Source organism: Beta vulgaris, chromosome 1 (assembly GCF_026745355.1).
Source record: "Beta vulgaris subsp. vulgaris cultivar EL10 chromosome 1, EL10.2, whole genome shotgun sequence".
NCBI classification, from domain to species: domain Eukaryota; kingdom Viridiplantae; phylum Streptophyta; class Magnoliopsida; order Caryophyllales; family Amaranthaceae; genus Beta; species Beta vulgaris.
The window spans coordinates 62638584-62756738 of record NC_079202.1 but is presented as its reverse complement, the minus strand read 5'-3'; the positions used below and the strand labels follow the sequence as shown (position 1 = coordinate 62756738).

Genomic DNA, 118155 nt, shown 5'->3' with positions numbered 1-118155 from the left:
TTACTCTTTTTAAATCACGGACTCCTAGGTAATTTTTGGAGATGAGAGAGATAAAGAGAATGAAAAACAAAAGGGTCCCATGTGAACATGTGATAGGAGAAAGATAGAGAGAAGTTATTACCCAAAATAAAAGTGTAACATCTAATTTAAAACTTCCTAAAATAGAAAGTGTAACATCTAAAAAAAACGGAGGAAATATATAAATTGACATGAATAATTCCAACTTTCACCAGTCTTTTAAAAATAATCCAAATTTTGGATTATTTTAGAATAATCTCAACTTCAGGGAGTATCTTCTCGAAATAATCTGAACTATTAATTTTCAACATATGATCTAAAACGGATTAGCATATGCAAGAAAAGTGATACTTTGGTTTATTTTGAGAAGATTCCCTCAAGATTAGGATTATTCTAGAATAATTCAAAGTTGGGATTATTTTGATAAGACAATTGAAAGTTGAGATTATTCTTGTCAACTTTTTTTTTTTTCAAATGCAAGATTCTTATGTCCTAGTCTTATATGTAGACGCAAATTACATGTGCAAATTACAAGTGAGTCTCCGGCCAGTGTATTTCTATTTTTCAATATATATCTCCTAAATATAATTTGTTGATAATTTTTACTCCCCCGTCCCAAAATATAGTGCACATTTTCCTTTTTTTTTTTTGAAAGAGAAATTTCATTAATTGAAGGCCAAACGACATCTACAATAGGTATTAAAGTAAAACAAGATACAATTAAACAAGACTAAGTCAAATTCGTCTTCAAAGAAACTACAATGAACCAAATCGAACAATACAGCACAACCCTCTTGTATTTGCTGAATCAAACAGCTATTGATGAGGAAGTCTATCATTCTGATATAGTTTGGGAAGAACATTCTTGATCGAGTCAGGTTGACCGCATCCGAGATTCCACCTTCATGTTGAGTCTCGAACTTCAACCAATGAGAATAATTTATTCTCATACCTAAAAACAAAATAACCATACTTACAACTCCAATAGGGGAGAAGAAGATTTCCAAAACAGAAACTAAAATCCCCATAACAGGGTTTGAGAAACTCTCATAAAGAGAGACTAATTTATTGAACAAAATAAGAAAATGAATTAAAAACTGAAAATAAAAGGGGAAAAGGGGCTTACCATGGATAAAAACATCCATGGCAGCCCCTAATTGATGAAGAAAAGGTAGGGGAGGCTAGGGTTTGAGAGAGAGAAAAAGAGAGGGGAGGCTAGGGTTGTTTTTGGCTTAGTTTGTGCACATTTTCCTTTTTTTCACGGTAATTTATGCTAAGATCTAAGAGAGATAGTAAAGATTTTTTGTTTATTTAAATAAATTTTGTATGGGAAAAGATGATTTTAGGAGGGAGAATGTAGAATAATTGGTGAAAGAGCATTAATTGTAACAATTTGGTTGAATAAACAAAGAAAAAAAACAAAATTTAAGGATTAAATAAATGTTGGGACACGATTTTTCTGGAGAAATTACGAAAAAAGGTTGAACTAAATATGAAAATAAAAACTATATTTTGAAACACCAAAAATAAAAACTATACTTTAGATCGGAGGAAATAATTTTTTTTAAATATAAAGACAAGTATTGCTATAATTATGACGAAGGGAAGAGAATATTACTAGATTACATTAAACTAGATTACTTGCAAGGAGCAACCAACTCAAATGGCCATTAAACTTAGAGGTGATCATGGGCTGGGCCGGGTCGCGCCCAAAAAAAATTGCCCATTGGTCGGGCTGGGCCTAAATTGCGGGCCGATTTTTTATGTCCAAAGCCCGCTATTCCGGGCCTAAATTAGCGGGCTTTTGCGGGCCAAAACAGGCCGGGCCAAAAAATAGACTAAAAAGTCGTTTTTGACTTGCCCAAAGCCCACCCAAGAGGGAAAAAAACGGCCGGCCCGGCCCGGTCAGGGGGATGAATAAATTCGGCCCGAAAACGGGCCGGGCCAAAATGATCACCTCTAATTGAACTATCAAAGGAGTTGTCACCAAAACTGATCCACGGGACTACTAATGAAAAAAGACAACTAACAGCATTCAACCAGCAATCAATGATTTTTAAATTATGATGGTACACTACAATGTTACCAGTATTTATTTCCAACACCAATGTTTAGTTTTTTTAACCAAAATATAAAATTCTAACACATGCAACATCACCCACATACGATTTACAATGAGTGTAGGGGATATTTCGTACCAAAAAAAAAAACTCCGAAACAACAAAGCACATCATCCTTCTTCCATTTTTAGCACAAGGTCACTTCCACTCTTTGGAGGAGCTAAGGGTACTTGATTGTGCTGAACTTTTAAAAAAGTTTCAGTTAGGAGACTGAACTTTCAAAAGTTCCAGTTAGGGTACTCAAAATGGATGTCTGTTAGATCAAGTGGAGTCTCTTGATCCCACTTGAATATGAAAAAATGAATTTTTTTTCTTTATAAATTTTGTATTTTTCAATTTGTTCTTTATAAAATGAATCACTTGACCCCAATAAAACTTATCAAAATGTTTTTGAACCCACTAAATATTATTTCTGAATCAGCCACTACCTCACTCACCGCTTTCACTCCTACACATCCTTCACAATTTCTCTCCTCACCACCAAACGCCTTTACACCTCAACACCACCAATCCCCGCCGACGACCCGACATCCTTAACATCAACATTGTCACCCTCCCCTTTAACAATACCGATCACAGTCTCTCCCCAAACACGGTTGTATTGACAACTCATAGTGAGATGTCAAAATCACATTTCACAAATTTTTTGATGCCAAAACTAAGTCAAAATAGTATTAAAATAAAATACTTTGGTACCAATACTATTTTAGTATCAAATTACAGTTTGGTATCAAAATTACATTTTATTTTGATACCACTTTGAGTTAATTTTGATACCAAATTTTTGCGAGATACAAAAATAAAATGCCATTTTAATATTTCACTATGACAAGCTTATAACACTTCATACAAACACAAACACCTAACAACTACATACTCCCTCTGCTTTTATTTATTTGCTACATTTTTCAGAAAGGATTTTTTTTTTATTTGCTACATTTCCTTATTAGGAGACTTGGCCCACCAAAAAGTAATAGTATTATATTTGTTTCCCCTCTTTTTCTACCAAAAAGTACTACTTTTTCCCTTTTTCCATCCTATTTAATGCTAAATTGGTCAACAAGTACATTAAAAAAGAATGAAAATGACATCTCTTAAATTCTTGTGTAAACTAAAATGTACTCCCTCCGTTTCATATTAATCTACACACTTTGACATTTTACACTATTCACAAATTGCACTTTGACTCTCGTTTGTGATTTATACGTGAATACAAACATAGTCATGTGGGATCTTGTTAGATTCATATTAGTATGTATTTTATTAATATGTACTTTTTATAATTTTTACAAATACAAAACTAAAGATATATGTCCTTAAAGTTTTACATTGGCATGCGTGAAAAGTGTAAGTGTGTAGATTAAAATGAAACGAAAGGAGTAGCAAATAAATAAAAACGGATGAAGTACTCCCTCTGTCTTTTTTTATTTGCTACAAGCACTTTTTCACAAAGACCAAGGAGGGAGTGGGGACCATTGACATAAATGGAATTAACAAAAAAGCAAATAGGTAAATTGTGGGACCTATGTATTATATATGGAAACATTTACAAAATCAAGAAGGAAGTGATGGCAAATTTGTAAATAAAGTGTGGGACCTATGTACTATATATGGAAATATTTGCAAATGTAGCAAATAAATTGAGACATCCCTAAATGGCAAAATGTAGCAAATAAAAAAAGACAGAGGGAGTATTTAATTGCCAAATAGGGCTATAGAGTCATAGACTATATAGTAGGTACGAATAAAAACAAGTGGTGGACAAAAGAACAAGTATACCAAACCCACTTGACCCAATAAAAAAGGACACAAATCATACTACATTCACTCACTCAGTGTGATTCATGTCATTCACTCATATCATAGTACTACTATTACAAGTGTACATACAACAGTACAACATTATCTCCCTTATTTTTATTTTTTTATTAAAAGATCATTGATCCGAAAATCAACCTTTAGCTACTAGCCCACATAACATACCAGCTTAGAAATTCAATCCACAACCTAGAATTATATGCCTCGACAATATCCTGAAATTCGAGATGATACTCCACTGACAACTCCGAGTCAACACTCTCTCCTTTATGGCCTTATTAACACCAATGTTGAATTTTCCAACACCTCAACCAAAATCCAAATTCACAAAAAATGGAGTCATCAGACACAAAAATCCACATCCTCCTTCTCCCATTCTTAGCACAAGGTCACCTCCGCCCATTCCTCCACCTCGCTCACCACCTTCACTCACACACATCTTTCACAATCTCTCTCCTCACAACACCACTAAACGCCGCAAATCTCCGCAAACAAACCAACAACATTAACATCAACATTGTCTCTCTCCCTTTTAACAGCACCGACCACGGTCTCCCACCTAACACTGAAAACACTGACAAAATCCCTTTAACCTCAATCATCACTCTCTTCCATGCTTCCACGTCACTCAAACCTCACTTCATTGATTATCTCACGCGCCACCACGTGGACCGACCACCAGTGTGCGTCATCTTCGATGTCTTCTTGGGCTGGGCTGATAATGTGGCCCGGTCCATTGGGTCCACTGGGATTTGCTTTAATACTGGTGGGGCTTATGGGGTTGCGGCGTATTGCTCGATCTGGAGTTATTTACCTCATATGAATGTTTCTGATGATGATGAGTTTGTTGTTCCGGGTTTTCCGGAACATAGGAGATTCCGACGTAATCAGCTTCATAGGTTTTTGAGAAATGCTGATGGTAGTGATGATTGGTCGAGGTTTTTTCAACCTCAGATTAAGATGTCGATGAATTGTTCTGGGTGGTTGTGTAATTCTGTTGAGGAAATTGAGGAATTAGGGTTTGAGATTTTGAGAAAATCGATGAATTTGAAAGTTTGGGGAATTGGGCCTTTGATTATGACTCCTTGTTCGAATAATAATAATGGTGGTGATGATGATGATAATGGTTGTTTAGAGTGGTTGAATCAGTTTGAAAAGGATTCTGTTTTGTACATTTGTTTCGGGTCTCAGAACACTGTGAATCCGAAGCAAATGATGGAGTTTGCAAAAGGGTTGGAAGAGAGTAAGGTTAAGTTTATATGGGTTATTCGGCCGCCATTCGGGTTTGATATTAATGGGGAGTTTAAACCCGAATGGCTGCCTGATGGGTTTGAGGAGAGGATGAAGGAGAATAAACAAGGGAAGTTGGTACAAAAATGGGCGCCGCAATTGGAGATTTTGAAAAATGAAGCAACTGGTGGTTTTTTGAGTCATTGTGGGTGGAATTCGGTGGTGGAAGCGTTAAAGGAGGCGGTGCCGATTATAGGGTGGCCGTTGGCGGCGGAGCAAGCGTATAATTCGAAGATGTTGGTGGAGGAAATGGCGGTGGCGGTCGAGTTGACGAGGGGATTGGAAGGGGAGGTGACGAAAGAGGAGGTGAAGAGGGTGGTGGAGATGGTGATGGATAGAAATGAGGGGAGTTGTGGGTGGGAAATGAAGAAGAAGGTTGTTGAAATTGGGGAGAAAATGAGGGATGCTTTGAAAGTGGAGGGAGATTATAAGGGTTCTTCTATTAAGGCAATAGAAGATTTTGTAGAGTTCATATTGTCCTCTAAGGGTAAGGAAGTTGCATGAGCTTCGTGAGAAAAGTTTGTGTTCTTTTATATGAATGTTAAGTTCTTGTCGGATTCATATTGAGTATTGTGCACCCGAAAAAACATAATTCATGCTTTGCTATGTTTTTATGGTGCACTCATATGCACCTATTTATGCGCAATCACGCAGATATATATTGTCAATGTGATACACATGTATGTCAATATAAACTCTTTTTAAGCATCTTAATAAATAGGGGTGCTTCTTTCTATTTGTATATGTAGGTGATTCAAAATTAGTGATAAGTGATTTATCATCTCAAATCCTCAATGTTGCTTAGACATTATATAGAGTTGTTATAACGCCGCAAGTCTATAACCATGAATCCATAATGAAAAACAACTCCGCTTGTGGTCTTCATATCTTTCTAAAATATTGTCCCGAGGCTTTTGGGTTAGTGAAAGTATTGGGTCAGACCGTCTGACCCAATGCATATTGTCAGACGGGCTCAACCCAGTACTCTGAATTTGTTGAAACAAATTTAAAACCCAAAAATCTCCACTTTCACTTCCTCCCGAACTTGTTCTTTTTCATCACATAGAACAACAGACTCAGAGAGTCCATCATGATTTGAAAAGTCCGCAAATGGAATCTGCAGAGAACCTTAGTCATTTGCATAGATGATATCAAGACTAGGATAGATGACAATGATACATACATACTGCATACATACTAAAAGTCTGAATGAATAGTAAATGTACCTTTTTCTCTCTCCTCTATTCATCTTCATCCGGAATTGTCGCACGATAGAAACACAACATTTCTTGAAAGCTCTTCAGGAAGAGATTTGTTGTCAAGTACACCAATTTCTGCAGAAAAATCAGAAGGGACAGAATTCAGGTGAGTCGGAGAACCCTTATTCGCCGGAGTTTCAACCCCTTGTTGTTGTTTGGTGCTCTTAATGTGTCTTTGGCATCTTCTTAAACATTTATTCTTTCAGTTGGTGTTTTTTATTCTTTCAGTTAGTTCTTTTATTCTTTCAGTTGGTGTTTTTTATTCTTTCAGTTAGTTCTTTTTTTCTTTCAGTTGGTGTTTTTTATTCTTTCAGTTAGTTCTTTTTTTCTTTCAGTTGGTGTTTTTTATTCTTTCAGTTAGTTCTTTTACCTAAGTTACTTTCAGTTAGACGTAAGTTACTTTCAGTTAGACCTAAGTTACTTTCATTTAGAGGTAACTTACTTTCATTTAGACCTAAGTTACTTTCAGTTAGACCTAAGTTACTTTCATTTAGACCTAAGTTACTTTCATTTAGAGGTAACTTACTTTCATTTAGACTAACTGAAAAAAATGAAGACTAACTGAAAACAAATTAAGACTAACTGAAAAAAATGAAGACTAACTGAAAAAAAATGAAGACTAACTGAAAAAAAATGAAGACTACCTGAAAAAAAAAATGAAGACTACCTGAAACTCAAGTGAAGTGGTCCAACGAGAATATTGTGTCGGACGAGTCCGACACAATACGAACTCTTTGAGTTAAGAGGCCGAGACAATCTTTTGCATCAAATGTTGTTGTTTAAGAGAAGAAATCGCGAAATATATCGATATACTTGACTGGCTTGGTGTTTGGGGTGGTGGGACGTTCATGTGTTAGTTTCCCTATATATTGATCATTGGAAATTTTGCAAGATACTGGTTATGAGTTGTTCATCGGAAATTTTGCAAGATACTGGTGTTGCATATACCACCACACCCTAAGATACTTTTGCATTGCCTTGTCTGCTATATACTCCCAGACCCACGCTATTGCAACACTCATATTTGTTTATAAGAAACGTATGATTATTTACTTAGGCCTTGTTTGGTTATCAAAACAAATCATGGGAAGCGCAAATTCTTAGGAAGTAGAAGTATATGAAGTTGTTTGGTTGGCAAAATCATGGGAATTTGTTAGAGGTGATCATGAGCCGGGCCGGGCCGCGACCAAAAAAATGCCCATTGGCCGGGCCGGGCCCAAAATTCGGGCTGAATTTTGTGTCCGAAACCCGCTATTTCGGGCCTAAATTAGCGTGCTTTTGCGGGCCAAAACGGGTCGGACCAAAAAATAGATTAAAAAATCGTTTTTGGCATACCCAAAGCCCGCCCAAAGCCAAAAAAATACGACTGGGCCGGGTCAAAATGATTACATTTAGAATGTGCACTTCCTAGGAAGTTCTACTTCCTCCAAAATGGAGGAATTACTTAACTAGGTCCCCCTAGGTAAGTAGAGCTTCCCATAGGAAGTTCTACTTCCCATTATCAACCAAACACAATTTTACACTTCTTAGAAATTTCAAATACATGGAAAACATAACTTCCTATGAAGTATGACTTCTTATATACAACCAAACAAGGCTTTAGTATCATGTTATGGAACGCGAGGCAGCAGGACATGACAAGCTTTATTGATTCTAGAGAAAAAATAATGACGAATCTAGGAATCTCAAAATGGGGGATTCAAACCTATCAAAATGGGGAGTATATAGCAGACAAGGCAATGCAAAAGTGTCTTAGGGTATGATGGATGATGGTGTGCAAGGAGCCCAATAGCACAGGGTCCCAAAATTATAAGAGGCCCAATATTATTTTGAAAATTTTACTTCATATCTGAAGTAATCACACTTGTTTCCCACCCATGATAAATTTGTCAATAATCAATCTTTAGATTTTCAACTTTTCGTCTTTAGAACTCTAACATTTCATATTTATTTTCTATAGATTTAGGGCCCAATTTTCACATTAGAACTGGAGCCCCAAAAATCTTTAAGACAGCCCTACACGTGGATTAGAATCAACTCTTTAATTAAGTAATTTAAGTATCATCTTTCAACAGAAAAAATGTCAATATTTTTGAATTGCAGGGTTGATATTATTGTTGCTCGGAGTTGCAAATGTGAAGAAGGTGGATGCTCAAAAGCGTACTCCATCATGCAACTGCTGCTTAGCTCCTGATAATGATGGTTGCATCCTTTATTTTAACAATGGGGATGCACCAATGGTCTGTTAGATTGATACTACTACCTCCGTTTTATATTATTTGCAACGATTTGACATAAAATGTGAGTAGAAAATGTCTAATTATTATAAATAATATGAAACGGAGATAGGCAGGTAGCACTATATATGTGGAAATAAATTAATAAATCAAGGCTTAGTAATTACTCAAATACTACATATGGAGTACTTTTATGTTGTAAATATTATAGCCTAAGTAAAAGTCCATGTATTGGATCTGTTTCTTCACTATTGTAATGTAATGGATAAAGTTATTTGTGTGAAATCTTAATTGTTTTTATTTTAACTAGCCTTTTAATAGACGTTAGATTCTAACGTCAGACCAATTAGTTAAGCGTTGCAGTCCATTAGTAAGGTCTTGCAAAAAATCACTCTTCATCTATTAGTTAAGCACCCTAACCAATTAGTTAAACCAAAAGTCATAACTATTGACTGATCATAATTATGAACCCCAAAATCATAACTATATATTAACCTAAAACCATAACTATCAACCTTAAATTATAATATTTATCAGAATATCTTAAACTGAAATTCGTCTCAGTCATTTTGTCTCAGCCAAGACACTTTGTAATTCAATTTAGTAAATGCGAGTTTAATAGAAAAAAAGATACTAAAATTAGATTTCACGAGTTGAGAATCTATATAGATATATGAGTTTTGACGTGATATGATAGTAACTAAGTTTTCTAAGATATAGAGTGAGATTTGAGATAACGGGAAAATAATATTCGAACCTATTGTACAAGTGTGGGAAATAATTGTCTTAACCTGTTGTAGGTTAATCTGGCATTCAATATTTATAATGTTTACAATATAGACCTATGACTAGTAAAGTACCATTCTACCCTTTAAAATACATGATTAGTTCAAGCCTTAGATATACAAACAAAACAAAAATCTAACAAATAAATGTTGGTGGCATGATTTCTTTAGCCAAATTGTGAAAAAAATATGAATTCTATAAAAATAAACAAACACTGTAACACTCAAAAGGAAAATGAATACTATATTATTAAATGAAGAGAGTACATAAAATAATATTAATACGGCCGCTCTCGAACTATCTAATGTTCTAATCGCTAGATGGATATTAATAATTAGAATTTAAAAGTGAAATGATTGGCAATTGGCAAATATTAATGCAGGATTAACATTGATGCTTGGAATTGGAAATGTGAAAGAGGTGGATGCGAAAATTTGTCCCCAAATTTGCTACGATAATTTGGATTACATGACATGTCCATCAACGGGACATCAAAAGCTTGCTCCTTCGTGCAGTTGTTGCATGGCTCCTGCTAAGGGTTGCATCCTTTATTTTACCAATGACAATAAACCCATTGTTTGTTAATCTTATTTCTCTCATCAAGTAATTATAATGGATTAAGTAGGATATAAACCAAATAAAGTCCATGTTTTGGACGTGTATCCTTCGTTGTAATTCTTCAATTTTAACTTGATGTTGCATCTTTAATGAATGTTGAAGCATTTAGATTGGAAAGTTGGTGCTTTAATTATCAGGAAACCATTGTTATTTTTAATTATTATTTTTAACAGTATAATTATGTATAGATGGAGTATGATTGACGCAGTCGGAAAATATGGAGAAAACAAGCGCTAATCTCGATCAAGAATGAACAGATTTACAAGCGATAAATATGTAGAAATTCGGAATTCACCTGAAAAGAGTAGGAACTCTGTGATATTATTAAAAGTCAAAAACTGCCTCCCAATAATGACCTAATAATGTTTAAAGACTTAACATAAATCCTAATACGAAATTAAGGAAATAATAAAATCCAGAAATAATTAAAATGCTGATTTCGGGCCTTAAACGAACTCGGATGGCTTAAAAGCCCTGTAGATCACAGCATAGCAGTGAGTTTGACTCGTTGGCCCGTTCGGCTTCCAGAAAGGTATCATAATAAGCAATCGGACTCCATAAGCCCGATTAGTAGAAATCATTTCAGGCTCTTTTGTTGAACTTATCCGCTAACCTTCCTACGTCAATGATGTTTGTGTTAGTTTGAATTATACTTCTCCCGCTCTATTTTAAATAAAATGTTTGCTTTTTTACGCAACTTAAAAAATCAGCAACAGTTCAAATGCATTTAAGTCAAAACAATACACATCAGACAATCCCATTTATATATAGATGTTGCATGTGTATGATTGAAGACCGAAATTGATGACTTGAGAAAAGTTAATACTCCTTCCCTTTCTCTTCAAAATATAAGGTATTTAGGCTATACGAAAATTTACTTTGACCACAAATACCTCTCATAATATAATAAACAAAAATTATATCATTGGATTCGTCTTGAGAAATACTATAATAACATTATTTTTTAAAATTTTCTATCAAAATATATTGAGAATTCGACCTCGAACATCCCGCATGACTTATATTTTGAAACGGATGGAGTGATTAATAAGTTAAGCACTCGTCTTAAAATTTGACTTGTGGAATAAGTTGCAACTGGGGGAGGCTACCACTATTGGAAATTTGGCATGCAATTCCGCCTATAAATACATACAAATTTCTGCCTTCATCAATATATTCAATATATTATTTGACAATAACAGCATACAAACAATTTAATTGTACAATTTTTATCAAGAAGTGCAGTAATGGAGGTGAAGAAGTTTAACGTTGCAGCTCTTATCTTGGTTTTTGGTAAGTTTATTTATTACTCAGTAGTACATTTTCATTATCAGTGTTCTTAATCTCTTTCATGTCCAAACTTATCTCATCTACTATAACAACTTCAAGCTTCCTAAGTCTCAAACAACAACGACAATGGTGGTCGGTGGATACCTCTTCATCTCTGCTATACCTTCAATTTTACCACTCCAGTGCTTAAATAATGTACGAGAGTGAGGGATAACCTAGTAGTTTGACCTTTTCTCCCGATTTCAAGAGGTCTCGGGATCAATTCTCACCCGAGGCAAGGTGGGATCCCCTTTGTTCCCCCATTTGTCAATGTTTCTCGAGAGGTGATCATGGGTCGAGCCAGACCGCGCCTAAAAAAATTGCCCATTATTGGTGGAGAAGGGCAAAAATTTTGTGCTCAAAACCCGCCAAAGCAAAGAAAGTTCGGACGGGACCGGGCTAGGGCCAGTCACGGGCCAAAAATTCTGCCCAAAACCCGTTTAAAAAACGGGCCGGGCCAAAATGATCAACTTTAAGTTTGTCCTTACCTTATTTTAAAAAAATATTCTTAAATAATGTAGTCCACCGTCCTCGAACTATGTTAATAGTTAGATAGATATTAAACAAATTACTCCATTCGTCTCTTAATAAATTTCTCATTTCTAATTTACGCGCTATTTATAGGTAAAGAAACTCGTCAAAAAAATTAATTCCAATATACTACTATAAGATAAAACATAGTCATATAAAGTCTTATTTGATTCATCTTATTGCGTACATTTGGAAAATCAAACTTCTATACACAATTTTACTAATATATAATTAAAAATATTAACGATACAAAATGCACATTGACATACGTGCATCGGAAAAATAAGAAATTTATTAAGGGCGAAAGGAAGTATAATTGAAGAGTGAAATGATTGGTAATTGGCATATATGCAGGATTGATATTGATGCTAGGAATTGGAAATGTGAAAGAGGTGGGTGCGAAAATCTGTCCCCGAATTTGCTTCGCTGATTTGGATTACATGACATGTCCATCAACAGGACTTAAAAAGCTTGCTCCTTCATGCAGTTGTTGCGTGGCTCCTGCTAAGGGTTGCATTATTTATTTTACTAATGGCAATAAACCCGTTGTTTGTTAATTAATCTTTCTCTCATGAAGTAATTGAAATGGATTAATTAGGGTTTATTGTTTTTTTTTAGTAAAAATGGTAAGATATGAATTTCCTCCCAAAGTAAAACAAATAAAGTCCATTTTTTGGACGTGTACCCTTCGTTGTAATTCTTCGATGCTTTTTTAACTTAATTAATGTTGCAAATGAGATATTAAAAAACTCCATATTGACATAAATTAAATAAGATTTTATATGACTATGTTTATCTTTGTGTATAAATTATTATGTCCCGTCAAAGTGTGAACGTTGTACAGTCGAAGAAAACGGAGGAAATATCGTCTTCGTGGGTTTTGTTTTTGGTGAATTTTGATGTGATCATGTCATGTCTCGATCTTATCGACACAATTTTTTTTTTTTGAGTCGGTAATTAAGTGGTCAAGTAGGCTCAACTCTCATAAATCATCAGTCATGAGGGGTTAATGAGAGTCGAACTCCCGACTTGAGGTTGGGAGGTGAGAGCTCCAGTCATTGAGCTCCCACATGATTCTCCTTATCGACACTATGTTTACTAAAAGCACAAGTTATTAAAAGAGAACAAGTATCAACATTTTACAATTTTTTCATCTTCTTTCAGTTTACTATTTATTTTTTATTTGGATATCAGGATTCAGGATAATGAAAAGTAACATCTATGTACACTGATACAGTAATAGTAGCAACTGAAAAAAAGAAAAAAAAAAGAGATGAACTTTACAAATTAAATGAAGCTAGAAGTTTAGTAAGAATGATGATAAGTAGCAGGAACTCCTCCTTCAAATCCCATCCACTCATCCCACTCATCGTAGTCACCATTATCTTGCATTGTCTGCAATTGTTCTTCTTCTTCAAACTTACGCATTAGAGTCTGCATCATTAGAAGAAAATATGTAAGAGAAAACTAAATTAAATTCACCTCTAATATGTTATTATTTTATCATGTTTTGCCAAAAATTTAAGGCCCACTAATTGTCGTATAACAATCGTGAAATTCAATTACATAAGTCAAGAGGATTTGTATGTGGAAAATAATTTACATAATAGAACGATCAAAAATAATTAAAAGAAACGGTCTAATTTTAATATAAAAATAGACCTAATAACTAAATCGATTAAACTAGCCATCGAAAGAAATTAACCTAGTAACTATTGGGCTAATTCTCTTTTTAGTATTGGGCTTACCATTGCCTAATTTTAATTTAAAAGTAAGCGGTCTCTTACAAGACAAACTCCAAAACAATAGGGATCTTAATACACTTTAATAATTTATGTTACTAACAGAATCATATAAAAGGGCCATCTGTTAAGAATATATATTGTAGGCGCTAATAAATCAAACAATCGAAATATATTATGTGCGGATGAAGTGCTTGATTTGTTACGATTGCCTGATTAATATATGTTATATGTATAAGTAGTATGAGTATCTTGTGGGAAACCGGATGGTACTTCCAAGCACATAATAATACGCTTCGCTACAAGAATTTTACCGACCCACTATGATCAACAAGGTTCACGGTAAACTCCTGTGAGATACGAAGAAGGTTCAATGAAGTTTGGTGGAAGACAAACTTCATTCACTACAATGTGTTTGAAGGATGTGTTTTACTTTGAACAAGGAGAGAAATCTAGAAATGAATCTCCTTAGGCAAGTTTGTGAATAAATCTAACCCATTCCAATATGTGACATCTTCATATATATATACCTTAGAAGATTTACAGAAGAAAATCCTGAAAGCACGCAACCATTCAGACAAAAAGACAAACACCCATTCGCAAAACGAATCAATTCGTCAGAATACTGACGAACCGGAGCTAGCGCTCCTCAAGCTGCAGGGTAGAATTCGTTCGCAATTCTATTCCCTGCCCATTTTGTTCGGTCGCTCTACTTGGAGTGAGCGCTCTATAACATCTTTTCGTGATTTCCTTCTAACTAACTACGTTTCATTACGCCACAACATCGAAACGCAAATATCAGATATTAACAACGAACACATTTAACTATAGATGTTCTAACAATATAATATGTTAGCAAAGAACTCACTTCAAATGGGAAAGACAACAAAAAGATCCTCAATATAAAAAGACAAAGAAAGAATTAATACTTCTATAAAATAGAAAAAAAAACTACAAGAAGAACTAGAAATTGCATTCCAGATTTAGGACCCAGAAAAGCCTAATAAGAACATGATTGGGCAGAGGTTAAAGCCCAACAATGGGGCCCATTTAAGTTGAAAGAATCGTATAAGGTTCTATTCGAGTTGGGGTTTACAAATCAATCTCATACCACCTTATTTTTGTGATACTATCAGTTGTCATACATATTTCACATGATTGTTGCCAACTATGTTACGTCAATTATGATAATTTACTAGAAAATGCTTGAGTTAGCTCTAAAAATATAAAAATTTACAAAATAAATTAAACTAATCACTATGTTAAAAAAAAGGTGATATGTTCTAATCAGAATATTGAATTTGGGCCGTACTTAATCTTGAACTAAAAGTAGGCGGTCTCTTACAATACCAACTACCAACAATAATAGAGTACATGTTTAAGGAGCTATATAAACGTTACATGTAAAGGGGTAATAAAACGCTGATCGTTATTTTTTAAAACAAATTAATAATTATTGTTAGACATATATCCACTAACTATTAGTGTTTTATCGTCCCTTGTTACATTATTGTATAGAAATATTTTTCTACAGTAAGTGTATGTTCTTCCCAACTTATTTTTAGTTCATTTCATTTTAGTTCAGTTTCTAATTTATTTATTATTATTACTATTATTTAGGAGTATTATTTAATACAATTCAGTTTAGTTTAGTTACAATCAAGAGTTCATTTATTTTATACCGAATAGAACAAGCATGAAAAAGAAAATATGAGAAAATCTGGCCCGTTGATTTAAGAATATTATCCTCAAGCATAGATAAGATGAGCAGCAATCTGTCATTCATTCGATCCTCAAAAAAAAAGAAAAAAAATGGAAGAAGCATCATAGCATCTTTCATCAAATCGACAATAGTGGGGCATTCTATTGTCCTTTTTAGTACTTTTCAATTATCCGTCCGCATACGTCACTTGGAAAATTATAATTTAATGCTCGTTTTTCTCTATTTATTTTCAGTTCAATTTAATTTAATTTAGTTCAGCTACAATCAATTTAATTCAATTCAGTTTCAATCAATTTTGATTCCTAATTTATTTATTTATTTATTATAATTATGATTATTATTATTATTGTTATTATTATTATTAGTTATAATTTAATTCAATTCAGTTTAATTCAGTTGCAATCAGTTCAGTTCAGTGTTAAAGATACTACATCTTTATATTCTTTTTTTTTTCTTTTTTTTTTTATATTAGTAAGATCCATAAGTTATCAAATATAAATACTAGAAAAAATCCAAAAGATTATTTGTTTCTCTCTTTAATTTAGACTATCTTTTGATTTACCATATAGACCAATTTTCTTCTAATTAGAGTCATTAGCTTCTTCTGTTTTTATTTTTTCCCTTTATTTGCAACACGTACATTTTATAAAAATGACTATGAATTGGCTTGATAGATTATGTATAGTTATTTCTGATAAACATGTAAAATTTTAGCAAAAAATTGTACTTTTTAGGAAAATGTTAATACATGGAATTAAACTAATTTGTCTATATCAAGTCATCAATAGACTTTTATGCTATGTCCACATCTAAGAAATAATTTTAGTATACACCTCCTTGTTTATTATACTACTATATCATAACCAAAGTCCTATTGGAAGTAGCTATAAGAAAAGCTGAAACAAAATTACATCAAGCTCAACTAAGTATCAATTTAATAGAAAGTCCCTTTCATTCTTCTTTTTATTATAATATTTTGGTGAACTTTTTTTCTTTTTAATCATATAATCTAATTCAAGAAACTGACGTTTATGCTAATATAAAAAGAAAACTAATGCATTTTTTTCTCACTAGTTATACTTTTACTTAAACTTTAGTGTACAATTAAATTCAACAACTACATTTATAAACAACTAATTAGAATTTGTTCTCCCCGTCTTATCTTCAGTTCAATTCAGTTCAGTTATAATTAGTTCGATTCAACTCAATTCAGTTACAATCAGTTCAGCTACAATTATCATTTCTATTAATTGTAATTTAATTTAGTTCAATGTAATTCAATTGTTTTATGTCGAGTAGAACAAGTCCTAAAACTATCTTAAATCACCAAATATGATTTCACATAAATGTAAAACGAGTTGATATGAACACCTCTACAATGATTGCCTAATCTTAACTCAATCGTGACCTTTTTGCACCAACCAAATTTGTACTATGCTCAATCTCATAGATCCACAAATAATAATATTTTTATTCAGTCATCTCATCACCGCCCAAATGAATAATAAAATATATCACCAATCATCTAAAATATTTATTTTCTAATTAATAAAAAAAAACAGAAACAATAAAATTTTCAACAATAATGAAAAAAATTTCAGTAGTACCTCATATGCAGATTTAATATCCCGAAACATTTTATGTTTTTCAGCAACATGATCTCCTCTGATCACATCTGGGTGATACTGCAACAACAAAAAAATCTTCCATTTTCAGAGAATTAACCAATTAAATGGAACTAAAAACAGAGAAAAACAGAGGAAAAAACAGAGAAAAAACAGAGAAAAAACAGAGAAAAACAGAGAAAAAACAGAGGAAATAACAGAGAAAAAACAGAGGAAAAACAGGGGATTTGTTTATATAACCTTCAAAGCTAATCTTTTGTAGGCAAACTTAACATCAGTCTTAGAAGCAAAAGGAGAAAGACCCAAAACTGCATAATCATTGAAGTCTGATAAACACTTCACCGGAAAATGAATGCTCCGACGACGAGAAGAAGACGACGACGACGACGAAGATGTTAAAAAACCAGCTCTTTGTAATCCTTTCAATCCTCCATTTCCATTTCTCATCATCTTCTTAGTTTTTCTGTAAGGTGTTTTGGTTGCTATCAAAGTTGGGGGGAAAGGTATTGTTTTTCTTGGTGTTTTTATATGTGTTATTGGTATAATTATTGGGGTTTTTAAAATTATACTATATAGTTTTTAATTCTTCAAAATAGGTGAAGTGGATAAATAAGATGGGGTCTTTTTTGTACTAAAGCAATAGAGGATAAGTATTTATAAGTGGGCCGCTTGGCATAAGAGTGACCTCTTGTTTTTTGCATTCCAAAGGCCAAATTCCATATATCTGAGATGTCCAAATATAATGATTAAATTGTATTTTGTTCAAGGATCTTTTGTCAAATGAAGTTCTTTAAGGTGACACTTGGTTAATTGCAGTTCTTTAATTTCAATCTCTTCAATTGCAGCTTCAAATAAATCAAATTTTTTTAAGTTGCAGTTCAAATCCAATTTATTTTCACGTCTTTTGGCCTGCAACTTAAAAGAATTTGGTTTGTTTGAGGCTGCAATTGAAGATATTGAAATGAAAGGACTGCAATTAAAAAAGTGACAATTTTAAATGGTTGCATTTAGCAAAAAAATCTTTGTTTAATTGAGTTTGAATTATTTATACCAGCCTTATACGCATGTGAAAACGTATAGAAAATTGTGTAGAAGAATTGTTTTTGCATTTTGTTTTTTCTAAAAATTATTATTCAATTTAAAAATGATACTTTTTTCTCTTTTTTTACCCATTTTTTCATTTGAGTGAAGTAGTTAGTCATTAGCCTAAATTTTATTTTATTTTTCTTTTTCAAAATTTTTGATGTTTCCTATTTATTGTCATATATAATTGAGATTATCTTTATTGTGATACAATTTAGTTTATACGAACTTTTTTTTCAAAATAGTTGTAGTGTGAGGAGATACAAGTTTTAAGGAGAGCATATATAGAGAAAAAAAAAAAAAACTCACGTGATTTCTTTTTCAATAAACTAATATTATAACCAATTTAAGAATTGCAACTACTTTGAAAATGTGAAAGTAAATTCTTAACCTTATCTAGACTTTCTTTTTCTTTTGTGAAACGAGTCGAAATAAATTAAACAAAATACTACATAATATCTATTTTATAAACTACAAAAAGACTTTGCCATCAATATAAGAAAACAACTAAGGTTAAGTCATGTTGATATTTTTTGTATGGCTGAATCAAGAGTAAGGTCTAATTGTGAAGAATCGTATATTTTATATAACAAATTAATAAATAGGATTTACATAATGGATATTTTATATGTATATATACTTTAAAGATGCTAGTTGGTGGGGAGAGATGTTAAGTTCTTTAAATAGATCATTTGGAATTTGGATCAATGTCAAGAAGGAGACATATTGAAAGAGACAATATAACTAATTATACACACGATCTTAGATATTTGACTTGATAACATACGACGATGTTTCTTTCGTTTGCCAAGCAAACTAATTCTCTATAAGTTAATTAAGAATAATGAAATCTTTTTATTAACATCTTAAAGAGTAATTAGTATACATGGAGAGGTACTTAAACAAGCATTTAATGTTTATCGTCTTTATTTATTATTATCTCTGTATTTTTTTAGTTGTATTATTTGATTTTGTGGCACTATTTATCAACCAACTTTGTTAAGCTATCTCGCATTATTATATAAGAAAAAAAATAGTTAAGTGGAGTCTTGTTAGATTTGTCTCAATGCGAGGATTTCAAATATCAAATTTTTATAATTTTTATTTACATCCAACAAGAGATATTAACATTTAAAAAATCGTCTTCTCAAATGTGAAAACAAATGATGCAACTAAAAAAATACAAAAGTAGTATTATTGTTGAAAAGTTTCTCATAACAATTTTTTTTTTCTAACATTGAAACATGAAATACAACAAGTCCTTCAAAGTTCAAGTTAGGACACACACGACACTTTTAGTAGTGTACTAGTGTTTCACAATTCTTATAGGTTGGCAAGGAAGAGTAAAGTAATTTTGGATAAATTATAATGTTTATTAACTTTTCATAGTCACTTGACACACATATGACACATATATAAAATGCTTTTGTATTAGTACCCTACAAGTTCAACTATGTGCATCTATATATATATATATAAAACAAGGTTCAATTGGCTTATGTGTCAAGCTAATGCTCATTTTGCCACATGTCATCACTATACTTATTCTTATTCTTTTAGTGCCACGTGTACAATGGATCAATTACAATCTTATAAATTTGGTAAGTTTAACTCAACAAATGGAATTGTTTTACAATCATATTATTTACGGCACAGTTGCTAACTAATAGTAAACAATATTAATATTGATAAAACTTACCATTTTACATTACCATTTATGTAACTTATCAAAAAAATAAATGTTATTATATAAGATGTTCATGTAATCACACCCTAATATAAACTGATTTTCTTCCACTTCTTTCTTTACACGAAAAAAAAAATTCAAATGAATCTTAAATAAATAAAAAAAAAAAACTACCATGTTAGCACAAAAACAAAATGGCATTACTGTAAACAAAAACAAAAAAGATGAAATTTACTACAAAAAATTTAAATTCATAAAACCTAAATATTTAACAATGGAACAAAATTATATTGTCTATTTATTTTTTACTAACTTTAAAATTATTGTGTCACTCACCGGTAGAAATCATCCTTATTTCAATAATCTTAATTCTAAATTTTTTTATTTGATGGGTAATTTTTAAATTCCTAATTGACAGTTATACTACTAATATATTGAATTAATTTTCACTAACTGTTAAAACTTAGAATCTTAATTTTTTCAATAAATTTCTCACTCACTAACTGTAATAAATTACAAAATTTTCAATACATTGGCATATTGACTATTTCATTCCAACCTTAGCTTATATTATTGATTTTTCTCACTCACTATTATCAATTTTAAGAATTATATGACTCATTTAGTATATATATATATATATATATATATATATATATATATATATATATATATTATATATATATATATATGCTAAAAACTACATGGAAACATAAAATCAGTTCAATTTCATCATAATTAGTCAAAATCAAAATTTTTTTAAATGAACTTACCAAATAATTTCAATCTATATTGACCCATTTAGAAAATTTCTTCAAACTCCATATCAATCCAACTCCATATATTCCCCTCAAAAAAAAAAATCCAACTCCATATATTTGCGGTTTTGCATGCGGTCTTTAAATCTTCTTCACTTTATAGATCGAATGATCCTACACCTTGGTTGTATCAAGGAATTATAGTAACCATGCTTCAAATGCAAAGAACATGGAGATCAAAGGCTTAATTTCTTCATAAAACCCACATGCATGAGTTTTATATTTGTTGTTGATGCAAAAATCGATGACTTGGAGTATAATTTTGATGGATAATTTGTAGGTTTAAAGTATAAAAAAAATGTAGCGAGCTAAGAGAGATTTGCTAAAAAAACGTAGATAAGTTGTATGCAATAATCGGTAATAAGATAGTTTTGGTTCTAATAAGTTTTAGAATCATCTAGGCGTGGGTTGTAATAAGATAGAGATTGTATGTAGAGAGAGATTATTTAGAATCAATTTATGGAGAAGATGATGTATGTAGTTGTAATAAGAGAGATTGTATGATATTTTTTATTAAGTTAGAAGTACACATAGTGGACTTAGAGCATCTATATATATATATATATATATATAAAACAAGGTTCATTTTGCTTACGTGTCAAGCCAACATTATTCAATGTTCACTTCGCCTGCGTGTCATGCTACTACTACATCTGCCACGTGTCATTGCCAAATTCGACACTCTATTATATACAAAAATTCTGATGTCACATGGCGTGATAATTTCCTTCCAAAAAAAACTACCTTGAAATCAAACAATGATATTACTGTGGGAAGTTTAAACAACTACCTAAATTATAGCTACCGGTCAAATATAATTAAATATTTTTTTATTTAAAATTCAAAATTCACCCACCAAGAATTGTTATTATAGTTGCGGAATAATAAAGGTAAAAAATGTTACTCTATTATATAAGATGTTTATGTAATCACACCCTAATATAAACTGATTGTCCAGAAAATTAGAATGTGCATTCATCCTAATTTCAATTTCAATTCTAAATTCCTAAATGACAGTTATACTACTAATATATTAAATTAATTTTCACTAATGGTTAAAATTTAGAATCTTGATTTTTTCAATAGGTTTCTCACTCACTAACTGTAATAAATTAGAATATTTTCTATAGATTGACATAGTCACTATTTCATTTCAACCTCATGTTATTGTTTCAAATAATTTGAATTTTGATTCTTCCCACTCACTGTTATCAATTTTAGGAATTATATGACTCATTTTAGTATTATAATTATAAGATATAACTAATTGCTAAAAACTACATGCAAACATAAAATCATGGAAATTTCATCATAATTAGTCAAAAATCATTTTTTTAAAAATAAACTTACCAAATAATTCCAACCTATATTGACCCATTTAGAAAATTTCTTCGAACTCCACTCAATCCAACTCCTTCACAGATTTGTGATTTTGCATGCGGTCTTTAAATCTTCTTCACTTTGTAGATGGAATGATGTACACCTTGGTTGCATTAAGGGATTATAGCAACCATGCTTCAAATGCAAAGAACATAAAGATAATCAAAGGCTTAATTTCTTTACAAAACCCACATGCGTGAGTTTTATAATTGTTGTTGTTGCAAAAGTCGATGACTTGAGAAGATAACAATTCAAGATGTTGGAGTATAATTTTGATTGATAATTTGTGGCTTTAAAGTATAAAAATGTAGCTACTTATAAATGAGAGATTGTAATTTGATTTGCTTGAAGGCTCTAGATTTTAAAGATGAGTAGGCGTATTTTTTGGACTTAATTTTTGGAGGGTTTTGATGGAAAATCAAAGAGGAAAAGAATGGCTGTTGGTAATGGATAATTGTTCTAAAAAAGTTTAATATATGGTACATCAATATATATAAGGAATAGGAAGAAAGAATGCATCTCATTTAAGTTCCCTGAATAATCTGAATACAAACAATTGTATAAGTTTGCTATAAAGTGTAACAACTTATAAAGTATTGTATATAAAGCTTGATATAAAGAGTTGAAAATAAAGTCTGATATCTTATTGTATAAGTTGATATTAAGGTTAAAAAAAAAAATACAATTTTTAAACATATTACTATGGTTTTTATTTTTTGATGTATACATAACTAATATCAGATTAAAAAATTGGGTTTTCTCTTTTGATGCATAATGTAGTACTTGATATATGATGTATGCTTTTTGATATAGTTGAAGAATATTTTGTGGACTGTGCTACATAACAATAAGAAAAAAAATTATATTGTTAACTCATAAGAGCCCTTTATTGGATATATCTAACAGTACGACCAATCATAATTTCGGTACTAAAAATCATACAAGAGTTATTGACTTGGTGCTCGAAATCTAGATCCTAATTTCATAAGGAGTGTCTTAAGGAAAGATATATAAATGAAATATATTGTCTATTTGATAAATAAACTCACATGTTTTTTTTAAAAAATGATGGAAAACGCAATCACTCTTTACTTTGATTAAATAATATTTAATACATTGGCTTAATTATAAAATTTCGGTAAATATTTTGAACTTTACAACATATTTTTGGCGAAACTATCATAAAATCTTATATTTATCATTCCCATGTAATTTGCAGGGGTCAAAAACCTATACTAAAAATTTTCGAACAAATTTATTAGTAGCATATATTATGTCCACTCACACATGAGAACCATGGTATTAGGGGGGCTATTCTTTGTTTTTGTGTGTAAAGAAATTGATATAGACATTTAAAATTGACTATAAGGAACAATGGCATAAAATTACGTGAGTTTAAAGTATCTACGAGACAAGTTTTACCGCTAAAAAGTTAGTTAAAGTTAAATAAATGACTCTAAGCAGGTCCATTTTTTATAAGGCCCGTTCTAATAAAACAAGAACAATCATACTACTAATCATAGATAATTCACAAGTCATAATCTTACAGCACAAGGTCGTAAGCCAGTTTTAAACTATTCTCATTACAAGATTCTAAATTTTTTGATCACAAAGCCATAATAAATATTTCAACCTAAAATTACGAGATACACCTCATTCACGAGTATGTTGGAATGTAAATATAGAAGTTTGAAATTGTTCTACAATACAATTCTAAAAATCGAAAAGAATATGGAAAAATACAGATCATATGGTGATTAAGAAATAAAAGGCAAATCAAGAAAAAAAATACCATATTTGTATAATTTTCTTGAGTGATTGTCTCTTTAAATTAATTTTTTCACTTAGAAATTTAGAGATAACCCTATTCACTTTGATGAAAATCATGCTATATAAACTTTGAGATTATTTTTTTAATACAATTTGGATGATAATCATATCATTAAAAAAAATTTGTAATAAGATAGTTTATTAAGAGAGAGGAGTTGAGCGAAACTGCAGAAAGCAAGGAATGAAAGTTGTTGCATGATTGAGTGACAGTAGTGCTGCGCATTGTGTTTTTATATGAGCCTCTGTATAAAACGATAGGCAGAACAAAAGCTTCTTCTTTTAACATTTTTTGTTTAAGAAAGTTTTTTTGCTAAGCAAGTAATAAAATTAATTAGAGCAAATTACAACCTAAAACCAACTAAGAGAAAGCAAACCTTTGCTAAGCAACAAAAAAAAAGTTGGCTGGTCACATGTGTTATCATGACATTAGCTACATCAATCACTGAACATACTGGTCGTAAGTCGGTTTTAAAATTTATTTTTAATACACGATATGATTATGAAAACTTGAAATCAACCAGCTACTATTCAAATCATTATTTTAGGAGAAACATCCTAAAATCTTAAATTTATAAGCAAAGTATTCCCCCGCATTTTAACATGTTTTTTGTTTCATTTACGTAATTATAAATGTATATATCACGATTACGATATTTTTAAAGTTCAAAATTTGTAACAAAGGATTTTTATATATATTAAGTATAATTTTACTTTTTATATTCTTTTAATCTTAAATACATGGACATGGATTCTAATAATCACGGTTCAATATATTTCGAATAAAAACAACTACTTAATATACAAAATAATGTTGTCGTACATTATACACGGCTCCAAATCATTTCTACATAAAACCTCCCGTGCATTTTTGCACGGGTGGAAAGCTAGTTGATTTATATTTGTATGATGGCCTTCAACTATGTGCATTGATTTATATTTGTATGATGGCCAATTAATGGCCAATTGGCCATTGAGATGTGGGAGAGGGACAACACAAATGTTTTTATATTAGAAAAATATTGCTAAAAAATAGATCTTTTGATAAATATATACTTCCTCCGTTTTTTAGATGATTCGTTCTGACTTTTGACACTATTCACATATGTAACTTTGACCCTCTTTTGTGATTTGTACTTATAGAAAAATATAATCATGTGAAATCTTGTTAGATTCGTCTCAATATATATTTTCATAATATCAATTTTTTATAATTTTTGCTTATTGATAATTAGACATATAAAAGTTTAAAATAATGCATTGACATGTATACCTAATAAAAACGGATCAACTAAAAAAAACTATGGTACATGCTTTTTCCTAGAAAGACTATGGAGCTATGGATTAAGAGTTTTCTATGTTAGAATTCTTCCTATCTCATGAAAAAAAAATTGAGCTACTTTTTCCTACGTAGTATTGTATCGCGAAAATTTGATATATTGTATGGGCCTATTCTGTTCGGCATAAAATAGCTGGATTGAACTGAATTGAATTGAACTGAATAGTGATATGTAAGAGTAAAAGTATTGTCCAAAGCTGAACTAAACTGAACTTAGGGCCTGTTCTCTTCGGCAAAAAACAGCTGAACTGAACTGAACCGAACTGAATTGAACTGAACTGAACTGAATTGAACTGAACTGAATTGAACTGAACTGAACTGATCTGAACTGAACTGAACTGAACTGAATTGAACTGAACTGAACTGAAATGAATAGTGATATGTGAGAGTAAAAGTATTGTCAAGAGCTGAACTGAACTGAACTGGTCTGAACTGAACTGATCTGAACTGAACTGAATTGAACTGAACTGAATTGAACTGAACTGAACTGAATTGAACTGAACTGAACTGAACTGAACTGAAAATAAGCTGGGGAGAACAGGCCCTTAACTGATGGAACTGAAATGAACTAAACTGAAAATAAGCTGGAGAGAACATGCCCGTACAGCTTATATCACAATAGTTTTACTTATGAACATGCGAGATAATATCAATCCTCGAGACTCGATGTTATAGTGGGATGAATGGAGTAAACTTTTTTTTTTTTTCTGAGGTGATAAATGGAGTAATTATATTACGAATGTAATCCAACAAAAAAACGCATGTAATAACCTCGTATTATTTTTTCTTACAATAGTTAAAAACCATAAATCCGAAAAGGAAAATTTGTAAAAAAACACACTGTAATATGAGGTTTTTCTTACAAGAAAATTTTAATTTATGGTTTCTTTTTACAGAGAATGTTTTATAAGATTTTTTTTTTTTTTGCAAAATTAAATCTTTAAAAGGTTTTTTTCGACAAATTTTCCATACGAAAAACACATATTCATAGAAGCATCTCCATAATTTATCTTTCTCCCCTTTGTTCTGGTGTAAGACCTCCTTTTCCACATTGAGGGCAGCTCTTTAATCCAAATCCTTGACACTCAAAACACCTACAAAATACAAAGTGCATAATTATTAAATTAAATTACACTACAGTTGGTAGTAAGTAATTGTGCGTGGGAGTAATTAGCCGACACTTTCACTAATTAGTACTCCTATATTTTAATCACCGACACTTTAAAGAATGAGATGAGATTAATCAACTCACTTCCATCGCTCAAAGATGTTGCCATTCTTTTTGTTCTTTCCAGTCCCCTGAATAAACAAGCAACATTATCACCTTAATAAACAAGTATATATTATTACGTGCAAATACTACCAATTATATTAAAAGAAAAATCAAGTAGTAGAAAAATGGATTTAATTGCTTTTTTTACACTCAAAGGCACCTCTTGATGAATTAAGAGGTTGTTTAGATGCACAAAAAGCTTTTCTTTATATTTTCGTTTATTACTTCCTCCAAAGAAAGGCAAATACAACCAAGGAAAGTTTGTGTAAGTTTTTTTTATTTGAGCTCCTTTTGGGAACCTGTGGCAGGATGAATTTTCTCTCGGCTGCTCTCGCATAAGGCTGCTCATCCAGAGGCCCAACAAGCCTCCCCCCTCCCCAACAATATTGAAATTTTTGCTTTCAACAAGATTTGAATCTTGATCTTCCATATAGTTTAAAATAGGAAGTCATATCATTGAACCCCAAGGGTCTTTAGTATATTTTCGTTTATTACTTTCTCTAAAGAAATGCAAATACAACTATGTGTAAGTGATTACATATCATATGAGACATTTGTACAACAATGTGTGACTTCTTTAACGGTAACTTCAACCTTTTCTTCGAGTAGGTAACTTTTAATATCTCGTGATAAATAAATAAAAGATGATTTAGGGCCTGTTCTCCCCAGCTTATTTTCAGTTCAGTTCAATTCAGTTCAATTCAGTTCAGTTCAGTTCAGTTCAGTTCAGTTCAGTTCAGTTCAGTTCAGTTCAGTTCAGTTCAGTTCAGACTAGTTCAGATCAGTTCAGTTCAGTTGAGCTAAGCTCTTGACAATACTTTTACTCTCACATATCACTATTCATTTCAGTTCGGTTCGGCTGTTTTATGCCGAAGAGAACAGACCCTTACTCATTTTTAAGTTGTTATATTATGGGAAAAGGTGGTAAGCTTCATAATAACCAAACAAGCATCTAAAGTACTAAAAGTCTACAACTAATAAAGCACAAAACTTAAGTACCTTGCATCCAGAGCATTCTATGGCACCTTGGCCTCTACAATTCTCACACTTCTTAAAACCCTACAATCATCAATCAATTAATTAATTAACAAACGCTCTTTAGCACTAAAGAAAACAAAAATTGCTCTTCAATTTTTTGGTTTTTCTTAGAATAAGATTAAACAACTTACTGCTAACTATTCCATGGAGAACAACGTGCACAATCTTATATACTGTACGTTGCAATTAACATGAAACTTCTAATTGAGGAATACGTTGTAATAAAAAAAAAAGAACGAAGGAAGTAGTGACATACTGGTATATTGAGAGAAAATCCACCAGATTTAGCTGCAGAAGTTGTGAATTTGCTTAGTTGTTGTATCCTTGGACCATCCCTAAATAAATGTTTGCAGTCTTGTCTGACATTGAATTCTCCTATATGATCATAATGGTGGTGATGAGAAGGTGAAGCTTTGAGAGAGCAAGAGAGAGCTGACGACATGATCATCATCATCTCATATGTTTCTTGTGCACCACTTATTAATTTGAAAGAATCTATTTAAAGGGATATCCGCAACTCATATCATATGATATGGACACATGGGGCACCAAAATGAAAGGTAGATAATGCCAATATGCCATAATAGGGCTAAAATTTAGGCAAACAACTTACGTGGCTACTAAAGCTCTGTTTTCGGACTGAATTAATGAAAATTTTGTTCAGACGAATTCAGATATGTTCATTTAGTTTCTTTTAATTCAGTTCGATCCAATTTACTTCAAACAAATCTAATTCACCTAAGTTACGACGAATTAAGTTCAGTTTCGTTCAGTCCAAAAGAACAGAACTTAACTACTACACTATGCTTTTGGTGAGACCGTTTTGTAGAAGACTTGACCAAGTATTGCTTAAAGATCCCAAGTTGGAACTCGCATACTAGTGTACACTGTGTAGAGTGAGTCTCTCCCTTTCCCCCTCATATTAGAGTGGGATTTATTAGGGGATTTAATTTGGATTGCATGTGCCTTATCAAAAAGAAATAAGAATTTATTTGTTTTTAAGTCAAATGCATGTTATAATATAGTTTATGAATTTCTAATTCCAAGAGTCTAGTCTTATATTTTTTTTAATATTTTTTTGGGAAATTAAAACAAAATGATGAAAAACACAACTTATATAGTAATAATGTCCGTTTTTTTAATTTTGTTTTTAAGATTTTGAAAATAATGTCTGTTTCTAATTTTGTACTTCCTCCGTTTCGTTTTAAATGCAACAAACGGGTATTTTTTGTGAGATGTAAAATATTCATTTGTTACATTTAAAATGAAATGGAGTAAGTATATGATATAGGTTGTATAATGAGAAACGGATAGGTTGCTGATAGGATATGAGTATATGACCACATACTAATAGATAACTCGTAAAGACTAAACTCACCAGGCAGTTCAGCACTCTAACCATGCAGGCTTGAGTTATGCAGTATAAAAGTAGTCTTCTTTCAGTAGAAACAAGATATTGACTTCAAGAAAACTTCATTAAGGTGCTTAAGTTAGCATATTTCTTGGCTGCAACTAAATAATCTTGTTTCAAGCTATGTCAATTGGACATGACTATTCATCTGAGATTGATCCTCGCCACTCCCACATGGATATGACTTCGACACTTCATTTTGAGCCAAAACCATGGAAATTCCTTTTTTTTTTACAGAATAGCCTACTTCATTTTGAGCCAAAACCATGGAAATTCCTTTTTTTTACATAATAGCCTACTTGGACACTTAGACATGTACCCGTGTCTAACAGGATTCAATACAAAAGCCCGTATATTAGATTTCAAGAGCTATCCTGAGATTGGCGTTTTATCCTGGAGCGCAGCTGATCTTTACAGGAGAGAGGAACCTGCATTTCTGTTAAATTCGATGGCTTTGACAGTGGAACTTCCTCTTGTTCATGACACTGTTGCTCTTGTTGTTGATCGGGCTGATTAGCTGATGATGTCGTCAGTGCTATTGCTTCAGGAAGCAGGCCACCACCATCCATTTTTTGCTTCTTAAGCGATTGATGAATTTCATCATATGAGACTTGCATAACTTGTCCTGATTCAGGTGTCACATGAACTTCACTTGAAGATTTCTCAGGCTCAGCATCTGGACAATCATCCACTTTAGACAACTTTTCCAGCTTATGAGGCAGATTTAATGGAGCTTCTGAATCATCTTTGGTTATTTCTTGTTTCTTTTCTTGAAGATACAAATTCATTAAAGCTTCCGGATCTTTCTCCACATCTTCTTGTAGTTTCCGAGGTGTTCCTTGCCCATCCTTTTTAAGCAGTTTGTCTTTGCACTTTGTGACTCGCAGCAGAGGACGTTGATGCAGTGCTAGTTCAGAGGAAGCTGTAGCATGTTCCTTTGCTGCTGTTTTTTGTTTTCTTGGCCTTCCTCGGCCATCCTTTTTCACCCGCTTAACTTGTTCCTGAGAAAGCTGCTTTGTTTCTCGTTTAGACGAACCTTCTTGTTGATGAACATGCAAATTTGAACAAACAGCTGCATCTTCCGTGGTGGCTTCTACTTGTTTCTGTGGACTCCCCGGACCTTTTTTTTTCAGATTCTGGGTTTGTTGCTTAGTACACTCATCAGTTGCTGGTTTAAACAACCCTTCTTGGATCTCAAGATGCAAATTTAAAGAAGCTTCGGTATCATCCTTGGTTGCTTCTATATGTTCCTGCGGTATTCCTCGGCCATCCTTTTTGGGTAGCTGCAGAGAACACTGACTGATTGCTGATTCAGAGAACCCTTCTTGTAACTGCACACACGTTTCCAATGAAGCTGGTTTATCTTCCTTGGTTGCTTCTGTATGCTTCCGTGGCCTTCCTCGTTTCTTTGGTTGTTTGATTTGCACTTGAGAATGCTGATCAATAATCGCTGCCTTAGACAGCTCTTCTTGTTGCTGAAGATCCGAACTCGAAACAGCCAGTGCATCTTCCTTAATTGTTTCTTTTTGTTTTTGTGGCCTTCCTCGCCCACTTTTCTGACCAGTTGCTGCATTAGACAAGCCCTTCATTACTTTCCGAGGCCTTATGCAGCCATCTTTCTTCAGCGGTTGCTTCTGCTGCTTTAAATTACAATAAGTCGCAGGTTTAGGAAACTCTTCTTGCTGCAGAAGAAGCTGATTTGACACAGCAACTACATCTTCCTTGATCTCCTGCTCCCATTTTCCTTCTACAAGTGAAGTCATAGGTGCCTCAAGTTGAGCACCATATTGATTTTGTGTTTCCTGGGCCAAAGGAACCTTTGTTGCAAATTTGGTCTCTGCATGTTTTTTTTGCTTACCACATTTCTCAAACACCATTTGAAGGGGTAAATTTTCTTCATCCTCCATCAACATAAGCTCTTCCAAGCTATTAGCGTGCAAGGGATCCAAATGCTTCTGTGTTTCCAAGTTTTCATTGGAACTATCTTCAAGCAAAGATGATGTACAAGCTTGTTGACTTTGATCAACGGGTAAGTTCTTGACCTCTGAAGACTTCAGCAATTTTGCATAAAGCTGAAAGATTAGCGTAGCCATTTAGCACTAGAAGATCTAAAATAAGAATGACATCTCAAACAACCATAACTCGGAAAATCCAACTATAAAAAAATTGATATTTTATTAATCCCATTTATCATAATGTTTGATGCTAACGAACTCGAGAGTAAAACTGTTACTTCTGTAAACTTGAAAAAACTTTAATTTTGGTATCCTTCAATATGATCACTACTCTTTTATTTGGTCTCTATGCTCTCAAATTACCAATAAACATCACCCAAAACATTAATTGCGAAGATCAACAAAAAGAGAAGCGAGAAAGAAGGCTAAATTATCTATGTACCTGGCAACCAAGAGAACAGAATCTGGAGGGATCAAGGAGGCGACAATTTTTGCATGTTCTGGTGATGTACTTACCAGGCCCCGGACGAGGGCGTCCATTGAGACGCACAATCACCGCACTATTTTTGATGTGGGTCTGTACTGACGATATGTCCAGGTACATCTGTATCTCGTCCACTTTCACCACATTGTAGCATGATGGCGATCTTCTTATCTGCATCACCCAAAACCTTATTGTCACTACTATACCAATTTACCATAAGCGTATAATTAAATACTCGCTTGATTAAATAAGTAACAATCATATTGTCCCAACATCTCATTACTAAGCAAATGAAACATTTTTACTCAAAGATCCTTCCATTTCTTTGGGGCACGAGTACTAGGGAAGAGTTCTAGACTTCTAGGTGGACCCTTAGTTGCATAAAATTGGAATTGGTACATTATTCATGAATTCTTTATTCAGGAGAGAGAATGTAAGTGAGTAAGGTAAGTGGGTGGAATCCGTGATTGATTCATAGGAGAGTGAGTAATATAATAAAAAAATAGAAAGTAAACAATTTATAATGGGTGGATCCATGCCAAATAAGGAAATGGGAAATGTATTTGGGACAATCATTAATGGAAAAATAGAAAATATATTGGGGGACGGAGGGAGCACTAGGGAGTAGTCAAACCATTGTCATTCTCTATCCATCAGTCAATCTTTATAAGGGTTTGATCATTGATGATTAAAATTAATCAGAAATCTTCACATTTTAGAAAATGTGACAGCTTAACTTTTTTCGGTTCCTAGAATAGTACATGTGACTATCGCGTCGCCATGAAGAGAACAACAACATGATCAATAAACCACAACCAGAAGTCTAAACTCTAAAACAAACAGGAGTATTTTACTACACTTTGAGCATTATAAAATACAGCATATGCATAGTATTCCATATAATTAAAATATGAGATTAGATGTTAAGTTCATTATTTAACACCATTTATACTAATTGAATAGCTTGGGTGTGGGGAGGACTATGATATCTATTTTAGTAATTTATATACCTGGACAATACGATGACTCTCATTGTGAAGGGACAAACAATTCGCGCAGAAGGCATCTCCCATGCAATCTAAACAGAACAAATTACATTTACTCTTGCTTGACTTTGCATGAAGTGAGCATGGGATAAAGTAATTCCCCTTCAGCAATGGTATCAACCATGGTGGCCCCAAATCACTCTCCATACCAGCACTTGCCTGCATCACCACTACCATATCATGCAACATAACATAGGAAACAAGAACTGAAAACAAGGATCAAGACAAATTGGCAACTACCTAGTAAAAAGTGCATTCACAAATTTACATCAAGCTATGATGACTTGATGAGTCTATGAATCATTATTACCTTTCAAGAATCAAAATCAAATCCATTGATGCACACGAATGCGTAACGTTGGACATGGATATGTATCAAAATTTGGACCAGTGTAACATAATTCCCTAATCTCCCCACGAATTGCGATCAGAAGAAAGCGAATTATGGTCGGTGTTCGCCTAATTTTTGCCCATTTTGGGCAAACCGCAAACTGAAAAAGCGAATTATATAGCGGTTTATGTAACACTGATTTGGACTCTCACTTCATGAAAACTTCTTTTCTGTTTGGTCCAAAATGAAGTGTCTAGAGTCCAAAATGAAGAATACTAGTAACGATGCGCGCAATGAACATCTGAGCAATAGAATAATTCAGCATGTATTCATCTGCACTGCCAGTAGCTGTTCTGAAGATTAAATGCTACACCCTGCGTCTACCTTACGATTTGGTTGGTGCTTGGTGGTCTATGGAGGGCATGATCAATGTCATCACTATCAGACACTACGTAACTAAAGCAAGTTACAAAACCCACATCCATCGACCAAAATTACCCCTATGAACTCGTATGTTCAGAGGTTAGTAAGGCTGCTTTGCTTTAGAGGGGTTTTAGATAGCCCATATAAAAATGAGCATTAATGTGAAACAATTAGCAGATTAATAGGTGGGCAAAGGATCCAATACCTTCTTTTGGCTGGACGTATGGGTTGGGCCCGCCCCTCTCAAATCTTTATTCCCAAGGCTTTACTCCCTTGCCATTAGCCCATCCGCCTCTGTTAACTCAATGGGTATATGTGACAGATTTGCTTGGAGATGGATTTTCTCTTGGAAGCGGGCCCTTCGACCTAGAGAAATTGTGGAAAAAGCCCACCTGACCCAGCTTCTCTCTGAGGTCACTCTAGATTTATCTAGTGATGATGTCCTCATATGGACCCCTAACAAGTCTGGAGCCTTTTCAGTAAAATCTGCCACCTTCGAACTCGCAAAAAGCTCTCCTCACACCTCTCCCGATGCCATAAGAGGTCTTTGGAAAGGTCTCATCCCCTATAGAGTCGAGATTTTTGTATGGTTGGCCATCATGGGTAAAATTCACTCAAAGGCAAGACTTACATCAATTGGAATCATCCCCATCTCTGAAGCTTTAGTGTGTTTTGCAACTCTCACATGGAGACGAATGACCATATGCTCTTATCATGCCGCTTCTCTTGGCAACTTTGGTGTTGGTGGCTCAACTTATGGAACGTTCAATGGTCGTTTACCTCCTCTTTCCATGATGCTTTTTTATCAATGGCACTTTGAGGGATATGGTCCTTTTTTCAAGAAAGTTTGGTTCGCCTCTTTTTTCATTATCATATGGTCACTATGGAAGGAGAGAAATGCAGGGGTCTTTGGTAATGTCTCTCCTCTCCTATTGAAATCCAAGAGATGATTGTTACTAGGCTAAGCTGGTTGATTCACGGCTGGAGTGTGAACTTTCCCTATTCCTCATCTGAAATCCAGCAAAACCCCTCATGCCTTCTATGGAAGGAATCCCCAAACCCTCGCATTATGGCTAATGCATGTAAAGATCTTATTTCTTGGTCTCCTCCAGCCATCGGCTCCTTAAAGTGGAACGTCGCTTCTTTCGATCCCTCCCTTTCTCAAGCTGCTGTTGGGGGTGTGCTTAGGAGCGATGCGGGCATTATCTTATGTATTTTCTCCAGCCCAATTCCCGCCATCCAGATAAACTCGGCCGAAGTATTTGCAATTCTCAGGGCAATAAAGATTACTTTGGCTAGCGATCGAATCAAAAGCTCCTCCATTATTATCGAGTCAGACTCTCGCAATGCAGTTCATTGGTGTAATCAAGACTCCGGAGGACCATGGAATCTGGGTTTTGCTCTCAATTTTATCATGAATTCCAGGAAAGCTTGGCTCAACATATGCATCAATAAAGGAAGAGAGTCCAATCACCAATGGTATGGCTGACGCTTTAGCCAAGCAGGGCCTCCGTTCGTGAGAATGAATTTCTTGCTTGGTGTTAATGGGCCTTCTCTTGATCTACTGCTGTATCTTATCTCTTTGATATTTGGCCTTTGTTAAGGTCTAGGTGTTTGTAATCGGCTGCCAATTGTATGACTCTTGATTCTATTAATAAAAGCTAAACCAAAACTTATCAAAAAAAAAATTAGCAGATTAATAGGTGATTGACAGCACATGACAGTGCCAACTAAACATCAATTCTCATTCTGGTTATGCTTACACCTCCGCGGCTCTGTCTATCTATCAGTCACAATTTAACAATTTACATCTGACTCCGATGGTCAATACATATTAAGTTCACAGTAAACTTGTTAAAAAAAATCCAACAAAGACTAGAAATAGAGCAAATAATCTACTTGAAAGAAAATCAGAAACACAAACTTTCAGCAGATTTTAAGAATAAATAAAGGCATCTTAAGACAGCAGAACCTCCAGATAAAGAATTTAGCTCGAATTTTGGATATGATTAAAACTTAAAAGGTCTAACTCAAAACTAAAGAAACTTCTCTAAAAGCTACATCATGGTTCAAAAATAGCGAAAAAGCTTATCTAACTAGAGAAATAGAAGATCATAGTATATGTTTCAGAGTATAGCTTTTTCAAATCTACCAGAAGAATAGTAAATATATCCATAGTTGTGATTCCAGATCTAACATTGTTTTTTCAACCCTTATTTCTGACCCTATCTCAGGATACTTTATAAAAAAATATGTCAACGTATCAAATGTAGCTTTTTTTTGACGAAATTACAACAACTAATTGCTCACATTTCAAACTTCAGAAAGTACCTCGGTCTCAACACCTCTCTGAGACAAAAGCTCATGTATCTGGTCATGCTCAAGCTGATTGCAACCTACATCTTTAGCTGGCAAAGATGGCATTAACTTCAAAGACGCTTCCCTTTTTTCTTGGTGATCTTTCAATCTCTTTTTGGGGTTACCTTTACAAGCCTGTTGTTTCGATTTCGGTAGCTCTTCCCATTCCAAACCACACACAATTACAGGATTGCTTCCAGCATTTTCTCCAGATTCTACATCTAACTCAGCAGCATCACAGCTAACATTCTCAACAACTAACTCTTGACTGTTGCTACAAACATTCGGCTCTGCTACGACAACCAACTCTTGACTGTTATTAAAAACATTCTGCTCTGCTACAACAACCAACTCTTGACTGTTGTTACAAACATTCTGCTCTGCTACAACAACCAATGCTTGACTGTTGTTACAAACATTCTGCTCTGCTACAACAACAGCATGTTCAACAGCTTTATCATCTTCGTCTTCCATAACCAAACAACTTCGCCTTCTCCGCTTCATTTTACTCCTCTCAGACACTAGTATACCTTCATCTTTAAATTCAATCACATTTTCTTCACCTAAACTTCTCTCTTCATCATTCTCAACCACACTCTCCTTTCTTTTCCTCTTTAATCTTCGCTTGGGTCGTCTCCTCCCTAAATCATGTCCTTGGCCTACGCTGCGTGCCGCTGTTACGTAGCGTTTACAAGTAGAAGTAGAGACAATCTCAATTTCATTATTGTTACAAAGTTCTCTCAAATGATGGCTTAAATATGTAACATGTGCCCAAGGTAAATCATCATAATTTGCCTTAATATACTCTGAAATTGACTCCTCATTTGATCCATCTTCCTCATTCAACTCTTTAATTGCATTTTGTATCATCTACATTAACAACAAAATACAACAAAAAATCAGAAAACTAAACTACACAAACCTAACTCAAAACTGGTAAAATACCTTTTAAAATACGCAATATAAAGGTTAGAAATTAAACTATACTTCACCCATCTCTATTACTCACTACTCACTAGTTCACTATTCACTACAACAGTGATCCCCAACAATCAAGGTTTGACAAAGGTTCGATTCTTGCCCTTGAAAACCCCAATTATCTCCCCCTAAAGAAAGGTATATGTAGTGATTAACACTAAACTACAATGTGAATGTCAACTAGTTTACTTAGTTCAAATCTCCAAAAATTATTAAAAGAGACGGTTTAATTTTAATATAAAAGTAGATCAGTCACTAAATTAGTCACCAAAGAACATAACTTAGTCACTGTTTAGCCAAGTCTCTTTTTAATATTGAACTTATCATTGTCTAATTTTGACTTTTGGCTTTTGGCTTCTCAATTTGGTCAAACACTCAAAAAAATATTTGGTTATTGGCTTTTTGATTGGCTGAAAAGCTGACTTTAAGCCAAAATAAAAAAGCTTCTTCGAACAGCTTTTTAGATTGGCTTTTGACTGGTTTGCCCACAAACTCTCTAACAAACAACCAACAGCTACAATTAATTTTGGCATACTTTTGCAAACAGCTAGCTTAAATCGCCAACTTAAAAAGCCAATACATACCATCAATACTCCCAGTCAGTCAAATAAGCCAACTAAACTAGCCAACAGCCGATTGCCAAACAACTCCTTAATTTTAATTTAGAGTAGTCGGTCTCTTACAATACAAACTCGAAATTATCGTGGTCACATGTGATCAATTCAAATTCCGTCTATATCATTTGTCCTAATGACTCTCTCTACGCAAACAAAACAAAGTAAACTGTAATTATTATTAATGTGTAAAGATGGGACTTACCACAGAATAAGTGGGGTGAGTGGGAGTACGAAGAAGTGGGAAAGTAAGGAGAAGTTGTTCTTCGATAAATGAAATTTGAGAAGGAGATAAGGGTTTGTTTGGATGAGATTTAGCAAGTCTGAAGATTGTCTCTTTGAATTTATCCATTATCGCAGTTATGAGAAGAGAATAAAGAGTAAACACTAAAGAATTGACGAGTTTTCTTCTTTGCTGTGTATTGTGGTTTGCAGAAATTGTGTTTGGTTGGTGTTGATAGTTATAGAGACTAAACTACACAGAGTCCGGAAAGATGCTAACATCAAAGTGAAAAGACGCATGTGCCCTTTTGTAATTCTATCTTTTTTTTTTGTTGACTTTGTATTATTGTTTTGAAGGTATACCATAATTAACAACTCATAGTAATAGTAATTGAGTTCCTTTTTCTACTTAGTTTATGTTATGTGTTTTTAAGGTGAAAAAGGTAGGTAATATTATTAAGGAATTATGTTCGAAGAGTTCGATATTATTAAATTCAATATTTAGGTGTGTTCTCTTAATATGAATAATCTTGAATTAAATTGAACTTTATTGGACTTGATTGGGCTTGATTTAACTTATTGGACCTGATTGAACCTGATTGGAACTTATTGGACCTGATTGATCTGATTGAAGCTTGTTGACCTAATTGAAACTTATTAGACATTATTGAACATGATTGGAACTTATTTGACTTTATTTAACACTAACATAAATACTATGTTTCAAAATTTATTATAACGTAATCATTAAAATTTATCATTTGAAAAAAATAGTAATTATTACTTATCTCTTAGGATTAATATTTTAACCAAAAAAAAATATTATTTATACGCTTGTCTATACACAACTTTCACCACTAATATATCTAATAGTGTTGCTTTGATTTCATAAAGCACTAGTAGGAAATCAATTAATAACATTTATATCTTCCATTGTTATTAGTAACGAAAAAATGTTAAATCTAGTTATTTAAAGACGAATTGCAGAATATTCTAATTATGATGATTATTATTGTTAGCCTTATTTGACCATAATTATGTTATTTTTCAATAATAACATAATCAGTCAACAATAATATGAGTAATCATAGAGGTACTTTAATTGAAATTTTTAATAATAATATATTAATTAATCGTAATATGAGTAATAAAATAATAGACAATATTACAAATATAATATTATATAATAATCATAGTGTTACTTTAATTATATTTTTTATTCAAATTTATTAATAATTAAATATTTGGACCTTATTGGAACTTATTGTGCCTAGTTAAACCTGATTGGAACTTATTGCACTTGATTGAAACTTATTGGATCTGATTGAAATTTATTGCCCTGGTTGGACCTGGTTGAAACTTATTTGAACTAGATTGAACTAAACTGATTGGATCTGAAACTTAATTTAGTAAGATGAAGAGAACGTATCCTTAAGTAGGGCCTCCTTTAAGCCAATACTCATCACAAAAACTAAACTTAGCCCATTTTACAAGTCGATAAGCTATTTCATTACATTCTCAATAGCAAAAAGAAAAACAAATAGAGTAAAAACCAAAGCTAAGATGTCATACATCTTCCATCATAGTTTGAATATCCCCTTTTCGCTGGATCGAGGAGTTTTTAGCATAGATGATGGATTGAGCATCACTCTCTATCACCGCCATTGACCAACCTTGTTCCACCGCTACTTTTGTGGCCCAAAAATCTGCTACAACTTCGACCTTCTCAGTAACCTAGTCATGTAGTAAGGTGCACAAAATGTACGAGCCACCATCTTTTTTGTCGTCCCGAGCAACCAACCCTAAGCCAATATATATTAATTAATGTGCATATAAATATATAATAGAAATATACAAAAAATGATATATATTTTCAATTTGATTTTGCTCTTTAATTTATTTGAATTTTATAATGGAGGGATGTAAATATAAGAATAACAATATTACATTATATACCTTTTTTTTAAAAAAAAAGATGGTAATGAAAAAGACAATGCCTAGAGGAATTTGTACTCTTAAATAGAAGTGATCAACATGGTTTCGCCCAGTCTAAAAAACAATCGAATTTTAGGCATGATTTCTGACTCGTGGTTGAGCATGATCTAGTTCATTGGAAAAAAAAAACTTGACAAATGAGTTAAATATGAAAATTTAAACTAATTTTTGACTAGACACGAAAATAGTTTGAAAACTTATCTTGTCCGTCTCAAATTAGTTTGACCAGATCATGAGACTTTGGCTCGAAATGTCTTTTTTTTTTTCCAAAGCCCAACCCGGCCCAAACTATGATCACTTCAACTCTCAAATAGATCCTAACCAAAAAAGATAATAGTCTTGCCAAAATAACTACTCCCTCCGTCCCAATTTATTTGCTACATTTTGACTATAGGCGCAAGGCACTATTCATGTCATAATTTTGACTATCTTTTACTCCATATACATAAGAAAAAAATAGTTATGTTGGAACTTGTTTGATTCGACCCAATTTGTATTTTCCAAATATATAATTTTTATAATTTTTTCATATATATAACTCAAGATATTGGTGTTTGAAGTTGCATCTCGTAAAATGTGAAAAAGCAAATGTAGCAACTAAGGCTATGTTCAGTTCATCTTATTTTTTGCTTATTTCAGATCTAATCAGATTAGATCAGAAAAAATAAATTCAGATCAGAAAAAATAAGTTCAGATCTATTTAAAAATCAGTATATTATTAAATATCTTTCATTACATATTAGTAAAAATTATAATAATTGAATATTAATAAAGTACTCAGACGAATCAAACAAGACTCCACATGATTATATTTTCTTTCAAAAATAAGATCTTGTAATCAGATCAAATCAGAAAATTTCAGGTCAATTAAATATAACCTAAATTGAGACGGAGGGAGTAGTTACTATTTGGTGCGAAGAGGAGAGTGTGTCATCTGTTTTTCCCTTTCCTTCAAAATAAAGAGAAAATATCTACTATGACTCGATGAGATTATCTACTACAACATTTTCAGGTTAATTTATGATACAAACAACCACCGTAAACCCACCTACTAATCCGTTTTCACAATCGATTTTGACTTTTCTTACTTCACTCCATACATCTGCAATTCGAAGTTTTTTAATTTCTCGATTTCTCTCTCTGTAACGACGATCTCTTGAAAGGTCAGATTTTTTTATATAAATTTCTGTTCCTGAAGACTAATTAGCTGAATATCCAATTTTATTGTAGTTTTTTTTGCTATAATTTGCTGATTCATCTTGTTCAGTATGCTTATTTGCATGTTCTTTTACTTCAATTTTTCAATAATTGATGATTTCGAAGAATTTTGGCTGTCGATTGAGAAATTGCTGGTTAAATTCGAGTACTTTTGTAAATTAGGGTTTTTAAATCTTCGTCTTTGATGCGGAAATCGCAAATTAGGTTATTTAAGTTACGAACACCATTTAGATGTCTTATAGATTATCTTGAAGACGTGAAATTCAATTGTGGTGTAATTTTGTAATCTGGTTTTGGTTATGCACATGTTCCTAATTTGGAATTTTGATTTTCTTCGAAGTAGGCTCACAGATCGTTCAATTGCATGTGAAATTTGATAGTTTTTACAAATTTTTGTTCAGGGATTTCATATATTTATGACAATTTGATGTCATTTGGAAAGAAAATTTAAGGGGTAGTGGAGCCACAAGAGCTGCGCTGTGATCAAATACTTCTCATGCTCTCTTTTTTAGTTTAGCTGATATTAGAGCAAATTTCAGTACTCACAAATGGCAGCTAAGCCGGAGAACAATTCGATTCCAAATCCCACAGCTTCTTCTCAGTCTAACAATAAAGTTCATTCATCGGATGATTCTGAGGCCGATCCAAACTCTTACTTGCTTGAGAAATTCAAGCTGTATGAAACTCGAGCGGTACTAATACTGCAATTTCTGCCTTCTTCAATTCACTTAAACCCTAATGCGACCTTCGGTTGATAAACATTTTACAAGATGAATTTTGCAGAGGTTCTATCTAATGGGGAGTGATCGTAATAAGAGATTCTTCCGAGTATTAAAAATCGATCGATGTGAGCCATCAGAGTTGAACATTAGTGAAGATCCAGTGGTGTATTCACCACAGGAGGTGAAGAGCTTGCTGCAGCGAATTGCTGAGGGGAATCGTGCTACCGGAGGCTTAAACTTTGTCGCCAAGGTGTATGGCATAGCAGGTTGTATTAAGTTTTTGGAGTCCTATTATTTGATTTTGGTCACTAAGCGCCGGCAAATTGGGTCTATATGTGGGCATGCTATTTATGCTATTGATGAAAGCCAGATGATCACGATCCCTCATGCATCTGTTCAGAGTGATGTTGCATACTTTAAGACCGAGTTGAGGTAAACTCAGTGCCCAGGCCTGTTTCAGTTTACTGTCTCATTGTTTCTTAGACGTGTGCTTTTGTATCCAATTAAGGAGGTTGTTTCTTTTGATGTGCGGCATATGAATGATTGAATCCATGTTTCTAATAAAATTCCCTTTGTCTCAATTTGAATTTAGTACTTTCCTTAATTTGGCAGTGTTCAAATGTGAACTTCACATTTGTTTTGCAGTTGCCTGTTCCAAAATTTTCTCCATCCCATATATATATTGTGTGTGTGTGTGTGTGTGTGTGTGTGTATACACACAGACACACACATATGGTAGTTTTGCCACCAACATTGGCACATAATGGATCAAAGCAGTACACAATTTACTTGCTCACTGTGCGCTATTAATCTCTAGGTTCTAATTATTTAAGGTTTCATTGAACATGGATCCTGTTTGTAGTTGCAGCTTTTCTTTTGGGGTGCTGGGAAGGGTCTATCTTGCTGCCTGTTCCTCTATCTCTCATTTGTGCCACTCATAGAACTGCTGTGTTATAAAGCTTTAATATCAACTCTGTGGCTGTCTGATTGCAGGTACAAGAAGCTTCTATCTAGTGTCGACTTGACAAAGGATTTCTTTTACAGCTATACGTATCCTATAATGCAAAGCTTGCAAAAGAATGTGCAGTCCAGGGATCCAGTTGGAATTCATTATGACAGCAGATTTGTGTGGAATTCATACCTTACTGAAGCTGTTCGTACCAGATGCAAAAATAATATCTGGACTGTTGCGTTGGTTCATGGGCATTTTAAGCAAGTACATACTCTTACTTCCTTCAGGATCTTCTCCACATTGGTTAAAAGAAAATGCTAATGTTTTGGGAACTTATATACTGAGGCTAGTGTTGAGGATCATTATCTGGTAGTGGCTTTTTTTTTTTTTTTTTCTTTTTTGGGTGAAAGACATTATCTGGTAGTTGGTTGGGTTATTCCATCAGTCTTTGGATGTTCAGCTGTGAAGTTGTCTGCTTGATTCAAACTTCAAGCATACTTGATCTAAGAATGGACTCCTTTAATGTAGTACTGATGACAGTGATGAGTGACTCCTGCTTTCGGAATATATAACTTTGGGACGTTTGTGACCATGGTGTGGAATTAATAGATACATACAAGTATATAAATTTTAGGATGCGAGCCTAAAACATTAGAGCAGCTTATACTTGAATTTTTCAAGATACCTTAACTTACAATTAGGTATCTTTAGGTGAAGGGTATGTCCCAACTGCTTCTGGGTACTATAATGAAGATCTTGTAAATTTTGAGGGGTTGGGATAGTATTTGAATTTATTTCTGCTTCCATGTTGCAGAAGTTCATATCTGATTTTGAAAGTTCATCCATGTTCAGATACATATGTATATATACAACTGATTATAATATGAATGTTTCTTGATAGACGAGGATGTCAATTTTTGGACGTGATTTTAGTGTTGCTCTGGTGGCTAGAAGATCTCGTCATTTTGCAGGAACCAGGTATGCTCTAGTTGCAATTTGGCTAAAATTTTCCCATGAAGTACACTTTTATCCGGTTTTTCTCTATCCTCGATTGTGGTCCAAGTGAATGAATTACAGCAAGAATCAACTTTCAGGTTATGAGATTTTTGCGATCTGTAATTGAGTGGAAAAACCGAGTATTTGTCTTTTGGGTAATTGTGCTATATTATCGGTTCCGTTCGATATCGTTAGCATGCTGTTGTGTGCAAAACCATGTGGGCTTGCTTCTCTTACAATGATGGTAACTGATTTATGGCATACATGTCTTCTATATACTGTTTTACCTGTGGGAATGGTGCGCCAGAAGTTGGCCGGGCATGTGTGTGTATGTGGTTTTGATTCAGCAGGGGGTGGCTAATGCATGTGCCTATGTGAGCTTAACTGGTTCTAGTTGCTACTTCTTGATTCACAGGGATAACACATGTTGTTTTTCTCCTTTGTTAGAATAAAAATGAATTAATGGCCCAAAAAGTTTCTTGATATACATTTGGTGAACTGTTGAATTTGTCATACGAAAATGCTAGAGGAGGAGCTAATAAAGTTTAACTACTTGTATGGCTTTGCCTCTGTTTAGGGGTTCTGGTGTTCTTTTTCTTTTCCTTTCCTTTTTAATTGTAATATTCATGCGTCTCACTAAGATCTAGGGGACTATGGAATTCATCTGAATGTCCTGATCTTTTTTTATTGGTTCTTTTTTCTCGGTAAGGTACTTAAAAAGGGGAGTAAATGATAGAGGAAGGGTAGCAAATGATGTTGAAACAGAGCAACTTGTGCTCGATGAAGATGCTGGATCTTGCAAGGGGAAAATGAGTTCTGTTGTGCAGATGCGGGGTTCAATTCCTCTTTTCTGGTCTCAAGAGGCTTCAAGATTCAGTCCAAAGCCAGACATCATTTGTAAAGTTTTTGTCATGCTGATTTGTAAAAGATATTGGTAGAGATTTTTTTTTCCGATACCACTGCCAAACGCATCTCTTTTTGATGTCAGTGCAGAGATATGATCCTACTTATGAGGCGACCAGACTGCATTTTGAAGATCTTGTTGAGAGATATGGCAACCCAATAATTGTGCTTAATCTAATAAAGGTTTCTTTTAGTATGAAAACAATTGCCTATTCATTTTCAATAAGTAGCCAAAGTAATAGACTTCAATTTTGTAATACCTCTTGCAATCTGATAATGAGGGTCAAGAAAAGGGTTGAGTTAGAGTATTAGGGTATAGATGTATAGTTATACAAAAGACATTTGATAAACTGTTCTGGAAAGAGTTCTAATTCACATCTTCTTTATCTTCCCCTCCTCTTCAGACCATGCCAAACCTTTTTGTCCATTACCAAGCTGTCAATTGTCATTATGTAGAATCCATGGAAAATAGTGCCACTATCATGTTACCAGTATGTAACCTCCACCTCTGAACAGCTATTGTGGTGAAAAAAAATCTGGGGAAAACGAGTCTGAGGAGAGTGGAAGAACATCTGATTAGAGTAGTGACATGTGCTCTCGTACCACTTTCAATACATCACCACCATGCGATTCCTTCCTTTCGCATGACTAAAATACGGTCTTTCCTTCTCCCTCCTGCATGAAGACCCTGCGATATTACTAATATTGGTGTATTGATGATTTTCTTCCTTCGGCTCCCTCAATCTCGTTCACGCATGAAGAGCATACACTCTTAGGGCGTTTTAGTTTTGCATTGAGAAGTTCCATCTTCATCGCTTGTACATTCAAGTCAGATACAATTTGGCTTTCATTTTCTAGGATTTTCTAAGCTGCCTTTCTTATAGATATTTTCTGAAATATTCGCAATTCAGCAGGAATTTATTTTTTCTTGGAGCTCATATAAGTTTTATGATGCAGACTGTTGAGAAAAGGCCCAGAGAAATGATGCTTCGACGTGAGTTTGCTAATGCAGTTACGTATCTAAATGAGATTTTTTCTGAAGAAAAGCATCTTACTTTTATTCACTGGGACTTCCATAAATTTGCAAAAACGTAAGATGTTATGTTTGTGAAGGATAGAAAAAAGTGAAAGAAGTCATTCCAGCTGATGGTTTAATCTTTATTTCCTTGCGTGCCAAACAGGAAGACTGCCAATGTGTTGGGAGTTCTAGCTGGTGTAGCAAGTCAAGCACTTAATAGGACTGGGTTTTATTACAGTGGAAAACAACCTGTTGTGAAAAAGAGAGCTATGCAGTTAAGCAGAACAAACACTGTAAGGTACGGACTATCCGTCAGCATATGTGAATCCATTTTGTGGTTGTAAGGCTTAGTTGTTTGCTGTTATCTATGTGTAGTTATCTCTTAAGGCCTTTTTTATGTAGATGTTGACATGAATTTCCAACAAAAGTGAATTTAGATGATTGTGTAGTTTGGAAGTAACCTACTTAAAACCCTGGTGGTTAGGCTATGTTTTTCTCGGTTTATTTTGCCGAACTTAACTTCTTTTTACTACACTCATTTTTGCTGAAACTTAGAGTCGATTTTTGCTGAAATTAACGTAGTAATTGCTAAACTGAATTTTATTTGTCTGAACTTAACTTATATTTGTGGAACTTATTTTGCTGAACTTAACTTGTTTTTTGCTGAACTTAACTTATTTTTGCTGAACTTAATTTATTTTCACTGAAACTTATTTTAATAAGTTGGGGAGAACAACGCTTTGGTGGAAGGGTTTGGTATTCAGGCCTTGTTATATGTTTAAATAGGAGTTGGTCAATGATTATTTTTGTTTCTGCACGTCGAACGATTATGTAAAGGTGGCTTTAATGAGTCATTGAGTGGAACTGTCAAGGGTAAACACCCGAAGCAAGTAGCTGCTTAAAGTAGCATACAACTAGTAGCTATCTCACTAGGTTTCTATCTCTAAAATTCCTGACATCAGTCCTAACATTTTGGATTTACCCTTTCTTATGTGGCGTCATATGTTATCAGCTCCAGGGATGCTTCTTTGATTGATCTTAGAGCAAATTCAGGAACTCTTGCAAGAAGTGCGAGCAACAACGAATTGCTTAAGCTTAGCTCTTCCTTAAATAGAGAGCGAGACTCTGATGCTGGAAAGCATATCAGGAAATACTTTCATAACGGTGATGAACCACGTTTTCAGAATGGAGCTCTGCGGACAAACTGCATTGACTGTTTAGACCGCACAAATGTAGCCCAATATGCTTATGGCTTAGAAGCATTGGGTCGTCAGCTTCAGGCAATGCGAATGTCTTTTGAGCCTAAAGTGGATCCTGATAGTAGCATTGCTACAGCGCTCATGGACATGTACTGGAGTATGGGTGATGCTCTTGCACAGCAATATGGTGGTTCCGCAGCTCACAATACTGTATGCAGTCTCTTTGCTCTGTTTATTGGTCTTACTATAATCATAATTTATCTTCCCCCTTTTAGTTTTAACCAAATTTAATGACATTAGGTATTTCCAGATAAGCAGGGGAAATGGAAAGCTACAACTCAATCACGGGAGTTTCTCAAGTCTATTAAGAGATATTACAGCAATGCTTATACCGATGGAGAAAAGCAGGATGCAATAAATTTGTAACCCCTCGTTCTCAATGCTAGCCTTATTATAATTATTATTTACTGTTTGTGTGATAGTCTTGGCTTAAATGGATGGCTTGGTAGTGGCAGCTGAATGTCTGCTTGATGTCATTCTTAGTTAATAGTAACTGCATGAATCGATCTTGAACACCATCGTCAACCAATCGCCCACCTCAGAAGAAAAAATATATATTTAATAGAGAGAAACTGGAGGAGGGGAGAGGAATAAACACCGAAATAACTAAGAATCCAGAAGTTGCTCTAATTTCGCTGATATATCTATTTTCATTACCCTGTGTGCCAGTCTGGCAGATTGGTGTCTTAGGGCTTGTGAACTCATTTTACCTAAACCTATTTGAACTTAACCAAACTCATTTCTATTTTTTTTTTTTTTGGGGGGGTGGGGGAAGGGTGATTAAAGGCAGAAGTGATATTAAGATGATAAGGAAGAAAAAACTTTAATAAGTTGCATGTTGTATGTTTCCAAGTTTTCCATCATTATAGGCCAGTGGTAAGGAGGAATATTGCATTCTGCATCTCATCAGAAAGGGATGGATAGCACTTTGTGGTAGAAACTAGGAAGCTTGTGAGCATCTTCCTGCTATCTGAAAACAGGATTAACGCGGAAGGCAGCATGTGAATGTAAAATCATACGATAAAGCATATGAATGTTTTAGGCTTTTATCTAAATAGTGCATTATTTTGCAATGCCAAGATAAGCATAATAGATCCCTCATTGGCCTCCATCTCTTTCCTTATCCTGTGAACACAAATGGTTGTAATATAATCTATTATTTCTTTTACTTTGTGATTTATCAGATTCTTGGGTTACTTCAGACCGAAAGAAGGAAAACCTGCTCTGTGGGAGCTGGATTCTGATTATTATCTTCATGTTGTTGGAGTTGGAGATGATGCTAGGTAATATATCATCTTTTTACCCATTCGCTCCTTGCCATTAAGAAATACTCCATATCTCCAGTAGGCTGCCAGACTGGATTTTTCAACTGGTGGTTGAATTATGTATAGCTTTTTAGCTCGTGAATGCATGCTTTACATTGCGCTGATTGTTAAAAGGGTTAGTTCAGTAATTAGTAGTTGTTATCTTGATCTGCTTTTTTTTTTTGCAACTTCAGCAGTCTTTCAACTGATGCCATGTCTTTTGGAGTAAAAGCTTCCCTGGAACCCGTGCCTGCTTGTAGAGAAGACTTCTCAAGGATCAAATTGACTTCTTTTGATAAACTCATTGAGAGGACGTGCAGCATGATAAAAGATGTGAGGCTCTGCTGTGAACCAGGTCAAAGGATTGCAGGCATTGCAGGAACTTCTGGAGTGGCACCTGATGCAATGTAAGCTTTTTGCAATTTTGTTAGTGCTGGTTCAAGACATTTTAGTATTTCTACTTCCTAACCCCCCCCCCCTCTCCCATGCCGGCTCTCTAAAATGACCTGCCTCCTTATCCTTTAATATTACGTTCATGTCATGAGAATGTATTTGCACTTGCTGTAGAAGTTTTGTTTTATGAATTTTCCTTCTGGTGAATGGAAAACTCAATTCCACTTTACCCTAAGATGAAAGAGCACTTTGAGTCTGTGGAATACGCTTTTGATAAAATGAAAGTTGATGATCTTGAACAATTAACACTTGTCTGAATCCCAAAGTGAATTTATACTTTCTCGTGCAGTGAGATACAACTCAAGAGCCCGAACTGGCTTTTTGGCCTGAGGAAAGACGAACAAATTGGTTCTTCCCCAAAGGTGGTCCCAGGCACAGATACAAATGATGCCTCACAAGATGCCAGCTTGTCTAATGGTTTCTCTGACCTCAATTGGCTTTCTGAAGTTGATGATTGCAATGATGAGGATATCTTCAAAAGGTTTGTAATCTGCGTGTGTGCACGCATGCATGTCATTGTGAACGTGCATGTGCGCGTGTCTACGCTATATCAGTTTCTGAAGTTTGATTGAGGAATAGGTGTTATAAATTGACAATTTGACATTTGTTAGCTGAATTATTTTTAAAGTAGAAGCATCACTGTCCCCATACCATCTTTGGTCTGTATATATATTTACACTAATATAGTCAAATGGAAGAATTAATGGTGCTTTGAGCAAGATGAGCAAATTAATGGCTTTAGCAGCTGCTTGTACTAGTGTGCTTAATGCAAGGCTTTTTTTGCTTTTCACTTTTCATAGGTATCTTGCTATGTCATCGGTGGATGAAGCCAACGGATGGTGTGGTGGAACTTTGCTTGGTGATCTTGATGAAAATAGTGAAATATACAAGCATTACGCCCAGCTCTGTGAGGTACTATTTAATTATGGCTTCGAAATTATCATTCTGTCTCATAGGCATGTCTCTTTTAGTAAACTTCCACAATCAATTTTTTTTATCAGAAAAAATATTTGTTCGCCAAAGATTGTGTGGTTAGCAAGGTTCCGTAATCGGATATGGATGGATAAGGATGACAAATAGCCTTCCTCCTCTTTGAGCTTAGCTTAACCTGTTGTTGATTAAAACGAAAATGTGATAAAACCATGTTAGTTATATGCTGAAATGATACTGGAATATATACTATCTGGATACCTGTCAATTATGACTCTCGTCTCTGCAGGGTCCTGCCATGGAACCCTTCGAAAATGATCTGGAGAGAGAGCAGCATTATGCTGATGTCATGCATGGAACCAAGATCGAGAATGTCGATGATGCTGCCATTGAAGCTGAGATGGAAGCCGCTTTAAGGGAGTACGATCAAGTTGCTGCTGATCTTGGCATTTCTGCTATGTGTAGATCTCTGGCTGGAGACCCTAGCCAGTTAACAAGATGGATTATTGGAGAGGAAAAATTGTACAGAATTTGAAGATTGAAGTGGGCTTCATTTTTTGCAGATGACTGTTTTTTTGATTCATATTTCACTTCTTGTAAATATCATTTTTTTGGGTGTTAGGTTAGCTTTTGAAAGTTTTTATCTCCTTTAATTGATATTATGCTTGTATGTAATAACAGAGTTGGAATATTGTAATTTCAAATGAAATTGGCCAACATATTAGCCGAGTTGATTTTTCTAATCTACTTCCTCTGTCCCTAAATAGAATGTTCATTTTTCCATTTATGTTTGTCCCAAATAGATTTTTCATTTTCTTATTTGATACGGGTCCATTAATTAAAATACTATTATTTTGCTTTCAATTTTTATAATATCTGTCATTCACTTTCTCATATGGTTCACATCCTCTCTCCTTAATAAACAATTCATAAAAATTGTGCCAATTATGATTTAATACAATTAAAGTCATATACATTATTTCTTTTTAATACTTGTGTCCAAAAAAATGGACACTCTATTTAGAGATGGAGGGAGTATCTTTCATTTCGATCTTTACTTCCATTATTCTAAGCTTATTTTGTTTAACAATAAGTAGTTCTTTAACATAAAAGATGGCCCAACTTTTTTTTGGCCATTTTAGATGGGAATTCTAATTGATTTCCTTAATGCCAAAGCTCTTCCTACATTGACTAACTTGTATGTCGGCAAAAAATTGAATAACAAGCTAGACTGCCTAGACATCTCATGAGATATTCAAATAATCAAATCAGACATCATTCATTACTTTCCTATACACAATATGCTTAATCCACTAGTAACCTAGAAATCTTCTTTCTTGAGCTTTTGCCATCTAAATATTGTGATAGTTGTAATTTTATCCGTAACTCTAATATTTGTAAGTTCTTATACTCTCATAAATTTTCATATAATCGATGTTTTATGCTCGTCGTTTGTGAAATTCATTGTTTTTCAATGTTTTCGCTATGCCAAATTCCCTAAGATTGTTAAACCAAGAAGCATGAATCTCCCTAAACAATCTGCTCATTAGAAATAGAAGTAGAAAATTAGAAACACAACTTATATTGAGTTTGGTACATTTCACTATTTTAAAAGAAGTTTTGTATAGACAATTTTTTCATCGAACGTAGTTTAGCATACGTTGTAAGTCAACTATCCCATTGATACAATCAACAATATATACAAGTGCGTAGAGATATTTTGAGCTATTATCGTTGAATCTGAAGCTCATGTTTTGTCATTAGCTATCTTTCCGAAATCAATCTTAGAATGATCGTTTACTTGGGTTTACTAAAAACAGAATTTGTGTCCTTTTGGTCTCAAAAGTCTCAAAGAAGAGTAGAAATTGCGAACATAGGGAATGAATAGGACTTATCACATCATTATCCCACGATATATGGCCAAGAATGACAATGTTGCTTGACATGAAAAATATTATCATGTGAATCGTGAACGTACTACATAGTTGGCTACTGTTAACCACTAAAATCCCGATTCGGATCTTACGATCATATGATTCTACAATCCGGAAGGACCTAATCGATCCTAATTCTATGTAGGATCTTAATTTTGTAGGATTTTTCGATCATATACAACCACAAAAAGTCACATGGTAGGATCTTAATACGATTCTACGATGCGATCCTATCGTAAAATAATCGTAAAGTAATTTCACATATTAATATTTATCCTATTAGATTTTGGTTGCATGCTACTTTAATCTTATAGTATTGAAAAATATTACCATTTGTTAATGAATAAGTCATTATTAATTTGTGTAAATTTTTAACATGAGTTTCTCACCATATTCTAGCATAATTATCTCTATTTTAGAGAATTGTAGGATCGTACGATCCTACGATCCGATCCCACCGATTCGATCATACCAACCCCTATGATCCAAAGTAGGATCCGATCCTGATAACATTGGTGTCAACAATGGAAAAGAAAGGAATTATTCACATGATCTTTATGGAAGCAAGCCTTCTAGAAGGTTGCCTTAGCGAGACCCATCTTTATGCAAACAAAATACTTCCTCTATTTTGTTCTAGATGCAACATCTGTCTTTTTGATGAATGAGTAAACGGAATACTTTCTGTGTTTTTTCTAAACGGAACATTTGTCTTTTTGGTAATTATATTAAAATAATTAAATGTTAGATAAAAACAGAGGTAGTATTGTATAAGATGACCTTGTAATTTAATATTTCCGATCTAACTAGTGTTTACTATTTATATTTTTTTTAGTTTAATCAGATAGATTTTTGTTTTTTTCAAAAAAAAAATCATTGTTAAGGCAAGTATGTACGTTGATTTAATGACAAAATACTTGAGATTTCTTATATTTATAGAGAACAATGCATGTATGAAAACTTCAAAAAGTGGGAATAAACTTTAAAATGCGAAAACATAAACTATATATAAAAAAACATTATTTCGTATAAATCAGTAAGTATGTTTACTAAGTCAAGAACGCAAATTAATAGTATATACAGTATTTCAGATTGGATATATATATATATATAGTAGATATTCAATGGTCAAAAGTTGAATTCTAAGATCTTGTAATTAGGCTTTTTTTTTTGTGTGATTATTGTTAATTACTACTTTCTTAACATAATCACCACATGGTAAACTTTTGTCAGCTTTTGTATAATATAGTTATTTTTTTATATAGTCAGTTTACGTATGATAATATAATTGGGTTTTTTCTAATATAATCAGTTTTTGTGTATATAATAAAGTCGATTTAGGTGCGCAATAAATTATTATAAATCCAATCTACTCGAGATGTTCCGGAAAAGGGGAGGTACCAGGTACGGCCTATAATACATAAAACTATTACTTTACTTGGTGGAAAAGTGACCAGCAATAATAGTTTAGTCGACTAAGAAATTAAAGAAATAAGTTGATTATGAAGTGTAGTACAATAGAGACCCACGCTACAAATTCGAGGAAGTTACAATGAAAATGACACATAAATGTAGATTATGCCATTTTACGTGGACAAACAAGGCAACAACTTGTATAAATAATCCAACCTCAAAGCACCAAAGGATCATCAAGAACGAACAAGCTAATTAAGAGTACTAGAATATAAAGTATTGTTTGTTCACTCTATTTAATTAATCAAATCTCCTAGATTAATTAAAAATAATGGAGGTTATGAAGATGAGAGAATCTACAAAAATGGGTTTAATTGTATTATTAGGATTAGTAATTGTATTAAGTGGTGATTATGTTAAGAAAGTTGGAGCATTAACTCAAGCACAGTGCCATGAAGAAAGACAAATATTAGTAAGAGCATGTAAACCTGTGGTTTTTAGGGTTCCACCAAGTGGTTTTTGTTGCCAAAGGTTGAGAGTTACACATGTTGAGTGTGTTTGTAGTAGAATTACTCCAAAAATTGCACCTTTGATTGATGTTAATTATGCTATTAGTGTTGTGCAACGATGTGGTCGTTCTGTTCCTCGCCATTTCAAGTGTGGAAGTAAGTTTTACTATCTTATTTATCAACTCTTTGAATTTACTTGTTATCAGTTATTATCATGTTACTAATTAGCCGGGGCGAAGTTTTTGAGGGGCCTAGGAGGGCCGCAGTCCCGGTCGAAATTTTACGACTTTTATTTATGCTTAACTAACTTTCTTATAACTGTATATAATTTAAAGATTTAGTTGTATATATATAGAATTTCTGTCCCATAAATAGATTTAGTTGTGTATATATACAGTTTCGGCCCCGTAAATACAAAATTATGTCTTCGCCTTGCTAATTAGGTTGAATATATTACTACGATAACAAATTAATTCTAAACATAAATACTACTATTTATGGAAGTTGATTCATATATTTAGGAACTGCACTTTTGTGTTTATGCATACATCTAGGAAATTACAAGTTACAACAGTATATAACTGCATACAACATTTGAAAAATATATATTTTTTCCTATGTTGCAGGTATTACTACCCCTTGAGCATATCTGAATTTTGAGGAACACGTACTAAACTCGGTCAACTTTGAAGGAAAAGTGCTATTATAAACTATTATCATGTATGATGGTAAATGTAATGATACGATGAATAAAATGTCCGTTTCATTTTAAATGCAATAAATGAATATTATATACGAGATATAAAATATTCATTTGTTGCATATAAAACGAAACGAATGAAGTAGTCATTTTCTTAGCTCATGTTGACTACATAATTAACGCAAACAAAATTATGATATTTCATATTTCTTCTGTATGAAGCTAGTTATTGATTATGTTGGCATTGTAATTTGAATGGAGGCAGTGTGTCGTTTGTATTTTCTTATATATTTGAATATGAATTTTGTAATATTGACACTTACCTACTAAGCTCTTTTTTTTTTAGCATTACCTATTAAACTCTTGATCATAGTTTATGAGAATTTAATTGTCATGATATATTTTTTTTAATCCATATGAACCATGAAGACAGTACAATAAAAAAGGGGAGAGAGATTCGAACCTATAATATATCGTAAATAGCACCACAATCTTAACCACTACGCCAAAACATCTATGGTTTTAATTGTCATCATATGACATGATTAATGTAGATTGGGTCACCCAATAAAGCCCAAAGCGTTAATGGCATATGTGATATGTGCTTGCAATGGGCCTTGCCAAAAGCATATTTTGTCCACTTTAATAAATGATATCCATCTATTGTAGCCGAGAAAAAAAACATAAATCAAAAGAATAATATCGATGATTTATGTTAGTTCATTATTATACGGTGGGATAGATTATGTTCGTTCAAACCAAGCAAAGAAGTGAAAGAATGAAACAATGTAAATATGTAATATTCCCTCCGTTTTTATTAGTTACCTTTTTTTTTCATAGAGTTTTAGGAGAAATAATATTTAGTCGTAGAAAAAAAGAGAAATTATTATTTTATATTAAAGTTGAATATATATATGATGAAAAGTTAATGATCTCATTCCAAAAATAGAAACAAAAAAAAGGGGATAAACTAATAAGGAATATCCCAAAAAGAAATACGGGTAAACTAATAAAGATCGGAGGGACTACTAATCATCGTCTATGTTTGACTGTATTGTACCACTAGAAAATATTAAACTTCTTCTTTTTTTACTTTCAAAGATATATGAGCTAGTTAAACTCTTTTTTTTGCGTGTTTGACTACAAAAACCTAAAATTACTATACTTGTAAAGTAACTCTACAAGATAACAATTAGATTTGTTATTACAATCTTAAGTTTTACTATACCACATTTATGCTAGGTACTCCCTCCGTTATTTTATTAGTTGCTAAGTATATTGTTGTATGCACAATAATTTATACAATGTCACTTTCAAACTTTTTGAGTGTACCTTTTGACCCATTTAATGTTAAATAGTGAGAAAAGGTGAAAAAAATAATATATTTGTGTGGAAAAAGAAAAAATAACAAATATAAAAGTATTACTTTGGACGGGCCAAGTACCCCACATAAGGAAAATATAGCAATTAAGAAGAAACAACCATGTAAGAAAAATGTAACATTTAAAAATACAAAAATCATTAAAAGAGACGGTCTAATTTTAATATAAAAGTAGAGCTAATCACTAAATGGATTAAACGAGTCACCGAAAGAAATTAACCTAGTCATTATTAGGCTAATTCTCTTTTTGATATTAGACTTTTTTTTTTTTTTTGTCAGGGATATTGGACTTACCACTACCTAATTTTCATTTTAAAGTTTACGATCTCTTACAAGATAAACTCTTAAAAATAACGAATGAAGTATTTAAGAAACAAAAATCCTAAACCACATATGATATATTTTTGTTGATATAAACCCTAAACTCTAAACGAACATTTGTTGAAATAGAATATTTATTTATTAAAAATAGAACAATTTTTACAAAAAATAACACATATATTTTGCTGAAAAATATACTTAAACATTTGTTGAAATGTAACAAATTTAGTGAATGCGCAAACGTGCTCCCGAGAGCACAATAGAATTTTCATAAAAAACAGTGGAAATTAATGAAGGAAAATGAGAATGAAAAAGAAGGAATAAAACAAAGTGTAAAGTCTGCAACTTTTTTTTGGTGTAGCGTCTAGACTCTAGACTCCATTGCAGCAGCAGCTCTATCTCACAGTCACACTGGTGGAATTCAAAATGGAAGACATCGAAGATTTATTGGCGGGAGATGGAGGAGTTGCTCCGGGGTTTCGTTTACCCGTCACTTCTGTTATTGGGTTAAACCCTAAGAAAAAACCCATCAAATCTAACCGTTTTTTAGTTCAAGACCCACTTCAATCCATCATAATTCCTGGCACCCAGGTCTATTTTTCTCCTTAACTCTCCAAGAATTTCACCTTTTTTCCTGTGTTTTTCCTAGCTTTTGCTTATTATTATGTGAATTTTGTTTTGCAGATAATTTATATAAAAACTTTTGGGTGCTCTCATAACCAGGTTAGTGATGCTATAATTATTGTGAAAACCTTAGAGTGTTGGAATTGCTGATGTATGTTATTATGGTATTGTCTTCTCTTTTGTATTTCTGCTTGCTATGAGTGAACCTAGTTTATGCTGCTCAATAAGTATTGAGAATATGTGGGTTTATTGCTATTTCAGCTCCTATATGTGGTCATTGTGCTTAATTTTGATGATGGCGATATTCGGCTCTTAGAAGTATCGTTTTCATGTATGTGGTAATGGGTGTAGCTGTTTAATGGTGATGATCAATTTATTGGACATTAGCAGGGAAGTATTGCAAATACAGATTGATAAGTCTATGTCTTGAGAAGAGGGGGGGGGGGGTCTGCATTTGATTTACCTAATGTGTTTTTGAGTTGAAGTTTAATGCCCGAGTTTGAGATTTCAGTAAGTGACATTTCTTATTTCAGAGTTTTTCGGTGCTTTTGGACTCCAAGAGAGGTTCTTTTAGATAAGAAAAGAATTTTACTAGTAAATTATAACAATGATTTCCATTAGCTGACATCATTCTTAAGATTGAATCATGGAATCAAATTAGAGGAGTCCCTGCAAAATCCTTTGCTATGCATGCCTAAAGGAAAGATCAGTTGATACATACAGGTTTTTGATTGTCAAGACCAAAATAAGGCTAAGAAACCATTGGGTTAGCATACCTTCTCTATATCTACTTCAAAACCAAATATTGACTGTTGGTCAATGATATAGATTCCAGTCAAAACCAAAATTCACCACCTTTATCGATTTTGGAGTTGAAACACATGCGTAGCCTTCCTCGCTAGGAAGACATAGCATATGGACATCGACGGGAGAAATCATTCTAGGTTAGGCTTTGACCTTGAAAGAACTGGAAAGAGGATTTAATATTAGGGAAGAAATAGCCATGTACCAATTCTTTTGGAGGCCATTTTACTCTGGATACATAATCCCGGTGCTTTAGAAGATAAAATTTCGGGAAATATAAGTTCAATTCAAAAAAGTATTCTCTCTTATTGATTATGGAAGAGTAGTTGAAAGAATCCAATATATGGAGTTGGAGGTAAATTTATCCAGCTTCTGGTGGCTAGAATTTTGGAGAATATGAAACTCCTAAACAATTGAATCTCCCTTCCTGATATTATTCAGATATTAGTGCAACTTTAGATTTTGAAAGATTGGGAATATGAGGAAGGCTATTAACAAAGGATTCCTTTACTCTTTCATAATCATTCTACAAATGAAACCTTAAGTGCACTGACTCCATTGAGTTTCATTAGGGTAAAACCTTGAGAATCATATTTTGTGGGCTTATAGATAGCACCTTCCAAGAAATGGAGCCAGCCAATAAGTTCAAGACCATGATCTAATGATTCATGACTCTATAACGAAAGTGTCGTAGCCACTCTCTCCTAGACTGACAATGTTAGGTACCAAGTTGACCATGATCTAACCCCTTCCCCACTTAGGTCTGCACATTATGTACCACTGTAGTAAATGTGCTCTCTTATCCCTAACGACAATTAAGATATTTATCTTTCCAACTTCTCCAGCTTACTCACTGCATCTGTGAAGGGGTTTGTGTCTAATACATCTATTGCATTAGTTCTGGTTTGGAGTTAGTATGGATTATGGATGACTTGAGGTTAGCTCTACATTTGTCCTTGATATTGGGAATGGGAGTCATAATGAGGTTAGATATATGATGATCTCAATATTTATCAAGACAACATGCAATGGCCACTTTGTGCTATCATGGTGGCAGACATGTCTAGATAGAAAACAAAATCAAAATGTATGTATATAGTTTTTGCCCTTAGCTTCCCTTCATTTCTCCTGTAGCTATCTGAGGATGCCTTGCAAGTGAAGATTTTGCCTAATTGAACGAGTAGGTGAATATGCTCTTAGTGTGGAGTTACTTTTTATTTTATTTTTTATACTTTAGCAGGATACAGGTTTCATCATGCTCAAAGATTGATAGCGTTGAGCTACTGGAACTTGCTACTCTAGTTTCTGCAACTTACAATTGCTTATGGACATATCTTGATGTATCAGAGTGACAGTGAGTACATGGCTGGTCAGCTAGCAGCCTATGGGTATACCTTAAGTGACAATCCTGAGGAGGCAGACTTGTGGCTGATAAATACGTGAGGATAGCTCCCACTCTCTTTCATATATAATATAATTGCGTTACTAGGGACTTCTTTTTGTTGGTTAAAAGCCAGTGATGATAGCATATCTATTAAACACTGATGGAGACTATACTTGTATTATAATGTTGTAAGATTTTGATTTGTTCCAGGTGCACAGTTAAATCACCAAGTCAATCTGCCATGGATACTCTTATCTCAAGAGGAAAAAGTGCAAACAAACCCCTGGTCGTGGCAGGGTGTGTGCCACAAGGAAGTCGGAACATAAAAGAGCTTGAAGGAGTTAGTATAGTTGGCGTGCAGCAGATTGATCGTGTCGTAGAAGTTGTAGAAGAGACCTTGAAAGGCCATGAGGTGCGGCTTTTAAATAGGAAAACATTACCCGCTCTTGACCTCCCAAAGGTAATGGTTGACTTATCATTTTTGGCTCTTTCAGTTGAGGTTTTGAGTCATTACTTACACCAAACAACATAATTGAGCTGTTGAGAAATATACCCTTTTAGAGATTGAAGACGTTTTTGCTTCATTTTCCTGTACAGGTGAGGAAGAACAAGTTTGTTGAGATTCTCCCAATTAACGTTGGTTGTTTGGGTGCTTGTACTTACTGTAAGACAAAGCATGCACGTGGTCATTTAGGAAGCTATACTGTGGACAGCCTTGTAAGTAGTTTGGACTATTGGTGATAGTTGCATGGTTTAAGTGGGTATTGTTCCCAGGCTGACAGTTTACAATGCTTCAGGTTCGGCGAGTGAAAACTGTCATATCTGAGGGAGTTAGGGAGATTTGGATAAGCAGTGAAGATACTGGAGCATATGGTACTTATTGATGCCTTTTATTTTTGTTTGCAGCATAATTTGAAATGTTTGTATAAGTGTAGCTCAAGTACTTGTATCACTGTGAATTTCAACGGAAAGCCTCTCTAACTTTGTTTTTAGCTAAAATTTTGAAAATGGGAACTTTTACAGGCCGTGACATTGGAGTTAATCTTCCTATTCTTTTGAACGCGATCATTGCGGAGCTTCCCTCCACTGGAAGCACAATGCTTCGTGTTGGGATGACTAACCCACCTTATATTCTTGAACACCTGAAAGAAATTGCTGAAGTATTGTGTCATCCTTGTGTATACTCCTTTCTTCATGTTCCTGTTCAATCTGGGAGCAATGCTGTCTTAACTGTATGTTCAAGCATTTCTTGTCAGCCACAATTTTGTTATATTGCTGTCAATAATTCACATTTAATTTCTCAGCATATTCCAGCTGCTGATAGTTCTTATTGTGGTTCGTTACATTGTTTCAGGCTATGAATCGAGAATATACAGTAGAAGAGTTCAGGACTGTGGTGGATACGTTGACCAAACTGGTCCCAGGGATGCAGATCGCAACTGATATTATTTGTGGTTTTCCCGGTAAGTACGGGATTTCTTGTATGCAAATTCGAGAGAGGGGGTGGGTGGGGTGGGGTTGGGGGGGGGGGTTGATGCTGTGCTTGTTAATATCTATCTGTAGACTAGGATGCAACTGTCGTAATTGCAATGGAAAGTCTCTGGCTTTTGTGGTGACATTACCAGATTCTAGAAATTGGAGAATGCATTTATTGTTTTGTTCATAGTGACTGTCCTTTAGTTGGGTTTTGGTGGTGGTGGTGGTGGTGGTGTTGGGGAGGGAGGAAATTTGTAGATTACTTTGGATAAGAGTATGACTTAAGATATCTCAAGCTTGCAGTGTATATGGTACTTGAGAGTGTGCACATCTGCTTTTCAGTCCATGCAATGGAATTCATGATCGCATAAATTTGATGAATCCTTTTGTTTTTTTTATTTCTTCTTGTGGTTTTTCACACCAATGCCTTTTTTCCTCCTTCAGGTGAAACCGAGGATGACTTTTGCCAGACTGTTGAGCTTATTAAGGATTATAAGTTGGCTCAAGTTCATATTTCACAATTCTATCCTCGTCCTGGTAGGCTGGTCTCAACTTCTGTGCAATTTCAGTCTTTAGCTTCTGGTTAACATATAATGTGCCATCATTGATTTAAGATTTACGTTTGGAAAATGGTTATCAAAACTTCCAATCTGTTTAAAAGGTCATCTGCACATCCAGATTTTGCAAGATTAACTGTCTTATACGATAGTGAAGCTGCCTTATGAGGGATATACATGACTTGGCTACATATGAGTGAGTAGGGCTTATCTCAAGAGTCCTAACTCGTGTCTGTGGCTTAGTTGAAGGGTCCCTGGAAGATTGTCCTACGTTTTAGTCTTCTCTGGATATTTGATGCTCAAAGTTTCAGCTTTTAGATTAAAGGAAGGTTTGCCATACTATTACATGTTAATCCTGACGACCTAAATCAAAATTTTACGGAACTCTAAAGGTTACTTGCTTGGTCGAGTTTTGGGTGAATCAATGGATGAACTCTAAAGGTTACTTGCTTGGTCGAGTTTTGGGTGAATCAATGGTTAGACCTACATATCCTCTAAAATTCCGTTTCTTCTATTAGATAGATGATGCAGGGGAAGTATTTGTAAGGTTACTCCATCCTAGAACATCTGAGTTGCTTTTAGCATAATGTTTTTAGGAGGCAAATTTTTGGTGTGCCAAGTTATTTATAGTAGTGAATGAATTGATAGTAAGATGAGTTTCTATAATTTTAGCTGTTAGAAAAAAGAAAAAGGGATGGAGCCATGGGGGTTCGTGAACGAGAGATGTCAGTTTCAACAAATATGTGGTCTCGTGTTCAAAAGAGTCGTGGACAACTGAAAAAGGAAAGCGGCAATGGTGTGGAGGGAGTATGTTCTTGGGTGTATGGGGAGATCACAAAACAAAAGGAGCATATAGGGAAGTAGTTGAATAGAGATAGAACCCCAAGATGAAGGTTTACCGCTAATACCAGATAGATGGTCAAATCTTAGACAAATGTGTACTTATTTTTATGGTGGCAACCACATATAGAATAAAATATGTGGGGCACAATAGATGCTTTTTTAAAAATAATAAATAAAGAAACACTTAACTGCAATCCAACAGTCATTTGCTATAGGATTACAGGATTTCAATTGATTTTTTTCAAAAACACAGGCAAATATTTCACCAAGTTACCTCCAAGTTAGGGCATGACAGAGTATCTCTTTTGGTAAATTTGTCAATCCCTTCTATCACCAGGTTGTTTGAGCCTCATGATTAGACACACTATATCAAGTTCCTTTTTAAGCTTATTTCAATAGTAACCTGTTCGCTTCATTAGCGATAAGGCCTATGACAGCAGGTGATATACTTGATAGGAAGTAGTAATTTGTTGTAGAGTTCCCTAGCACAATCCCCCATTCCCCTCTATAAAATGAAATAGAGGAATCAATGTCTAGGTTCCATTCTCTCTAAATGACCCTTGTTTTATCTTCTGCCATTGAAACCCTGACAGTGGTAATGGAATGGAAACCCCGTGAAAAGGGATAACTTACAAGACGTCCATCCTGCATCCCTATGGGCTATGGCATTAATCATCTAGCTTTTGGTTTGTATTTAGGAAAGAAAGCACAAGACATCCAATGAACCTCGAAAATGACCATAAACAGCCTTACAGCCATCACGGACACGTATTTTCTCTATAAAGATCACTTCAGGAAGACTTATAAATGGCCAATATCAAGTGAACAATTGGAACTGGGATCCCCAAAATTAAAGGCTGGAACTCTAAGGTGATGAGTAGGTAAGTCTTGAGAAATGATTCTTCTCAGTGGAGCGGGGTCACTGTCGAGCCACTTGATCAAGTTTTGAGAGAAATTTTATCACAACTGCTTGTCTTTTATTTCAAGGCTAATAGAGTTGAAAATAAGATTTAAGCGTCCCTAAAGCCCAAAAAAGTATAGAAATTTGATTCAGGAGACCAAGACCCTAGTGTCCATAGAACAAAGGGTCTTGGCTCACATCATATGGATATTAGAGGAGATTGGAATATTTTTGAAGTTTACCTTTTAGTATGACAGACTGAGAGATTTAAGGTCGTTTGAAGAACCACTGGCTAAGATCGTGGAAAATTTGAATTGGAACTTTATCTATACTAATATATTAAAAGGTGTTCTTAACCAAGAAACGGCGCGATGCGGCGCCCTCCCTTAGATTGTTTTACTACACATGATCCATATACAACAAAAAACTTAGAAAATGCATTGTATACGATTTGATCCCTTGACTTTCAAGTTTATATATTAAAGTCTTTACCACTAATCCAAATGATAGTTGCTGATATCATTTTAAAGTAAATTATTAATAATGATAACTATAAGTACCCGGGGCCTACAAACTAGTTTCTAGTATCATATGCTGCAGTAAACCTTGTGTTGATCCAGGAGGCCAGCACCCTAGTGTCCATAGAACAAAGGGTTTTGGCTCACATCATATGGATATTGGAGAATATTTTTAAAGGTTACTTTTTGTTGTGACACCACTGAGATTCAAGGTCTGTTTGAAGAACCATTGGCCAAGATCGTGGAGAATTTGAATTGGGAACCTATATTTCTAGTATCATATGCTGTAGTAAACCATGTGCAGTATCTTGCGTACATAGAACATCTCAATAAATGGGATAATCTTGACCAGCCTTAGCATTTTGATGAAAGATGAGGTGACCGAAATTGAAAATGCACGCTCATATGCTATATGGCTATTGAGTATTTATACCTTTCACCGATAATCTCTTATTGTGCTTGTATCTCACTGATAATTGGGATGATATGCCTTGTTTGAAATGACCATGTTGGTCATTGGTATTTACTGAAATGAACAGTACTTTGTGGTATGGATGTCTGTAGTAATTACCAACTGGAGCCTGGTGTTGAATGAGGTTGTCTTCCATGACAAATGAGTGATATGACTCACTTGTCATATCATGCAAAGGCCATGGAAACCATCCCAACGTGTTGCAAGTTAGCAAGACTGGTTTTGAAATTAATGTCTATTAAATCTTTCAATTCAGGTACTCCTGCTGCAAGGATGAAGAAAGTGCCAAGTGCTATAGTAAAGAAACGAAGTCGTGAATTAACTGCTGTTTTTGAATCCTTCACTCCATATAACGGGATGGAAGGGCTGGAGGAGAGAATATGGATCACTGATGTTGCAGCAGATGGAATTCACTTGGTAAGATTTTTAGCAAGATTTTGGTTTTTCTGCAATTTTATCACTTCACTCGTTTTTCTTATTGCGACATTGTTACCTAATTTGCCAAATCCCCAGCTAACTATGACCTAAAGACATCAATTGTTACATGCAAGTGGTGTATCTTTGGGCTAATTGTACACAAGTATATGTGTTTTTATCCATCTTCGATTGTGAATTAGGTAACACTAGACTGGAACTACTACAAGCTGCAGCCAAGTTTTGACCTATGACTTTCTTGTGTTGTAATCCTCTACTCCACTTTGACTTGCAGATCTTTAACCATTAGTATTTTTGTTATCTATATGTAAAAAGTAAGAGTTGATATTTTGAAAACAAAAGAACATTGAGATAAATCTCCAATAACATTTGTTTTCATATATTAGTAAAAACAGTCGAAGTAGGGTATTCGGAATGTGCAAAAGTCAAGTGGAACATCTATATACAGACAGTAGGTTTACTTAAAGTCACCAGTTATTTTCTTTTCCAGGGTGTGGGTTCGGTTGTCATTAAGTTTCGACTTTTTAAACTTACATCGAAATGGAAACCGGTTTGTTTGCAAGTAGGTAGAGTTGGTCATGACTAGTGCTTTGTACTGACCCAAATTGAGGAGGTGGTCTATCTTCCCCGTCTGTATCTTGTACTTATATTTTCTTAGCGTTTGCCATAGAGATAAATATGATTTGCTTCATTTCATGACTTGGGACTTGCCTTTGTTAGGTGGGACACACCAAAGGATACATACAAGTATTGATCACTGCTTCAGAAAGCCTTCTTGGTGCTTCAGCTATTGTAAAGATCACTTCTGTTGGAAGATGGTCCGTTTTCGGTGAAGTGATTGAGGTTCTGTGTCACAGTTCCCAAGATGGACCGTCCAGTAAGGAGGAACCGAGTGACAGTAGACTCTCTTCATGTGGTGCGAGTGATGAACCTTGTGCATGCTCTAAAGAGCCAGAAGCATGCTGTAATGCAGTGAAGTGCACTGATACTTCAGAAGTTATTGCTGTGGCCGTCAATGGCAATCCAGGCGAAGATGATAAAAAACATGATGCACTGAGGAAACGAAACAGCCTTTTGATGAAAGATTCTGAGAATACAGTTCTCCGGCAGCCCAACTTGAAGGAAAATTCTAGCAAGGCAAGAGCAAGCGTAGCGCAGTGGAATTTTGTTGATAAATCTCTTATTGCTGGTATATTTCTGAGCTTTTTAGTTGCTGTAGCTTCTGTTTTTCAACTATGGTTTAGGAAGGTGATGTCTAGCTAATTCTCAGCAACTAATTTAGAGTGGTTGTCACAAGACATAGTGAGACCAATTTTGTTACGTTGTATTGGTAATTCAATTTTGCTTATGATGTTCAAAAACTTTATCACAATTAAAGTATATGGCCATTTTTGGCCTATTTGTTGGCTCATTTCTTGGACTTGAAACTATCTTGTAGCATTTACCCCATTGTTTGCCAAAAAATTGACATTTTATGACTAATTGTACAAAATAAGGAATAAGAACTGAAAAGAAAAGAATCGCTGGGTACTCTTACATTACAAGAAGATAAGGATAAACACGTAGCGACTCTCGGAGAAGTGAGGTCTTCTTCTCCATGAAACTGAACTTTGGAAGATTTATTGACAGACAATCTGAGCTTTGTTATAGTCTTATAGAAGCATGTCAGATTTTGACGGCAACCTTTTGAAGAAATTGACTGGTACAGAAGGCATCCTGGACCTGAACCGTGGATGCCGCAGCATGAAAAGCCCCACCAGCACTGCAATCACCTGAAAGGGAGTCACATACAGGAACACTGCGCATATCAGAGATAAGAAGATGAATATGGCAGTTGCTCTTGGATCCCTCCAACTCAGCAATGCCTGAGCTCTCTCTCCTTGAGTTGCCAAATCCCCTACCACAGCCTGAACCCGACCCGCGACACTTCTAAGCCGGTCATATCGCATCCTAACCATGTCGTTGGGTCGAGATGTTGGGAATGTGTCAAACTCCTCATCAAGCTCATCTGGGTGGACATGCTCCGCATGTGAAACCCGAGCATCCATGTGAGGCGGGGTTCTCGGCCTGAATCGGTAGTTCCAAACGCCAATCACAAACAAGTAAAGAAAGATAGTGGGCAGTATGAGTTCTGGGTAACAAACCAATATAAAGAATAGGACATGAACAAGACAGGTTGTTATAGGGTTTCGCCACGTGCAAACGTCATTGAACCATCTGCAAACAGCAGAGACTCCTGACAATACTGACATGATCCTGAAGAAATTTGCCTTGCTTCTTCTGAGACTGAACATATGGTAGTCTACATCAAGCATGTACTCCACTATCTCTTTCCGTAGGGGTGGCTCAGCCCGAGCTAACCGGGCAGCTACTATCTGCATTGCTTGGTGCCTCAACCAGTCTATATGCTTGACCGGAATCGGCTGAGCATAATGCATTTTGGGTAAAAGTGGTCTTCCATATTGTGCAACCATGTTCACCCAAGCTGTGCAGGTAAACCTCACTGCTAACTGAAGTTCCCCATGTTTCTTTAATCCCCCAGGGGTGAGCACTAGTAAAGGGTAGTAATGTGAGTAAATTCTATCAGTTTCCAGTGTTGATAGTCTGATTCTGACCTTTCCAATCCTCTGATCCCTCGTATCATCTTTTCCACTGACATGGCAATTGTCAAACACTCCTACAGTGATCACCGTGCAGGGATCATAGACCTCCCAAGTGTATTGCTCGTTCCACCTTGGGCCGAGAGTGTCAAGAAGGGTTCGTGTTCGAACCCATTTGCTACCATACTTGGCAACACAGTATGGATCGGTCAATCTCCCCTCTTTCCCTTTCATGGGTAAGAGATTCTTAGCACTCAGAATCCCGAGCTCTAGGATCCCAATTGGAGCCTTTCTCAGATGCTTCGATGAGGGCTGAAGATCGCTGCTAAAGTGAGTCGACTCATCTAACACATGGTACCCTGCCTCCAAGCAGAGACGCAAGTGAAGTTTGCTAGCAAACTTCATTTTCTTCTCCCCTTCTTCCTCACCCGAATGCTTCATGAGGTTAAACCACCTAGGATCAGGAAACTTGGCTGTTTCCATTCTATGTGGAAGCTCTCTAACAGGGATGATCATCCTCCCTAAGATCTCATCCCTACCAGGTCCAACTTTATCCTCCACTGTCACAATCATAAATTCATCAAACGGCTCCGAAGCCACAAACATAAGCTCATCGTTCCACACCGGGTTCATCGTTTGAACTGGGGAAGGTCTAGTGATCCTCATCTGGTTTCCTAGTTGAACCTTGACACAGGTCACCGGTGCACGGCCCCTGTCTGATGGCACCAAATCTTGAGCCTCAATAACATGAACTCTTAAGTAGTACAATTTAGGCGAGAAATAAACCTTCGATCTCGTATGTGCGAGATTGTGATGACTGACTGAATGTGCATCAGAATGCCAAGCGTCTGGAAAGGCTTCATCAGCCTGTGTACCCATCCACACTGCCAGCATTATCTCTCCTCTAGTCCCTCTCTGCCCTTTCTTATCCTCCAGCTTATACCACTGAGGCGCCAACGGCGAATCAGGCGGTACTCGAAGCGGAACCTCAGTCATATCAAACACTACCCTACCAACAAAATCATCTTTCCCAAAATCCTTATCTTTGACAACAAGCTCAAGCAAATTAGATTGCAATCTCTCTTTAGAAAAAGCAAAAATTTGATGCCAAACAGGGTTTTGATTCTTTTCAAGATGTCTTGTAACACCTTTGTAATTTCCAAGCTTAACTTCAACATAAGGGTCTAAACTCCCTGTAATGTCCATTACAGGGAGATCTCTAGCTTTAACAACACTTACATACAAATAATGCATTTGCTCCACCAGATCATATGTACTACCAGTACTGTCACCCTTCCTGTATCCCATATGTGCTGCCACAGGAGGCCGAGTCTCAACGAGCTCGTATTCGGGTCGTTTTCCAGGTACCTGCATCATCATAGACGGTGGTGGGGAGGGTTTCATGTAATCCGCCCGAACTTCCACCTTATGATACGCTTGTCCTTGCCCTTGCTCTTGCTCTTGCCGTTGCGCTTGCCCTTGGTGTGTGTCTCTCTCAAACGATGAAGGAGGTGGTTGTGAAGTGTGATTTTTAGCTGGAATTGAGTAGAAAGTTCTCACTTCTTGTTTCTCTTTTTCTCTCTTTTTATTCTTCTTTTCGTCGTCGTCATGGTTATAATGATTATGATGATTCTCATTGCGAAATTCTCTCTCCCCCACTTCCTCATAATTATTGCCAAAATTGAAGGCAATGTTTGGATTGATTTCCTCAAGTGGAGGAACTTGAATCTCACTCTCTCTTTCTCTTTTCTCCTCCTCTTTATTAATAGGAGGAGGAAAAGAAGAGTAATTACCACCAAAAGAAGGGTCATTAACCAAAAACATCCTTAAAGAAATATCCCCCTTGATATGAGAAAACATACCTCTCTTATCAAGTGGGTACCTCTGAATAGAGGCTTGGGTTTCCGTTGTCGCAACGGAAACCCCAGAAATCCGGACACGGCCAAGGAAGTTCTTATGATGACTATGGCCGTGCCCGGATTTCTTATCATTATAAACCGTTACCTCGATAGTTTTATCGAGGAGGTTTTGTGGGTCGGGAACTTGGAATACCAAGTTCTCGTTCCAAACTGGGTTCAAGTCTTTGAACTTAGTTTGGGTATTGCGCTTTTGTTCGGAGAAGACCACTTCTACATAAGGATTGGCAGACCCTTGCCCGTCTTTCGGCATAAGGTCTGCCGCATCTAGAACCTCCACCACTAGCTTAGCCATGGTGGTGGTGTTTTTTTTTGGTATAGAGAGTAAGAGGAAGAAGAAAAAGAAGAGAAGAGGTGGGATATTATTTAGAGTAGGAAAACAGGAACATTAACACATGAAAATGAGGAGAGAGAGAAGATGTAATGTGTCGTTTGGTGGAAGTGTGGTTGTATGTGTGTATGTATGTGTGTGATTGAAGGATGAGAGAGAATGTGGTGTGTTTGTCATTATGAAATGAGTGGGTTGTGATTTTAATGGGGGAGTGATAAATATGTTTAATGTTTGGTGGAGAAAAAAGAAAGGAGTTTATAAAGTTGCTGTAATTTGGAAGCTGTTTTTGTGTGACTGTGTCTGTGTGTGTTAAAATAGTGGTACTGTGTGTGTGTGTGAGGTTGTTCATGAATCATGAAAAATAGAAGTTAGAACATGGTTTTAGTGGCATCAAATCAAATTTATCAATGAGTTCGTTTTCAGTCGGATGATCTGACCAAAAGACCTCTTCAAATTGTACTCCCTCTTCATCCCAGATCTGAACACTTGTTGGAACACGTATTAAAGTGATAAGTTGTAGTCATAGAGTGTGGTTATCAAATATTATTTTATTAATAAAAAAGTAAATATAATAGAAGTTGGTAGGGTAATTTTATTGATAGAGGTAGAGTGTGGGCGAAATGAAGTGTAAAAATGATATGTTTAAAGTAATTTGGGACAAATATAAAAGAGTAGTGTTTAGATTATTATCGGACAAGTGAAATCTTTTCTTTTTTTACTTTAATTTTTTGAATGTTTTTATGTGAATTACTTAATATTTTAAAACACTCTATAATCTATCTGGTTATCTAACTTTTGAATAATTTAATCATCTAACTTTTTATTTATTCAATTGTAACTTTTATCATTCTTTATTTAGTAACAAATCGATAGCCTTCAAGTCGTTTTTCTTTGAAATTTAACCTTAATTAATCAGTTTTTTGGTCTCAAGTCTTTTCTTGCATTAGTTATATGCATGATTAGTAATATTTTATCAAAATTTTGTTGCTCAAGTATTTATATTCTTCAACTTCATCTTATATTTAAGATAGTTGCGAGAGTATTATATTGTCATACAATGTAATTAATATATGATAAATTCGTAAAAAAATAAAATATATAAAAATATGTGAGTCTAGATCAGATATAAGTATATTTTATGAGATTCTTTTTAAAAAGGAGTATCTAATTTAATCATAAACTAATAGGAGGCAAAATATTATGGATCTCACACTTCTCAACTTGTTCATTATGTGATTATGTCTATTATTAGCTATTTAGTCATTAGGGTGTCGACTTTATAATTTAACGAATATAATAGTAATACTTTTGATATCTTAGCATAAAGGGTAGTATAAGTTTGTGACTTTGTGGATATTCAAATTCTTACATAGAGGATGAAGGACACAAATTTACTTTTGCAAGCAAGGGTGGTTGAAGGAAGATTCAGTAAATGCAGATGTTCTTATACTAGTATTATGCTTTGTAGATTTGTCAAGACTTTAGGCTGAAAAGGTCAACATTGTGATAATTTTTTTTCTTTAATTTTTTGCCTGGGACCAAATTTCATTGGTGAACATGGAAATAGAGTAAAATATAAATTAAACTAAAAATAAATTTACCTTTTGCTTTATCAATTGACAGGTTGTATGAAGGCTCCTCTTCATACTTTTTCCCAACTACCTTTTTGCTTTTTTCCATTTGCTACTCTCACATTTATTATGAGGTTTCCTTGCTAGATCAAGATAAAGGAACAAGATCTGTGAATTAAACTTCGGATTTCTTAGCTAAGTTCACAATTTAGAGCTGATAAAAAATCTCAGCCCGCCGGCCCGTCCGAATTTTGGACAGGTTTGGGCGGAATTTTTGGCCGGTGGTCGGGTTCGGTTCGGCCGGTTTTTTTGGCTTTAGGACGGATTTAGGCAAGTTAAAAATGACTTTTTAGTCTATTTTTGACCTGGTTCAATTTTGGCCCGAAATAGTAGACTTTGGAAACAAAATTTTGACCCAGCCCAACTAATGAACATTCTCGGCCCGCCCCACCTGGCCACCTCTAGTTCACATTAACCAAATTGTATGTAATTGATTTTAATTAAGTCCTTTTACCCTGATTTTAACTTTGGTTGTTATGATTTTTTTTTTTGCTAATATTATCTTACAAAATTTAATTTACCTCACGTTAACTGAACTTAATTTGCAAAGCTTTACGTATACTATTAATTAAGCTTAATATCTGTTGTATTCACTTATTTATGCTAAATTAAATTTAGTTGTACTTTTTGCTAAAATTTATTTTAAAATAAATTGAGAAGAATAAAGACATAGTAGGCTTATTAATCCTAAATTTAACTGAATCTACTTTGCATGAGATAAGAGAATAAATAAAAGTAGATTTTATATTACTTTCTTTGTTTATTTACTTTGCATATTTTGACTTCTGCATTATTCATGCACTTAATTTGATCGAAAAATTTATTAATCATAGTACAATACAACTTTTAGCATGTACGGTGTTGTTGGCTCTATCCACACACACGCACACGCGCGCCCGCGCGCACACACGGAGAAACATATGGTTAATTAATGATCAATTGTTAGAAAAAAAGATATTAATAATTAAAAATTTATATTAGTAAATATAAAAGTCAAAATATTACAAGTAAAATACGCTGAAGAAGTATATATAATAGGTCCAAATTATTTGAAGATATTACTTCCTTAGCAGCTAAGTAATTCAGTAGTATGTTTCTTTATTACACCAAAGAGAACGCAAGTTGTCTCTTCGGAGACATCTAATAAAATTGGAGCGATACATACAAGTTGTGTCATGATATAAGGATGTTTCGTGGCACTTATGTTTCAGGTGTAGTTACTTGCTTAAGATGAAGGAAACTTCTCACTTTTTAATCGACTTATTTATTTATTTCCATCTCTTAATATAGTAAACCACTTTGTAAATCTCTTCTAAAGTGATGATGTGTCGAACAATGGTGACTGTATCACTCCTATAGTATTATTATATGATGACCGTTTGGACCCATGATTAGTATTTTTAATCGATTTTTCATGAAGATTGCTGATATCTTGTGTCAACTAAGTTAGGCTCGCAACACCTAGCAGGTACCAAAGCCTAGCTAGTGAAACTAGATAAATTCGACATCAGAAGATAAGTTTAACATCTTGGAAATAAGTAGATAGATTTAACGAATGGGAATTAAGGAACTCAACTTGAAAGACAATAGACTCATTAAAGAACTAAAGAAAAATCGATATAAGAATTTAACGTGGTTCACTAATAATAATATGCTAGTTACATCTATATAATAAAAAGAACAAATTTTTAATAGGTTTAGTATAGAGAGGTTGAATTACATAATATAGAGGCATATGCATAAATTAATTACAGGGTCTATGTAATACTACTTGTTATATTCCCGCGTTCTTGCACGACTCGAATTGATTTTAGAAAGTCGAATCTCTACCAATTAATCTAAATAGGTGAATCTAAATTCGAAACTAAAACAGAATCAATATTAAAGTGTTACACCCCTTGAATCTTGAGTTGTTCACTGAGCAACGAGAACCCTATGATTAGTTAATATTAACGCCACATAATTCAAGACATATATCAATACAAATCTACAATCGATTGTCATCATAAGGACAAAACTCGTTAATTTTATTGTTAGGTTAAGAATTTTATTATCGCCTATAAATATTACTCTCTTTGTCTTAAAATATAAGACATTCTCGCAATATGATAAACAAAATTATAAAAATTATACTGCTGGATTCGTCTTGAAAAATACTATAGCAATATTATTATTTTTTAAATTTCTACCAATATAAATTTAGAGTAATTAACGATCAAAGTTCAATCTCGAACATAGTACGTGTCTTATATTTTGAAACGAAGGGAGTATAGTTATAACTAAACGGGCAAGGAATATGGATATCCACATGTGCATGACTCAAAGTGATAGAGGAAGATAAGGATGGGATCATGAGAATATGCAAAAAGACAATAAAGAGAGTGTAATTTTCATGGTACCCAATTACCCAATATAAAAGGGATGGTCCTAGAAATCTTCTAGGATATGCATGTGACTCTCCAACCTCAGAGAAGTCTACATCAAAAGCCCGCTTTTTGTGATCGGAGAAACTGAATATTGGATCTTGTTTGGGATCAATTCGTTATTCTTTATTTCTCCGGGCCTAGATAATAAAGTAATTCACAATACATGATTTAAAATTGCTTTAAAAATATTTAGTTCACGTGTCATAAACATAGGCCTCGTTCTTTTGGAATGAATTTGGTGAAAGTGAATTAAGTATAACTAAACGGAACTGAGCTGAATGAAAACTGTAAAAGGAAACTAACTTAATTAAACTGAAATTAACCGAACTGAAAATAAATCAAAAAAACAAGGTCATAATTATTCTTTATCTTTTACTACATTTTCACTTTAGAGGTAACAATTAAGTTTTTTTTTAAAAAAAAAATTAGGTTAGGTTTACCATTAAAAGTTGCTAATTTTTCTAGGAAGCTTGTTTATAAAGAACGATATGAGTTGAATATGAGCATGTTATCATGTAGAAACAAAGTGAATATCTAATATTCAAGTGTTTTAATTTTCATTATGTATTTGTTTTTATCAAAAAAAACTTCAAATTGCTTGTTATGTTGAGATATTTTGACACTTGTGTTATTTCATGATTCATTTTATTTTAATTTGTATTGAGGTATATATCTGTTAAAAATGTATCGAGAGGTAAGAAAAAATCCATTATTTGGTAGATTTAACTTTCAGTATATTAAACATATAACAATGTTAGTGTTACAATATATTTTGTGGAGAAATTCTAAATAAATTATCTTTATTAGACACTTCTGAACTACCATTTAAGGACTAAATTTAAATGTCCAACTCCGTATTCAAGAAATAATATATGATATATACTCCCTCCGTACCATAATATAAGTCTTGATTCTGTTTTTACGCGGGAATTAAGGTTAAATGGAATCTTGTTTTATTTGAATAAAAAAAAATTATTTTTATTGAGAAACACTTGCATTGTTTTTTTTTCTTTTTAACAAAAATTAAAAACTGTCATTTAATGTTGCATGGTTTAATGTGTAGAGGAGTTCAATGGGGTAAAAGATTCCATTTTGTCATTAATAATGGTGCATTGGATTTGGAAGCTGAAATTATGATGATATTTTGGGAATTAAACTATTTTCATGAGGGTATTTTGGGAATAATTATTGATTGAAAATAGAAATAAGACTTATATTTTGGGACACCTTATAAAGAAACAGGACTTATATTATGGGACGGAGGGAGTATTATTTTTACAATATAAGTATCAACAATAATTATCATACCCCAAGTGTATCGTAAACATGCTAAATTCAAAACATCAAGATCAATTTTTTTTTTCATTGCTGATTTTACGAATTAACAGATAATTTACTTTTTTCTATCCTACCAACCCATGCACCTTATTCCGTTACCATTTCTTTTGATCATTTAATTCAGCAAATAAAAAAGGGAGTTTTTTTTTAACTCTTTTTTTCAACAAAAGAAAAGTTTGTTGGTGAATTATTGAGGTCTGGCTAAGAGACCAGGAGAAATGGTTTGGTAAGTTTCCATTTAATGTGGTCTGTTTCTGACAAGAAGAAGTATTGTCTCAACTTGCAACTACTAGCATTTTAATAAGAACACACTTGGAGTTTTTATTTATTTATTTTTTTAATTTATTTCTAAGAGAATAGGAATATTATATTTCTGATTTTAGTGATCGAAATGACTTCATTTAATTATATAGTTAACATATAGTACAAATTAATTAAGGTGGTCCTTGTTTGGTAAAGAATCTACTACATTCAACTACAATTTCCTCTTGCATTCCTATATTTTACTTCACATTAGTATGGTTTTTTCTTATATATAGTTGGATTATAGTTAATTAAAATAGGTATAGTTAGTTCTATTTGGACAAAAAACAGATACTGCTAGATTGGTAAGCTGTAATAATTTGGATTATACTTAGCTTGCATTGATCATGCAAGACGAGTTTGAATCTAAATGGGACAAAAGCATGCAATAATTGGCTCATCTCATAGGGTTGCTATTAAGAGTTAGTCTTGCATGGACCTGCTATTAGCGGCACGCGCAAACATACTATAACAACATTTTGATAGGAACTAATTAATAGTTAAAATGACATCATATCGAAAGACTTTCTCCATTCCAGATTATTTTACACAATTTGACTTTTTTTAATCAAATTCATAAAATTTGAAGATAATTTTTCACAAAGATATGAATATAAGAAAAATATATTCATCTGAAGTAGTTTTAACTTCTTAGATACATTATTAGAATATTAACTTATATATATATATATTTAAATTATATATAATTAAAGATATATATAGTAAAAATTGTGTTCTGCATATCATAAAAGTCAAATTGCGTAGGTTAATTTCGAATAGAAGGAAAATTGCCAAGAAGTAAATTAAATTAGATTAGGTTAAAGTAGAGATAATAAAGGCACAACACCAAAATGAAAATTGGAAAGAAATGAAGTAATCAATAAGGAGTAGCACATGTGTTTGCAATCTTTTTTTTTTGTGTATTTTTGGTCGTCTTGTTGGTGATTGTATAGAGCAATAGAGCATCATACCCAACCACATGCTATGCAAGTATGCAGATTCAAGTTAAACAAAAAAAATTCAAGTTTTCTTTTGGTAGCCAGATTTATGGGAGGGGTGAGGACCAACTAGTTGCTGTTTGTTTTACTTTTTTTCTTGTTCTTTTTTTGTTTTGATTTATCGGTGCAACTAGTTACTACATCTAATTATTAACTAATATTCAAGATGTGTTTTCATCACTTGAATTTAAAAGATGTGTTTTCATCACTTGAATTTAAACTTAACTAGTTCATTTTCTGGGTAATACGTCCCGGTTATTTACGAACGTGCATTTGAAGTCTTAAAAATAGAAATATTATTTTATCTTTAAATGACTTTTCTCCAAAAAAAAAAAAGACCAACTAAGTATTGTATAGTGTAGTTGGTTAGTGTTTTAGCATATCAAATAAGAGGTCAAGGATTCAGTCTTGAAAGACACATTTTGAGGGAGGGAAGAGACAAGAGTAGATGTGACAGCATTACATTTGTTGTCCTGAATTTTAGATATATATAGATTAGTCCTAATTTAAACTTATTTTTAGTGATATTTGTTAATTAAATGGAAGTTTTTATCATTGAAGTTTATGTATAAAGTTTTTCTCTTTTTTAAGGGAAATCTTTATAAGTTGTTAGCCATTTCATTGAAATTTTAAATTATAGAGATAATATATAGACAGACAATTTACCTTACAATGGACACCTCTACTCAAGTGACTAAAAAAATTACCTCCATTTCACTAATATCATAATAAGACAATCTTATACAAGATTTTGTATTGTTTATTAATTTACTCATAAACTCGCTTTTTTTATACATGAAAACCCGATTTTCAATTGGATGGAAAAACATTTATCAAACATAATTCTTAACAATCAATCAATGAATTAAATATTTTAAAGCCAATCAAAACACAAACATACTAAAAATAAAGACATCAGTAATTAATTTAGAAATACTATATCTAGCATGGTCTAGTCCTTTTCAAGTTTCATGTGATGACTTTTGAAAAAATAAATAAAACTCAAACATACAGATTCATTGAAAAACTAAGCGAAGATCCTTGCGTTACCGATGCCCATGCCATGGCCTGCGCTGATATTCCTTATACATGCTTTAATTACTCATGATATGTTCCTACATGAATAACATATAAATAGATCTGACCCTTGTCGTCAAAGATGAATGTTTGTTGAGGTTCACAATTAGTAGAATATTAAGAACATTGTTGTAATTTTTTAGTAAGTAATACTTGCTTGGTTGTCTAATCATATGTTAGTATTACGTTGATCTCAATGTTAAATAAGTTACCATCGAATTTTATCGTTCAAAAAACCCTAATTTATGGGTACAAACATACATATGCTCAAGACGCAAATGTGAAGTATTAACTATGAAAATCTTTTTCGGGCTTTTAGAACCATATCACTTGTGTGTCATTTTATTTTATTGATTGGTAATATTATTATAGTCTACTAATTTTAATATCAATTTCAAAACATATTATAGTCAACTAATGAGCTAGAATAAGTGTCATGGTACACAACATGTAGGAAGGAAGATTCTAACTCTCGTGAATCTTAGGTAGAAATTGCTGGTAAATCTCTACTAAGCCCGTTAGCTATTCTATCATGGGAAAATTAAATCTTATAAAAAACAGTTGGTCTTGTAAGAGACCGTCTAATTTTAATTTAAAATTAGGCACGGTCTAAGCCTAATATTAAGAGGATAACATGCGTCATGCCTCCTTTTTCAATATAGTGACTAGTTTAATCTATTTAGGGACCATGTTAATCTATTTCGTGACCAGTTTAATCTATTCAATAATGATATTTTTTAATTCATTTAGTGACTAGTTTAATCCGTTCGGTAAAACTACCGAGTTACTTTTTTAAAATATTTGTTGTAGTTCGATAATCAAGAAAAAAAAGGAAGGAGAAGAGAAGGGATGACTAGGATAGTGTTGGTTAGAGTGAAATGTAATGGACTTGTTAAAAAAATTCAATATTAGGTTCGTCTAATCAATACAAATATATTAAAAGGCTTGTATGACAATGTATACACGCCACGTGTTACCTCTATTACTCCACTAGAATTGTCTAATGTGTACATAAGTCATGTCGATTAACAAAAGTAAATTTAGCTTGCAATAAGATTTGAACCCGTGACCTCTTGATATTATAACATGACACAATTACCACCTCAACAAACTTTTAATCATGCTTTTTAAGTGTCCATAATAAAAATTTAAATTACCATCCAGGAAAAGACATAATACAATAAGAAGCCACCAGAGAATCAACCCTCTTGGTAAAAATAAACTCGGAGGCCATCGCTTTGCATTATGATAAAAAAAACCTCACTTACAGAAGTACAAAAGTGGAATAAGTAAGGATGTGTAAATCAATAAACATTAAAAAAAATCTAAAAATCTATTTAGCATGGAAACTCTCATGAAGATCATGTTTCCCATTTTCGAAAATCGAGAGGACAAAATTTCTTTGAAAGACCAACAAGTTTCCTGCCTCAATGATCTTCAGTCACAAAATGATATTTTCCCAATTAAAAATCTCTTAGATAACTCTATAGTCTATGTCCTATTATATACATCTTTTATCGGTAATAAACAAAACTACAACAGATTTCTATGCAACAATAGTTATTTAATCCTAAATTTTGGGTTTCACGACAAATGAACAAATGGTTTGTTCAGAGGCTTTTTCAAGGCAAAACAAATGTTTCAAGCACCCGCGCAACGTTACAAGTCACTTCGGCTTTCCTCGAAACGTTTCGGGAGAAAATAGGGTCAGGCCCGGAGAAGTCCAAAAATGTCCCAAAAACAGCCCAAATTAAAGGTTATAATACACGCTTTCGGACTTTCCGGGGGTCCGAGCTTTGAATCTCGTAAGAGGCCTCCTAAGGACGTGGAAGGTTATTGAAAAGGAGTCATGTGGCTTGGAACGAATATGTGGATGCCTTTACGTTCATTTCGAGGCAATTTTGGGTTTCACGAGATATGAACAAATGGGGTGTTCAGAAACTTATTGAGACAAAATAAATGGTGCTAAGCACCCGTGCAATGTTACAAGTCAGGTCGGCACTCCTACGAATGTTTCGGGAGAAAATATGACCAGGCCCGCATAAGTCAAAAAATTTCGCAAAAACAACCAAAATTGAAGGTTATAATACACGCTTTCGGACTTTTCTGGGGTCCAAGCTCAGAACGTCACAGGATGCCTGCTAGGCACTTGGGACGTCATTGGAAAGGAGTCATGTAGTTTGGAACGAATATATGGATGCCTTTACGTTCATTGCGAGGTAATTTTGAGTTTCACGAGAAATGAATAAATGGGATGTTCAGAGATTTTTCGAGGCAAAACAAATGATGCCAAGCACCCGCTCAACATCACAAGACACGTCGGCTTTCCTAGAAACTTTTCGGGAGAAAATATGACCAGGCACGGAGAAGTCCAAAAATTTCGCAAAAACCATCAAAATTGAAAATAATACACGCTTTCGGAATTTCCCCGGGTCCGAGCTCCGAACGCCACGAGATGCCTCCTAAGGACTGGGGAGGTCATTAGAATGGAGTGATGGGGCTTGGAAAGTATGGATGTCCTTACGTTCATTACAAGGTAATTTTGGGTTTCACGAGAAATAAACAAATGGGATGTTCACAGCCTTTTCGATGCAAGACAAATGGTGCCAAGCACACGTGCAACGTCACAAGTCACGTCGGCTTTCCTAGGAACGTTCCAGGAGAAAATATGACAGGCCCGGAAAAATCCAAAATTTTCTCAAAAACAGCCAAAATTGAAGGCTATAATACACGCTTCCGGAATTTCCCGGTTTCCGAGCTTCGAACGCCACGGGATTCCTCCTACGGATATGGGAGGTCATTGGAAAGTCGTCATGTGGCTTGGAACGAATATGTGAATGCCTTTACGTTCGTTTCGAGGCAATTTAGGTTGCACGAGAAATGAACAAATGGGTTGTTAAAAGCTTTTCGAGGCAATGCAAATTGTCCAAGGACCCGAGCAATGTTACAAGTCATGTCGGCAATCCTAGGAATGTTTCGAGTTCAAATATGACCAGGACTGGAGAAGTCAAACAAAATGTCTCAAAAACAACCAAAATTGAAGGTTATAATACACGCTTTCGGACTTCTCGGGGCCCGAGATCCGAACGCCACGAAATACCTCCTAGGGCCATGGGAGGTCAATGGAAAGGAGTCATGTAACTTTGAACGAATATATGGATGCTTTTACGTTCATTTCGAGGCAATTTTGTGTTTCACGAGAAATGAACAAATTGGGGTATTCAGAGGTTTTTCGAGGCAATGCGAATGGTGCCAAGCACACGCACAACGTTACAACTCACGCCGTCACTCCTAGGAATATTTCGGGAGAAAAAATGACCAGGCTCGCATAAGTTAAAAATTTTCGCAAAAACAGCGTAAAATGAAGGTTATAATACACGCTTTCAGAATTTTCCGAGACCCGAGCTCCGAACGTCACGGGATGCTTCCTAGGGACTTGGGAGGTCATTGGAAATGAGTCATGTGGCTTGGAACGAATATATGGACGCCTTTACATTCATTGCGAGGTAATTTTGGGTTTCACGAGAAATAAAAAATAGGATGTTTAGAGGCATTTCGAGGCAACACAAATGGTGTCAAGCACCCGCGCAACGTCACAAGTCACGTCGGTACTCCTAGGAACGTGCCGAGATAAAATATGACTAGGCCCGGAAAAGTCCAAAAATTTTCCAAAAACAGCCAAAATTGAAGGTTATAATACACGCTTTTGGGACTTTTTCGGGGCCCTAGCTCTAAAAGCACGAGATGCCTCCTAGGGACTTGGGCGGTCACGGAAAAGGACTAACGTGGTTTGGAACGAATATATAGTTGCCTTTACGTTCATTGCAAGGTAATTTTGGGTTTCACGAGAAATGAACAAATGAGAGATTCAGCGGCTTTTCGAGGCAACACAAATGGTGCCAAGCACCCGCGCAGCATCACAAGTCGCCTCAGCTTTGTTATGATTGTTTGGAGAGAAAATATGACTAGGTCTGGAGAAGTCCAAAAATGTCGCAAAAACAGCCGAATTTGAAGGTTATAAATATACGTTTTCGGAATTTCCCTAGGCCAGATCCAAACGCCACGGGATGCCTCCTAGAGACTTGGGAGGTCATTGGAAAGGAGTCATGTGACTTGGAACGAATATATGGATGCATTTACAATCATTGCAAGGTAATTTTGGGTTTCACGAGAAATGAACAAATGAGATGTTCAAAGTTTTTTCGGGGCAACAAAAATGGTGCCAAGCATCTGCGCAACTTTACAAGTCACGTCGGCTTTCCTAGGAACGTTTCGGGAGAAAATAAGCAGAGGCCCGGAAAAGTCCAAAATTTTCTCAAAAACAGCCAAAATTGAAGGTTATAATACACGCTTTCGGACTTTCCCGGGGTTCGAGCTCCGAACGCCACGGGATTTTTCCTACGGATATTAAAGGTCATTGGAAACTAGTCATGTGGCTTGGAACTAATATGTGGATGCTTTTGCGTTCATTTCGAGGCAATTTGGGTCGCACGAGAAATGAACAAATGGGGTGTTAGAGGCTTTTCGAGTTAATGTAATTTGTGCCAAGGACCCGCGCAATGTTATAAGTCACGTCGGCACTCCTACGAATGTTTCTGGAGAAAATATGACCAGGCTTGCAGAAGTCACAAAAAATGTCTCAAAAACTAAAAATTGAAGGTTATAATACACGCTTTCGGACTTTCTCGAGACCCGAGCTCCGAACGCCACGGGACGCCTCCTAGGGCCATGGGAGGTCATTGGAAATGTGTCATGTAGCTTGAAACGAATATATGGATGCCTTTACGTTCATTTCGAGGCAGTTTGGGTTGCACGAGAAATGAACAAATGGGGTGTTAGAGGCTTTTTGTAACACCCCGATAATTCTCTCTTTCTAGAAAATACTTTTATAACAAATCTAGAGAATTACCCAGGCATTATCGCCCGTGTGATAACGTTTCGGCTTATTCAGAATGTTTGCAGCGGAAAATTATTAAAACAAAAATCAACTTTATTAAACTTATTAAACCAAATGACAATGTCAAACTTTATACACCAACTAAATAAACCTCAAACTTAAGTAAAGATGTTCCTACGAAAACAACTTAAATAATACTAATGTCACAAAAGCCTCTCCATTTCAGATTCCCCAATGGTATGCATCTTCGAACCTGTAATGTCAATGCTTTCTTGACTCTGCTCCCCCGAAGGATCACCACAGGATCAATAGGCAAAGCCATGATCACAAACACAGACAAGCACGTAATCAGCAAAGCTGAGTACTACATATCAGGCATAAACAATCCTAAACATGATACTACAACATAAACTTGCAGGGATAAATAATAACATAAATAAGTAATACTCTGCAGATGACTTTTACTGAACTAAACATAAACTAACTTTTTATCACTTTAATGGAATAGTTATTAGACGAGTTGTCCTGCCAATAAAAATGAAATGGGGGCGCGACTCCGCATTTCAGAGTGACCTGCGATATCGAGGAACCTTTGAATAAAAAGGGATGGTGATCAACCCATTCCTAGAAAAGCTATGGCACGCTCACCATAACCCCAACCCTTATGTCCAACTCTAGACGTGCACCAGTCTAAAGTCTATAACTTATTCTCGTTTCACTTTACGTTGCATTCATTTTAATATTTGCGTTGACACCACAACAACCAAATAACACACAATTCGCAATCACATAATCATAACAAATTCTTTTTATCTTTGGATTAACAAGTGTTCACAACTTATCAACAAGACTCCTTTTATTTCTTTTTATCCTTTGTTGAACCCAGCCAACAGAAATCCGTACCTTTACATAGGTATAATCCATACTTACCAAATAAGATCCACGTTCTTATAAGATAAATAAATAATTCCAAGAATCTATGTAACACATGATTCCAACTTACTTAAATTAATCCACTTACGAATTAATACCAAACTGAACTTATTGCTTGCATCAACTTCCATACACAATTCATACTCATACATATTCTCAATTTACATGTAGCACACAGGCAAGTAACATGTAAAGTAATTATAGTAAATCATATACATGACAACAAGGTCCTATACATGATACTAATAAATAAAAATATCCCTAAGGCATGTTCTAAACCATTTAGCACGTAGACTATGTACGTACCTTGTATAAACGCAACGGTAGGCCACCTTTATGCTCTAAAAGTCCCCTACAGTGAATTCTCCGCCTAGAACAACCAAATAATCAAGTAAATACTTGAACTAAAAAAATACAGCAACTTTAAAAATGTCCCAAACCCTTTTAAACGTCTTTAAAAATCGTTTTTTAATTTAAACTCTCATTATTTTTAATCCCTAGTATAGATCACATTCTAGTGATTAAAAACCATTAAAAACCTTAAAATATTAACTTTCTGAATTTCCAGCATCTATAAAATTTTCTAAACCTTCTGAAAATATGTAATATAAAAAATCGTATTCCAATCAAAATTATATTCATACTTTAAATATACGATTTTAGTGATTTAAAACCCTAAAAATCACATCTTTCATGATTAAAACTAAAAATAATAAATCTGAAAATTTTCTTTTATACATATGATCCGAAATATATATATTTCATAATAAAAATAATAACTCAAATCGTAATCATGCAAATAATAATAAAATAACAATAAAAATTAGAACTTTAATGGAATCTTAAAGGAGAAGTAAAGAAAAACAACCAAAATAAGAGGAGGAAGAGGCGCCGCGGCTGTGACAGCAGCAAGGACCGGCGGAAATCAAGTTTTTCGGCTTCAAGAAAAGGTTTGTGACGTTTCTTGTTCAACAAGAAACGTTACTTAGCGAAGAAGAAACGATTTTTGAGAGAAAAATGAAAGTCACGCTCAAGAGGAAGAGGAGAGAGAAAATGTCGAGTGAGAGAGGGGAGAGCTCGAAATCACGTGCAAGGGAGGAGAGAGAAAATAAAGTGTAGGGCAAAATATTTGGGTTTTAGGATATTTGAATAGGCTAATCCTATTGGGCTTAAGAAAAGGAATTCAATGATTAAAACTTTTGATGACTAACAAGATGGGCTTATTAGGACTTTAGTCATCAAATTATCCTTTCCCTTTTTATTACTTTTGGGCTTCCGATTCCATTAAGTTTTCTTTTCAAATACGCTTTTAATAATTAAACTCTTATTTAAAACACGCTTAATTAAAATATTACAAACTTTATTAAGCTAAAAAAAAATATTTTTAGTTGACTTTTAAAATAGTCAACCCTTTTTAAAAGTCATATCATTTTCCAAACTCATTTGGATTTAAATATAACTACATAAATACCTAAATATATTTATGAAAATCCTTTAAAAATGTGGGGGATTACACTTTTCGAGGCAATGCAAATTGTGCTAAGGACCCGAGCAACGTTACAAGTCATGTCGGCACTCCTAGGAATGTTTCGAGTTAAAATATGACTAGGACTGGAGAAGTCAAAAAAATATCTCAAAAACAACCAAAATTGAAGGTTAATACACGCTTTCGGACTTTTCACGGGGCCCAAGATCCGAACGCCACGGGATACCTCCTAGGGTCATGGGAGGTCATTGGAAAAGAGTCATGTAACTTTGAACGAATATATAGATGCTTTTACGGTCATTTCGAGGCAATTTTGTGTTTCACAAGAAATGAACAAATGGGGGTATTTAGAGGTTTTTCGAGGCAATGCAAATGGTGCCAAGCACACGCGCAATGTTACAACTCACGTCGGCACTCCTAGGAATGTTTCGGGAGAAAAAATGACCAGGCTCGCATAAGTCAAAAATTTTCGCCAAAAACAACAAAAAATGAAGGTTATAATACACGCTTTCATAATTTTCCGGGGCCCGAGCTCCGAACGCCACGAGATGCCTCTTAAAGACTTGCGAGGTCATTGGAAATTAGTCATGTGGCTTGGAACGAATACATGGATGCCTTTACGTTCATTGCAAGGTAATTTTGGGTTTCACGAGAAATTAACAAATGGGATGTTTAGAGGCTTTTCGAGGCAACACAAATGGTGCCAAGCACCCGCGCAACGTCACAGGTCACGTCGGCTTTTCTAGGAACGTTACGGGAGAAATTATGACTAGGCCCGAAAAATTCCAAAAATTTCCTAAAAACAGCCAAAATCGAAGGTTACAATACACACTTTCGAACTTTCCCAGGGTCCAAGATCCGAACCCCATAGGATGCCTCCTAGGGCCATGGGACGTCATTGGAAAGGAGTCATGTAGCTTTGAATGAATATATGGATGATTTTACGTTCATTTCGAGGCAATTTTGTGCTTCACGAGAAATGAACAAATGGGCTATTTAGAGGTTTTTCGAGTCAATGCAAATTGTGCCAAGGACCAGCGCAAAGTTTTAAGTCACGTCGGCACTTCTAGGAAAGTTTCGGGAGAAAATATGACCAGGATTGGAGAAGTCACAAAAAATGTCTCAAAAACAACCAAAATTGAATGTTATAAATACACGCTTTTGGACTTTTCCGGGGCCCGAGCTCCGAACACCATGGGAGGTCATTGGAAAGGAGTCATGTAGCTTGGAACGAATATATGGATGCCTTTACATTCATTTCGAGGCAATTTTGTGTTTCACGAGAAATGAACAAATGCGGTATTCGGAGTTTTTTCGAGGCAATGCAAATGGTGCCAAGCACACGCGCAACGTTACAAGTCACATCGACACTCCTAGGAAGATTTAAGGAGAAAATATGACCAGGCCTAGAAAAGTTCAAAAATGTCGCAAAAATAGCCAAAATTAAAGGTTTAATACACGCTTTCAGAATTTCTCGGAGCACGAGCTCCGAACGCCACGGGATGTCTCCTAGGACTTGGGAGGTCATTGGAAAGTAGTCATGTGGCTTGGAACGAATATATGGATGCCTTTACGTTCATTGCGACGTAATTTTGGGTTTCACGAGAAATGAACAAATGGGATGTTCAGAGGCTTTTTGAGGCAACACAAATGGTGCCAAGCACCCGCGCATAGTCACAAGTCACGTCGAATTTTTTAGGAATGTTTCGGGAGAAAATATGACAAGGCATGGAGAAGTCCAAAAATGTCCCAAAAAACAATCAAAATTGAAGGTTATAAGTAGTAAAAACTAAGGTGACCCAATCCGATTAAAATTTAGCCGATTTAATACTAACTCCGTTCTTTTCTATTACAATAATGTGTTTGGACATAATTTTTAAGGAGTTCGAACAAATAAGTAATTTAGCATAAAAGTAACTCTTTAATTAACTAGAGTATGAGGGAAATCATCCTTAGAAAATAAAAGTAATTTTATAAGGCAAAGTGAGTAATTAATGATGGTTTTATTAAGATCAAGTAAGGACAATATTATCAATTAAAGTTCTTTTTTATACCAAAATTGGAATTGTTGAAATAGATGTGAAATTACCCAAAATAGTAATTATTGTAATATAAAAAGAAAGGAGGAAGTATTTTGTAACCTCGTCTCTTGTACGAATCTATAACATGTAAACTTTTGTGTATTATAGCCGCTTTAGTGCTTTACCATTTAATATTGTCATACATCATCTATTCTAAATAAAGTAAGATGTTGATGGAGACTGTGGAATTAAAGAAAGCAAAGAGATAGAAACAAAAACATTGTGACCTATGTGCAGAAAGAGCCGGTCTTATTCGAGACCGTCTAATTTTAATTTAAAATTAGGCTTTTTGTTTTTTGGTAAGATGAAGGAGACTCACTTGAAGGGGACTCACTTGAAGGGGAATATGGGAAATTACTCAAATGAGTCCTATGAGGTTTGATCCTTATACCTCGTGGATAACAGAAGAGAACATACCACTATTTGAATACAGTGAATAGTTTAAGCTATGTCGATTAACAAAAGTAAAATTAGCTTGCAACAAGATTTGAATTGTGACCTATGTGCAGAAAGAGTCGTTCTTATACGAGATCAACTAATTTTAATTTAAAATTAGGCATTTTTTTTTTTGTAAGATGAAGGAGACTCACTTGGGGGGAAAATATGAGAAATTACTCAAGTGAGTCATATGAGGTTTGATCCTTATACCTCAGGGATAACAGAAGAGAACATACCACTTTTTGAATACAGTGAATAGTTTAAGCTATGTCGATTAACAAAGTAAAATGAGCTTGCAACAAGATTTGAACTCGTGACCTCTTGCTATTATAACATAACACAATTATCATCTCAATCAATTTTTAATCATACTTTAAGTGTCCACATTATTATATTTGTATCTTTTAAATGTTGAGTTTTCCTTAATATATTTTAATAGGAATGGAAAAAAATGCATATCAAGTTCAAAAACACAATACCAACCCGGAACAACGCCCAAACCCAAATACGAGTTTTATGTTAAAATTAGACCGTCTATTCTAATAATATATGTATAAAAAGAAGAATGATAGCTCGAATTTGAGACGTGGTCAAAGGTACTCAATGAAGCTCCTTCAATATCAGCAGTGGCGGACCCAGGAATTTGAATATGGGGATACGGAGTTACGGACGTACAACAAACACAAAAATAGTAGAAAAAAGTTCATAAAAAAGTTCAATACATAAGTCTTACAACCAAAATATCCATAGTCATACAACCAATTTTGTTAAAAAAATACATAAGATTAAACTTCAAACTAAAACTACAATTGCATCCTACGAGCCTTCATATTTTGAAATCGATCAATGATATCTTTATCGGGAACTTGAAGGAACACATCCTTTTCGATGAAAGTAACCAAACAATCATTCATGAGTTGATCACCCATGCTATTCCGCAACTTACTTTTGACATATGTCATTTTCGAAAAGACTCTTTCTACACTTGCGGTAGCCACAGGAAGAATCAACATCAACTTGATAAGCAAAAATATTAGTGGATAAGTCTTATGCCTATTCGTTTCAACAAGCTTCATAGAAAGAGAATTAAGATCATTCAAATCCCGAAATCTATTATCACTTCGCATATTTTCAATGAATATATCAAGTTGCAATTCAAGAGACATCACATCTAGACTTGAAAATTCTTCGGGATAAAATGTGACAAGTTTGAGTACCTTGTCTTTGTCAAAAGAAGAGAAGTTATCTTTAGGACTTAAACAAGCCATGCATGTAAGTAGCTCCATGTTTCTCTCATTAAACCGGTTGTCAAGTTCTTGAAGGTGCAAATCAATAACTCCCAAAAAAATGTCAACACGAAAATGTTGAAGATTTGTTGTTTGTTCCACAAAACGTCTTGATCTTCCTTGAGGAACATAAGAAGCATCCATAGTGGGAACAACAATACCATGTTTCACGCAAAATGAAGTGATCTTGTTCAAAAGAGCCTCCCAACCTTGCTCTCTCATTTTTTGCAACACAATTTTAGTGTAAGAAACAAGTTCCATGGCATTTACAATATCTTGCTCTTTTCTTTGCAAAGCAACACACAAATCATTAGTGTACCCAAAAATAGCTAACATCAAGTGTGCCATAAATACAAAATCAAATGTTTCTAGTGAGCCCAAAACAATTTGGGCTTTGAACTTATCCTCCGATGAACCATGTTTGCCAATGTGCACAAGAACCTCAACAATTGTAGGAAACAAATGGATGATGTTTAAAAGACTTTTGTAATGAGAACCCCAACGAGTATCCCTGAGCCTTTTCAAACCAAGTTCTTGATTCAACCCCGACCCACTCTCAAGTTCCCCCAAATCTAAGGCTTGAGCAACTTTTTGAGCTTGACTTTCTCTAATCATTTCTCTTCTTTTACAAGAAACCTCCAACTACATTCAACAAGTTTGCAAGTATCTCAAAGAGCCAACCACAACTATCATTCTTTTTAGCAACGGCTACTAGAGTTAGTTGAAGTTGATGAGCAAAACAATGTACATAGTAAGCTCTAGGAGTATCATTCATAATCAAAGTTTTAAGACCATTTATTTCACCCTTCATATTACTCGCCCCATCATATCCTTGCCCTCGAATCATGGATGGACTCAATGAATGATCCATAAGCAAAGTCATAATTGCGTCTTTAAGTGACAAAGCCGTGGTATCACCAACATGAATAATTCCCAAAAATCTCTCCATCACCCTCCCAAATTTTCTATCAACATATCGCAAAACAAGAGCTAATTGTTCTTTTTGAGACACATCACTTGACTCATCCGCCAATATACCAAAGTAGTCATCACCAAGCTCCTCAATTATGCACTTAGTTGTTTCTTTTGCACAACAATTAATAAGTCTTTTGAATCTTAGGTGAAGTCATTTGATTATTTTTTGGTGCATTTTCAAAAGTGATTTTTTTAACATCTTCACATTTTCCCCCTAGCCACTTCAAAAGTTCAAGAAAGTTTCCCCTATATAAGATTCAATACTTTCATCATGACCACGAAATGCCAAACCTTGAAGCAAAAGAAATCTCAAACAAGTTAAAGATGCTTTCAATCGAAGTTCATATTCACTTCTAACCACATCACTTGCATTTTCCATAGCAACATAGATTGATTTCTCTTTGGCATCTTTTAAGTTCACATATTTTTCATAAGCAAGATTATGTGCACTTTTAATTCCACCAACATGTTTCTCAAATCTATCCGGTTTATTCCATGATCTAAATCCTTCATTAACAAAAGCATCACCCCCCGCACAAATTTCAATATCATTCTTGAATAAGAAACATACAAAGCAAAATGCCGCATCTTTTTCAACACTATATTCAAGCCAATCCCATTTCTTAAACCAATTAACGCTAAAACGACGTAAACCTCCACACTCTCTTTGAGGAAAGTCATGTATTTTAGGTTGACAAGGTTTTTTGAGAATGTATGCTCTCCTCGCCGCATTCCTTTGTTTTGGAGGATAATCCATAATGTTAATTCTCTTCCCCGGATCATGAGGAAGAAGTTCAACATCATATAACCATTCTTCTTCCTCCTCTAATGGTACATTATTATTATTTGAGCCACCCATTTCCATATCATTTTCTTGACTTTGAGGAACACTTGTTGATGGGAATGAAGGAGAATCATTACTTTCATTCGATACATTTTCATTGGGAGGTGCGGGTGAAGAGCAAGAATTACCTTCCGATGATCTCTTTCTCTTGAAAATGAATTGTCGAAGATCGGGTTGCTTAATTTGTTTTCCCTTGGATTTACTTGACTTGGGTGTATCATTTGTCATTTCCTAATTGTATTCATAAAATTAATTGTCAAAAAATCATTCGAATTTCAATAAGTAAACCCTAACTAATTCATCAACAATGTTCAAATTCAACAATTTACATCTAAATATTCAATTAAATTAAGAATCTAACAATATATAAACGTAGAAAAGATAAAAAAATCTGAAATTAGAAACAAAAGTATAAACCCTAACTAATTAATCACCAATGTTCAAATTCAGCAATTTACATCCAAATATTTCAATTAAATTAAGAATCTAACAATATATAAACTTAGATAAGATGAAAAATCTGAAATTAGAACTAAGAAGTAAGAACTAAGAGTCTAAGAACTAAGAACTTACAAGAACAAAGCTGCGATTTGCGAATCAGTGGCTTGAGTTCTGCGAAATAGGCCACCGCGGCACCGGCGACCGGCGTGAGTTCAGCGAATTAGGCCACCGGCGGGCGGCGTGTCGGCCGACGGCCGTTATTATGTGAGAGAGGAGAGAGAGGAGTCTGCTGCGTGAGAAAAGAAAGAATGAAACTTGGAAGTTGGAAACGCTCGCTGCGCGATTTTTTTTTTAATTTTTTTTAATTTTTTTTTTTTAAATTGATTTTTTTTTTTTGAATTTGGGGATACAGCTGTACCCCCATATCCCCTTCTAGGTCCGCCACTGAATATCGGTACATCTACGTTTCATTAGGCATAGTGGTAACTACTAACTCATTTTAAGTTTATTTTGTGCATGTTATTTTTAGGCCATGTAATATAAACGTAATTAGGTAAATCATGTAGTAGTGAATACTGAATACCATCCTAGAATCTAGATGGTCCAAAATACATGTTACTACGTTAGATAGTAGATACAAACAATAACACATCATAATGCATGAACTACACCATCACTTTCATTCATTTTAATCTAAAGCATAATTGCTAAAATAGAATAAGAGATAGTGCATGGAATAACTGCTTTTCATGACAACTTTATGAGAAAACAACATCATACCAAGGAAGACAGATAATTGAGAGTTAAAATGGCCAGCAAAGTACGAGAAGAAGTGAGACTTCCACTGTTTTTTGTTCATTGCAAAACGAATATTTTATCTCTGAGATTGTGTAATACAAAACTCTGCCCAATCTCTGGAACAAAAATTGGTAATTTACTAATTTTATATCGATTTCGTTGTACAAAATGCAGTATATGGAGAATCTCTTAACAGTTTTAATCAAAACCACTTGCTATGTTAGTATATGAATCTTCTAAGAGTAGAGTACATTTCTTGTCTCGTCTCAATTCTTTACCATTCCAACTTCTCTTTATAAGAAAAAAAAGCAGCACAACTTTATTGAATTATATTCGGGTCCATATTGAATTATATCAAATACCATTAATATCTCGACACTATATATTATATCTTCAATCCAAACCGTTGAAATACCGAAAGGGACTAAGAGATAGGTGGTAGCTCAGTGGAGTATTATCCCGGATTTTAAGGCATTGTCCAAGGTTCGAATTCTCTTCCCAACGATATGTTGGAGTATTACTTCTGGGTTGTTCAGCCTTGTACCCAGCCTCTGGGTTGGTGTACCATGCAGGCTAGTAGTCTAGAAGGCGTTGGTTTTCAGACCAATATCTTTTCCTAATAAAAAAAAACCGTTTAAATACCAAATACTTGATTGTGACAAGTCAAACAGTTCAATTATATCAAATACCATTAATATTTGGATACGGAATTATAATTCGGGTTCATATTGAAACGAACATTGAATTATATACGGGTCCAATTATACTTGTTATACGTGAATCACGTATTGAATTATATCCGAGCCCATATTGACCACATATAACAAATACCTTATTATGATAAGTTGATAAGTCAAATAACACACTACAGAGTACAAACACTAGTCATATTATATCTCCAATCAAAACAATTCACGTAAAATTTCGAATTAAGATAATACAAATTGCATAATTTCTACTTTTATTGGATTTTCTTATAAATTGATAAGATGAATAACCTATGAGCTGCCTTTGCACGAAGCCTAATCTAGAGACCCAAACACTCGGGAGGAAAAGAAACCATAAGGAAAATCCTCCTCCAAGTGACCTTCACTTGATAGAATTTGAATCCCTAACCTTAAGGTTTAAAAGTAAAATCTTCACCAAGTGAGTCGAGCCAAACCAAGCTTAATTTCTAGTCCAATTGGACTGTAATGTCAGTAATTAGTTTACTCGCAACTTGTAAGTTGTAAGCATCAAAAGTTGAATAACAGTCCCACTACAGTTTGTTGGGTTGGGCCCCTTTGACAACTATGGACCTGACCCTATCCAAGTTAGGCAAGCATATACTCTCATATAGTACAAAAGAATAGACCTCCACACATGTGGCCCGCAATTCACGTACCGACATCTATGAAAGTTCACAGGGTTACCCTACATTATACTTTTGTCTAAAAGACTCAAAACACAAGTGTAACTGTTTAGTGTTTACTTATTGGGTTAGTTGTCAAGCATTTAACTTGTTTAGTAAAATGATTTGAACTACTGTAAAAGATCTCAACACATTTATTTCCTAACAAAGACACGAATCTGACACAAACAAAAACATTTGCTAGCTCTAAATGGAGGTAGTAGAAGAAGCCTATTCTATGGAGTCCATCGTTACATGGAACGCACAACGTTCGGAACGTGTTTCACAACCTCTAAAGTAAACTAGATGGACTTCTAATCCACGTACCACGTTCTGCGTTCTGAGACGCGTCCCTTGAAACGTGGAACATGGCCACGTACCACGTTCCCGGTATCAATGGTTCGGAGAATGTTGTTGAGCAAAATACCCCTTCTCCTCAATCTACAATTACAAACCCCATATTTATTTTTTTGGCCGAGTGAGAAGGCTCGTAGCAAATCCAGAGTTCTCGAGGTGTTCGAGCAAAGTTTCTGGCACGTCCCCATTACAAGGAAATCAAAGCTGGCTGCCGTGAGAGAGAAAATATTCTATGTATATTCCCTATCAGTAAACTGCACTGTGTACATTCTCATTCATATGAAATTATAGTCTGTATTGATCTTGCAGGATCAGCAAGAAAATAAAGTTTGCCTTGAAGCAGAAACAGGTTCACTAATCCTCCAAGGATTCTAACAAAGCAACTAAAATGAGTTGCCCTTTTAATGCAAATAGTTATCTTAGTTCTATAAGCTAGTAATGCATAAAATAGCACAACACATTCCAGGAAAGATCAGATAAACTCCAAAATACTGCTAAATCAAATTGAAGAATAACAGCAAATTTTCAGCAAACCAGTAGTCTGTACAGAACTAACCTGAATGTCAGAAAAAAGATGCAAAACACTTGCCATATTCTATGGTTAAGTCAACTTCAATAAACGTGACTTTGCCGTCTTCAGAGAAACAAGTACATAAACATATTCCAATCTAGTGCAAGTGTAAGATAAAATGATGAAGACCCAACTGTGTAATCCCAGTTATAACTTCAGTGAGACTTCCTGTAAGCAATCTATGACAACGTTCTAGAATTAATCTAGATAGTACTCCATTTATGTACATTGCATCGATAAAAATGTTAGATCAGATGAATATGAGTTGTCGATTCTAAACTTGGTTCCAAGAAGCCATCTGTCTACAACTAATCTGAGAAGTAGTCTGTTCAACAGGCTTTTCTCTTGCCTCGAAAAATCCATTCCTCCCGTGAATCGGAATCAAGAGCTCGGCATTGCTGACTCCCCTGCTTCCGTTCTCCAAAAGAGGTATGCTACCATTTGGAAAGAAAGCTGGTCTCATGTTTGCATATGCATGAGGGTTCAGTCCTTGAGGACCTTCAAGGAAATGGACAGGCCCGGGGTATGCTGCAAGAACAGAACCCGAAATTTGAGGAATTGCAGGCTGATTATTGAGGTGTGGTAGAACACCATGAGGGTAAAATGTAGGAGATAAATTGTTAATCTTTCCTATATAAACTCCAGAAGGTACCACCATCTGTACTTGTTCAGCTGTCGGGGCAGCCACAAGAAAAGATTGAGGTTGAATATGACCATAGCCTCGCATAGAGCTAAGATCAACCCAATATGAAGACGGCCTTCTCATATCAAAACCAGATTGGTTAACATTTCCTCCCCGAGTATCAACTGCAACACTTTTTCTGATCAGCTGCTGGTTTTCATTACGTTGATCATGGTAAAAGTGTTTACGATTATCCTCAATCATAGGATTGTCATTTAAATCAAAGCTCGATACACCTAGGTTATGGTAATTTTCATCATTTTCACTTCGGCAATTCAGGTCAAGGAGAAATCTTTCACGCTGCTTTGGAGTGACATCCATAGAAGTTTCATCAGCAGGAAGTTCCGAATCCATTGTAGCAGCAATGTTGAGATCAATCCCTGTATTACTTAAAGCTCCTTTCTCTCTTTCAGGACTCTTAAAAAAAGTGGGCCGAAAAGCACTAGCAACGCCAGATCTCTTCCATCCGAGCTCTCCACCAAACTGCAATGGTTTCTTAGGCAAGCCCATTGGCACCCCGACCTTGGCCACCACAGATATTGCTCCATTTCCCTCCATCTCTTCATTAAGATCAAATGTAAAATGACTAGCTGCTATAGAATCAGATCTAGTACTAACAGATGATTCTCGCTCTTGAAAATCATTTTTTGATTGGACCAACTGAGTTACAATACATGGTCTCTTTGCGGCCAAAGTTTCATTAGAGGACAGACATGGTACTGGATCAGTAGAATCAACTGAACTTAGTTGCACCACTTCACCACTTTCTTTAGAAGATGCTGAATCAGTTTTAAGTAGCTTATTATGGTCGGCCTTCTTGGTGGTAAGATATTCGTGACTAACTGCTGTTGTCATTGAATCTAGATCTTTCCTCTTTCCATTAAAGGGTTGTTTAATCTCCGAGCTTAAGTCGCTCTTGATTGAAGTCTGATGCGCAGAGTGAACCCTTTCTGATGAAACAGTAGAGACCTCAGCATCTCTAGGATTTTGTATGTTTATTTTATTCTCACCCGTTGAGGAAGCAAGTCCTTGACTAATGTGATCAGTAGAAGAAAAATTACCATCTTTACTCTTCTCCATACCACTTATCAGATGTTCAGCTTCCAGTTCACTTAGACACCCACAATACTTGATTCTCAGAACTTCAGGCCTACAGCAAATTCAGTAAAAATAATTCACTTATAAGTTCAGATAAGTTCCAATTCGTGATAATCCCCGATTAATTTTATTAAGTTGAAATAAATTCAGCAGAATTCAGTTGAAGAGAATGCACCCTAAGAATAAACCACATGAAGCGAACAAGCTAAAACAGCAATTCTATCCCACAAAAGAATAAAATTCCAAAAGCAATTAGATCCAACCTATGCTATCCGGACTTTTCATTTCATCTCAAGTGCTCGTGTTAGATCCTCAATGTGAAAACAGACACTACATACTTCATTAGACCTAAAACAATGAACTTTTTCACAAAAATAGCCACGTCTGACACTTGAGCACATATACTTGTCTAATACGAGCACGGAGCACCCAAGACCAAATAACACATGATCCAACCAGATCTCCAAATTCATACATGATACATCTAGCTAGAGAACCAAATGCAGCAATACCCAAAAAAAGTACTTAAGCACTAAAAGTCTGACATTATCTATGAGAGAAAAATACTGAGAACCTTAACAATCTTACTTATTCAAAACCATCATTAAATGAAAGAGAACCTAATTACCTTATAATGTCAGAAAAGCTAAATCAGAAAGCATTCTTTTAACAGAATAATAAACAATCAAGAACCAAAAATAAGCTATAACTTCAACAGAATTAAACATGAAAAAAACCTAAATGATTAACACTATTCACTCACTTTATTAAACATAAAGTTATATACTAGAACTCCAAAACCCTTATACCAACAAATAGCAAAAAAAAAATGCAAAATTTTCAAAACCACAAAAAGATGGGTTGACTAACATTCACAAGTCTTCACTTAGAACTGAAAATGAACATCAAAAAGAGCCAAAAACAGTCCCTAAAAACACCCAGAAAAAAAATTATTAACCCTTTTCTACTCAAAAGGTAACAATACACTTCTATTATGTCAAACAACAAAACTCCAAATTAAAGTTCAATCAACAAAAAACACATCCCAAATTTCCCTTTTTTTTCCCTCAAGTTCACAAATAAAACATAATAATCCCAGATGTACATAAAACAAAAGCAAAAAAAAAAACCCAGAAAAAATAAGAATTAATACCTGATATGAAGAAGAACCCAGAAACAAAGCAAGAAAAACAGAGAAAAGGGCAAAAAAAAAAAGTGTTGAGACAAAAAAAAGAAGATGGGTGAAGAATATGAGGTTAGAAAAAGTAAACCACTAACAAAAACAAAGATAAAAATCTTTGTTTCTCTTACTTTCCTCTCTTTTTATTGGTAAAAGAAAATATAAAACCCAAAATTTTCTCTTTCTGAAAAGATATAATCAATGCAAAAGTCCAAAAACAAACAAACAAACCAACCAAAAAACAACCAAAACTCAAAGTTTCATTTTCCAACTTTCTTCATCATTTCTTTTGCCATTTCTGGGGACAATGATGACCCAGAAAACTCTGCAAAATGGGTATGAAGATAGAGTGAAAAAGTTTTTGTCTTTCTATTTATTTTTTTTTGGGTTTGAGAGAAAAATGAAAATGAAAAAAAAAAGAAGAAGAAACAAACAAATTGCAGAAAATGTAGGAGAGAGATTAGGAAAAGTGGGGCCAATTTAGGTGACAGTATAGCGCCCTCCATCTCTGACGGAGGTGCAGATGTGAGTGAGTGGGTCCTACTAAGTATGGAGGTGGGTCCCACACTAGTTTTTTTGGGGGAGAGGTCATTCCCCAGCCTCATGTCCGTACGTAGGTAGACAGTGACATCTTTTCAACCTTTCCCTATAGAATGGTGGAGATGGGGGCCATTAGTTATTTTTATCATTCAATAAGCCCCAGTTTTTTTGGACTGAGAGAAACTAAGGGCCTGTTCTCCCCAGCTTATTTTCAGTTCAGTTCAGTTCAGTTCAGTTCAGTTCAGCTCTAATAAGTTCAGTTCAGTTCAGTTCAGCTCCAATAAGTTCAGTTCAGTTCAGTTCAGCTCCAATAAGTTCAGTTCAGTTCAGTTCAGTTCAGATCAGTTCAGTTCAGTTCAGTTCAGCTCTTTCTTTATAACCATTTTGTTAAATATTATTATTATTATTTGGTATAATTTATTTTACTAATTACTATTATTATTATTATTATTTAAATATATATCATTACTATTAGTATTATTATTATTATTATTATATTTATTGTTGTTGTTGTTTCTATATATTTTTTTATTATAGCTTTACTAATTATTATTACTAAAATTATTAGGAGGAACATGGTTTAGGTCAAAGCACAAATAAACCCACTTTTTTAGCCCATAAACCAATCAAATCGCGTCAAGACGGTTTATGACGTAATTTAACCCAATCATTATTTTTATTACTAAATATTTTTAAATTATTAAATCAATTATTAAAATAGTAATATTAATTTACTTCTTAGATATTATTGTTATTATATATCATCGTCAAGTATTAATATATTAATACAAATAATATAAAATAATTATTATTAATTATCATTACTATCATTAATTATTATTATTATTAATTTATGATTATTAATATTATTTATTTATAACTATCATTTAAAGATATTCAAAATACTACTATTATTATTATTCATTATTATTACTTATCATTATAATTATTAATTAATATTCATATTATTATTGTTTAAAATATTATTTATATATTTATTACATTCAATTTATTTCAATGTAATATAATTCAATTCAATTTAATTCAATTCAGTTCAGTTCAGTTCAGTTCAGTTCAGTTCAGTTCAGTTCAGTTCAGCTCTGATAAGTTCAGTTCAGTTCAGTTCAGCTCCGATAAGTTCAGTTCAGTTCAGTTCAGCTTTGATAAGTTCAGTTCAGTTCAGTTCAGTTCAGTTCAGCTGTTTTATGCCGAAGAGAACAGGCCCTAAATCGAACTGTTAAAGGTAATTTAATTGAACTGAATCTCTATTCTATATGGAAAGTGGGGTAGGACACCAAAATATTAGAAATCTCATTTTACTCTCATAACATCCCTATTCTAACTACTTACTTTAATGAAAAATAAAAAATAAAACTACCTAATTAATTTAAAAAATAAAAAATATTACAAAAAGAAAACCATCAACAATTCAAATATTCCTAATTTATTAGAAATAATTAATAATTAATTTAATTTTTTTCATCTCCTAAAAAAATAATTTTGTACATATGTTCGCACGCATCGCGTGCATATAAAAACTAGTTGAAAATAAGTCGAAGAAACAGGACTTAAGAGATTTATAGTGAAATTTGAACTTTGAAGTGGGTGTTTTTTTTCCTGTTTTTATCTATCTTGTTAAAATGATTTCAAATTTTGAATTATTTTAGAATTTTTTAATTTAGGGGTTTCTTTTTCAAATAATTTGAACTATTGAAATTTATTAAGTCTTTATAAAATCGCCTTTTCAAGATTTATGGTAAGAAATGGATAACTTATTGTGGTAACTGGTAAACGGATCATTTTAGAACACGGGGTTACCCGTTATCTAAAAGTTACCCATTTAACTCATAGAATGACCCTTACTTATAAAGTGATCATTTTAAGAAACAAAAAGATGCGGACTTACACAAATTTTATGGTAAGGCTATGTTATACTTCTTCCGTTTCTAAATAGGTGCAGCATTTGCATAGTATATATTATTCACAGTTTAAATTTTAATTAGCTTTAGTGATTTACATTTTACGAAAAACATAGTTGTTGTAGCTTGAAAATCAAAGGCTACCAAGATGACACGTGGCTTAATCTTAGCCTTACATGTGGCGCATGTTTATGAAGGTAAAGTACATGAGTCAGAAGATTATGTGGGCTAAAATACACTTTTCTGAGGAAAAAGATGTATTAAAACCACTCTTATGGCCCAAATCTGTACTTAAGCCCAGCTAAAGCAGCTTATATCCCTGCATAATGGTGAGGTGTACTGACCAATCAGTGTCTGCCACATGTCACCATTTTATTGCTTAGCCAATCAGATGCTCCCAAATTATGGTAACATCAAGGTACATCAGTCTTTTCAAACAGTATAAATAGTCCTTGAAATCAGGGGAAATGGACGTTTTCATAGCATATTGTTGTTATTCTGCCATAAATTCTCTCTCTCTACTTTCTCTCTCTAAAAGTTCCTTCATATCCCTGATATTTGACTTAAGCATCGGAGGGGAAATACCACCCAAACCTCCAGGGTGGTCCCTTTTTTGCAGGTTGCTGACCGGAGTTCAGTATCGGGATCCAAGTCCAATCATTGTTGCACGAGTCTCCAAATTAAGAACCTGAAGTTGGGAGTTGTTGTACTAAAAAACTAATTTCATACTACGTAACAATAGTCATATGGGATCTTGTTAGATTCGTCTGAATGTGAATTTTTTTAATATCAACTTTTTATAATTTTTACTTATTGATAATAAAGATATTAATGGTTAAAATAATGCATTGACAAACGTGAAAACAAGAAGTGTTGCACTTATTTAGAAACGGAGGAACTATAAGACTTACTAATTGAAAATTAATAATTTGAATTATTTTCAAAAGATCTCCCCAAAACTTAAGATTATTTTAGAGTAATCTATAATGTGGATTATTTTGAGAAAAAAGGTGAAATTTGAGATTATATATAACAAAAAAATAATTGAGAAAAAAGGTGAAATTTAAGAAGAGTAAGGGGATGGGGTTTGGCAGTGTGGCCGGGGAAAGGATAGAGGAGGGGAATGGAGTTGAATTGGTAAGGGATATGAGAGAAAAGAAGGGAAGAGAAGCCTTTTATTTTATTTTTTCTAAATTAATATTTAGAAATAAATTAATATAAAATTTTAAATCCATAAAATGATGACACGTGGACTGATTACCTATAATAACAGGTCGGTTAACTGTTGAGCTCTTTTTTTTTTGACAGGAAGAAAAATAATTTCATTCATAAGGGAGAGCCCCTACAAAGATTCACAATTGAGACCAAAAAGAAAAGTGATGAAAAAAGAAAGAATGAAGGAAAACCCTTCAAAAAAAGAAGAAAACCTAGCAACGGAGGCTAGGAAAAAACCCTACCAAGGAGAAACCCTAGAGAGAAAAACCCTCCCAAGGAGAAACCCGAGAGAGAAAAAATTCTCCCAAGGAGAAACCCTAGAGGGAACTTTTGACTCTTTAAAAAGCCGTCTAATTTTAATATAAAAGTAGACCTAGTCATTAAATGGATTAAACTAGTCATCGAAAGAAATTAACTTAGTCATTATTGGGCTAATTCTCTTTTTAATATTGGAATTATCATTGCCTAATTCAAATTTAAAAATAGCATGTCTTTTACAAGAACAAACTCAAAAGCAAATACTAAATTTTTTTTTTTTTACTTATTCAAAGTTAATCGAAAGTACAACTTATTTTAAACAGAGGACTCAAATGTTAGCTTATTCTTAACAATTTTTCCAAACAATAATACTTTACCTAAATATTAATTTTTAGCTTTAGTAGACCAAAACACTATAACACTACTTTTGGCATTTACATTTCCTTTTCAACAAAGAAGAAAATGTCAATAGATTATTTCTCCTCCTGGAAAGTGAAGTCTCAATACACTGCCCCTTTTTAGTTTTTTGGAAGTACATGGAAAATGGTAGGAAAGAATGACATTGGTTTTTCTATTGCTTTCACTTATATGTCCCACTTCTGTCTTCTGTTTATTTTTGAGTTTTCGTAAGACTCTAATAGACTAATACCTTTCTAATTCACTTTAATATCGTCTAGGATATTTGTTAATATTTATTATGAATAAGTAATGCCAATAATTATAATTTATATTATGCTTTAACAAGATAAACTGTCGCACCCAACAAAAAGAATAGGCCAACTTGTTACTTCAATATTGACTAAGCTTTTCTTTTGCATGCACCAAAATATATAGTACTTTTGACTAAGCTTTTAAGAAGATTTATATAAATTAAAATTAGAAAAGTAATTTCACTATTTAGAAAGTTAAAGATATTTCCAATTGAAGCAAAATTTTAATCTATATTATATGTCGGTAACTTTTGTTTCATAACACTTTGATTTTATTTCATATGGGTTGAAGATCGCGTAGTTTAGAGTAATACTTTATTTAACAAGTTGTAAAAACTAATGAATTTAGAAGTTTTTTTTTGTTGGACAATGGTAGAAAGCGGACAACAAATTAAAATAGAGATAGAGATGAGGTAAATCCTGAACAAGTTCGGACACTCCTATTTGTCAAGGTATGTGCAAGATGAACTTGTTGATGATTCACCTTCAAAAGAAGACACCATTGAAAATCCTTTGCAAGCAAAGTAATATAGTCTAAAGCACTAAAATGAGAGCCTTTTTGTTGTCTTGAAGAGTTAAAATGAGGTTGGAGCAATCAGTATGAAAAGTTAGTCTAAATTTTCAAGTTAATGAGAACTAATTCGTTTAGTAAAGTCTAATGTTGTTTTAATTTGAGACTAAGATTGTCGTAATCTGTCACATCCTTTACAACTCTCTAAACATCACAAAAAAAAATAAAATACAAAATTAGGTATATCAAAGTAAGTCAAATTACTTAATACAGAGCTTCTAATTGAGACTATTTATTACACATTACAAAAATTGCTATTTGAGTTATTATCTAATAGTGAAATCTAAAGAAAAAAAATTCTAATCTTCAAACTTTTCTAGTAATATTAATTTATGAAAAAATTATGTAATACATGATTCATTGTTTTGATATCATTATTAGTTGAAATTACCATGAATATTTTGGCCTAGTGGTTAAGATTAAGGTGCTGTAAACGATATGTCACATATTCAAATCCTCTCCCTTTCCTTCTTTGTACTTTGTACAGCCTTCTTGATTCATATAGATAAAAAAAATTAATTGAAATTTAATTGCAGATCATTCACGTGAGTTGAGGTATTGTCCTATCCAGAAAAAGTTCATTTGAACCTACTTTAAATACATAGCTAATCTACACTCTTTGATCATTTGAAAGGCACAATTAAAAGTTTAAAACCCATAAAAGTGAGGAAATGATAGAATATTTAGTTAATCTGTTGATAACAACATCAAATATGTCGTGATTTGGACGAAATATTTGTTTAATCTTGCCGCATTAAAATAGATCACAAGTGGACTACTAGACTATTGAACTAGTAGAGCGGTCCCTCTCTCCCCCCACCCTCAGTCTTTGTAGCATCACTGCATCAGGTATACATATGAGACTTATGAGTCATGAGAGATACGTATATATCATATATGGTCCACCCTATACTTGTATTATTAACGTCCAAGGTCCCCCTAAACTATAATACTCCTACATCAACTGAACTTCTAATCCTCGCCCCCACAATTACTTAAAATCGCCACAAAAACAATTAAAATTACATTTGTAACCTTTTTACCCCAAATTTCAGATCCAAAACCACCACCCCTCACCTCCTGCCATCCCCCCACCAGCAGCCTTTCTCTCACCTCAAATTTCAGTCTCACCTTCCCCGGCCTTCTATCTCCTTCGCCGGCCTTTCAGTCACCTTCATGGCCTTCTCTCACCTTCGCCGGCCTTTCTTTCTCCTTCGCCGGCTTTTGTCTCTCCTTCGCCGTCCTTTCATTCTCCTTCGCCGGCCGACCTTTTTCTGACTATCATCGCCCTCTCTCGCACCTCCTCTGGCGCCTTTCTCTCACCACCATCGCCAACCATGGCAGGTAAATTTCGAAATTTTTTTAAACCATGGGCGAACGTCTCGCCTGGACGTTCGCCCCATGGCCCGAACGTCGGGCCTGGACGTTCGGGCCATGGGTGGAACGTCCAGGCCGGACGTTCGCCCCATGGCCCGAACGTCCAGACCCGACGTTCGGGCCATGGGGCGAACGTCCGGCCGAGACGTTCGCCCATGGTTCAAAAAAAATTTCGCCATTAAGTTGGTGTTGATGGGGGTGAGCGGTGGCGGGCGGCAGGAGGCAGGAGGACGTAGGTGATGGCGGGTGGTGGGGGTGGTGGGCGGTGAAAAAAGGAGGAGGGTAAAACAGTCCAATAAAATAGTTTCGCGGCGATTTTAAGTAATTGTGGGGGCGATGTTTAACAATCCCCCTACATCAAAGACATGTTTTATAGATCCGCTTTTAAAGAGTTTGATCTGCAAACCTAGCTAGTTGTCCTATACGAGGTGTTAGTTCAGTAGAATCATTTATCTTATTATTTTTAAAAAAAATTTATATTAAAAATAAAATAAATTTAATAACGAGTAAAAAAAATACATATTTTTGATAATTTAAGAACTAATAAAGACCTGTATTATTACTACTCCACCTTTTAGAATTAACATTTTAGAATCAACATCTTTTTATTATATACTTCTTTTATTCGCTATACTTCAAGATAGTAACAACATTATAGATGTATGACTTTTATGCTTACTAATACATAATTTTATACTGTAGTGTCTGTAAAATGAAATATACAATGAAATTTATAACATCTTATTTGTACTACTCTTTCTAATTTCCGATTTTCAATTATATATGTGTTAAATTGTTGCAATTATTTTGCAAGAAAGAAAGTATGTATGCGCCACGTAGCTTCATCAAGTCATCTTATGTGCCATGTAGATTGTTATATCATCTTACAAAATAAATATTGTTTGCTACAAGATTTGGACATGCAACCTATTGTAAAGAGAAGTTTGTCCTTATTACCATCTCAACCAACTTTTTTTAGTGCTTTATAAATCTTCACAATGTTATATATTCATTGTAAAAATAAAGTAAATTAAATGTTAGATTTTTTTAAAATTAATTTTACAAGAGTGGAAAAAAACATATCAATTGTAAAGAAGAGGAAGAAAGGTAATACCCAAAGTAACGTCCTGACCAACACAATAGTTATACTTAAAACGGAGGAAGCAAACAATAAAAGGGGTAGTTAAGAACCAACTGGGCTTGGCGTGAGTTAGCGGTGTGCATGGGTCGGGCCGGCCTGACACGATCCCGCTCGAAGCTCGGCTCGGTCCGGTCCGTTGTCCGCTACGTGGGCCGCGGGCCTATCATGGTCAAGAAATCTTATATCAGGCCCGCACCGGCACGAGCCCGCATGGGCCGGCCCGCGGGCCGAACGCTCCGTTCCTTTGTATTTTAGCCTAAAACTGTCAAAAAAAACATAAAAGACGGGCCAGGCCCGCAAGAGGCACTAGCTCGGGCCGCGGACAAAATCTCAAAATTTCAAGCATGACCCGGTATGGCCCGCCATTTCCCCAAGCCCGTGAACATGCCCACCCCATGCCCAGGTCTTGCGTGAGTGGTAAGGGCCTCTCGCTCCTTAACCAAAGTTTCGGGTTCGAGCTTTGAGTATGAAAAAATCCCAACCGTAAAGATGCTATGCGTTGAAGTATCCTGCAAACTCTCGCGAGAAATTAGTGCACTCGTTGAAGGCGGCGGAAAACTCCTCATATTAGGAGAAAAAAAGGGATAGTTATGAAATTGTGAACCATGGTAATGCCTAATGAGTAATGACATTTGGACAAACTTTCAAATTACACTGAAGTCGACAAACTTTCAAATTACACTGAAGTCCCCACTGCATTTACTAGAACTTGCCAGTCCTCATGACTTTGATGGACCACCATTTACAGAGAATTATACATGAATGAGATCTTACAACAGGTAGTAGCAAAATGGGACCCACTTTCCGAGCTCCACAAATTGCACTTTCATATAAAAAAAGTTGTGAGATGAGTGTAATTACAATACATACCACTTGAAGTAGCCATTTCTAGCTCTATAGCCTATAGGCATTATAGCTAGCTAGCATGATTTGGACTCGTCTTAATTTTCAGAGGCCATATTACTAAATCAGTACATGTGATGTGGATTCCATCATGTCAATTATTGTCTTACTTCTTGTGATTAAATGGAAAAGAATGTAGTGTTAGGTATATATTGCATCGAGAAAGACTTGGTAACCAACGGTTTGAGTTCAAAAAAGACTAAAACATTAATAAAACACAATGGTACCATTATAACCTGACATTGGTATCAAATTGTTATCAGGACTGGTACCAAGGTATCAATATTTTCGGAGAATGGTACCATTATAACCTAGCATTGGTACCAAGCAAATGTCAGCCACACGCGCGTGAAATCTTCCAACGCATAAAATGATCAAATTACCCCTGTTTGAGTCCCCTAAGAGACTCAAACAGTTGGTTGCCAAGACAAGCTCATATTGCATCATATAGATTTTTCTATGGTTATTATTATGGAGTTTCATTTGCTAAAATGGATGAATACATTATTTTGTATTTAGACTATTTATGAAAATATTTCCCCTAATAGATACTAGCACATGTAGAAAAAGTATTCTAAAAAATATAATTAATTTGTTTCAACTTTCAAGATAGTTGTAATATGAGGAGGTGAAAAAGACCTAAAGTTTTAAGAAGTGCATGTATAAGAATTTTTTTTCTTAGTTTACAAAAAAGAATGTGTTTTTTTTTATCTACTAGTATATGAGTCATGAAAAACGGAAGGAGGAGTCGAACATATGAGCTATCATTCACAGCACCTCAATCTTAACCATTAGGCCAAGACATCCTTGATATAAAAAAAAAATGTGTAATCAGTATAAACATAATTACCACATATACATGTTTAACAATCAACATGAACCTAATAATCTATGTATATAATGAAATTCCTTACATCATTCATTACCGTCATTTATTACCACTTATAAAACGGATCATGATTACTCCCTCCATCCCGAATTAAATGTAACAATTTCACTTTTTCATTATTCATACTTTTCACTTTGACTAAGATCTGTGATTGATACATAATGAAAAACACAATCACGTAAAATCTTATTAGATTTGTCTCATGACGTAGTTTCATAAAACGTAGTTTTTATAATTTTTTACTTATATGTAATTATAAATATTTGTAGTCATAATAATATCTCGACATACATAAAAATAAATTTTATTGCCTTTAATTCGAAACAGAAAAAGTATTATCTTTTGATATAATAAAATGGGATCATTTTGACTTTTGAGTTGGATGGATCTTCTCCAAGTGGTATCAATGGGCTAATGGGCTCTTTTATGAAAAAAAATGGGTTGATAATGTGTTACAAACACAAACTCCAAAGCCCAACTTACTTTACTTTACTTAAAAGTTGCACACCATATTTTCAGTTTCAAATTTCAATTCCCAAACCTTTTTCAACTCTCCAAAAACAGACACGTCCTCTACTACGTGGCAGTTCCAGAAACCCCAATACTCCACGTGTCACCCTCTAAATCTCATCCAAAAAAACCGACATTCCAAAACCCAATAAAAAAAAAAAAACCCATAATTCTTCCAACCGCTTTACAACATTCTAAACTTATAACATAAAATCAAAAAAACAGAGCAACAAAAAACAACAAAGAAAATTCAAAAAAACTGTGCAAAAAAAAAAAAAAAAGATGATGAATTTGATAGCCATAAGTTTAATTACAACATCATTAGTAGTTTCTGGGTTATTCTCACCAAACCCAGAAAAAAATGGAGGAAAACAAGAACAAGTAATAATCAAAGAAGGTCACAGATCAGTTGTAGTTGAATATGGCGACGACATAAGTGATGGAAACACAAAGGTATTAATCTCATCTCCTCAGCCCAATAAAGGCCCAATTGATGAAACTCTCTCTCATGCAACAGCTTCAGTTGCTGGAAAAGCCCAAGATATGAAGGAAAAAGCCCAAGATGTTGTAACTGGGCTAAATGGGCCTCATGGGGCCCGGCCCAGAGAGCTTATATGTGATGCTTATGGGAAATGTAAGCATAAAATTGCTGGTGTTTGGAGTAAAGCTAAAGAGAAAGCGGCCGAGGCCGAGGAGGTGGTTGAGGAGGTGGTTGAGAAAACAATGGATATCGCTTCCATTGCGGGTCGTAAAGCGGAGGAAACAGGGGAGGTGATTAAAGAGAAGGGTGAAAAAGGGGAGAAAGAGTTATTTGATATTGTGAAAAGAGGGAAAGAGGTTTTATTTGATGTAATTTGGTATGTTTTTGGAATATGGAGAGAAATATTGAGTTTAATTATGAGTGTAAGTGAGTTAATTGGGATGTCTATAGCATATGGTGTAGGAATATGGGTAACTTTTGTAATGAGTCATGTTTTAGCAGGAGTTTTGCCAAAACAACAATTTGGGATTGTGCAAAGTAAGATTTATCCTGTTTATTTTAAGGTAATGATTGGGAGTATTGGGTTGAGTTTAGTTGGATATATGATGGGAGAAAAGGGTAAGATGTTGAATAATAAAACTCATATGGTTCAGTTTTATAATCTTTTGAGTTCTTTGCTTTTGGTTTTGGGGAATTTGCTCTTCTTGGAGCCGCGTGCGACTAAGGTAACTTTTTTTGTCTGATTTTTGTTGCGTGTGTATCTGATTGGTAGTCGATAATAAATGGTGGTAATGGTAATGAATTTCTATGTAGCGAGATTATAAATGGTGGTAATGGTGATGAATTTTTATGTAGTGAGGGAGAAGTGGTTATTATTGAGATACTTGTTTTACAAAGTTGTGCATTAGTTTAATACTAATAGCATCATTTGTTAAGGTTAGTTGGTTGATATTTGAAACTTATGAATAGTGTGACATTGATAGTTTTTGATGCACATATGATATATCATGGTCAATGACGGATAGTATGTATGGTTATTGCTAAGTGCTAGGAGCCTAGGATTATATGGCATGGCAATATGACATTAGAATTGAAGATTGTATAGTTCTAGATTTTTCACTGAGCTTCACTCGATTTTATTGTCCCAAAAAAAGAAGTCATATGTCAAAGTAGTTATAATTTATGAAGTGTTACTATCAATTTGATCTAAAGATGCAAAAATACTATGTCTTGGTTTACATGTTGATTCTACTTGTAGCACCAACAAAAAGGATCATGTTGAGATTAATGGTATCACCTATATTGTTCAGATACGGATTGAGTGTTTACTCGGATGCGGGTGTCTTAAGTGTCTTGATTTTTCTATTTTGTTGAAAAAAGACTTAAGTATTTAGTTTAAAATGAAGTATTCATGTAAAGTGTCGTGTCGACACGATACTTGGAGGTAAATGAAGGTGTCAGAGTAACATAGGGTATCATCATAAATCTATAATGTTGTTGAGCAAGTAGCGTTACAAATTCAACGATAGTATTATAGGTTAAGGTCCGGTTATCGAGCATGCTATAATATGCTAAAAAGGCTATTGTATTAACTATTACCCCAACATTAAGAGTGTGGGAGCTTTACATTGAGCTCTCACTTGATTCTCTTGCCCTTTGTAATATGAAGTACTTCATATGCTTAATGTGTGTGCATTTGCGCAGGCAATGTTTGACAGGATGAAACTAGAGAAAGAAGAAGGGAGGGGAAGGGACCGTGTTAGTGCTCCTACAAGAGTCATAGACACAGTGGTTGACGATTCCACAGGTCCTATTCCAACAACTACCACGACCACCACCACAACAGCCGCTGGTGGCACAACGACAGCACCAGCAAGCACGGCACCTGCTAGAACACCTGAAGATGATGCAGCTAAGACTAAGCTAGCCAAGCTAGACAACAGACTTAAGAAGCTCAACTCATACTCATCTCTTTTGAACATCATGACTTTGATGGGTCTCACTTGGCATCTAGTCTATCTTAGCCAACGCCTTCGAGCGACAAACAGTTGATGAATGAAGCATCCTTTGCAGATGCTAATGTATGAGACCTGCATAATCTCAACTTACTAGCTGTGACTTAGGTAGTGTGTCCATATATTTGTGTCACATTTTGTGGACGACTTTTTCCCAAGGATCAGGAATGTACAACTTGTTGTTTGATTATGTAAATCTAACAGGTCTAATGTAGCACTTTGTAAACCTCCAAAAAAAGAATGTAGCAGTTTGTACAGAATAACAGTCAGTTCTGGGTTTGTTGTAGTTTTGTGTTCTGTAGGAATTTAACAACTCTTTGCTTACGATTTCCCTATACAGAAACAGGTAATCGTGTCAAAGTTTTTTAGACTAAGGTTTTGTTCTTGCGAAACTGAACTGAAAGCGAACTGAGCTGAAAATAAGTTTGAAACTGAAATGAAAGCGAACTGAGCTGAAAATAAGTTTAAAAGAGCTGAAAATAAGTTTGAAACTGAATTAAAAGCGAACTGAGCTGAAAATAAGTATAAAAGAACAGGACTATACAGGACTATTGAGTGTGAGAATAAAGTTCTCCAATTTTGGAGGAAATAACCCAACTTCCAACTAGTAAATAAAGAAGCTAAATTGGAAAATAGTGAAAAAATTAATACAAGTTTCTTCTTGTACGAATTACTCCCAATCAAATTCAGTGAGTGGATCTAAATTGATTGAGCTTCTTCCTCTTGTTTCTCTTTATTTTTTATCTTGCTACATGGAAGTAAAATTGCTGGACGTAATAGTAATCATCCTTAAATAAGATCTAATGAGAATTAATTAGGTTTAATAAGTCTATATAAGTTCATTTAAGTAAAAATAAGCAAAATTACGATCTTATACTCTTAAGCACTAAGATTTAATAAGGTAAGAAAAGTTAAGATACGTTCAAATAAGTACTAACAGAGGTTAATAGGATCTAATAAGTTCGAATACGCAACATTAAGTTGAACATAACAAATCCTAAGTCTTTACTTTGAACGTCATCCACGAGCCTCATTCAAAATCTTACGACTAGGAGTTTTCCAGATATTTCTATCAAATGGACTACTGATGCGATAAGGAACACTGCCTTTACTTTGAATTCTTGCGAGGTGGTTCGTGTGAGCAAGTCTTACGGAGGCGCAACAAGTTGCTCTCTGGTGTCGACAGCATAAAATGGATTTTGGATGAAGACGTTTTTATTTTCTTGTTTATGTCCTGGCTTTTTAGTTTTCTGTCTCTTGTTTTGGTTGTTTGCTGTTTCTTTTATTGTACGTTTCGCCGTTGTAAAAAAAAAAAAAAAAACAAATCCTAAGTCGATTAGTCATGACTCATGAGATTCGTACCTTGGATTCCAATTATCAGTGACGGGGTTAAGCCGTTAAGGGAAAAGATGGAAACAGGACAGCATGGAGAGGAGAAAATAAGGAAAACAGGGTAGCATGGAAGTAATAGCCAAAATATAGATATTAGATAAAGATGGTTTCCCTATATTATAATTTTTGTCTTCAGAATAGTACCTAGAGATTTATATTGGAATAATAGATAAGGTTTTTTATTAGGTCGTTTGTTTGTCTTCGCGTTGAAATTGTATCAGTAATTGCGAAAACGAGAGCTAATCTTATAGACAATTGTAAAGAATAAACACATCGGTTTCAATATACATCATCCTCTTTGAATATTTTAGCAAACAAATTGTACACACTATCTCAATTCTCCAGGATCTCAACAACTTATGTAGCCGGAATTAACATGGGTTGAACCGTTGAACGCCGTCGTGGGTATGTGGTAATGGTTGATGTAAGTTCTTGCAGGATTTTCCGGCTGTTTCGAGGATCCCGATTCTCAAGCTTTATGAGATATGTTTTCTAGCAGCATTTTGATGCTTTTGGTGCTCTACACTATGCTCAATATTAGGAGCGAAAACGAGTGTCCGTCTTGAAAACAAAAGCAATGTACAAAAGTACCATTTGATTGGCTTGAGAGCACACTGCACATTGATATAAACACTATAACATCTCCTGTGCTTATGTTGGATACACATGTAAGAATTTACAATGATTTTGATCCTAAATTGAGTCTTGATGTGCCCATATCCATGTCGAAACGCCACCGATTTTGACACACATTCGAGGAAAGACTAAGCATATGAGTTAGTATAATGAATTCAGTCAATTATAATGTTGCAAAATCACACATTCCAAATACCAAATGTATCATCTAGGGGCCAATGAAACACTGATTCCATCAGGAAGACCAATACCTTGAGCCCATGTCTTGGATTCCAAGTACAACTTAGATATCCAACCAGCAACTCTACCCATATCTGGCCTTTTGCCGGGATCCTCCTGAATACACTCTAACGCCACTCGAGCCAACCGCTCTGCCACCTCAACCGGATACGAATCTCTCAACCTCCTATCAATCCACTGTCTCAATCGCCCGCCTTCACTCTCCACCACTTCTCTAGCCGTCTCAATCAACGAAACCTTCCGAAAACCGCCTCTCCCTGTATCAATCTTCAACGGCTCCTCCCCGGACAACAACTCCAACACAACCACCCCGAAAGCAAAAACATCCGATTTCAACGTTGGAACACCCGTTATTTGAAACTCCGGCGACATATAACCTCTTGTTCCTTCAAACTTCCCTATTGCACTACCAACCCTTTTCATAACTTGGTAATCCAAACCCTCATCATCTCCCTCATCAATCAATTCAGGAACCTCCCCACATAATTGAGCAGTCCCAAAATGACAAATCTTAGCAACTAAAGCAGGCTCATCACATATAATAATTGAGCTACTTTTTATATGATTATGAATAAACCCAGTTTTATACCCAACACAATTATGCATATAATCCAACCCATCAGCAATTCCAGCAACAATTTGAACCCTAGAAACCCAATTTGACAAAACCGTAAAATTAGGGTTTCTAGGGTTTCTTAAACAATCACTCAAATTAGCACCATTTATAAATTCATAAACAAGATAAACATAATTCCCACTAACAGAAGCACCATGAAGCTTCACTAAACTCGCATGGTGAGACTTACAGATGAGAGAGAGTTTTTTCTTGAGCTCCGAATTATCAATGGACCGTCGAAGTTTGCGTTGTGTTACAATTGATAGTTTATTATCAATTAAACATTTCCATGAAGCTGAAGAAGATGAAGATGAAATGGGTTTTAATAGAAAATTTTTTGTTGCAGAACGAATTTCAGATAAATCATAAATATGGGGATTTTCTGGGAGAGAATCTTTGAGACTTGATAATGAAGTTCTACTTGAAATTGAAATTGAAGATGATTTTGAGTTATTAAAGGTGTTAAATTCATTGCTTTTACTATTAGTTTGGCTTCTACTTGAGCTAGAATTTAATACTGGGTTTTTTTTTGATGGGGTTAAATTTTGTGAAGATTTTTTAGGTTGAATGTTTGAATTCTTGGATTTTGATCTGAAAAGAGAGAAACACATAGATGAAGATTGGGTTTTTGGGTATTAATTATTATAGATTGGTGGAATATTAAGAACATTGAATATGGAAATTTGGGATTTTGAAAGTATGACATGAAATTATGGAGTTTTGAAGATTTGAGAAAAACAGAGGAAGAAAAGCCATAAGTCAGGTTTTTTCTTATTATGGTAGAGTAGTAGACGAGTAGTAGTTGGTCAAACATTCTCGTGACATAAAAAAAAGAGGTCGACTAGCGCGAACGAGGATTAACATTCGCGAGTAAGCCTGTTATCTTCGGCATAAAACAGCTGAACTGAATTGAATTGAATTGAACTGAAATGAATAGTGATATGTGAGAGTAAAAGTATGGTCAAAAGCTGAACTGAACTGTTCTGAATTGAATTGAACTGAACTGAAAATAAGCTGGAGAGAACATGCCCTTAGATGGGTTTCGTGTAATTAATATTATTTTTGTATAAAATAAATATTTTTTATATATGTACAAATATTATTTGTGTTATTTTTCTTTTATTTACTCTGCAAAACAGATAATTCTTTTTATACATAAATAATATTTGTTTCACGGATTTGTGTTAAATATATGGGTAATGTTATATGTAGCCCTTAGGGCTACATATAAGCATTAAATACATGTTTTAAAATGGAAATAGTTTATGAATTTATGACAAAATTTCATATTATTTGAGGTAATAAATGCTTGATTCAAATTTTTATTTCTATTTTAACCTTCTTATACATAACCCTAAGGGCTATGTATATCATTTTCCTAAATATATTAATGGTTAGAAAATTATCAAACCTGCGATTGACAATGGAAGAAAATAAAAAAGGTAGACTCGCACACCAAAAGAAACAAATATCACACGGCGTAGCTTTACAGCGTGGAGATACTTTCTGTTTTGTTTGTGGTCACCAATGACACATTATATCATGGAGTGTATTCCCTAACTCTTAAAAGATTGGGTACGATAATACAAAATTGATCTCGACACTATAGTTATGAGTCTTATGACATGGTGTACCAATTATAAATTTCGATTAGTCAAAATATGACAAATTATTGGCTTAAGTGTAGTACATGTCATAAATATTACCAGAAGTATTTATTCTCGACGGTGATTACTGACTCGTAGTCGATTTCAAGCTTTCTCTTACTAAAATTCTTCTTCTTTATGAAGAAATTTGAAATTTGTTCCTGAAAGGTATAGAGGTATTGTAAAAAGGTAACTCCGGTGAAATTTATGACACCCAAATTAATAATTTGTAGTGTTTTTTTCCCCCTAGTCAAAGTCTGGAATATCGGGTGCACAACCATAATTTGTAGTGTTGAGGCCATTTTCGCACAAGATAATTCATAATTGGACTAAGGGCTAATCCGTGTTAGTGATTCTAAAACTTATTGTTGGGATGAGGATTTGTACATTGGATAAAGATTTGGAATTTAGGATGGTACTATAATGAGCTACCTCCTCTTACGGAGTTCGTCTATTTTATATTATCACACTATAAGTTCTTTGTAGGTATTTATTAAGGATTTAGAAGTTCCGAGACATATGGAAGATTAGTAATTGTAAACTTTCATGAGAGAAAAATGTAGTGACTGAATGGAGGAAACTATGCAATCAATTTCAATTGATGGTGAATATAAGGTGAAATAAAGATCGATTAAATTCAATCATGTGTTAAATGTATCGTTCAAATAAAATCCTAACAATGAGAGTACACTATATACTTTTTGTTTTTTTTTTTATAGATATTTGAAATTAAATATACTTCTACACCCCTAACTGTTATATAAAAATACTACTTTTAATAATTATGCTACGAGGTATGTCGGTACGAGTGATATGGATATCAAGGGTATTTAAAAATTATATTATTTAGTTTGTTTTATTAAATAAATGTGAGTTTAAATTATAAGGGACGTACGATTTTATGTAGAAAAGTAGTACATTTTAGAAATTGCATGTTTTTATTATTCCCTTTGTTTAGTTATGTAAAAAGTAAGTTACGTTCGATAAAATTTTGTACACTTTATAAGAGAAAAAAAATTACAAAATCAGTAAAGATAGTTTTGTTCACTAAAAATAATTCAATATACTAAAAATAAAATGAATTGCACAAGGCTTTAATACATAATTTTTTTTGTCTTTCTTTTTAAAATTAATTTTTCCATGAACCCCACGTCGTGGAGATATGATGATATCATTTAGAAAAATATCCTATAACATCAATTATCATTAGATAACTTAAGTTAGATACGCATATCGGAGATATAATTAGTAATAGACGATAAATAATCGTCCTATTGCAAAAATTAATACCACTCTTTTTTATTGTTTTTTGAAATTAACAAGACAATCCCTTGGTAATATCTCTATTTACGGTCATCCTCAAATAAGTCTCCTTAATATGCATATTATATCTCAATAGTTTATTTATTTGATATATGAGAGAACATTAAGGTTCCTTTTGGTTGAATGTAAAATATTTTCAGTATAAGATTATTTTTATGCAAAACATAATTTTAAATTAGTTTTCCATGTATGGAATATGATGAAATAAAAGAAAAAATGAAAGGGAAAGTAAAGAGGTAGTGAGAGGAGTGTACATGAGAGATAAAGAATAGGAAGGAAAACGATTTTCGCTTTATTTTGAAGGGGAAATGAGTTCCTATCACTGAGAGAACAATTTTATTCCAAGGGAAAATGATTTTACTCTTATTTTACAAATCAAACAATGTAAAATTGAAAATATAAGATAACATATTCTAAAAAATATTTACGCCCTTCTAACCGCAACCTAAATTGAAAAAATATATTAATAATCGTTAGTATTAAGGGAATCCCACCTTCAATTACACCAAGTGGAACTACCTATAGACGTTTACCACTAGATTGCAAAAATCATTGGCTATTTCCTATATGTAGTAGTTAAAGTTTGCTTTTAATTTCAAACATTTCAACCCCTAAAATCCAAAAATGTAACATTGATTAATAACTGTACTAACATCTGTCGGTGGATGTTACCAAGTAAGAATGAAACTAAGATTAGTCCCCGATTAACTTTCTTGGTTCAAAGTGGTGTTTTAGTTCTTAACAATATAAGTACTTCACACGGCAATTTATAAGCACAGAATTTTCCCTTCACTCTAATCTCCAAGATTGGTAAAAGTTGCATCTTTCCAGAGGTTTTGACCTTTGCACTCAATGGTCATGAACAAGTTATTGGTTCTACTCATGGCTCATTGCCACGAGCCCACGATCCAAAAAACACGCATATTTCTTCGTTTTCGTACTCGAAACTTATGTCGTATACAACCATGTTTCTTCATCTTCACACTCGAAACTTATGTCGCCATGATCTCGTCATCTTTCCCCATCACATAGCTACCTCATATATATCTGAAGATTGTGTTACAATTTTGCAATGGACAGAATAACCAACCATCCATTTTTCAGTGAGATTTGAGTCACTTCAGGAGGAGAAGAAAGAGTGGGGAGAGAGATACGAGGGACGTACGATCCCTCCCCCTCAACACTTTCTAATATCAAGTACAATTACACATTAGAACTTTTTTCGTGTCGACTAGACTCGGTTAACTGAAGTCTATCTAAACCAAAAGCTTAAGCTGAAGTGAATATATACATGATTTCTGAAATAAAAACAATGTCATATACTAAGTACTAGCTTACATTGGCCTTCACGAGCCAAAAGATTATTAGATTATCTCCAGGTACATAATACACTCGACTCTCGAGTGAGTTGTGACAATGTTATACAATGTTTCTATCTAATCCCCTTCTGGGTGGCTTCTACATATGTGCAGAGCAAACATTTATAGTAACAAAAACCCCAAACTTGATAATCTAAGAAGATCCTACAATACTAAACTACAATATTTGTGTACAACATAATACAAAGTACAATCTCACCAAGCAAATTATACAACATGGGTTGCCACCATAAAATTTGTGGGAGAGCTTTGCAAACGAAACTCGACACCGATTATGAAGCTTGGTTTTCCGAACCAATTCTCCAGATCTTGCATTTGCGATTGGAAAATCCACAGCAACCCGGGGATAGTTTCTTGCAAATATGTGGCACCAATAAAAAAATAAAGCCATCGGCAACCTTAGTGAGACATCGGAACTTAAAGGGTACACTAACAAAAAACGAAGCTGCGAAAATTATCTTATTCCAGAGTCAGCTTTTGGCTATGCATTTGCATTTCTTCTGCTGCTCTGTCAGGTCCTGCCAGAATTCGAAGTTGATGGTTAATTGAAGCAGGGATATTTCAACAATCTAAGTGCGAAATTTCTTTCTACCGACTACTTAGGGGTAGTTAGTAAATAACTAAATGCTACGTTCCCAGGCTTCTGAAAGCAGGGTAAAATGACAAATAACACGCTTACGGCTTACATGTATCTGCCTTTGCAGTGTCTTCACATATTCCACAGCCTCTTCTAACATGTCTGCAGTATTTGTTTGCTGCCAAGAGGATAGATATGAGAGAAATGAAAACTCTAGAACAAGCTTGGAAAGATCAAATCACTAGAGAATTTGAGACTGAGTATACAGACCATGCATACACAAGAACCAAAAAAAACACCAATATATCAATCAGTTCATTTCAATAGTGAATTAGTGATAGAAGGCAATGAAGAAAACAAGTGGCTTTGAAGGTCGAAGTTAAAAAAACGGAAGTTTTAGTAATAATGCACGCGCCTCGGTCCCACACAGAACAAAATCAATGCAGGAGCATCAGTTACACCTTGGTTTACATCGAGAATTATGGATGGTGGTACTAGAAAATTAAAGCAGTGGACCAAATATTAGTTTCTTACAAAATATTATTGATGGTAAATCATAAATCCAGATAAATCTCCACGAAATCAATTTAGACCATTCTCAATCTTATCTTATCCATCTTCCTAGGGAGAAAACCTAACTTTTGTAATCTTGTCATATCTATGTTCGTTGTACCACCTACTTAACAGATAATGTGAGAAACTAAGTTATTTATGAGTTTGCTCAGCCAGTTAGACAACCAGTAAAATACCAAAAATGCGGTGTTATTAGTTACCTTCACTCTTTAGATAGATAAAAAGCTATATTAAAAAGAACAGCAATGGGACCATCATCCTAAACTGTGTAAAAGTTCCAAACCAAAAACAATATGATAAAAAAAATTTCAAGCCCTTAATCTAGAATTATGCATCATGATATCCTATTCAAGACTTGAAACTCATGCTGAAGTGCTCAACTCGAAGTCCTTAGGATCTCTATTTGACCTAGCAACCATGATATGAAAGCATGGCACGAAACAATTCCACAAAACAGGATCTAACATCATGCACATGAAGCACACTGATAGCGGAACCTCTTGATAGCACACAAACATTATGGACCGTACATTTTATGAAGATAAATAGCGTTATGAAATCACAGCTTCTATCAATTTTGCAGTCCACCCTGAAACTGCGAAAGGAAGATACATATAGCGATCCTGAATAACTTCGGTGTTGATAACGAAGTTTCCAACGTACGGATGCAAACTTACAAGTTATTGATCATTAGTTTATGATCTTTGAATCTACAGTCATATTTCTTAAGGTTTAAATTGCAAATATGCAACATATAAAGAACTTTAAGCAGCAATTGGTTATACACTCTAACCGAAACTTCTCAACCAAGTACCCAAACAATGACATTGTAACACTAAGCCCACTTACGCGCCAACTGACTATGAAATGTTGCCAAGCATTTTTCATCATTATACACAGTCAATCAGCAAGGGTTTCATGACCTATCTCAAGACTTCTCAACCCAAATTTGAGCAGAAAAATCTCTGCACTAAACTTTCAAATTAGAAACACATTTGGCAACAATCCAACCGCAAAAGGTCTTACCCCTAATTACATATGGTAGTAAAGCTTCACAAAAGTAGAACACGCATCTTTAAAGTTTCCTTTGCCAGGAAAAGAAGAAAGAACAAACCCATCACTCAACCAAAATGAAGAATAGCAAAATATCAAATTCCGAAGCTCTTGTCCGTTTGACTCTTTCACTGGTCCCCCACCGTCATTCTATTATAATTTTTTTGTCATGTAGTTGCCTATTTGTTATCTGGAGCAGCTTCATCCATTCTATCTGTCTCTCAATGCTCAGATTCACTCTCTCTGACCTGTGACTGACAGTAGTGCCAGAGTATCTATCTGCAAGTGTCACTTTTTGTTCTTGTTTGCTGGTGGTTCATATTCAGATCTAGGGTTCATTTACCTGAAAAAATTGGGTTTCTTTTGCCTGATCAGAAACATTGATGAATGGTCAACTAGGTTGGTTAGGGTTTGAAGAAGGGAAGTATACTTTTGACCAGTTGATGTGTCCATTATTGTCCTCAAAACTCAGACCCATTCCCATGGCTATACTTTGCTTGTGTTCTCAGCAAATTATAAAGCAAATCAACTATGGTTAAAAATGACAAACTATCATTGGTGCAGAGGAAGATGCAACATCTCTAAGAAAGTTTCTTCAGATAACTACAACTTGACTGAAGCTGAGCTCTGCATACTATATTAACATTGTTTCTGGTAATTGGGTCAAAAGATCTCCAAGTATTTCCTTTATAGACCAAACTAGCTGACACTTCATGCAAGGATCTAAAAAGT

General features: G+C 34.4%; 12 protein-coding genes and 1 long non-coding RNA gene across 18 annotated transcripts in view; 6 read left to right on the top strand and 7 right to left on the bottom strand.

The window, feature by feature from the left end:
- Nucleotides 1-4073: 4073 nt before the first annotated feature.
- LOC104896562 (UDP-glycosyltransferase 92A1) lies at nt 4074-5982 on the top strand. Its single transcript, XM_010683351.4, has one exon. It carries the CDS (start codon nt 4290-4292, stop codon nt 5748-5750), a length of 1461 nt encoding a protein of 486 aa, XP_010681653.2. The 5' UTR covers nt 4074-4289; the 3' UTR covers nt 5751-5982.
- Nucleotides 5983-11296: 5314 nt separating this feature from the next.
- LOC125496895 (uncharacterized) lies at nt 11297-12801 on the top strand. The gene is made up of 2 exons (XR_007273299.2): nt 11297-11439; nt 12361-12801. It is a non-coding gene; the product is annotated as an uncharacterized LOC125496895 (long non-coding RNA).
- A 299-nt stretch (nt 12802-13100) lies between these two features.
- On the bottom strand, nt 13101-17704 carry LOC104896641 (chaperone protein dnaJ 8, chloroplastic). Its single transcript, XM_010683432.4, has 3 exons — nt 17337-17704; nt 17079-17156; nt 13101-13440 (listed from the first exon to the last, which is right to left on the bottom strand). The coding sequence occupies exons 1-3, from the start codon at nt 17544-17546 to the stop codon at nt 13312-13314; spliced, it is 417 nt and encodes a 138-aa protein (XP_010681734.2). The 5' UTR covers nt 17547-17704; the 3' UTR covers nt 13101-13311.
- An 8268-nt stretch (nt 17705-25972) lies between these two features.
- LOC104896830 (hypothetical protein) lies at nt 25973-37590 on the bottom strand. The gene is made up of 7 exons (XM_010683638.4): nt 37347-37590; nt 35523-36419; nt 32402-32596; nt 31350-31562; nt 27798-31024; nt 27503-27562; nt 25973-26324 (listed from the first exon to the last, which is right to left on the bottom strand). The coding sequence occupies exons 1-5, from the start codon at nt 37491-37493 to the stop codon at nt 29315-29317; spliced, it is 3162 nt and encodes a 1053-aa protein (XP_010681940.2). The 5' UTR covers nt 37494-37590; the 3' UTR covers nt 25973-26324; nt 27503-27562; nt 27798-29314.
- Nucleotides 37591-40285: 2695 nt separating this feature from the next.
- Nucleotides 40286-49860, top strand: LOC104896897 (phosphatidylinositol-3-phosphatase SAC1). 3 transcript variants are annotated; one of them, XM_048643005.2, is made up of 16 exons: nt 40286-40521; nt 41116-41268; nt 41360-41730; nt 42292-42514; nt 43152-43228; nt 43956-44143; nt 44235-44332; nt 45107-45240; nt 45331-45465; nt 46180-46576; nt 46667-46788; nt 47611-47709; nt 47925-48137; nt 48473-48664; nt 48984-49095; nt 49403-49860. In XM_048643005.2, the coding sequence occupies exons 2-16, from the start codon at nt 41125-41127 to the stop codon at nt 49646-49648; spliced, it is 2751 nt and encodes a 916-aa protein (XP_048498962.1). In that variant the 5' UTR covers nt 40286-40521; nt 41116-41124; the 3' UTR covers nt 49649-49860. The 3 variants fall into 3 exon arrangements, with proteins under 3 accessions (XP_048498962.1, XP_010682097.2, XP_010682007.2); XM_010683795.4 differs by having other exon boundaries at nt 40978-41268; nt 47928-48137; XM_010683705.4 differs by having other exon boundaries at nt 40978-41268.
- A 2816-nt stretch (nt 49861-52676) lies between these two features.
- Nucleotides 52677-53988, top strand: LOC104897042 (uncharacterized). Its single transcript, XM_010683870.4, has 2 exons — nt 52677-53122; nt 53593-53988. Exons 1-2 carry the CDS (start codon nt 52789-52791, stop codon nt 53607-53609), a joined length of 351 nt encoding a protein of 116 aa, XP_010682172.1. The 5' UTR covers nt 52677-52788; the 3' UTR covers nt 53610-53988.
- Nucleotides 53989-55603: 1615 nt separating this feature from the next.
- Nucleotides 55604-64793, top strand: LOC104897111 (uncharacterized). 3 transcript variants are annotated; one of them, XM_010683953.4, is made up of 11 exons: nt 55604-55959; nt 56053-56091; nt 58144-58235; nt 58391-58640; nt 58778-58897; nt 58978-59053; nt 59204-59412; nt 59535-59643; nt 60101-60193; nt 63204-63364; nt 64103-64793. In XM_010683953.4, the coding sequence occupies exons 1-11, from the start codon at nt 55795-55797 to the stop codon at nt 64643-64645; spliced, it is 1857 nt and encodes a 618-aa protein (XP_010682255.1). In that variant the 5' UTR covers nt 55604-55794; the 3' UTR covers nt 64646-64793. The 3 variants fall into 3 exon arrangements, with proteins under 3 accessions (XP_010682255.1, XP_048499156.1, XP_048499124.1); XM_048643199.2 differs by having other exon boundaries at nt 55865-55959; nt 58034-58235; XM_048643167.2 differs by having other exon boundaries at nt 55875-55959; nt 58037-58235.
- Nucleotides 64794-68501, bottom strand: LOC104897181 (multiple C2 domain and transmembrane region protein 6). Its single transcript, XM_010684025.4, has one exon. It carries the CDS (start codon nt 68191-68193, stop codon nt 65035-65037), a length of 3159 nt encoding a protein of 1052 aa, XP_010682327.1. The 5' UTR covers nt 68194-68501; the 3' UTR covers nt 64794-65034.
- Nucleotides 68502-86640: 18139 nt separating this feature from the next.
- LOC104890039 (uncharacterized) lies at nt 86641-89170 on the bottom strand. The gene is made up of 3 exons (XM_057392384.1): nt 88363-89170; nt 87872-88206; nt 86641-87765 (listed from the first exon to the last, which is right to left on the bottom strand). The coding sequence occupies exons 1-3, from the start codon at nt 89168-89170 to the stop codon at nt 86641-86643; spliced, it is 2268 nt and encodes a 755-aa protein (XP_057248367.1).
- Nucleotides 89171-92405: 3235 nt separating this feature from the next.
- LOC104897256 (hypothetical protein) lies at nt 92406-95866 on the bottom strand. The gene is made up of 2 exons (XM_010684133.4): nt 95433-95866; nt 92406-94331 (listed from the first exon to the last, which is right to left on the bottom strand). Exon 2 carries the CDS (start codon nt 94259-94261, stop codon nt 92774-92776), a length of 1488 nt encoding a protein of 495 aa, XP_010682435.1. The 5' UTR covers nt 94262-94331; nt 95433-95866; the 3' UTR covers nt 92406-92773.
- Nucleotides 95867-105513: 9647 nt separating this feature from the next.
- Nucleotides 105514-108274, top strand: LOC104897327 (hypothetical protein). Its single transcript, XM_010684205.4, has 2 exons — nt 105514-106698; nt 107678-108274. Exons 1-2 carry the CDS (start codon nt 105775-105777, stop codon nt 108023-108025), a joined length of 1272 nt encoding a protein of 423 aa, XP_010682507.2. The 5' UTR covers nt 105514-105774; the 3' UTR covers nt 108026-108274.
- Nucleotides 108275-109604: 1330 nt separating this feature from the next.
- LOC104897396 (protein LYK5) lies at nt 109605-111689 on the bottom strand. Its single transcript, XM_010684298.4, has one exon. It carries the CDS (start codon nt 111481-111483, stop codon nt 110221-110223), a length of 1263 nt encoding a protein of 420 aa, XP_010682600.1. The 5' UTR covers nt 111484-111689; the 3' UTR covers nt 109605-110220.
- Nucleotides 111690-115098: 3409 nt separating this feature from the next.
- LOC104897484 (transcription factor bHLH81) overlaps nt 115099-118155 on the bottom strand; it is a 7232-nt gene continuing 4175 nt past the window's right edge. For both annotated transcript variants that reach the window (XR_790648.4, XM_010684402.4), the window contains 2 exons: nt 115907-115975; nt 115099-115738 (listed from right to left, as the gene is read on the bottom strand). Coding sequence is in view for 1 of the 2 variants with exons in the window: in XM_010684402.4 (XP_010682704.2) it covers nt 115691-115738; nt 115907-115975 (117 nt within the window). In the remaining variant the exon portion in view is untranslated. The remainder of the gene's footprint in view (nt 115739-115906; nt 115976-118155) is intronic.

What these genes read in the sequence shown, in the direction of transcription:
- LOC104896562 (XM_010683351.4), top strand. Translation starts at nt 4,290, where the DNA reads ATGGAGTCATCAGACACAAAAATCCACATCCTCCTTCTCCCATTCTTA.
- LOC104896641 (XM_010683432.4), bottom strand. Translation starts at nt 17,546, where the DNA reads ATGATGAGAAATGGAAATGGAGGATTGAAAGGATTACAAAGAGCTGGT. An exon ending in ACAAAAGATTAGCTTTGAAG is followed by an intron (nt 17,157 to 17,336) that starts GTTATATAAACA and finishes TTGTTGTTGCAG; the next exon opens with TATCACCCAGATGTGATCAG. An exon ending in ATATTAAATCTGCATATGAG is followed by an intron (nt 13,441 to 17,078) that starts GTACTACTGAAA and finishes CTAATGATGCAG; the next exon opens with ACTCTAATGCGTAAGTTTGA.
- LOC104896830 (XM_010683638.4), bottom strand. Translation starts at nt 37,493, where the DNA reads ATGGATAAATTCAAAGAGACAATCTTCAGACTTGCTAAATCTCATCCA. An exon ending in AGAGAGGTGTTGAGACCGAG is followed by an intron (nt 32,597 to 35,522) that starts GTACTTTCTGAA and finishes GTGGTGATGCAG; the next exon opens with GCAAGTGCTGGTATGGAGAG. An exon ending in AGAGTCATCGTATTGTCCAG is followed by an intron (nt 31,563 to 32,401) that starts GTATATAAATTA and finishes TGGGTGATGCAG; the next exon opens with ATAAGAAGATCGCCATCATG.
- LOC104896897 (XM_048643005.2), top strand. Translation starts at nt 41,125, where the DNA reads ATGGCAGCTAAGCCGGAGAACAATTCGATTCCAAATCCCACAGCTTCT. An exon ending in AGCTGTATGAAACTCGAGCG is followed by an intron (nt 41,269 to 41,359) that starts GTACTAATACTG and finishes TGAATTTTGCAG; the next exon opens with AGGTTCTATCTAATGGGGAG. An exon ending in ATTACGCCCAGCTCTGTGAG is followed by an intron (nt 49,096 to 49,402) that starts GTACTATTTAAT and finishes TCGTCTCTGCAG; the next exon opens with GGTCCTGCCATGGAACCCTT.
- LOC104897042 (XM_010683870.4), top strand. Translation starts at nt 52,789, where the DNA reads ATGGAGGTTATGAAGATGAGAGAATCTACAAAAATGGGTTTAATTGTA.
- LOC104897111 (XM_010683953.4), top strand. Translation starts at nt 55,795, where the DNA reads ATGGAAGACATCGAAGATTTATTGGCGGGAGATGGAGGAGTTGCTCCG. An exon ending in ACAATTCTATCCTCGTCCTG is followed by an intron (nt 60,194 to 63,203) that starts GTAGGCTGGTCT and finishes CTTTCAATTCAG; the next exon opens with GTACTCCTGCTGCAAGGATG. An exon ending in CAGCAGATGGAATTCACTTG is followed by an intron (nt 63,365 to 64,102) that starts GTAAGATTTTTA and finishes TGCCTTTGTTAG; the next exon opens with GTGGGACACACCAAAGGATA.
- LOC104897181 (XM_010684025.4), bottom strand. Translation starts at nt 68,193, where the DNA reads ATGGCTAAGCTAGTGGTGGAGGTTCTAGATGCGGCAGACCTTATGCCG.
- LOC104890039 (XM_057392384.1), bottom strand. Translation starts at nt 89,170, where the DNA reads ATGACAAATGATACACCCAAGTCAAGTAAATCCAAGGGAAAACAAATT. An exon ending in ATTTCGTGGTCATGATGAAA is followed by an intron (nt 88,207 to 88,362) that starts GTATTGAATCTT and finishes GTTGTGCAAAAG; the next exon opens with AAACAACTAAGTGCATAATT. An exon ending in ATACTCCTAGAGCTTACTAT is followed by an intron (nt 87,766 to 87,871) that starts GTACATTGTTTT and finishes TGTTGAATGTAG; the next exon opens with TTGGAGGTTTCTTGTAAAAG.
- LOC104897256 (XM_010684133.4), bottom strand. Translation starts at nt 94,261, where the DNA reads ATGGAGAAGAGTAAAGATGGTAATTTTTCTTCTACTGATCACATTAGT.
- LOC104897327 (XM_010684205.4), top strand. Translation starts at nt 105,775, where the DNA reads ATGATGAATTTGATAGCCATAAGTTTAATTACAACATCATTAGTAGTT. An exon ending in TGGAGCCGCGTGCGACTAAG is followed by an intron (nt 106,699 to 107,677) that starts GTAACTTTTTTT and finishes GCATTTGCGCAG; the next exon opens with GCAATGTTTGACAGGATGAA.
- LOC104897396 (XM_010684298.4), bottom strand. Translation starts at nt 111,483, where the DNA reads ATGTGTTTCTCTCTTTTCAGATCAAAATCCAAGAATTCAAACATTCAA.